Source organism: Bactrocera oleae, chromosome X (genome assembly GCF_042242935.1).
Source record: "Bactrocera oleae isolate idBacOlea1 chromosome X, idBacOlea1, whole genome shotgun sequence".
Lineage (NCBI taxonomy): Eukaryota > Metazoa > Arthropoda > Insecta > Diptera > Tephritidae > Bactrocera > Bactrocera oleae.
Genome location: NC_091541.1, coordinates 33764561 through 33877453, shown reverse-complemented (window position 1 = coordinate 33877453; position 112893 = coordinate 33764561). Strand labels below are relative to the sequence as shown.

The 112893-nt window shown below is 36.0% G+C and overlaps 3 protein-coding genes across 8 annotated transcripts; 2 read left to right on the top strand and 1 right to left on the bottom strand.

Annotated features, from left to right (window-relative positions):
- Positions 1-13271: 13271 nt before the first annotated feature.
- Positions 13272-66979, top strand: LOC106621830 (tetratricopeptide repeat protein 39B). 4 transcript variants are annotated; one of them, XM_036376716.2, is made up of 10 exons: positions 13277-13691; positions 49782-49872; positions 52095-52129; positions 53225-53513; positions 53902-54059; positions 54116-54281; positions 54340-54668; positions 65949-66431; positions 66488-66628; positions 66818-66979. In XM_036376716.2, exons 2-10 carry the CDS (start codon positions 49789-49791, stop codon positions 66930-66932), a joined length of 1800 nt encoding a protein of 599 aa, XP_036232609.1. In that variant the 5' UTR covers positions 13277-13691; positions 49782-49788; the 3' UTR covers positions 66933-66979. The 4 variants fall into 4 exon arrangements, with proteins under 4 accessions (XP_036232612.1, XP_036232609.1, XP_069968732.1 ...); XM_036376719.2 differs by lacking the exon at positions 66818-66979 and having other exon boundaries at positions 13272-13691; positions 66490-66628; XM_070112631.1 differs by lacking the exon at positions 52095-52129.
- A 946-nt stretch (positions 66980-67925) lies between these two features.
- On the top strand, positions 67926-70400 carry LOC138858141 (tetratricopeptide repeat protein 39B-like). The gene is made up of 3 exons (XM_070112633.1): positions 67926-69852; positions 69909-70049; positions 70239-70400. Exons 1-3 carry the CDS (start codon positions 69326-69328, stop codon positions 70351-70353), a joined length of 783 nt encoding a protein of 260 aa, XP_069968734.1. The 5' UTR covers positions 67926-69325; the 3' UTR covers positions 70354-70400.
- A 9084-nt stretch (positions 70401-79484) lies between these two features.
- Positions 79485-88454, bottom strand: Crk (Crk proto-oncogene, adaptor protein). 3 transcript variants are annotated; one of them, XM_036376754.2, is made up of 8 exons: positions 87725-88452; positions 87535-87654; positions 81767-81837; positions 80730-80852; positions 80428-80632; positions 80226-80354; positions 79931-80128; positions 79485-79860 (listed from the first exon to the last, which is right to left on the bottom strand). In XM_036376754.2, the coding sequence occupies exons 3-8, from the start codon at positions 81796-81798 to the stop codon at positions 79591-79593; spliced, it is 957 nt and encodes a 318-aa protein (XP_036232647.1). In that variant the 5' UTR covers positions 81799-81837; positions 87535-87654; positions 87725-88452; the 3' UTR covers positions 79485-79590. The 3 variants fall into 3 exon arrangements, with proteins under 3 accessions (XP_036232647.1, XP_014096304.1, XP_069968457.1); XM_014240829.3 differs by lacking the exon at positions 87535-87654 and having other exon boundaries at positions 87702-88454; XM_070112356.1 differs by lacking the exons at positions 87535-87654; positions 87725-88452 and adding an exon at positions 82965-83639.
- Between the last annotated feature and the right edge of the window lie 24439 nt (positions 88455-112893).

The following is a 112893-nucleotide window of genomic DNA, read 5'->3' as shown; positions in this document are numbered from 1 at the left end:
ATGGCGATCGGGTTGAAATTCAATTCGATGGTCATGCCTCCTCGGACCCGAAGAAGTGCGCGAGCTATTTCAGCCGACGATTTACACTGCACCCTTCGACTGACAAGGCCAAACGACGGGTTACCCGACGGCTGCGCAAAATGCCAAAAGACTGCGCACCCCTTACTTTCACCGATAGGGAGGTTCAGAGTGTCATCAAAAAGGCGAAATCGTCTAAATCCATTGGCCCTGACGGAATAAGCATGCTGATGCTAAAACACCTAGGCCAACGGGAGTAAATTATCTCACCAAGGTCCTCAACCTGTCGATATCCACTCTTCAAATACCCGATGTGTGGAAAGTCGGAAGAGTGGTGCCTCTACTGAAACCTGGAAAACCCACCAACAAAGGGGAGTCTTATCGCCCGATAACTCTCCTTTTCCCAGTAGTGAAGACACTTGAGGCCTTGCTGCTCCCCACATTTACTCACCACCTGAGTCTAGCAGACCATCGGCATGGCTTCCGAAAAGTACGCAGCACCACCGCAGCACTTAGCGTCATAAACGCCCGGATAGTTCATGGCCTAAACCAGAAGCCACCCTGCGAGAGGACGATTCTCGTAGCGTTGGACTTGTCAAAAGCTTTTGACACAGTCAATCACACAACGCTACTTGAGGACCTAGAACAATCAACGCTCCCTCCAGGGCTGAAGCGGTGGACTATGAACTACCTGAGCGGTCGGCATTCATCCGTACTGTTTCGAGGTCAAAACTCCAAACTTAGGAAAATTAAACAGGGGGTTCCGCAGGGCGGTGTCCTCTCCCCACTTCTGTTTAATTTCTATATTTCGAAACTCCCCCAGCCACCAGCGGGAATTTCAGTGACCTCGTACGCTGATGACTGTACGATATTGACGTCGGGCAATGGAATCGATGGCATGTGTTCAAAAGTAAACAGCTACTTCTCCGATCTTTCTCGCTTCTTCTCTGCAAGGAGCCTAACACTCTCTCCCACTAAATCCACAGCGACCATCTTTACAAATTGGACGAAGGAATACAGGACCTGAATATTTCAGTCGATGGCACAAAAATTCCGACAGTAAATAACCCTATAATTTTAGGCGTAACATTGGACAGTCTGTGCTCCTTCATTCCTCACACGACCGCGATAAAAGTACAGAGCCGCAACAAAATCCTCAAGTCGCTTGCCGGCAGCTCTTGGGGGGAAAAAAAAGAAACGTTGTTGGCAACATACAAGGCAATTGGCCGGCCGGTCCTAAATTACGCAGCCCCAATATGGTCGCCAGGATGTAGTGCAACGCAGATGAAGAAGCTTCAGACCTGTCAGAACGCTGCACTCCAGACTATCACCAATGAACACCTGCATAGTGACGCCCGTATGATTCTGGTTAAGGAACATAACGAGCTCCTCTCCAAGCAGTCGTCTTCTTGAAACGGAATCGCCTCCTAGGAACATCAAGAGGTCATTCCTTGATTACGTCGACGACATTAGACAGTACACCGACCGGACTTCGGACGCAATGAACTACAGACAATCACTGACCGCCATTCACAGTGGAGCCATTAACACCTTCATCGACTCCCTCTCAGTGAATGGCGTAATAGGAGTCAAACCACCACCCATAGCAGACGTAGAGCTCGAGTTGCCTCGCGAAACGAGAGTGACCCTCGCGCAACTTCGTTCTGGATACTGTAGCAGGTTAAACTCCTACTTATCCAGAATAGACCCCGACATATTAAACACATGTCCTGCGTGCAATGAGGCTCCGCATGATGTTAACCACCTCTTTGCATGCCCAATAAACCTAACTCATCTAACACCCTTTTCCCTATGGTCCGACCCCGTCGAAACAGCCTGTTTCTTGGGCCTCCCGTTAGATGACCCCGACGACAACCAAATTATCACGTATCATCCAAGCGGGGACTAGATAACCTTTACAAAACCAACAACAAGGGACGGAATCCAGTGCTTTTTGGTTGTATGGCTTCTGAGCGGCTACCTGTTTCTTCATAATCGCTCACAGGGTTTCGATGGGGTTGTTCCCAGGCCGCGCTAATTGATTTACTCCTTTACACTCAGAAAACCGCGAACCTGCAAAAATAAAACAGATAGAAGGTCAAAATTAGTTATGAATGATATTGATAACAAGTAGTAGAACTGAAAAAGAACTTACAATGTTGGCTCTGTAACATCGCCTAGAGTCGTGTTGAAAGGGGACGTCATTTTGATGATGCTACAAAAAAGTCAATAATTATTTGATTTGCTTGAAACTTTAAACGTTTCTTTATTTCTTTAAACGTAAAGTAAACTCAAATTTAGAAAAGGCAACATAAATCAATAATTTAACGGGAAGACCAAACGAAATTGATTCGTCCAGTTATGCACGCCAACCTTAGTACATTTTAATATATGTTTTAACGTTATTTTTCGGAAGCAAAAAACGAGTTTTTAGTTTAGTTTGGCATTTTTAATTATCGTACATTGTTAATTTAACTGTGGTATTTTTATAAGAATTAAAGTTTGGAAATGTGAAGAAAATTTCAAAGAATTTAGAAAACCGTATCGTTTTGTTAACTCAAACTAAAAAAAAGGGCGGGGAACTAGCAAAAATAAACGATTTTAGTAAAACAATAGTGTAACGTATTTCTCGATAAATCGTCTACCTGTAACTCACTCTTGAGTTCGATCACTGGATTGTTAAATAAAAGTCCCAATTTAATGGCTACACACTTATCTTTATTTCTAATTCCAACAACTTAACACTTATTGCTCGTTATTCGAGCTTACAAGTTCTTGCTTATGTCTCAATTGTTCTTATCACGACAACACTCCAACTAGAACTGTGTTTGCTGCACAATCCGGCAGCTCTTATATAGTAAATCTGTAACAAAATGTAACGGATTTCTCGATAAATCGTCTACCTGTAACTCACTCTTGAGTTCGATCACTGGATTGTTAAATAAAAGTCCCAATTTAATGGCTACACACTTATCTTTATTTCTAATTCCAACAACTTAACACTTATTGCTCGTTATTCGAGCTTACAACTTCTTGCTTATAGCTTAATTGCTCTTATCACGACAACACTCCAACTAGAACTGTGTTTGCTGCACAATCCGGCAGTAGTAAATCTCTAACAAAACATTGCATCTAGAACATTCTGGCAATTACGAATTCGCTAACTAGCTGCTTCTGGCAGTTTATCGTTGATTCGATTTTGTTCTATCATCCGTGTTCGTCACACTGCCCTCCACCTAAGTCTGATCGTCCCGATTAGACATATTTGCAATACCAAACAAAAAGCTTTTATGTCCTCCATCTCGTCTTCTAGGCTGGTGCTGACATCGTTAGCAGTCCTTCTCTTCTTGGAGTTGATTCCATCCGTTTTCCGGATACTCAGTTTCTAGTACATCCCTTGATTTAAAACTGACTTGAGATTCCATTCTTGATCAGAACGTAACTCCATTGGAACACCGAATCTCGTTACCCACTTGTTGATGAATGCCTCCGCCATTGGTTCAGTCTCTCGGTTAGGAATTGTGTATACTTGTGACCATTCATTGAAATGGTCCTTGACTACCAAAACATGACTATTTCCTAATTTATTGGTGGGGAATGGACCAACTTCATACACGCCTATTTTCTCAACTGCCGCACGCGAATTGTGCTGTTTCATCTGCCCATGACTCCTGGACCTTGATCCTTTAGCTACAATGTTCTCAGCATATTTCGCAATCCTTTCTATAGCTGATTGACAACCAGTCCAATAAAACCTTTGCTTCAAATGCTCCAAGGATTCCATGTCTCTCAAGTGCCCTCCTCTTGGACATTTGTACTGCACGTTAAGAACATCAGGAATTCCAACCCTTGGAACAACCATAAGTACTCGGAAGGGTTGCTTATTTTCGCTTTTCCATACTCGATGCAAGCAGCTATACACTAACTTTAAACTGCTCCGTTCTGCCCAATATGATTTTGTGGCTGGCCTTCCTGTAGTTATTTCTTCAATCGTTGTACATTGGTTCAACTCCACCTTATGTAATGCACCTTCCAATTTTGGATCTTCTTAAACAGAGTCATCCGTTTCAGGTTCAGTTTTATGCTGATCTTCCACCTGTGATGGTATACCCGCTTCCTGCTCTTCCAACTGTAAGGACACTTGTGCTGGTATCCAAGCTTTTTGCTCTTCTAACTGTGAGGAACTTTTTATTGGTTCACACGCTTCCTCCTCTTCCAACTGTGGGAACACCTGCCCTGACATACGCAGTTCCAGCTCTTTCGACTGTGAGGACCCTTGTACTGGTACACACGCTTCCTCCTCTTCCGACTGTGAGAACACTTTTGCTGGTATACAAGGTTCTTGCTCTTCATACTGTGAAGATCCTGGTTCACATGCTTCCTCCTCTTCCAACTGTGAGGATACCTGCGCTGACATATGCACGTCGAGCTCTTTCGGTGCTGAAAAACGTGCATGTTGCGCTGCGAACAGCTCTTTCAAATGCGTTGACCATCGCGTTTCTTGCTCTTTAAATTGTGTCGACATTTGCGTTAATATTTGAGACATACGTGTATCCTGCTCTTTAATTTGTGTCGATATTTGCGTTGACATTTGCGATATTGCGGCAAAAACCATGTTTATGTCCACAATCTTTGACGAGCATTGAGCCTCTTCCTTTTCTTCTATCTTAGTTGTCTCTTCTTCTAATTCCATGTGAAAGACATATTCCTCAACATTAATGTTTTCCGCCTCCATTGCCTCTCTCAACCGTAATTGTATTTCAGTTTTTAATCCATTTGTCGCCAAACCACGTTGCTCCAGCTCCTTTTTCAGTTGTGGAATCTTCAGATCGTTAAACTTGGCCATTTTTAAATAATTATCTCCTTGGGAATTTATTTGACAATCCCACTTCTGACACCAATTGTAACGGATTTCTCGATAAATCGTCTACCTGTAACTCACTCTTGAGTTCGATCACTGGATTGTTAAATAAAAGTCCCAATTTAATGGCTACACACTTATCTTTATTTCTAATTCCAACAACTTAACACTTATTGCTCGTTATTCGAGCTTACAACTTCTTGCTTATAGCTTAATTGCTCTTATCACGACAACACTCCAACTAGAACTGTGTTTGCTGCACCATCCGGCAGCCCTTATATAGTAAATCTCTAACAAAACATTGCTTCTAGAACATTCTGGCAACTACGAATTCGCTAACTAGCTGCTTCTGGCAGGTTATCGTTGATTCGATTTTGTTCTATCATCCGTGTTCGTCACAAAAACATTGCTTCTAGAACATTCTGGCAACTACGAATTCGCTAACTAGTTGCTTCTGGCCTTTTACCGTTGATTCGATTTTGTTCTATCATTAGTGTTCGTCACAATAGTAATATCAGTTCGGTAAATTAATAATTTGGCAGCTTCGGGCAACTCTGGTGGTCTACCAAGGATATTGAATGACAATGATGCTCGTCATATGGAACGGTTGATTTGTAAAAAATGTAAATTAACCCCTTAGTCTTCTAAGTCATTAACAAGCCAGTATACAAATATATACACATATGTATATAAATATAATATAAGGCAAACGAACCATAAAAAAACCCATTTTTTAACAAATATGAGGGAAAAAAACAGTTGGTAACGATGTTTGGTTCCAACATGACAATCGATCCAAAGCATGTGGTTATTTGTTTCCTGCATTTGGGGTATATTCCTGTAGTATCTGCAAATATTTTAATATGGTAACACTTATTATTTGTTAGCATGCAACCCTTTTGAGTAAGTTTGGATTTTTTTTGCCTTCTGTCATGTAAAAATTTAAAAACGGGGCAACATTTTCATCGAGAACCGAAAATTTGAATACTTAAAATTGTTTAATAAGTTTATGAACCTTAAATACAGTTATTTTATAAATTATAAGCTTGGGACGGCTATATATATAGATATATTTTCAGTCTAGAGAATCTCTTCTATTAGCTCGTTCCATTTGAAGCCTGAATAAGGGCTTTCTACTCTAAAGTTTACCCGAACTAAAAACCAATCAGCGAATCATAAAGGAAACATTCATAATATCCTTGGGAAAACTTTAGAATACTGTCCCAGGCTTTCAGGAATAAAATCGGTATGGTGGGATAGCTAAGATCCTCCAGATCAAGAATAAATAAAGCCGCGGGAATCTTATAGTTTTCGAGATATTTATCTTAAAAGTTGAAAATTTCAACTATTTAAAGTACGAATATTTTCGATTTAAAATGAATTGTACACTTATATTTTTCACTTTTATAATCACTTATTCGTTTGTGCACATTTCTTTTACATTATACAGTGCAAAAGTGTTTTAATTCAATATTTAAATCATTGTTCAATTCTATAAATGCTGATAATAACAAAAGGGTTGCAAAATGTCAGATAACCAGTGTTACCTTATCCTTTGTAAATGAACAGAAAGAAATGGAAACAGATTATACACCAAATACAGAACCCAATGACCTAGAAAAATAAAATATTAGAGAACATTGATGTTAAGGATTATTTTATACCCGCAGTGACAATGTTAATTTTTCGCGTAGAGCTGATTTTCGCTTTGGCGGCCTTCGGCCGCGCTTCAAAAAAAAAATACCCTGGTCGATCCAACACCTGGGTGTACCAAATTTTTTTTGCGTAAAACTTCTTTTTGCGTTGGCGTACTTCGACTGCGTTTTAAAAAAATAACCCTGAACGGTCCAACACCGGGGTTTATCAAGTTAAGTAAAAACGAAAAGGTTTATTAATGTCTCTCAACGATTATGGTTCCTGTATTTGGGGTATAATCTCTCTTTTTATTTTATTTTTCTTTGGTTGCAAAATATATTAGTATGGTAACAATGGTTATTTGACATTGACAACCCTTTTGTTATTGTTAAAATTAGTAGAATAGAGAATTGATTTTAAAAATGAAATAAAGCTATTTTTGCATTATACAATGTAAAATAAATATGTACAAACGGATTAGTGAAGTGTTAGTGGATATAAAAGTGGAAAATATAAGTGTATAATTCATTTTAAATTGAAAAAATACGTACCAGAAATAACTGAAATTTTCAACTTTAATCGTAAATATCTTGAAAACTATAAGTTTTCCTCTATATCTATATATATTCTTGATCTGGAGAACCTCCTCTATCCGCCCATACCCAATGTATCCCCGAAATCTTGGGACAATATTCTAAAGCCGACCCGTATCCTACCCACGCTCTCTTGGGCCTAAAACCTATTTATTTATTTACACTCCAAAAAAGTAACGGGACGAATTGTCTATTTTTATCATTAGCGTAAACGTTGCGTACAGACCATTGTATAAATCTACAAGTAACCAGAGAACGTATATCATAGAGAAGGTTCATGGTGTGCCGATTGTCAAAATGTTCCTCTTGACGGAGGGTTACTCGCCAACTTAAGAGGATCTCACCTCAAACAAATTATAAGCGGATTTCACCAAAATTTTACCCCTGCGGAGCGCAAAATAGCAGAATTGAGCATTTTGAATGTTAAATGAGAAAAGTAATGCTAAATTCAATGTTAAGAAATGTACGCTTACAGATTCGTATATTTACAATGCGCAAACGACTTTGCATATAATTTGAAGATATTCTGCATATACAGGGCGGCTCACGAATCGTGCTACAAAAATTAACCGTAATAAGATTCTTTTTAGTCAATGCATTACATACATTTTTTTTTATTGTATAGAAAATTTTATTTTATTTAAACAATTAATTATTCCTCCATGCTCAACCACGCATATGCGACACCTAATTCGGGATTGCATCATCTATCTATTTAATGGACTGCTTCAGTTCAGTCCGATTTCTGGGTTTGATTTTGTACACCTCTTGCTTGACATAACTCGATAAGAAAAGACGAAGCGGTCCCAAATATTCTTATTCAAATATATATGTATAATTTTGTTTGCATGTAAACAAATATGAAAGTACCCATTATAATTGTTAATTTGTCTATATGCAACGTATATATGTAAATATGTACACTCTTTGTTTAATGCGAAATCTCCGTTGCCACGGACAACCAATGGCCGAAGCTCACGTTTTTTGTTTTCTTGTCAAAGAGTCACTGTGTCGAAGGACTGACGCGACGACAAAGCGTCACAACATTGTGTTGTTGGTAGAAAATCCGAGCTGTGCCGAAAAAATATTAACGAACGGCCGCCGATTGTCACCGCTTCCCTTGCCGCTCTAACAGCTTTGCCCACAAATCATCGTAAATATGTATGTTTATATATGAGCATGCATACATATTGACGCAGATTTTTGTGAGACACGGAAAAATATTTTAAAATTGTAAAATATTTTAAATCGACGAAAGCTTTGTTGCCAGTTTTGTCAATTTTTTCTGTGTTTTGTGGGCTTGCGTGGTTGCAACTTTTCAATTCCAGAGGGAATATCAGAAATTTGTTCAATTTATGATTTTTAGCTTTTGCCATCGTCGCGAAAAGAAGCTTGTTGGCAAACGCATGTTCGGGGGGATGTAAGGGTATCTGTTTTTATGAATGAAGCGAGGTTGCTTGTTAAAAGTACGCCTGCGTTCATGAATGAAAATGTTGTTGTTGTGTAATTTCCTATAAATTTGGGCTTCGCCTATTTGGCTGACATATTGACTTGTGACGGTTGTTGATTTTGTAGAACAATGTTTGTAGTTTTTGCGGGTGACATATTTACATGTGTACGCACACACATATGTAGGTTGGTTTGTGTATGCATTATTTGTTCGGCAATTTTATGTAGATACATATATGCGTGTACATATAAATCAATGCGCGCACGTATAGTGTATTGATAAGTGATAAAATCATGATTTGACTTTCTGAATGCGTACATTCAAATACATACGTACATACATATGACTATATAAGATTAATATGATAAAAGATGTACATACATACATATATTGTAATAAATTTAATCTCTATTATTATAATATTAAATATTTATTAGGAATGTATATTAGGTAAAAACTAAATAAAATTATTAAATGCCCAAATTGAATATAAATATTATTTCGAAATTTTATAATTTAAAAGATCTTATCAGTTTTGCATGCATTCATAAAAATTCGTAAAATGATATTCATATCAATAAATATGATTGCATATAAACGTATAAAAATATAAGCCAAAAGGCTAACATGCAGCTGTAATATCAAAGCAAGTCTCTGAGCATAATTTTCATACAATGCTCAGCTCTGTTCACTCTCCACTGTTAAAATTTCTCCTTCCGAGCCAAAAGTGGTGAAATCCACTATTAAAATCTTGTTAGGTTTTGACAATTCACACGCTGGTCCGCAATTGAACCTTCTCTATGATATACGTTCTCTGAAGTAACCAATCCTAAGATTTTCACTAATAAACACGCAAAAATATACCACTTGGTACGGGTTGCCTCGAACATTCTACTACTAAAATCACACTTGGTACGGGTTGCCAACGGAAATCATATATATATTGGGGATAGAGAAATATATTAATTTTGACATTGCGCAGCTATACTCGAGAACATATTTTGAAGCACTTTTGTATATAAAAAAAATATTAATACTCACTGACCGAAATATTCGGCATAAAACTGGTTAAAATAACGAAAAGCATTATAAGTAGTATATGGAATTTGAGGGTAGTATTAACCCGATTTTATTAATTTTTTCCAATACCACATACTACTAACATGCCACAGACTAATAAAATGCTCCCACTGTTTCATTAAGGTACCTCACATACCATCACCAATCAATTGGAGTAAAGTCAGACGAATGTTCGAAAATCCTGATATTTGTTACATGGGGGCTAAGGAAAATTTTCACCCGATTTGATCTTGTTATGAGTAAAACACGCTCTCTCATTTTCATTGAGATAACTCACATATGCGGTATAAAGTCACGCGGAAGTTAAAAAATATTTATATTAGATATATGAGGGCTACAAGAACTATTGATCCGATTCAACCCATTTTTGAAACAAAGACATACTATTATCGATAGTTTCATTTATTTATTCTATTATATGAATTTCAATTATATATCTTACACAATGGCCGATATTTACGGTAAAAAGTCAACTATAGGTACTGGGGTCCACATATTCAGTACCTAGGGGCTTGAACAGTTTTGGTTCGATTTAAAGAATTTTTGGTCACAAGGTGGCATACTTTAAACGTGTTATTCACGCAAAGTTTTACGCCGATATAATCATTTGTTGCTTGATTTGCATAGTGGAAAGTGAAAGAATCAAGTGGAATTTAAAATGGTGTCATATGGAAAATAGGCGTGGTTGTAATCCGATTTCGCCCATTTTCGCACCATAACATAGAAATATGAAAAGAATGTTATGTACCAAATTTGGTTGAAATCGGGTAAAAAGATCCCAAGATATGGGTTTTCACCCAAAAGTGGGCGGTGTCACGCCCACTGTCTAATTTTAAACGCGGTTTCTATAAAGTCATCTCATACCATCCCTGAATTAAAATTTAATGTATCTGGCGTGTTTAGTGCTTGATATATCGCGCTTTTAGTAGTTTTTAACAGTACCGTTACATGGGGAGTGGGCGGAGTTGCCACCCGATTTCAACTATTTTCACACCGTCAATAGAAGTGCTAAAAACATTTGCTTCTAGTGAATTTTGTTGTTATAGGATATATATTTAGGAGATATGCACATTAAACCTATTAGAGGCGGGACCACGCCCACTTTTTAAAAAAAAGTTCTAACTGCAGATGCCCCTCCCTAATGTGATCCTGTATACCAAATAACAGTCTTGTATCTTATTGCGGAGCTTAGTTATGGCAAGTTATTTGTTTTTGATTAATGGCGTTTTGTGGGCGTGGCAGTGGTCCGATTACGCCCATCTGCAATACCAACCGTCTCACGGTACCAAGTTTCATAAAGATATCTCAATTTTTACTCAAGTTAGAGCTTGCACGGACGGACGGACAGACGGACGGACGGACAGACAGTCACCCGGATTTCAACTCGTCTCTTCATCCTGATCATTTATATATACATAACCCTATATCTAACTCGATTAGTTTTAGGTGATACAAACAACCGTTAGGTGAACAAAACTATTATACTCTGTAGCAACAGGTTGCGAGAGTATAAAAATTATTAAATGCCCAAATTGACTAAATATTATTTCGAAATTTCATAATTTAAAAGATCTTATCAGTTTTGCATGCATTCATAAAAATTCGCAAAATGATATTCATATCAATAAATATGATTGCATATAAACGTATAAAAATATAAGCCAAAAGGCTAACATGCAGCTGTAATATCAAAGCAAGTCTCTGAGAATAATTTTCATTGAATTCTCAGCTCTGTTCACTCTCCACTGTTAAAATTTCTCCTTCTGAGCCAAAAGTGGTGAAATCCACTATTAAAATCTTGTTAGGTTTTGACAATTCACACGCTGGTCCGCAATTGAACCTTCTCTATCATATACGTTCTCTGCTGAAACGTCCAAATGACACAAATCTGCTATAGTGTGTTGCCGTGTCATGTTTTAAAATTTATAACTTTAAGAATGTTTTTATTACATATTCAAATATATTTTCAGTTGTTTTAATTCCTAAAGATTAAATTTACATAGTAATATTTAAATTATTATTTATTGTATTGAAATATTATTAAATGATTCCAATTTTATCAAATATGTTATTGTGTAACGTTGATTAAGAATATTTTGGAAATATTATTTATTGCTTAGTAGATTGTTTTGATTATTGTTATTGTTCCTGAATTGTACCTAATTTTTTATATTTATTTTCGTTTTTGTTCAAATCAAGTTGAATATTTCAATTTATATTGTTAATGTAATTAATATTCATGAACCTGATTCATGTAACTGATTTTATGTATATATCTTTTCAAGTTATAATTGTTATGAAAAGTAGATTGTTTAAGAACTGTATAAATTTTATGGGTGAATATAGGTCTCCTGGGGAACCGAACACCTCAGAGGAGGGGAGGAAAAGCAATAAATATATAATAATCTTTTGTTTCGAAAATATTCACGAAAGTTTTCATTAATATTCTCCATTACAAATACATGTTCACAAACAAGTTGTTAAACTACAATACATTCCTTGTATTTACATCTCTGTGTCAAAAAAATGCAGATTCGATCAGGTGATCACGGCTGTTTCACACACATAGGAAAACAGCTGATTCTTTGGTTACTTGAGGGATTATAAAATGATTTAACATTTGTTTTGTCCCTGTTTGATTGTTATAGTGAATGATTTTTAAATACCTTACCTTCACAGCTTTGTATCGGATATACGGGATGGTGTAATGGTGTAAATATGTATGGCTAAGTTATACCTTACGGCTCATCCAGGAATTATGCTTCAGTTAGTGACCGAAGTGCCGCCCTTCCGTACTCGCCGTCCGTATCAAACGAAATTTGTCAAAAGTTATGCGCGTAGTGACAACGTAGAAATCAGTTGTTTTCATTTGAGCAGAGTTGCCACTGTAATTTGTATACATGGCATTGCACACTTCTAGCTTTTCAGTTATACTTTCTAATAATCATGTGTATACAAACCTTTGTATAAGCTTACGAGTAGCCAAAGAATCAGCTGTTTTCCTATGTGTGTGAAACAGCCGTGATCACCTGATCGAATATGCCTTTTTTTGAGACAGAGTTTTAAATAAAAGGATGTAGTTTAACAATTTGTTTATGAACATGTATTTGTAATGGAAATAATAATGAAAACTTTCAAGAATATTTTCGTAACATAAGATTATTATATATTTATTGCTTTTCCTCACCACCTCTGAGGTTGCAATATAGACGCGTTACCGATCTTTTCTGGGTGTTCGGTTCCTCAGGACTAAACCGGTAACTAAGAATTTAAATATTCAACAGACAGAGAATTTTCACTCACCAAAACATGAACATGTGAGTTAAAAAAGATAAAATTGGAAACATTTAATAATATTTCAATACAATAAATACTAATTTAAATAATAATACTATGCAAATTTAATCTTTAGGAATGAAAACAACCGAAAAATGTTGAATATGGAATGAAAACATTCTTAAAGTTATAAATTTTAAAACATGACACGGCAACACACTATAGCAGATTTCTGTCATTTGGACGTATTAGTATTAGAATATGGTTGGCAACCCGTACAAAGTGTGACTTTAGTAGCAGAATATTGGTTGGCAACCCGTACCAAGTGTGATTTTAGTAGTTGAATTTTCGAGGCAACCCGTACCAAGTGGTATATTTTTGCATGTGTATTAGTGAAAATCTTAGGATTTGTTACTTGTAGATTTATACATTGACCAACCCGTGTATCCGATACAAAGTTGAGAACGTGAGGCATTTTAAAAACATTTGCGATAACAATCAAACAGTGTCAAAACAAATTTGAAATACATCGATTAAAAACTGCGGCAATAATTACTTCAAAGTTGTTAAATGTATTCAAGTTCAAGAGTCACTTAATATTAGTATAAAAAACCTGACTAGGGATTAATATGACTATGTGTATAATTCATATCAAATAAGTGCCATATTAAAAATGATTCAGAGCAGCAATAACAAAATAAATAAAATGGCAGCCAACTAAAATATAGTACACAGTGTAAAAGAGAATTTCAAGTTTCACATACATAAATATTACAATGTGAGTGTTTTTAAGTATGGTATATATGTACATAGTTACCCACCAGCACGGCTAATCGGTGATATACTTGTAGTGAATTCTTTGTATAACCCTACAAGTAATAAAAGAATCAGCTGTTTTCCTATGTGTGTAACACAGCTGGGGTCGGCTTTAGTATACCGTCCCAGGCTTTCGGGGATAAAATTGGTATAAGCGGATAGAGGAGATCCTCCAGATCAAGAATATATTGAAAATTTCAACTATTTAAAGTACATATTTTTGCGTTTTAAAATGAATTATACAATTATATTTTTCACTTTTATATCCACTAACACTTGACTATTTCGTTTTTAGAAATTTTTTTTATATTAGATGCTACAAAAATAGCTTTATTTCAAATTAAATCATTCTTCAATTTTATTAATTTTGACAATAACAAAATGGTTCTAAATGTCAAAACACCAGTGTTGTCATACTAATATATATGAAGAAAAATAAAATAAATAGAGAGATTACACCCTAGATACAGGAAACAACGCAAAAAGGAGTTCTGCGCGAAAAATATATAATATAATATATATAAAGTTATAAAAGTGGAAAATATAAGTGTATAATTCTTTTGAAATCGAAAAAATGCGTATTTTATTTAAATAGTTGAAATTTTCAACTTTAAACGTAAATATCTCGAAAACTATAAGTTTCCCGCGGCTATATATATTCTTGATCTGGAGGATCTCCTCTATCCGCCCATACCCATTTTATCCCCGAAAGCCTGGGACGGTATACTAAAGTTTTCCCCACAGCTGAGATCACCTGATTGAAATATGCCTTTTTTGACACAGAGATGTATATAAAAGGAATGTAGTTTAAGAATATTTTTGGGAACAGGTATTTGTAGTGGAAAACGTTAATGAAAACTATCAAAAATATTTTCGAAACAAAATTTTATTGCATATTTATTGTTTTTCCTCACCTTCTCTAAGCATGCAATATTGTCGTGTTACCGATCTTTTTTGAGTATTTGGATCCCCAGATCACCCGTATAATATTAACAGTTCTAAATCAATCTACTTTTCATAACATATATAACTAGTACAAGTAAGAAGAAGAAGAAGTTTTAAGTTCGGGAAATTACTTCAGGTGTTGGCAAAATTTTATATTAAAGGAAGTATTGATCCTTGTATTGATTATAGATTTATTTTAGTATATGTATTTCAATTATATACCTATATATTACACACTCACCGATATTTTCGGTAAAAAGTCAACGGTAGGCACTGGGGTCCACATATTCAGTACCTAGGGGGTACTCAAAGTGGCATACTTTATACCGATATTTTCGGTAAAAAGTCAACGGTAGGCACTGGGGTCCACATATTCAGTACCTAGGGGGTACTCAAAGTGGCATACTTTAAACGCATTATTCACGCAAAGTTTTGCCCCGATACAATCATTGTTGCTTGTTTTGCATAGTGGAAAGTGAAAGAAATAGATGGAATATAAAATGGGGTTATATAGGAAATAGGTAAGGTTGTAATCCGATTTCGCACTATAACATAGAAATATGATAAGAATGTTATGTATCAAATTAGGTTGAAATCGGTTAAAAAGATCCCAAGATATGGGCTTTCACCTAAAAGTGGGCGGTGCCACGCCCACTGTATAATTTTGAACACAATTCCTATCAAGTCACCTCTTACCATCCCGGAGGTAAAATTTAATGTCTCTGCCGTGTTTAGTGCTTGATTTATCGCGCTTTTAGTAGTTATACCGCTATATGGGGCGGGGTTGTCACCCGATTTTACCCATTTTCATACCGTCGATAGAGATGCTAAAAACATTTGTTCCCAGTGAATTTTGTTATTGTATTATAGCTGCAGTGGTATAGGAGATATACACATTAAACCTGTTAGGGGCGGGACCACACCCACTTTAAAAAAAATTGAAACTACGGATGCCCCTCCCTAATGTGATCCTGTATACCAATAAGAGTATTGTATCTTGTTGTGGAGCTTAGTTATAGCAATTTATTTGTTTTTGATCAATGGCGTTTTGTGGGCGTGGCAGTTGTCCGATTACGCCCATCTGCAATAAAAACAGTGTTACCGTACCAGAAAACATGATAAAGATATCTCAATTTTTACTCAAGTTACAGCTTGTACAGACGGACGGACGGACAGTCACCTGGATTTCAACTCGTCTCTTCATCCTGATCATTTATATATATATATATATAACCCTATATCTAACTCGATTAGTTACCCAACAACCGTTAGGTGAACAAAACTACTATACTCTGTAGCAACAGGTTGCGAGAGTATAAAAAAATATATATATAATATATAAAATCAGGTACACTTCATGAATAGTAATTACATTGATTATATAAGTCGAAATACTAACCTTGAACGAAAACCAAAATGAATATATAAAACCAGGTACAATTCAATTGTACTCATTAACAAATACGTGACAAAACAATCTTCTTGTATTAATTTCAATAAAATCGAAAATATATACAAACAAGTAAGGAATGGCTAAGTTCGGATGTAACCGAACATTTTATACTCTCGCAAAGTTAAATGGTATATTCGTTTGAGACTTCTTTATATATTTTAATAATTAGAAGTAGGAACTGTTGCCTTAGTTATTTACTTTTCACTCACAGTGAAAATAATTAGAGCAATTTGTAAACTAAATTTACTCAAATTATGAGAAATCGTTCTTGTGCTTTTTGTATACGCTTATAATTGATTTTATATAGAATGCATTACAACTGTATTGAGAAGTATGAAAACAAATCGTTTTTGGACAATGAATAACATTTTTTATTTATTATATCGATATTATTATACATGTTTAGCTTAAAAATAATAAATATTAACAACTTTAAAAATGATATAATATTATTATATTAATTTGTATATAATATTTACAATATTAAACATAAATTTTTGTAGATATTCTTATACATATATCCAAATTATATTTCTTTTTTCCTTATACTATTTAATTTCTATCATATATTTATACAATAATGTCATATATAACAACAAATTATGTATATATGATTTAAATTTTCTTAATTAGATTATTTACATATTTTTCTTAAAATTGTCTTAAAACCGACTGTCAAAATTCCTATACCATTCCAATTCGATTATATTTGGAAACAAAAATGAAGAACTACTGCACTAAGTCTGAAAACTTTAGTTCGAAATAGAGACACAAATACTGTCATGATAGCTGTGTACTGTCTCAAAAGTAATTGCATTTACACGGGAAGGATCCATGTTTGAAAATGCCCAATCAATTTGTGTACCGGCAGGTGTAGTTGAATATTCTGCACCAAGCAGGGAACTAAAGTTTTTTTCTTGGAGCAGATTTCTTATTGCAGCCCTGTAGACATTAAACAAATGTTAAAATCTCCAACAATTAGCACATTTTGATTGCCTAACTCAGAAGTAAGGACTTCCTGAAGTTCTACAATTAATTGTCTGACAGAGAAAGCTGAATTTCTATATAGAACGAGAATATTAATATTGAAACATTTAAACAAAACCGCTTCTAAAACTTTGCGGCCTGAATAAATTCTCCTTACAGCCTTTGATTCTATAGAGCAAGCAATACTATGCTTTGCATATATTATAATGCCCCGTTTATTTCTGTTGCTTGTTTCCGTGCTATCTATCCTCAGCTCGTTAATTGGAGTAAATCCTGGTATATCAAAACTTTCGCAAGGATAACTCCAAGTTTCTACAAAACATAAAATATCTGAAGATAGCATCAAACAGTCGCTTTTTATATCATTAATGTGAGCGTGAAGACTCTGAACATTATGGAATAAAATTTGATGTCCTGATGTTCGGGAAATCATAAAATTTAAACTTGTGGTCAAAGCTTTATTTGTGTTCAATTCCCTCAGTTCCCTAAATACGGGATCCGATTCAGAAAATTTGTTAGGAGGAATAAAATTTCCTATGATGAATAGACCTTCTGCAGAAGTAGCTCGACTACAAGCGACATATATTGAAGCTCTAGGCATTCTGGGTCGAGTATGAACTACAACTTTATTATATGTGCACCCTGACTTTTATGAATAGTTATTCCCTCAGCCGGAACAACTGGAAACTGATTTCTTTCAATTGAAATTTGTTCATTTCTTTTATATTGAAAAGATTTTAGAACTTTTTCAATTGGTGTCCAAGAACGTTCTAGAGGATGAGGCGTTTTTGATCGTGCTATCAAACCAACAGAAGGTTCCAAAAATTTAATCCACAGAATTGTTGGAAAAGAACAATGGAAATCAATTTGCATATGTTGTCCAGCTGCCCCATTAACCAAGCCATCACACGTTTTTATGTTCACTGTAATCATATATTTGGCGGAGGTTTTTAGTGTCAATTCATAGGGCAGTCCCTGCGTTTCAGAAGTTTAAAAAAAAAAGTTTAACTCTTTTCAAAATATTATCATTTTCATTTATACTAATTCCTTTAACTGAGTCTTTTGCAGTTGAAAGGTAAGCTTCTGTTGGGATTCGACTGAGCTTAAGGGCATTGAAATTATTTGTCTCTTCATTGGACCAAAATAAATGTATGGGATCATCGGGAACTTCTTCGAAATTAACTACTCGAGTTTCAATGAGTGATATGTCCTCATTTGTCATAGTACCAGATGCCATATGATTTAATGCAATTGCAAAGGCCTGATCCTCCCGTTGTCTCATTATCTCTGTTAATTCAAAGTATTTAAATAACTCCCACAAAGGGGAACCAACTACAGTGCTGTATGCATCATTGGGATTAGGAGAGAATATCCACCTATCTCCAACAGGTGAGAGTTGCTTCAAATCACCAAACACTATGATCGGTATACCACCGAAGGGGCTGTCTGTTTTGAAAATTTGTTTTAATTTCGCATCAACAGAGCTAAACATACGAGCACCTACCATCGATATTTCATCAATTATGATTAATTTTAAATCGATAAGTCTGGAATACAATGAATTCACTGTGTCATTGCTAAGTGGCCTCAACTCTCTATTTAACTGATTAACAGGTAAAGAGAATATTGAATGAAGGGTCATTCCACCTATTCCGAATGTTGCTTTACCCGTAGGTGCGCAAAGAAGAACTTTTAAGGAACTTGGATTGGATCCAGGTGTAGAATTGTAACGATGGTTAAGAGCTTGATATATTGCAGATATCAAACGACTCTTTCCTACACCTGCACCGCCGCCAATGAACTCATAAAATGGGAGATTTGTTTTTAGGTGGTGCATCAAATGTGTCAAATAGGTTCTTTGCTTAGTATTTAGACTTTGAACTAAAGAAAATAATTTCTCATTTGGAATTAAAGGGGGTAGTTTAATAAGTCTAATATTGCAATCAGATTCAGTGCCATTATCTGTTGAATCTTCGCCATGCAAGTCCACCAAATTTATATTTGGGTTTATTTCTGGAAGTGCCAACACTCTGAACTCATTTTCCACGATAGGTAGTTCATTTTGAGCACCTTCGTCCAAGTCTATTTCATTATAAAGACATTTTCAAGTTCTCTTTGCTCAAAAACATCATGTTTTCTTTGATTTTCCTCAATTATAATACGATGTGTTATCAAGCATTAACATTTCGCGGAAATACTCAACTCTGGCCAAATCTGGGTTAAACCTTCTATACCGAATAATACAAGGTTTGGTACGTTTTTTCACAAAACCTCTACCGTCTTTAAGAGGCATGACAACCCCGCTTTCTGGTAAATTATCGTCTTCCCTCTCTTCTTCTTCATGATCACTATCTTGTGCTCTTCTACTAGATTTAAAATATTTATACCTAGATGCAAAATCAGCTAAACAAAGAGTTACTAACTGATCGGATCTTTGAACATAACGGTCTAAAATACCGGCTACGAATATTTCAGTCGAACCTGAAGGAAGGTTCTGAAGTTCCGCTCTAGGTTTTACCATTCGAACACGTTCCTCAGGTCGAGAGGTATTTAAAAATATTTCTGCATTACTTGCTTCCGAAAGATGGAGCCCAATGCAGCAATATACTGCTTCTTGTGCAGATATTTCTGTGCCTGATATAAATTTGTGACCTATATGTTTAAGTTTTTGCTTAATAGTATAATTTCCAGCATTTACCTCTGATATAGCTTCATTTAAGAGCCTAGAAATTCCCCTGTTAGACTTGCTAATATAATTAATTATATATGAAGAGCAAGCATATGCATCCAGTATATATTGGATATCCATATTTGCTCTATGGAGTTCCAAAATCAGAGGATCATAAGCGTTTATAAAACGATCCTGTAATTTTCTTTTTAGAAAAATTTTGGGTTTTGTTAAACTTGACCTAAGGGCTAACAAATAGTCATCAAAAGACATATTTATTCTACCTTCAGGCAGGAAGTGTTCAAAATCGTTTAAATTAGAAATGTCTTCCGTAGTCATATTTGAATTTAAAACGTTTTGAATTTTGAAAAAGTTTTCCTTGTGTCTTTCTGAATTTTGACTCTGTAAGAGGTAACAGTATTTGCGTTGAAGGCCTTGGTGGATGTGGTATACCAAAACGACAAAACTGTTGTCCTCTTATTTCCCAGTACAAGACCGACTGTGGTTATGCTTTTGATAACCCAAATAATTTTCTAAGTGGCTGATCGAACCATCGGTAGAAATATAATTGTCAATAAAACTAATGACATCAGGGAATGTCTCAGGATCTTGAAGGTTGATCCTGGGAGCATTATTAAGTCAATACATGCCATGTACATGCGGGGAACCTCTCTATTGAAACTCCACTCTCCAGTAGAAATTTGTAACAAAATGCTCTCCAAAAATGCCGGCGTTATCTTTAAAAAGCTTAGGAATTTGTCGATAGCGGTAGTCAAAATATCTAGCACAAGTAACCACGTCTGACCGAATTAAGCGATATCTATCTTGGGTTGTTAAACTGTTGGCTTCCTCTTTCGAAATATCTTTAAAATCAACAGTTTTAGAGAGGATGACCAAAAGCTCAACCCACTGAGATTCTGCAGCCGATAAAGTGATAAAGAAGGTTGGAAGCCCAAATTGGCGAATCATAGCGATTGCCTTTTTCTTCTCAGCTTCCCAGGGCGCAGGTGTCCAACGTATATTGTTCCAAATGGCAACTCTTCTGAATTATTATCTTGAATTATGTCAAGTGGTCTTTGTCCTTCACCTGGCGCTATAACTAAATGGTTATAGTCTAAGTTTTCTACAGGAATATTGTCCAAAAGAGTTTCTTGGCCGCCTGGATTTAGCTCTGAAGGTAAAAGACCCGTGGGAATATTATTACCTGAGGGATTGTCATGAGAAGTTTGTGCCGCATGAAAAGATTGAACCAATCGGGAATCCTCTGCAGATGCAACAAACGGAACTTCTTCTTGGTTATTAAATTCTGAAATCCAGTTTTCATTATTATGTATATTGTGCTCACGATACCGAGGGGTATTCGCTAAGAACTGCAAAGCTTCCGTAATCTTTGCGGGGCGTATGGTATCGATCATGTAATCATGATTGTATTCAAAACGCCTTCTTAAGTGAATTTTTATAACATGAGCCTCATCAAAGGACCTTGGTAGAGATGTCACAATATTGTTAACAGAAATGGGTATATTAACAACAGCACCTTTGAGCAAACTCTGACCTTGATATCCTAACGGACGGATTGTCAGTAAAGGCAATCTAGGCATTATGAGACGTTCTTCAATTGGGGTTAAACCTTTCAAACAATCCGGTATTTCAGGAAATCTAGACCGTTAGCTAAACTTATTTTTGGAACGTTCTTTTTAACAATCGCATTTTTGCAAGTAGCACAAAAATTGTCCATCTTCTGAAGGAGATTTTTGCATTAAAAAGAAAAGTAGGGTCCTTATTTATATTTTGGAAATAAATGTTATTGAAATCTGTTAAATTGCCACTGTTATCAGTTTCTATAACATTATTTTCTCTCGTTAATCGGATTCGTTGCGACTGCCTTTGGTTTTCAATTTGTCTATTGAGTGGGTTATCTCTACGAAGGCGAACTTGACCTTGTCTAAGACGTCTCTGATTTAAAATTTCTTCCCTCATACCCCTCCTACTAAGCTGTCGACGTTGTGTTTCTCTATCACTGCGCTCTAAATTCCTATACTCCGGATTTCTTGCTCGAAGTTCTCTATGATCCCTAGTGTTCCTACTTTGTTCATCATAACGTACCTCAGGATTTTCTCGACGAGATCTATGACCTCGAGTATTTCTTATTTGCTCTTCAGAGCGAATTTGGGGATCTTGCCGGCTTGTTCTATGTTGAACAGTATTTGCAACTTGCTCAACAGATCGAACCTCGGGGTCTTCACGCCGAGACCTATGACCTCGAGTATCTCTTATTTGCTCTTCAGAGCGAATTTGCGGATCTTGCCGCCTTGTTCTATGTTGAACAGTATTTGCAATTTGCTCAACAGATCGAACCTCGGGGTCTTCACGCCGAGACTTATGACCTCGAGTATTTCTTATTTGCTCTTTAGAGCGAATTTGGGGATCTTGCCGCCTTGTTCTATGTTGAACAGTATTTGCAACTTGCTCAACAGATCGAACCAGTCGAGTATCTCTTATTTGCTCTTCAGAGCGAATTTGCGGATTTTTCCGCCTGGTTCTATGTTGATTTGTATTGATAATTGGTTCGGACAGACGTACATCGGAATCTAATCTACGATTAGCGTGACTTACAGTATTTTGTGACTGCTCACTATCTCTATATAAAGAGTTTGCACGAAGAACTCTCATACGTCTTCTATTCTGAAGACGACTTAGTAATATAGATTTTCTACTTAATCTAGGCATAATTAATTAATAATAAATGGATTAATATATAAAATACTTATAGATAATACTTATATAATTCAGTCCGTCCGGGTGTTAAAAGTTGGATCCTAGGTGCTCTCTTTCACTGTAATTCCTTGTAAGTCCTTGCTATGCTATTGCTCGTCACTATACACTGTACTGTGTAATACACTAAACTTAGTTTGAATAAAGCACTTTGCTTGTAAAGACATCTAGTGAAACTGAAACTACAAACACAGTGTACTGATATTTATTATACTCTTGCAACATGTTGGTACAGCTTACGTACTTTTGTATACCTATATATTACTTAGCTATTCACTAACATAATAATACATAATATTTAGTTATATTTATATTTTAGAAATAAGTAGTTTATTTCATTGTATTGAAATTAAGTTCTCGCAAAACCCCTCCGTAAATTACTTTTGTTAAACGCTTTCTAAAACAGGGGGATCTATGGTACCTATTTTGAAGGGTCTACCCATGAAGGCTAAATTAACAATAACTTACATATAATTAAGTATGGTATACACATATGTAGAGCAGGTATGTCGATTTTCTAAACCTTTCATAAGCTGCCAACGGCGCTAGGTAAAAATGTAATTTTCTTGAGTTTACAGTTCACCTCATGACCTTCATATTAAAATGTGTCGCAAAACTGAAATAATAGACAGTAGCATGTAAACCGATGGAGTCGCAGTTTATCTATAACCACATAAAAAGGGTCTTTAGCCCTTTTGATACTACATTACTAATATTTATTTCAGGCAACTTTTTCTAGAAAGATTTTTTTGCTCTATACAAAGTCCAGCACTCTAAGAAACTTTTTTAGCATTGTTGTCTGGTATATTTTATAATAAGTTCAACATGATGGCTGAGAAAATATACCTAACCACTGATTATCACCAAATATTAGAAGAAATATATGTATATAGAAATCTATATCTATCACTTTAGGTGATGCAAACAACTCTTTGGTGAACAAAACTATACTCTGTTGCAACATGTTGCGAAAGTATAAAAATGTTGCGAAAGAATTAAACATTCATTACTCGATTATTATTTGGTATCTTATTAACTTATGTTATTGATCATAGATTTATTTTGTGTCAATACTATTTTTTCTCCGAAATGTTAACTTTTATAAAAAGCAGCTATTTAACTCAAACATGGTATATGTGATATAAACTAAATCAAAGGGGTTAGATTTAATATGTGGGGTATATGAGGTTGCTGTTGTACCAGAGGAGCGGAAATCAGTATATTAGGGTTATAAAGTTTATACAAAGTCTAGACCAATTTCATTCATATGCAGCGATATACATTATTTTTAAGAAGAACTGTCCATTTAATTTCATTAAATTATCAAATTGACGAAAAAAATTATACCATAAGTAGTACATGTGAGCTGGGAAAATCAAAGACCAGAAAATTCCTCCAAACCGTATATTAAAAAATGTTGAATTAAACATCCATTATTAAATGATATGTATCGTGATTAAATTACAATCAAATTTGGTATCTTCTTGACTTATATTAAAGGCCATAAACTTAGTCTCAGTTTTATTGCTTGAAGTGAGATATACATAAGTATGAATGTGATATTAACTCCACCAAAGTGGCTAAATTTTATATTATAAGCTTAGGTGGCAAACGTCAACCAGAGAATCGGAATTCATTATATGAAGGTGTGAGGTTTAGACTTAGTATATACTAATTTAATTCTAATTCAGCATCAAACCACATAATTTTTAAGAAATCTTTTCCACTTAATTTCGTTAAAATATTATATCACGTTGATCAACCGGAACGGTGTAAAGTCAGGTGGAAAGACGGAAATCATATATATATTGGGGATAGAGAAATATATTAATTTTGACATTGCTCAGCTATACTCGAGAACATATTTTGAAGCACTTTTGTATATAAAAAAAATATTAATACTCACTGACCGAAATATTCGGCATAAAACTGGTTAAAATAACGAAAAGCATTATAAGTAGTATATGGAATTTGAGGGTAGTATTAACCCGATTTTATTAATTTTTTCCAATACCACATACTACTAACATGCCACAGACTAATAAAATGCTCCCACTGTTTCATTAAGGTACCTCACATACCATCACCAATCAATTGGAGTAAAGTCAGACGAATGTTCGAAAATCCTGATATTTGTTACATGGGGGCTAAGGAAAATTTTCACCCGATTTGATCTTGTTATGAGTAAAACACGCTCTCTCATTTTCATTGAGATAACTCACATATGCGGTATAAAGTCACGCGGAAGTTAAAAAATATTTATATTAGATATATGAGGGCTACAAGAACTATTGATCCGATTCAACCCATTTTTGAAACAAAGACATACTATTATCGATAGTTTCATTTATTTATTCTATTATATGAATTTCAATTATATATCTTACACAATGGCCGATATTTACGGTAAAAAGTCAACTATAGGTACTGGGGTCCACATATTCAGTACCTAGGGGCTTGAACAGTTTTGGTTCGATTTAAAGAATTTTTGGTCACAAGGTGGCATACTTTAAACGTGTTATTCACGCAAAGTTTTACGCCGATATAATCATTTGTTGCTTGAACGAATAACAGTCTTGTATCTTATTGCGGAGCTTAGTTATGATAATTTATTTGTTTTTGATTAATGGTGTTTTGTGGGCGTGGCAGTGGTCCGATTACGCCCATCTGCAATACCAACCGTCTTACTGTACCAAGAAACATGTGTACCAAGTTTCATATAGATATCTCAATATTTACTCAAGTTACAGCTTGCACGGACGGCCAGACAGTCACCCGGATTTCAACTCGTCTCTTCATCCTGATCATTTTTATATACATAACCCTATATCTAACTCGATTAGTTTTAGGTGATACAAACAACTGTTAGGTGAACAAAACTGTTATACTCTGTAGCAACATGTTGCGAGAGTAGAAAAATTGGGTACAATTTATAAACAACATAATAATAAACCAAACAACGTACTAAATAGTAAATAATGTTTACTCAACCAAATTCGGTGCATAACGTTCTTTTCATGTTTCTATGTCATAGTGCGAAAATGGGCGAAATCGGACTACAACCACGCTTACTTCCCACGTAACACCATTTTCAATTCCATCTGATTCTTTCACTTTCCACTATGCAAATCAGGTAACAATGATTATATCGGGGTAAAACTTTGCGTAAATAATGCAATTAAAGTATGCCACCTTGCGGCCAAAAATTGTCTAAATCGAACCAAAACTGTTCAAACCCCTAAGTACTAAATATGTGGACCCCAGTGCCTATAGTTGACCTTCTACCGAAAATATCAGTCAATCCACAAAGAAATCTCAAACGAGTATACCATTTGACTTTGCGAGAGTATAAAATGTTCGGTTACATCCGAACTTAGCCCTTCCTTACTTGTTTTATTTAGTTTTTACCTAATATACATTCATACTAAATAGTTTATATTATAATAATAGAGATTGAATTTATTACAATATATGTACATATGTATGTACATCTTTTATCATATTAATCTAATAGTCATATGTATGTACGTATGTATTTGAATGTACGCATTCAGAAAGTCAAATCATGATTTTATCACTTATCAATACACTATACGTGCGCGCATTGATTTATATGTACACGCATATATGTATCTACATAAAATTGCCGAACAAATAATGCATACACAAACCAACCTACATATGTGTGTGCGTACACATGTAAATATGTCACCCGCAAAAACTACAAACATTGTTCTACAAAAACAACAATCTTCACAAGTCAATATGTCAGCCAAATAGGCGAAGCCCAAATTTATAGTAAATTACTAAACAACAACATTTTCATTCATGAACGCAGGCGTACTTTTAACAAGCAACCTCGCTTCATTCATAAAAACAGATACCCTCACATCCCCCCGAGTATGCTTTTGCCTACAAGCTTCTTTTCGCGACGATGGCAAAAGCTAAAAATCATAAACTGAACAAATTTCTGATATTCCCTCTGGAAGGGAAAAGTTGCAACCACGCAAGCCCACAAAACACAGAAAAAATTGACAAAACTGGCAACAAAGCTTTTGTCGATTTAAAATATTTTACAATTTTAAAATATTTTTCCGTGTCTCACAAAAATCTACGTCGATATGTATGCATGCTCATATATAAACATACATATTTACGATGATTTGTGGGCAAAGCTGTTAGAGCGGCAAGGGAAGCGGTGACAATCGGCGGCCGTTCGTTAATATTTTTTCGGCACAGCTCGGATTTTCTACCAACAACACAATGTTGTGACGCTTTGTCGTCGCGTCAGTCCTTCGACACAGTGACTCTTTGACAAGAAAACAAAAAACGTGAGCTTCGGCCATTGGTTGTCCAGGGCAACGGAGATTTCCCATGAAACAATGAGTGTACATATTTACATACATACGTTGCATATAGACAAATTAACAATTATAATGGGTACTTTCATATTTGTTTACATCCAACATAATTATACATATATATTTGAATAAGAATATTTGGGACCGCTTCGTCTTTTCTTATCGGGTTATGTCAAGCAAGAGGTGTACAAAATCAAGCCCAGAAATCTGACTGAACTGAAGCAGTCCATTAAATAGATAGATGATGCAATCCCGAATTAGGTGTCGCATATGCGTGGTTGAGCATGGAGGAATAATTAATTGCTTAAATAAAATAAAATTTTCTATACAATAAAAAAAATGTATGTAATGCATTGACTAAAAAGAATCTTATTACGGTTAATTTTTGTAGCACGATTCGTGAGCCGCCCTGTATATGCAGAATATCTTAAAATTATATGCAAAGTCGGTTGCGCATTGTAAATATACGAATCTGTAAGCGTACATTTCTTAGCATAGAATTTAGCATTATTTTTCTCATTTAACATTCAAAATGCTCAATTCTGCTTTGCGCTCCGCAGGGGTAAAATTTTGGTGAAATCCGCTTATAATTTGTTTGAGGTGAGATCCTCTTAAGTTGGCGAGTAACCCTCCGTCAAGAGGAAAATTTTGACAATCGGCACACCATGAACCTTCTCTATCATATACGTTCTCTGGTTTTAGTAGCAGAATATTAGTAGGCAACCTGTACCAAGTGTGACTTTAGTAGTAGTATATTAATAGGCAACCCGTACCAAGTGTGACTTTAGTTGTAGAATTTTTGAGCATTGTATAAGCCTACAAGTAGCCAAAAAATCAGCTGTTTTCCTATGTGTGTGAAACAGCCGTGATCACCTGATCGAATATGCCTTTTTTTGAGACAGAGTTTTAAATAAAAGGATGTAGTTTAACAATTTGTTTATGAACATGTATTTGTAATGGAAATAATAATGAAAACTTTCAAGAATATTTTCGAAACAAAAGATTATTATATATTTATTAATAAATAATAAAAAAATAAATAAATAAATAAAAACATTCTTAAAGTTATAAATTTTAAAACATGACACGGCAACACACCAAAGCAGATTTCTGTCATTTGGACGTTTTAGTAGTAGAATATTATTTGGCAACCCGTACAAAGTGTGACTTTAGTAGCAGAATATTGGTTGGCAACCCGTACCAAGTGTGATTTTAGTAGTAGAATTTTCGAGGCAACCCGTACCAAGTGGGATATTTTTGCATGTGTATTAGTGAAAATCTTAGGATTTGTTACTTGTAGATTTATACAATGTTTTTGAGGCAACCCGTAACAAGTAGAACATATGTGCTTGTGTATTAGTGAAAATCTTAGGATTGGTTACTTGTAGATGTATACAATGGTTTATAAATTTGCAACACAATATTCGTAAAATAGTGAATATTTAATGCTAATTGCTCTTGATAAAACTGCTCACACAAGAATTTTTATCAATAACCAGGTGTGTATTAGTGCATATAAAGGGGAAAACTTTAGTATAACGTCCCACGCTTTCGGGGATAAAATGGATATGGGCGGATAGAGGAGATCCTCCAGATCAAGAATATATATAGATATAGCCGCGGGAAACTTATAGTTTTCGAGATATTTACGTTTAAAATTGAAAATTTCAACTATTTAAAGTGCGTATTTTTGCGATTTAAAATGAATTACACACTTATATTTTCCACTTTTATATCCACTAACACTTCACTAATTCGTTTGTACACATTTATTTTACATTATATAGTGCAAAAAAAGTTTAATTCAATAATTAAATTATTGTTAAATTCTATTAATTCTGACAATAACAAAAGGGTTGCAAAATTTCAAATAACCAGTGTTACCTTATCGACATCTTTTGTAATTGAACTGAAAGAAATTAAAACAGATAATACCCTAAATACAGGAATCCAAAACCTAGAGAAATAAACTATTACAAAGCATTGATGTTAAGTATTATGTTATACCCTCTATGACAATATTACTTTTTTCTTGTAGAACTTCTTTTTGCGTTGGCGGCCTTCGGCCGCGCTTTATAAAAATAACCCTGGTCGGTCCAACACCGGGGTGTATCAAGGTTTTTTTGCGCAGAACTCCTTTTTGCGTTGGCGGCCTTCGGCCGCGCTTCAAAAAAATAACCCTGGTCGGTCCAACACCGGGGTGTATCAAAATATTTTTCGCGCAGAACTTCTTTTAGCGTTGGAGGCCTTCGGCCGCGCTTTAAAAAAATAACCCTGGTCGATCCAACACCGGGGTGTACCAAAGTTTTTACGCGCAGAAATTTTTTTTTGCGTTGTTTCCTGTATCTAGGATACAATGTCTCTGTTTATTTTATTTTTCTTCGTTTACAAAATATATTAGTATGGCAACACTGATGTTTTGACATTCACAACCATTTTGTTATTGTCAAAATTAATAAAATTGAAGAATGATTTAATTATTGAAATAAAGCTATTTTTGCAGCATCTAATATAAAAAAAATTTCTAAAAACGAATTAGTCAAGTGTTAGTGGATATAAAAGTGAAAAATATAAGTGTATAATTCATTTTAAATCGCAAAAATACGTACTTTAAATAGTTGAAATTTTCAACTTTAAACGTAAATATCTCGAAAACTATAAGTTTCCCGCGGCTATATCTATATATTCTTGATCTGGAGGATCTCCTCTATCCGCCCATACCCATTTTATACCCGAAAGCGTGGGACGTTATTCTAAAGCCGACCCATATAAAGAATAATGAATAATAACTAAAATAATTTTTTCCAGAGGAAACCTGTAGAAAATAATAAAGCTATTTTAACCCGCCCACAATGTGCATGATATTTATATCGTTTTGGAAGGATATAATTTCGTTAATAGACGCCCTGATTCTTTAGATTGCGTACTTAAATTCGATAGAGTGATTTCAATTTAGAAACTGATTTATGTATGACAACGATTTGGAAAGTGAAACAAACATTACGTTTTAAATGATACAAAATTGTTTATATGTAAATTACCATACTCCTACGATCAAATTGCTTTTATCAGAGTAAACGTTTTAGTGTGCATCTAGTTGTTTCCAAAGCTAATATGTGGCCAGTATTATAGTGCTCAACACCAACAAAAGTTAGAATCATGGACAATTCCTTCATTTGCATTCATTGAAACAATTTAAAAATCTAACCTGATAATATAAATACTTTGTTTAAATAAAAACATGATTTTTTTGGTGCCAAATAATATGTTTTATTTCGTTGGATTTTAGTACATTTCCTTATATCTATATTGCATTTTCCACACCACCATGAAGTATGCAAATGGCCGTTCCCACGACAGTCGGGTCTACGTAACCGGAACGGACCCAGATTTATTCCGGCCAAGGACTGTCAACTCGGCAGAATTCTGCCGCTACAACAACAACAACAACATGCAAATGGCGCGTTACCGATTTTTTTGGGTGTTCGGTTCCCCAGGAGGTCTATTTTCACCCATATACCTTAAAACTAAATAACAAAATTATTAACAATAAACAACAAAAACACTCAAAAAATTAATTTTACAATAATTATATTAATACATTTTATGTGCATGCATTGTCAACAGTGGAGATCTAACAAAAACCCTGAAAAAATTCAAAATGATGTATGGTGGGGTGGGGTAGGATCTATCAATAAAAAGTGCGAAATGTGCCTAATAACAAGAACATACAGTGGGTCACAGCTTATTTGATACAGCAGTCGATATAAATTTCGAATCCTAATATTTTCTAAACTGAAAGGAATATTGGAAAAATTTAAACGCTATATTATAGAGTAAAGAATTTCATATATATAATCTACTTCATTTATTTCAAAAATATTTCATTTTCAAATATATGTATATAAAATTAAAATTACTGCTTAATTTCAGGTCACAGCTTATTTGATACAGTTCAATTCATTCTAAAATAACATAAACAAATCACTTTCCATCTTAAATTTTAATATTTTGTGTGAAAGCCTTTCGCCTTAACAAGAGCCTGGATCCTGGTTGGCATTGATTGGACCAACTTTTGTGTGGTTTCTGGGGTAATTTTCTGCCATTCCTCTAGTAACAACAATTGAGCAGCGTGAACTGGTCATAAACCATTTTAAAAATTGTAAATCGGTTCGAAAAATTGGTGAAATTGTGAACCTTAGTGCCTCCACTGTACATCACATCATTGAGCGATATTTACATGAAAATCGATTGGAAAATAAAGGCAGAAGCGCGCCAAACAAAATTTTTAGTGCTACCGACGAGCGCTATATTGTTCGAAAAATCAAGGTAAACCCCAAACTATCGGCTCCAAAATTGGTTGTAGATGTTCAGCAAGAATTAGGAAAAACATGCATGCTGAAACTATCCGCCGCGTACTCCGCGAACATGATTTTAATGGCCGAGTAATTAGTAAAAAAAAAAAGAAAAGAATTATGTCGACTAAAGTTCGCTCGGGAACATGTTTGTAAGACCCATGATTTTTGGAACACGGTTATATTTTCAGACGGGTCAAAATTCAATATTTTTGGGTCCGACAGCATGTCTTACGCTTGGCGAAAAAAGAATAGAGAGCTAAATAAGGAGAACTTGAGAGCTACGGTGAAACATGGCGGTGGAACTGTGATGGTCTGGGGTTGTATGTCCGCAGCCGGTGTAGGAAATGTGGAGTTTATTGAAGGGACAATGGACAAAAATATGTATCTTAATATCCTAAGAAGGAATTTGCTGCAAAGTGCCGAGAATCTTGATATAAAAGAAAAATTCCGCTTTTATCAAGATAACGACCCAAAACACAAAGCAGCAGTCGCTCAATCCTGGCTCATATGGAACTGTCCCCATTTGATGACACCCCCGGCACAGTCACCTGATATGAATGTTATTGAAAATTTGTGGGCATTATTAGACAAAAACCTTCGAAGCCACAAAATTTCGAACAAAGAGGAATTGAAAAAGGCGCTACTAGAGGAATGGCAGAAAATTACCCCAGAAACCACACAAAAGTTAGTCCAATCAATGCCAACCAGGATCCAGGCTCTTGTTAAGGCGAAAGGCTTTCACACAAAATATTAAAATTTAAGATGGAAAGTGATTTGTTTATGTTATTTTAGAATGAATTGAACTGTATCAAATAAGCTGTGACCTGAAATTAAGCAGTAATTCTAATTTTATATACATATATTTGAAAATAAAATATTTTTGAAATAAATGAAGTAGATTATATATATGAAATTCTTTACTCTATAATATAGCGTTTAAATTTTTTCAATATTCCTTTCAATTTAGAAAATATTAGGATTCGAAATTTATATCGACTGCTGTATCAAATAAGCTGTGATCCACTGTATGTGCATTCCTATCTTAATAATTAATTGAGCACTTCGAAATGTGAAAATTTCTATCACGTTGTAGTCAGGACAACAAATGAAGATTTTTTTTTCAGGTAGACACCCGGACACATGTGTGCAACACATAAAAATTTCACATGCTTGAAAGCAGGTGTGCTTGTCTGTTTATTAAAAATTTTAATAGAAAAGTACGTTCTTATCCTAATAAAAAGGGATATAAGAACGTCTGGCTGAGAATTCTCACAGCAATAAAACGGTTCGATGTGTTGCATTTTTTCAAATATAAATTTGGAAAACCCTCGTAAATGACAGCAAGAATCAAAATTGCTGCAATATATTTCCTCTAACTTAAAAAAATTCTCGGCTTCTAGGAAAAAGGTAATTTGTTCCGTACTACCGAAAAAAGGTAGGGCTCCAAGCCTACTACTATTAAATATATTAAAAATTTTATCAAAAAAAAGAACAAATTCGGCGGCATTAAGGAAAGTTGGAGACTTAGAAATATTCAAATTCCCGGAGCTATATAATGCGAACATTGCACTAGCAACCGTGTTGCTGAAAACCTGTGTAGCTAAATGCACACGCATTTTCTCAAAAGTTGTATGCCTTAGATGAGCCGAAGTAATCTTAGGCGCACACCTAATACTTTGTTGAGCGTCTTGCTCATGGAAGTGAATTATAACACTCCATTTTGCAAGACGATCATTAAAACTTACTAAATTTTTGGTATTTTGCAAACAATTTTGCGCACTTTTTATAAGATGAGGAGAATCGTAAAAAAATACGATTTCCTCTCCATTGACTATGAAAAATGGCCTATCCTCTGTCACTCCTACAATCCGGGCAAAATGCACAAAATTTGACCTTTGGTCACATACAAAACGACAGGGGTGAAGACCTATCCCCTGAAGTTGGGACACAACTTCAAAAACATATTGTTTTAAAACATCTCCTTTGCAAGATTTATGCACAAAAAAATATGCTAACGGTTGAGACCAAGGCTCCCCACCTATGTCTTGAACCACTAGTGTTAAAACACTTGAAGCAATTCTGGAGGTACGATTTTCATCGCCATAATCCTCCAGGCCTACAATTAAATCCCTATATCTATCATACTGCAAATGGGTCTTCAGAGACATTTCATCGCAGCATATTGACACGTATTTCTGGTCACTCGTAAAGCCACGGCTACGGAGTTCCAGAGTTTTTATGCTGCTATACGTGCAACCAGGACTTCGTGGCCAACTTTGAATAAACTGTGTCAAAGTTCTTGGTGATGGCCAATTAAAATAGGGCTTTAAATATCTATACGCTAGAGGTGATAAGAAGTGAGCGCCCAGAGCTATGGCTTTTAATTCCCTATCATATCTATTACCGAGAAGATTACGGTTATTATTTGTCAAACTATTCCTCACACATGCAGCAATATGTGGAGGCAATTTGCTACATAGCTCAACAATTTGCCTATTCTCATTGTTTTCAATAGGCAAACTTGTTTTTTTTATAGGGCCTTAATCTCTTTTTCTTTTTTTCCTAATTGTTTTTTTAATTCTTGCACCTCTCTTTCTAAAGTACTATTCCTTGTTTTAAGGCCAACAATATCATCCAGAAATATTTTTTTTCTAGGTGTCCCTTCACTTAGGTACGCATCTATTTGTGTGTTGCTATTTTACGCCCCATTGTTCAAATTTCCTAAAGGTGAGGACATTTGTAATGAAGGGACAGCTCCTCATGTACTTCATATTAGCTCGAAGTATAGTCTCCTATCTCGTCACCGAAAGTGTGCAATTTTGAAATTTTATCATACCAAAAATTTCATATAATATATATACATATACCTATGTATGTTATATTTGTATGTAATATTTGAACTTAAAATGCAAATAGAAATTAATGACAAAAACTTTGAAAAATGTATTAAATGAAGAAATATGGTCAAAATTTATAAAAAATATGGTAATAAATTATCGCAAAATCTTAGACATGAGCAATAACTTTATAATTCAAATCGAAAATTTCCTATTTCCACTTAAACACTTTTACATTATTTTTTATAAACCCGGAATACGGGGATCGAAATATACATATCCATATCCATAGTTCCATACTAATATTATAATATTATAAATGTGAATGTAAGTATGTTTGTTACGCTTTCACACCGAGACCACGTAACCGGTAAAAATTAGTATATATTAAATAAACATATAAAATGAAATACTTTACTCACCTTGGCATTTCCAGCACTCCCGGAAATTTGTAAAGACGTAACGAGCCTTTGCAGCTTCGGATGCACTTGCGTGGCATATGCTTCTGAAAAAAAGTTCCCATTAGTATTTTCTTTTAATTTAAATTATAGAAAATAATACTAACCTGTTGATCCCAAATAACTTGTTTGTTTCTATGAAAAAAAAAACCATAAAATAATTATATCAAAAACATTTAAAAAAAAACAATTTACGTTTCAAAAAAACTTGTTCGTCCGTTTGACTAAAAGTTGTTAATAAATTCAAATGCCAGTATTGCTATTGAGCAATGCGTAACAGTGTTCCGCAAGCTAATTTTAAATTACTTTTTAAAAAAGAAATATATATACCGTATTTTATACCCTTATACCATGTTTTATACTATAAAGATATTGCAACTTCAACAAATAATTTATTTTAGGAGTCTATATTTAAAAACTAAACTTAGAACTATATAACAATATGGTAATTTATTTATGTAAAGAGTTATATGTAAAATATTGTACATAATATAATCGCTACATGCTGAAATACAGAGACAGCAAAGAGACAGCCTACCGTATTTTATACTATAAAGATATTGCAACTGCAAAAAATAATTTATTTTAGAAGTCTATATATTTAAAAACTAAACTAGGAACTATTGTATATAATAATATGGTAATTTTGTATGTCAAAAGTTGTAATAAACTATTGTACATATATCCACCGTTAAATGCTGATATATAATATTAAACGCAAATAAAATTTGTGATTAAATAAATCTATACTGAAACTAGAGAAAACATCGACACAGTAACTATTTCTTGATATAAGTACAATGATATATTTTGCTTTATTGTTTAAATGAATTATTATCACTTGTATGAGAATGATAAGTTTTGCTTTTTTGATTATATAAATTATTTTTTATAATATCAAATTCTGTTACAATAGTTATTTCTTTCCGTCCACTTACAGTTAAATTGAATTTTCAGTTTGTCCATTAATAAGTTATTTAAAATGCTTAAAAATATGCCGCATATTTACCTGTATCAACATGGTATAATATCATATAGTGTTAGCATTAAACATCAATGAATAACCAAAATTTAAAATATTTATAAATAACTATTTAGGCGTTTTTTGTCATGCGCAACCCGTTTTAACCCTTCGCCACCCTAACGCACTTCCCAAGTGCAAAATGTGCGAATTATTGCTAATATTAATGAAATCAAAAAGTTTTTCCTGTACCACCAGGTGCATCTAAGAAGTAAATTCCTCCAGTTTCATCATTTGTTACCTTCATAAGAGTATATAATATATTGGGTTGGCAACTAAGTAATTGCGGATTTCACTCATAGATGGCTTCAGTTGAATTTTTAGGTTTGCTGGCGTAGTTGAAATATAAAACACATTTTGTTATTTGATAGTTGGCAATTCAGCTGTCAATCAGTAATAAAGTTTTTTTTTTTATCGGTTGCGTAGTTTTCGTTTGGCGTTCGTTGAAAAATGAAAGATCAAAAGGCACATTTTCGTCATATTTTGCTTTTTTATTTTCGCAAAGGGAAAAACGCATCGCAAGCTCACAAAAAGTTATGTGCTGTTTATGGCAACGAAGCCATAAAAGAACGGTAGTGTCAAAATTGGTTTACCAAATTTCGTTCTGGTGATTTTTCACTCAAAGATGAAAAACGCTCTGGTCGTCCAGTGTAAGTTGATGATTCCAATTCTGGCAATTTTACTTTGCCTCCAGCACAACATAATCCAGTAGATTCACCATTGTATCTTAACGCCTTACAATATTTACAAATTATGTACGCCGGATCATAACGGAACGCATCTCGTTCAAGAATCACAGGAGCACTGCGTCTGCTTCCCTAGATCTCCACAAACATTTCAAAACCAAGATAAGATAAATCCGTTCAGCTGTTCTCGAGTTTTAGCGAGACTAACGAACAGCAATTCATTTATATATATATATAGATTAAAAAATAAGTTAAATATTGAATTAGAGCTATTTTTGCACTATATATTGTGAAATAAATGTGTATAAAAGAATTAGTGAAGTGTTAGTGGATATAAAAGTGAAAAATATAAGTGTATAATTCGTTTCAAATCGAGAAAATACTTACTTGAAATAGTTGCAATTTTCAACTTTAAACACAAATATTTCGAAAACTATAAGTAGGCTATATCTATATATATTGTTGATCTGGAGAACATCCTCCATCCTCTCATACCCATTTCGTCTCCGAAATCATGGGATGGTGTTCTAAAGCAGACCGGCAACGTAAAAAAACTGAGTAACCGGTGTTGGACCGACCGAAAGTTGGATGGATGGAATTAACTCCAATAAGAAAAGGACGGCTAAGAAAGTTACCACCATCCTAGAAGACGAGATGAAAGACATAAATGACGTTGTGACGAACACGGATGATAGAACAAAATCGAACCGAGGATAAATTGCCAGAAGAAACTCGACAGCGAATTTTTTGTTGCCAGAATGTTCTAGAGATGAAAATTTGTTAAAGATCTACTATATAAAGGCTGCCAGACTGGTGCAGCACGAACAGTACTAGTAAGAGTGTAGTCGTGTTAAGAGCGATTGACACATACGCAAAAAGTTGTTAGCTCGAATAAGGAGCAATAAGTGTTAAGTTGTTGGCATTAGAAATAAAGATAAGTGTATCGCCATTCAATTGGGACTTTTATTTAACAATCCAGTGATCGAACTCAAAAGTGAGTTACAAGGTAGACGATTTATTGAGAAATCCGTTATATATACTAGAGTGTCCGTTATTTCCCAAGTCGATTGGTTTTGATTTTATTATAGTTTTTTTCTTAAAAAAGGATCCAACGTAAAAGAGCTTTTTATTATCAATTGAAAACGTGTCTGAATTATTTTTCTTTTCCCATATATTTTATATAAGATTATTTAATCTATTGCAATAAAGTTTTTATCTCCAACGCCAATAGATGTATAACTTTGAAAAAGTGATGATTTAACATACAATTTTTTGCTCTATAAAAAGGTCTGCATGATTCTTTTCATAAAAACATTCCCTCAAAAGTTGTACGCAGTTAAAGTTATACATCAAAGGACCTGAGCATTCATAGTTATATAAGTGATTTATACATTCTTCTTATACGAAATTGTGTACATGTACCTATGCATATTAGACTGATTTCGAAAACGTCAATTGCAGTGTATAACAACAAAGTATAATATTCTGTAATGCATCCGAAATATTTTTAACATCATTGCATCAAGTTTCGAAAGGCATTAAACTGACAGTCGATGCCTTTTGACATTTTCATATACAACGCATTTTTTTGCAATGTGGTTTGACGTTGCATACCGACGATGTATAAATACTATGCAGTAGTACGTTTTCGAAGTCAGCCTTAATAATAATTCTGATATACTTCTATCAATTTATAGTGAAATGATTGTGAAAGTATGTCAGAGATGTATTTGTAACATATGTAAATAAATATTTTTAACTTAATGTCCTTAGCGGTTCGCCAATCAGGAAGTGCTTAGGCATAAGGACTTCGAAGTCGTTTACATTTGTAGGACTACAGCAAATAATAGGACTACAGCATAAAGTGCTTAGGCATAAGGACTTCGAAGTCGTTTACATTTCTAGGACTACAGCAAATAGGGCGCGAGTTCACACAGGCTTCAACTTCAGTTAGTACTGTTGCAAATTCTTCGTAAGTTAGAAGCGAAGTGTCTAAGGCTCGTTTAAGATGATATTTGATTCGTTATATACCAGAAGCCACCCATGTGAGGGGCGCTTGAACGGTTGAATTGCCAAATTGTTTGGGCATCTGCGAAATATGATAACACTCTTTCAGGACCAGCGTAATCGACTGCGCTATGTAAAAAACAGCGGGTTGAAGTGACGCGCCTGGGAGGCAGCTCAGCCATGAGCTGCTGTAATGGTTGACAACTCAGTCGTCTGCAACAAATGCATTTTCGATATATACTACGGACGAGGTTACGAATGTCTGGTACCCAATATCGTCGTTGAAGCGAAGCTTGCATTATCTGAGGTCCACCAAGTAATGTTAAAAGATGTATTTCTACGGCGATTAATTTAGCGAGCGGTGATTTCTTCGGCACTTTTATAGGATGTTTAACATAGTCCGATAGCGTTGCGTTTTGGATGCGGCCTCCTACACGTAAGATACCCTTTGAGTCTAGAAATGGTTGCAGTCGTGCTAGGCTGCTTCGTATATTAATGGGCTTGTTTACTCTGTAATTAGAAATTTCCTTTTTAAATACGATAGACTAAGTATACTTTACCAGTGCTGTTTTAGCGTTTTGATTTTCAGCGCAGGATAAACTTCCAGATTTTTGTATCTCGGCACTAGACCGTGCATTGTATGAATGATACTTCATCAATAAATCCCAATCGTCAGCGATTTGCAACAGCAGTGTTATAGTCCTGCTAGATTTTAGTTCGAGATCTGTTGCATGCCACCAAAGTTGATGTGCGAGAAGTTGCGACGGTAATATGCCCCTTGAAGCGAAATCAGCGAGATAGTGCTCTAAGGCGACGTGTCTCCAGTGTGTTGCTGGTAGAACATCTTGTACTTCATTGGCCACGAATACTTACCAGCGGCAGAAGGTATAGTTCAAATTTGATTGGACTTGCTTCACTAACTTTGCTCCCAAATGAGCTGCACATAGCTCGAGTCGTGGTAACGAGGTAGTTTTTAGAGGCGCTACTCTTGTTTTCGCTGCTACTAGTACGACCCTAATCGTACCGTCTAAGACTGCATGCGACAGTAAAGGGCGGCTGCATATGCGACTTCTGTTGCCTCGGTAAAAATGTAAAACTGAGAATCAGAAGTTTTGCTAGTATGCAACCAGCGGTTTAGTTTTAGCGTTGATAGTTGCGGTAATTCACGACGATGTGCCAACTAGTCCTTCGCAATTTCTGAAGGAACTGGTTTATCCCAATCCACGATTGAGGGCTAAAGGTTTTCTAACCAAATTTTAGAACGAATCGTGAAAGGCGCAATCAAACCCAGTGTATCGAATACTTTGCAGGAATCGGAAAGAAAAGTTCGCATTGTAAGATTGTTAGGCAGGTCATCAGAATTCACTGCTATAAAAAGCCAATCATGGATCATGGATGTATCAGATCTCTAAGCCTTTGTGAATTGGTTCCCCATTCGCGTAGTTCGAACCCGCTTTTAGAGAGTGCGTGGGAAACTTTTTTTTGTTTTTAAGTAAAGCGAGTATGTAAATTATAATATATATATAAAAGTCTGACTTTATAACTTCTATGACCTCTTTGCTTGCGTTTAACGTGTTAAGTGCCTCTCGATGCAGTGACTAAAAGGCGATAATCACGTACTGGATCTGCTGGAATCGAACGACAGACTATGCGTTGATAATCGGGGTCCTCTTTAGCGACATAAACCAAGCGGTATGGTCGGCTATGATTTCAAAACGATGAGTGCGAAAACGATCCAAAATAGAAAATAGATCTTGCTGTAGGCCTACCATGAAAGCGTCATTTAACGAATTCCCAGATGATGACTTCATAGATGCGTTAAAAATTACTCGCAGTTTCGTGGTTAGACTAGTTGTCTTTACCCCGCATGATGTGGCATGTAGTAAACTTTATCTCTTGTCATCTCAGCTGGTTCCTGTGTCTCATAGAGATAAGTTCCTCCATAAATATGGTATACTCTTTGGGAAGTCGTCCGTTAGCTGCAAAACCTTTTTCCATGTGGAATAATGCTCGAATAGCTGCTCTTGATTCACCTATAAATACGTTTTTCTTCAATGGTAAACGCACGATGTAGCGCCCATGCGATGCACGTTCGGTTGTATCGTCGGATAGTTTCTCACACATAGATTCTTAAGGTGAGAGAAATTTGAGGGCAGGTAGCTCTTCGAGTTCCCAAAACTTGTAGATGAGTTCAGTTAAATGAATGTCGGAATGTAATGTTGAAATGTTCACCGGTGGGCTGTGTAAATTCGCAGCGTTGCAAACAGTACCCATGCGAATACAGTGTTTTGTGCCATTGGTGTACCCTGTCCCTTTCGGAGTCCTTGTAGTAGAAATTTGTCCATTTCATCCATTCAAATTAAAACCTCTATTGGCCCGGATTTGGAATAATGACAACCGGCTAGTGGTAAATCCGCACAATGCGGCCATGAAGACGTCGGTAAAGCGGAAGTTGGAAGATCGTTAGTAATTTTCGCGTTCGGGGTGATATGAGAAGTGTTACTTCCCTCTTTGCACGACCTCCTTGCAGTGACCCAATCCCAGTGACATGAACTAGAGAAGGTGTTCTGAGTAGGCGAAGTCGTTGGATACAAGTCTCGGTAACGAATGAGGCATGTGAACCGTTGTCAAGGAGTGCGCGAGCGGGTTGTTAACGAACGGTATAATTTTGCACCATAATTTCAGCAGTTGCGAGTAGAATGACGCGATCAGTGTCGGCGTAGTATGTGGTTTCATTAAAACGTTGTACATTTGAAGGAGCATCGGACTTTGCGGGTTGATCGGTAAAGCTTGCGTGAAGTAAAGTATGGTGACGTCGTTAGCATATGCGACACGAAGACGTGCTATGGCAAGTAGTGAGGATATGCCCTTTGCTTAGGCAATTTATACACATGCCTAACTTCTTAGTAGCGGTTAGTTTGCTCTTGGAGTCGAGTTGACTGAACTTTGAGCCAATGTAGATTTTATGCTCGCCGTTGCAATAAGCACAATTCGGTCAGTTAGTAGCGGTACCATCTCCAATGAGCGTGCGCGGTTTTCAAGAAATTCTCGAAGAGCAGAGAAAGATGGTAGATCGTCCATGATAACTCCCATTGCTTACGGGTTTCGTGTGCTAACTTTGAAACAGTTAGGTGAATAAGCCAGTCATCCCAAAACTCGACTGGTCGTTCGAGCGCACGTAGAGCACCAACTTGTTGAAGTATGGAATTCAGAACTTGCTTAATTCCCTTGGCAGTGTCCTTAACTGCGCTCCCAATTGACATGATGTGGCTGTCCACCATGATCCACATGACCTTGTACCTCGCGGTCAATAAGTCCCAAGCTTCAGCGTAGCTGCTATCACATACCGCTAAGCTACTCACCAAATCCAATGCTTCTTCATTCAAAAAGTTTCGTAAGTAATGCAATTTTTATCCGTCCGACAAATTGACATTCGTATGAATAAGAGAACAAACGGCGTCAGGAAAAGGAAGCCATTGTGTGGGATCACCACTAAATGAAGGCAAGTTCAGTTTTGGAAGTGGTACAGGAACAGGTGAATCTTGAGCAGTAGTTTGCAATGTCTGCTGCCTTTGAGTTACGCACAGACGTTTCAGGTTAGCTTTACCGGTGCTGTAGCACTCCTCACCTTGTATGAGTAACCGCTACTCCATGGAAACGTTCTCGTCCCCATATGTCAGCTTCACCTCTTGTTGCGCTACGCAAAAGCGAATCCATTGCTTCTCCAACAATTGGAGGTAAGTCGTTATAACCTCAATGTCTACCGACAGAGCATACACTTTGCTAGATTGCAAATAGCGTTTGATTGCATTTAGCGCGGAGTGCCGAATTTTAACAGAAAACATGTTTAATGTTGAAAATGCGAAAAAATATTGAAAATAAAAGCGGTTTTACGGAAAATCAGTTAACTGCGATGATATCCGGCACAAATGACCAAAATATGTTGATGTTTTATAAGGCACGCGGTTAAATGCGGAAGATTAAAGTGATATTGGACAGCGAGCACATAAGTGCTGCCCAGCAAGCTTTAAACAGATGTCTATAAAGGTGATGCCAGATAGGCGCGAACAAAAAGTATTGACCCCGAGGGTTTTTATGCCGATATATTAATTAGGGCTTGATTTGTATACTGTAAAGTGAAAAGATCACATGGAATTTAATGTTGTGTTATATGGGAAATAAGCGTGATTGTAGTCCGATTTCGACCACTTTCGCACTATGGTGGAGTAGGTTCGGAGATATGTGATTTCACCCAAATGTGGGCGGTGCCACGCTTATCGTCCACTTTTGACACCTGCTCCTATAAAGCCTTTTTTTTGTAATCTCGGATGTGTCCGAGGTGCGTGCCCCTCATTATTGCGATTCTTTGTACGAAATTACGGTTTTATATTTTGATTTGCGGCTTAGTTATGGCAATTGATGGGTTTTCGATTAATGACGTTTTTTGGGCGTGGCAGTGGTCCGATCACGCCCAACTATGAACTCGTCCTCACTTTTTACCAACGAACATGTATACCAAGTTTCATTAAAATATCTCAATTTCTATTCAAGTTATCGCTTGCACGGATGGACAGACAGTCGCTCGGATTTTCGTTTCATCATCCTGATCATTTATATGTATATAACTCTATATCTAACTCGCAACATGTTGCAAGAGTATAGAAATTATATGCAGAGTCATTTGCGCATTGTAAATAAATAACTGTAAGCGTGGATTTCTTAACATTCGAAATAGCGTTATTTTTCTCATTTAACACTGAAAATGGTCAATTCTGCTATTTTCGAGGTCGCTGATGTTAAACTGTGGTAAAATACGCCATCGTGACAAGTACTCCTGTGGGGACCATTTTGACCAGAGATAAAGAGATGCCCAAGTCATCTGTCACTGGAAATGAGTGAGCAATTAGATTAGCAGTTGGAAAAGAAATCCTGGCGTAGGAATTTACGGGGTTAAAATTTGAATATTGCTTAAAAATTTTAAAATGATTCATAAAAATTTTCTTAGATATGTTATTAAGCTTAAATAAACGTAATATATAAGATGTTGCATTTTTATTTTATTATTTTATATTCATGTTCGTAATAAATGAGTAATTTGAGATAATTAAAGAGGGTAGATAATTTTAAATTTTTATACTCTTCCAAGATACTGCTACAAAATATAATATAATAGCCTTGTTCACCTTACTGCTGTTTGTATCACTTAAAAATAATCGATTTAGATGTAGGGTTATAGGTTGAAATCCGGGGGAGTGTCTGTCCGTCCGTCTGTCCATGCAAGCTGTAACCTAAGTACAAATTTAGATATCGTAATGACACTTTGTACACGTGTTCTTTGGCAAAAAAGAACGGACGAGTTCGTAGATGTGTGTAATCGGAGCCCTGTCACGAACACAAAACACCATTAATCGAAAACCTAAATAAAGCCATAACTAAGCACTAAATTTAGATTTAAAACTTTAATTTGGTACAGGGGATTGCACTAGCTTAGGGCACCAAACATTTTTTAATCTCTCTAATAGGTTATAAGCTACATTAACCAAATGCGCTTAGGAAAAATCTTTTGAAAACCCTTTCCAACAGTGTGAAAATGGATGAAATCCCCCCGCCATCTCCCCATATAACGATTTTGTTAAAAACTACTAAAAGCACGATAAATCAATAACTAAATGCTTCAGAGACATAAAATTTCACACCCGATTTCAACCAAATGTTACGTTGTGAAAATGTAATCGGACTCAACCACGCCTACTACCCACATAACACAATTTTAAATTCCATAACATTCTTTCACTTTCCAGTAAGCAAATAACCCATAAATATATTCGGATAAAACTTTGCACAAATAGTGCTTTTGAGGTATGAATCTTGAAACTAAAAATAACTGTTCATGCATGTGAGATAAATTATTGAAATTAGAATTTTCGAACTTCCAGTTGACTTTATACCACATATATCGGCAAATCTGCTAGAAATTTTAATGAAATTAAGAGAGCCTGTTTTTCTAATAACAGTATATCTTTGTGTCTAAAATAGATAAAATCGTGCGAAAACTTTCCTTAGCCCCCATACAACTGATATTTAGGATTACTTTCCTCCATATATATGTTTATATTTATAAAATTGCTTGCAAATAAGTTCTCAAGTATACCTGAACATAGGCAAAAATTAATGCAATCAGCCCTTCTGTTTCCTTCCATTTTTCTGCCCCCATTATATCCCATATATTAATATCCGACCTTCCACCCTTTAAACCGTTTAGGTTGTTTTAGTTTATATCAGATATATACATATCTAAGTTAAGGATGATTTTAATATAATTTTCGCTGACCGGGAGTAAAATATAGCGTATTAATTAAACTAACTGGGTCTATGACCATCAAACTAAGTTAATATGATACAAATTTCATTGTAATTCATTCACGAATTCATCGAACGATGAAGTTAAGCCCTTTCACTACATTTTTTAATATTGCCAACACCTGAAGGTTTTTAGCCGGATTTGAACCTTGCAAGTTGCAAGAGTATAAAATGTTCGGTTACACTCGAACGTTAGCAACAACTGGTATATCTGGAAATTATTTTCGTCAACATTTACATTTTTGACCGCTAATGTAGCCCGATTACTGAGCCAGTTATAATCCAAACAATTAACTTTTACTTTCAGGAATATACTCTCAATAAATTTTTTTCGTAAACAGGAGTGCAGAAATCGTCTGGCAGTATAATGCATTGCGTATTTGGTTGTAGTAATGCTCTATTCCTAATATCCAGCAATTGTATTATTTCTGAAGGTGGATCAATTTGCAATTGTTCGCACATATATATTTATGGTCCATTGAAGTGTTTCGACACTATACCATAAGTACGATTGCTTAAACATTAATTAATCTTATTGGCTTAAGAAAACTTACCACTTCAATATTTTCGAAGAATACAGAATACGACGCAGTGTTTTATGCTCTCATCATATCTGTATTAAATTTGCTATATATGTACAGCTACTTTTCTATTGCCAATATCTAACAATTGTTTTGCGAAAGTTTCGGCAGATGGATCTATAAACGCTCAGGGTCACAGTCAGTTGTACTTTTTCAACATTACTCCAAAGTCGCGATGATTGAAAGCAAGCGTTCATTTCATCAGCGTTTATTTAACGTGGAATAACGGGAAGGGTCTGTCTGAAATCACCTGAAAGGAGTAACAGAGAGCCGCCAAATAGTTTATCGTTGTTTTTTTATTACTTTCAATATCCTATCCAATGCCTCAAGCAAATATTTTTGTGCTAAAGTATTTCAGCAAGAAGTAGCGAAATTAGGAATGTTTTGCCAGTACCACCTGGCGCATCCAAAATAAAAATAATCCTTCTTCCACTGCCGAAACTGGCAACAAAGTGAGGTCGTAAATGTTTTTCATTCATTATTTAGTTTTGGAACATTGTAAGAAACAGTCACTGCCAATTCGAGAGTATCATAATTCATTCCACGATTTATATCTGTGTTGATTTTATCAGATGCACTTCAATTTGGGGAACTCATATCGAAATGACTGCTAACTGCATTCGCAATGACAATGCTATGACTCAATAGCAATCAATGCTTCATTGTACATTGCGCCATGAAATGATACGTTAACGTTGCATCTTGTACGATGTCGACACAATATATCATCAGTCATCGAATCTTTGTGATTAACCCACAACATTTGTGATCGGAAACACGTCGTCGGTACTATAGCAAATTGTAGACGAACTTGTGTTTATGTGTAGTATAATGCTGCTTCAGCAAGCATACTGTCCCAATGACTGTCTTCTTTTAGCAAGCTTAGTGCAAGGCACGCATCTTTATATTTTAGATACTGTTGTCCATTTACTTTACGTAAAACCTAAAATGACAATGGTCCGATGACATTAACTAACAACAATCGATATAGATACGACCTAAATTATTTGATTTAAATAAACCGGGGCATTCATCAACTGGTGTGCCTTGCTTGCGGGACAGCTGTTTTTTCGATTGAGCCCATGTAAAACAGCGTGATGCTTTTGAATAGAGGAGTGTTTATACAAAGACCACACCAAAACAGGCGTGGTTGAATGTTTAAGGGTTAGAAATGATTTATGTTATCTCGATTTCCGGCAAAACTAGTCCAATAGAAAAACGTTATATGGCAATGTTGTAGGTGATCAAAAGATCTATAACTTTTGTATATAGAATTTTTTCACTTAACCTCAAAATTTATGTGAAAAGTAGAAATAACGAAGTTATTGTGTTTTTTTTTTATGTTTTTATCTTGTACAACAATTTTTTTCTTTCATGAGATTTGCTGTAAACTGCAATTGCATTATTTCAGAAAGTGGATCAGTTTGTAATGGTTCTCATCTCATCTCAAAATATAACTGCACTTTTTATCAACACTGCAGTTATATCGCTATTTCTTATGTTAGATGTTGCGTTGGGTTTGTTATTAATGCCTGTTGTTCGGCCATAATCTCGCAAAGTAGCCGCAATGTCTTGGCGATGGAACTGTCAGATAATCTCTGTTGTGATGTTAAAAATGTCTCACCGGTTCCACATGGTGCGTCTTAAAACGAACCGCCTTGTTCAGTAGCAACAACCAGTATAGTTCATATATGTATGGTATACGAAAATTATTGCACTGTTGCAGTAAAAAATAAATATAATAATGAAATATTCAAATTATTCTTATATGAATTTTGAACACATGCTCATGATTTTATTATACTCTCGCAACCTGTTGCTACAGAGTATAATAGTTTTGTTCACCTAACGGTTGTTTGTATCACATAAAACTAATCGAGTTAGATATAGGGTTATATATATATAAATGATCAGGATGAAGAGACGAGTTGAAATCCGGGTGACTGTCTGTCCGTCCGTCCGTCTGTCCGTCTGTCCGTCCGTCCGTGCAAGCTCTAACTTGAGTAAAAATTGAGATATCTTTATGAAACTTGGTAGACATGTTTCTTGGTACCGTGAGACGGTTGGTATTGCAGATGGGCGTAATCGGACCACTGCCACGCCCACAAAACGCCATTAATCAAAAACAAATAACTTGCCATAACTAAGCTCCGCAATAAGATACAAGACTGTTATTTGGTACACAGGATCACATTAGGGAGGGGCATCTGCAGTTAAAACTTTTTTTTAAAAAGTGGGCGTGGTCCCGCCTCTAATAGGTTTAATGTGCATATCTCCTAAACCGCTAATGCTATAATAACAAAATTCACTGGAAGCAAATGTTTTTAGCACTTCTATTGACGGTGTGAAAATAGTTGAAATCGGGTGGTAACTCCGCCCACTCCCCATATAACGGTACTGTTAAAAACTACTAAAAGCGCGATAAATCAAGCACTAAACACGCCAGAGACATTAAATTTTATCTCTGAGATGGTATAAGATGACTTTATAGGAACCGCGTTCAAAATTAGACAGTGGGCGTGGCACCGCCCACTTTTAGGTGAAAACCCATATCTTGAGATCTGCTTAACCGATTTCAACCAAATTCGGTGCATAGCGTTCTTTTCATGTTTCTATGTCATACTGCGAAAATGGGCGAAATCAGACTAGAACCACACCTACTTCCCATATAACACCATTTTAAATTCCATCTGATTCATTCACTTTCCACTATGCAAATCAGGCAACAATGACTGTATCGGGATAAAACTTTGCGTGAATAATGCGATTAAAGTATGCCACCTTGTGGCCAAAAATTGTCTAAATCGAGCCAAAACTGTTTAAGCCCCTAAGTACTAAATATGTGGACCCCAGTACCTATAGTTGACCTTCTACCGAAAATATCAGTTAATCCACAAAGAAATATCAAACGAGTATACTATTTGACTTTGCGAGAGCATAAAATGTTCGGTTACACCCGAACTTAGCCCTTCCTTACTTGTTAAATATAATTTTTGCATTTATGAATTATATTAACTTTTAACATAAAGAGATAAAAAGTACCATATGTCCGTCTCCTGGTCCTAAGCTACCTCCCCACCAATTTTCAGCCAAATCGGCTCAGCCGTTTTTGAGTTAAAAATAGTGTAACTAACGCGACTTTCTTTTATATATATAGATATAAATAGCATTTTACTGCATTGATAAGTTTACAATAATTTATTATACTCTCGCAACCTGTTGCTACAGAGTATATTAGTTTTGTTCACCTAACGGTTGTTTGTATCACCTAAAATTAATCGAGTTAGATATAGGGTTATATATATATAAATGATGGATCCGTCCGTCTGTCCGTCCGTCCGTCTGTCCGTCCGTCCGTCTGTCCGTCCGTCCGTCTGTCCGTCCGTCCGTCTGTCCGTCCGTCCGTCTGTCCGTCCGTCCGTCTGTCCGTCCGTCCGTCTGTCCGTCCGTCCGTCTGTCCGTCCGTCCGTCTGTCCGTCCGTCCGTCTGTCCGTCCGTCCGTCTGTCCGTCCGTCCGTCTGTCCGTCCGTCCGTCTGTCCGTCCGTCCGTCTGTCCGTCCGTCCGTCTGTCCGTCCGTCCGTCCGTCCGTCTGTCCGTCCGTCCGTCTGTCCGTCCGTCCGTCTGTCCGTCCGTCCGTGCAAGCTCTAACTTGAGTAAAAATTCAGATATCTTTATGAAACTTGGTAGACATGTTTCATGGTACCGTGAGACGGTTGGTATTGCAGATGGGCGTAATCGGACCACTGCCACGCCCACAAAACGCCATTAATCAAAAACAAATAACTTGCCATAACTAAGCTCCGCAATAAGATACAAGACTGTTATTTGGTACACAGGATCACATTAGGGAGGGGCATCTGCAGTTAAAAATTTTTTTAAAAAGTGGGCGTGGTCCCGCCTCTAATAGGTTTAATGTGCATATCTCCTAAACCGCTAATGCTATAATAACAAAATTCACTGGAAGCAAATGTTTTTAGCACTTCTATTGACGGTGTGAAAATAGTTGAAATCGGGTGGCAACTCCGCCCACTCCCCATATAACGGTACTGTTAAAAACTACTAAAAGCGCGATAAATCAAGCACTAAACACGCCAGAGACATTAAATTTTATCTCTGAGATGGTATAAGATGACTTTATAGGAACCGCGTTCAAAATTAGACAGTGGGCGTGGCACAGCCCACTTTTAGGTGAAAACCCATATCTTGAGATCTGCTCAACCGATTTCAACCAAATTCGGTGCATAACGTTCTTTTTATGTTTCTATGTCATAGTGCGAAAATGGGCGAAATAGGATTACAACCACGCCTATTTTCCATATGACACCATTTTAAATACCACAGTGCCTATAGTTGACCTTCTACCGAAAATATCAGTCAATCCACAAAGAAATCTCAAACGAGTATACCATTTGACTTTGCGAGAGTATAAAATGTTCGGTAACATCCGAACTTAGCCCTTCCTTACTTGTTTTATATATACCTTAGCCACAGCAAAGCGGTATTCTAGTGTATGTAAGTATATACTTATAGATCTATATTTTTACCTTCTTTTAGATCAGAAATGTTGCCCACTCGTTGCGAAAGTGCAAATTCAAGCAGAGTGGACGCGTTGAACGAAAATATTGAAGATGAAGACGAAAATGAGGTACGTATTTGTGTTGACTAAAAAAAAATTCAGAAGGCTTCAGACGAGTTTTGCATGTGTTGCTACCTTTCCCTCAAATACATTAATTACAAACATTAATTCATCCATCAGTAAAATTAATTTGTTCAAGCTCTTAGACTACATTACGATTATTGTACGGTGTCTCTGGAGCAACATTTCGGATGTCAGCTACGAGTTCTTTCCTATGTGAATTTTTTGCTGAACCTAAAATAAGCTTTAAAATTTACCATTTTTGATACAGAAATTGTTTTTCAAATATTTTTTTTGTGTTTTGATATATTTACGTTCAAACATGTTTTGGATTAATAGTTGGGAATGTAGTGTTACGAATAAGTTGTTCCATGGGCAATTTCCTTAAAAAGTAATTATTATATGTATGTATATTTCCAATTGGGTTCGATTATATGATATGTAAAAACAAATAGAGAGAAATAGATATTACTTTTACGAAGGGTTAGGTGTAGTCTGAGATATAAAAAAATTACAATTTCAGTTTTTTTGCCAGTAAATTGTTTTATTTTATAAAAGTAAAAGCATCATTAAATAAGGCTTCGACTTGACTAGAAAGAGCTTTATAAAAAATTAAAAGTAATGGCTTTTTGCGTTGATTCAGTTCCGACCGAAGCTCCTTGCGGTGACCATACACATCTTGAAAGTAACATGTCATTACTAAGATCTTCATAAATTGGCTTGATAGCTTCTAAAACATCAGAAGGTTGGGGAGAATAATCGGAAGTATAAGTAGCAAGCTCTCCACTTGCTTCACCGCTCTGATTAGAGCACCAAGAATGAGTCGCTTGCATTTGCTGCTACCTACCTGTTCTCGAATGGTTCGGAGCAACCGAGAACCCTTTGCGTACTAGAAAAGTATTTGTCGGATTTACTTCAAATTTTCGGAAAATATTTCTAAAATATTATATATTAAGAAATTTAAAAATAGATTTTTTCAAAATTCTGACTACCCCCCATCCTTTCAAGTTGCGTATGTTTATTACATTATACAGGGATTGAGAAGCAAAGCTAGGAATGTAAAACAAATTTCTCAATTATTTTTTCAAAAAAGTTAGTCGTTAAGAGTTCTTCAGATTATCAAATCACATTGAATCTTATAACAAAAGAAGGCGTAGTCGCTGATCAGGATTTTTTTACTATATTATTTTTAAGATATACATTTATACAGATATATATACTTGTATGTAATGGCTGCGGTTGTTGAACGGTTTCCTAATATTTCTAACATTCAATACTTTCAAATCTCTGATTTTATATTTAATATAATTGAAATATAACAAAATGCGCATTTAATTGACTAAATAGATTTAGTTTCATGTTTTACATTTCCATTTGGTAATATTTTCAAAATGTAAAATGATGCGATTGCCAGATCCTTTGTCATCAAAATAAATATTTTTGATAACAAAATATGTATTTAGGTAACAATATCAAAGACAAAAATGTATGTAGATTCCACCAAAACTAATCAAATAGTCCATACGTCCTCTGCTGGCCTAGGGAATCATTTATTCATTAAGATACCTACAAACCATATTTCACAAATTTTTAGTAGCGAAAAGGGGCATTCCCAAAAAAAATAAAATTAGACCTGTATATAGGTACAAAGGTAAATAAAAAATTAAAAATGTTTGCATTATGTGGGCAATGCCTGGACAATTATAATTTTCTTAATATATTTTACATCAAGTCCTCCATATCATTCTAATAATCCGATTCGCCCCTTTTTTTCTCATTTTTGAATAAAATAATTAATTGAAAAGCAACTCTACCGCAGTAATGTTGATGTATGCATTCGAATTAGGTTTTTCCTGACGTTTTGGAATGTCTATGATGTAGCCTGTGGCCTTTTCACAATAGTTTATCCACTACGTCATGGTCGAACATGTCTTTATAAAGTTTAAACAGCGCGATTAAAATCATAAAAAATGGGAAAATAGAAACGTTTTTAAATATCGTAATGTTAAAAAAAGCTCCAATACAACCAATTTTGAACTAATGAAATTTTCGCCAGGATTGGGGCTATACACTCTCATTTATAGTATGTAGATTTTCACAAAGCATTCATCCTTTTAATTCTTTTACATATCGTTACGTGTGAGTGCAAACTTTATCACATATCCTTTACTGATACTCCAGTCTTTTGAAACTTAATACTTCTATTTTAATATATGCCATCTTATCCACAGTTCTTCGATGCCAGCAGTGAACCAGAAGACTTTAAGTACGATTTCAATTTCCCAGGTTCTATTAATATTTATTAGATTATATATATTTATTGTATCTAAACGAAGCATGTTTGTACGTATTTCTATTTTATAAAAGTATATGAGAATACTAGATTTTTTGAGAAGAATTCTGTCTTTGAGGGTTTCTTTTATGAAGTCACAGTTAGGGGAAAGTGAAAGCAAATAAAAGAAGTACATATGAAACTTAGTGAGTTTTTGACCTATAAAATAAGCTAATAAGGTACCAAATATATTTTTAATCCATTGACGGTTTCGTCGAATAATGAATGTTGAATTTTAACATAACAGTTTTGTTTTGCCAACCTGAAGGTACTTCCCGGCTTTAACCCTTTCAAGCCGCGAGAGTATAAAATATTCGGCTACAACTGAACTTAACCCTTCATTATTTGCTTAATGTAAAGTTTGACCAACAACTGAGTTTATTTCCCCTTCTTGGATACTTGCAAATCGCGAAAGTATAAAATGTTCGGTTACACCAGAACTTACGATACAGTTACACGATCAAAAAATTGCTTTCAAGCGGATCACACAAACTACTTGTCAAAATTGATTTAAATGGACAGAGAGGCTGCAAGCAACTTGATAATCAATAATAGTTTCAAGATGCCGTCGTCATGGAAACCGATTGCAATCCTTGAAGGAAATAATAATGTAGAAAGCTGGAATGGGAAAAACGGGATGAGTTGAGAAAGGCAATCTCGTCATATCCAAATTTTTGAAATTGAAAAATTGATATCAAGACGATCTTACGTTCAAAAAGTGAGAGTGTGGTAGTAGACAAGTGTGAGTGTATTGCAACTTAAAAGCAATTTCTTCAGCGTGTAACGTGGTACAGTGGTTTTGCTATAATATACCAATTTTGGAAACTAACCTTTTGTATGTCTGTTTGAAGAAGTATCTGCAAAAGCTGGATTTGATTCCATATCCCGACTAACATCAAACTAGTTTTTTTATTTGACCAACGAGTGCATTATATGACGTTTGGAAAGGGTTAAAACTAAACATAGAATGTAAACACTGCAGAAGGCATTTTTCGAAGTTTATTGCAAATTTTAATACATGTTATATAGGGACTTTGAAATGGATTTAGATAACGCTCTGGAGGAAGCCAAGTTGGCCATTTGTTATTTTTTCAACAACAAATTCGATGAAGCTCGCACTTTGTTGCAACCATACGCGCATGTCAGCATGTACCATTCAATGGGTAATGCTGTTTTTATATTCCTGGAAGCAATATTAACATTTGAACAGCGATACATTGCCAGAGCCGGAGATGAATTGAAGAAGTGCTTAAGTGTTTGTCAACGTTATAAGCGCAAAAACACTATTACACAGTCCATCGGGAAGAAATTTAAGAGGGTATGTAAGCCAAACATGTTTTTGGTATATAACGGCGACCCCAGAAGTACCTGAGAGTAGTTAAAAAAATAATACTTTTGAAATAAACAAAACTAAAGTTGTGAAGGTGACATTTATACACCACAAAATGAACTTTTTAGAAGCAATTCATCAATTTTTTAAATATTAAATAAGTTCGAACTGATTTCTTATTTTCCAGATCAGGTTAACGCAGTTTATGATAATTAACTGGTGTTTTAATGATGTTGAGGACATCAGTTAATTCTATGTTGTGTTAAAATGAAAAAAATCAAATTGTTTGCCTTATCACTCCGGTTGCTTCTGTTGCTGCCCAATATGCAATATTAATATCAAGTACATTATTATATACATTTGACATTCTACCCAGACTAATTACACCCAACTCACTGATTTGGAGGCGCATGCTGAACTATGTTATGCAGAGGCGTTGCTCCTGCGAGCTCTACTCACATTCATTGAGGACGAGACTTTAACAAGTTTGATACGCGGAGGTATGAAGATACGACATTGTTACAGTAGCTACAAGTATGTTCTAGTATTACTTAAGTACGAATATATTAAGTTTACTAATCTTTTTTAAGGGAGTGCGCTCAAATACTTGTGCAAAGACAATGGGAATCAGATGTGTCAAAAGTGCATTTCGAGAGCGGTGTGCGAATGGGTGTTGGCGCCTTTAATTTAATGATTTCTTTACTGCCTTCAGGTGTTATAAAAGTCTTGCAGTTCATAGGATTCTCTGGAAATAAGGTAGCACGTAGAATATCAATCGAACCAGCTATCTTATAAGAAGTTTATTTTATTTTAGACTGCTGGTCTAACTGATCTGAACACCGGGTATCATTTGTCCGGTCTACGTCAGGTGCTTTGCGCCATGACTTTGCTTGGTTATCATCTGATAGTTTGTTATGTGACAAGTCATCAGGGAGGTGATTTAGAACTGTGCCATAACATTCTAGAGGAACAATTACTATTGTATCCTCAGGGTGTGTGGTTTCTTTTCTTTAAGGGCCGACTAGAATTCATGAAGGGTAATCTGGATGAAGCGCAGTATTGGTATAAAAAATCATGGAAATCACAAAACGTCTGGACGCAATTCCATCATCTGAGTTTTTGGGAGTTATTGTGGGTAAACTGGTTAGTAAAATTTATTTTATGTGCATTTCGACAAAAAATATACATACATAAGTTCATCTAATAGAAATATAAAATTCTCGTGTCACGGTGTTTGTTGCCGAAATCCTCCTAAACGGCTGGACCAATTTGCTGAAAATTGGTGTGCTTATCGGGTCGTTCTGAGAATTAAAGAACATCTAATTTTCATACCCCTATATGTTAAGGGCGGTCCACCCCAAATATTATTTCTTTTTGATTGATGTGCAGGAACGATGCGCACGCGGTGGCTGCCAGCAGGAGAAGACGCCGTTAACCGTGTTGTATAGTCTTTTATAATAACAGCAGGCGTCCTCGAGCCTAACTGTTGACTATGTATTCGCTGTTCCGTTTTGTGTCGTATTCGTTTCAGCGTTGCTTGTAAGCCAGGATCAGCTGACTTGCTGACATGATGTTGCCATGTTATATTGTCGTATATAATATTATATTGTGGCTCATCCCAAAAGTACTCCCCTTCTCGGAGTACATTATCGAAATCATTGATAATTTAAGAAGGTGATCAGTAGTTCAGCGGAATCTGACACGTCTCTTGGGTAACGGTGTAGGTGAGCTGAAGTCGGATTCTGATGGGCGGTATGATGACGATGAAAATCGAGATGCCCCAGATTCGGATGACTCCGGTGAAGTTAATGTAATAGCGTTGTGTTGTTGTCATCGTCGTTGTTCTGCTCAGTGTCGTTGAGCTTATCGTCGGGAAGGAGGTAGACAGGCTTTAGTCGATCGATCGAAACTGTAGTGTTGTCGCCTCTTACGTTTACGATGAAATGTTTCTCCTACCTTGAAATGACTCGGTGAGGTTCTTCATACGGTGAAGTGAATGCGTGGTGTGGAGCGTCGCGACGAACAAAAACGTGTGAACATGTCGATAGTTCTTTAAAAATGAATGTTTTCCTCTGACCATGTCGGACGGTAGGTTGAGGTGCGAGGTCTGCGAAGTAGTTTCTCAAGCGTTCTGCCATATTGGATGGTGGCAAACCAGATCGTGGCGAAGGAGCGAGGAATTCACCTGGTAGACGAACTGGCTCTCCATAAACAAGATCGGCAGGAGTTGCGCCAAGATCTTCCTTCCAGGCAGCGCGAATTCCAAGAAGGACGATTGGTAGCATGTCGACCCATGAGTTATTTTCGTGACAACGAATCGCATCCTTCAAATGACGGTGAAGACGTTCCACCATTCCATTCGACTGTGGATGGAAAGTGGTGGTGTGTATGTGTTTACTGCCGAGGAGACGAGCGAGAGCGTTAAAAAGTTGACTCTCAAACTGTGTACCCTGGTCGGTCGTGATTCGTAACGGTACTCCGTAGCATATATCCATCCGGCGAAGAGTGTGCGAGCGACACATTCGGCCTCGATATTATCAATAGGAAATGCCTCTGTAAACCTGGTGAAACGGTCAATGATTGTCAAACAGTTGCGATATCCTCTTGATGGTACGTATGGTCCAATGATGTCCACGTGAATATGTTGGAAACGTCTTGTGCGGCATGGAAAGTTTTGGATTGGTGATAAAACGTGGCGTGATACCTTATTTCGTTGGCAAGCTAGGCACGTTCGGGCCCACAAACGGCAATCGCGGTTAATGCTGGGCCAAACGTATCGTTGCGTTAACAATTTGGCGGAGGCTCGTGCTCCGGGATGGCTAATGCTATGGAGAGCTTCGAATATTCTCTTCCTAAGCGCTGCAGGACCGTAGGGACGAATAAGGTCGCTAGAAACGTCGCAATAAATTGGTTTATTGCAGCCTGGAATGTTGACTGGTCGTAAGTTCAGTGAATCGTGCTGTTCCCTTCGTATACGTTGCTGAAGTTCCTCGTCTTCAGCTTGTGCTTGAGAAAGTTCGTTTGAGGATACTGCCGTTGATATTTCTTCGATGCGGGAAAGAGCATCTGCGACGATGTTGTCTTTGCCGGCTATATACTGGATATCGGTTGTAAACTGGCTGATGAAATCCAAGCGGTGGAATTGCCAAGGTGTCGCTCGATCAGGGTCCTGAGCAAAAGTATGTAGCAAAGGTTTGTGATCCGTGAATATCGTGACATGTCGTGCTTCGAAAATATAGCGAAATTTTCGTAAAGCTGCGTAGATAGCGTGAAGCTCACGGTCGTATGGACAGTGTTTCCTCAGAGCGGATCAATGGTTGAAAATATTGTTTTGCCGGTTAGATTGGCAGTAAAGTCTTCGAGAACACGAACAGGATATCGGTCTGGCAATGTACGGGCGTTAAGTCGTCGATAATCTCCACAAGGTCGCCATTCACCAGACTTCTTTGGAACCAGGTGGAGCGGAGATGACCAGGAGCTCTTCGAACGTTGAGCGATTCCTAATTGTAACATTTTTTCGAACTCTGTCTTAGCAATTTTGAGTTTGTCGGGAACAAGTCTTCGGGCCTTACAGGAAACAGAAGGTCCCGGCGTAGTAGATATGTGGTGCTGCGTCGTATGTTTCGTTGGCTGACAGATTCCTTTCGGCTTTGTCAGATTAGGGAACTCCACTAGAGTATCTGCCCATATAGGGTCGACGGGCAGTACTTTAATTTCCGAAATGATGTTGGATGCTGATAATTTACATGCGACTTTTAGTCCAGTGATCGAGTCGATAAGGCAGTTGTTCTTTAGGTCGGGTAAGATGCCGAAATGTGCTAAAAAATCTGCGCCAATAATAGGTTTCGTTATGTCCGCCACTACGAAGCGCCATGTAAAATTTCGTCTGAGGCCAAGGTTTAGTGATAGAGTTATGAAACCGTACGTGTTTATCGTAGATCCATTTACTGCTATGAGCGACCAAGGTGCGAGAGACTTGGGAAACGTGCAGAGATCAGCGCCAGTATCCACCAGAAATTGGATTTTGGTGGCATGATCTGTTACGAAGAGGTGGTTTGATTCGAGTGACGAGCCGTTAACCGCCACTAACGATCCGGCGATAGGTTTCCCTGAAATGTGCAAGGCGTGTCGTTGTTCGGTGCTGGAGAAGATGTGCGCGAACGAAAGCGATGACGAGAACGGGAACGAGATATGACTTGTCTCTTAAAACTGGAAGCTAGCTCATTACTTGAAGCTTCGAGACGAGAAATGCGTGATTCGACTGCTGATGTTGCTGCTGGTTCTTAGACCGAATTGATTTGTGCTGCTGGTAATGCGATATCGTGTATTTTGTCTGCAAAGGAAAGAGTTTATCGACATTCATGTCTGCTTGGGACGCAAGTATAGATTGGATTGTCATCGGAATTCTGCTGAGCCACTTAGTTCATAGAATATTGTCAGGAACAGTGTTGTCAAGGCTTCTGAGATGTCGGAGAAATTGCGATGGTTTTCTATCACCCAAGGTCTCTCGATCGAGAAGCTGCTGTAGTCGTGCTTCTCGAGAGAGCGTAAGGCGTTCGACCAGTGTCCCTTTTAAGCGAGTGTAAGGCGTTTCTGTGGGAACATTCAAAAGAAGATCTTCCACTTCTGCGGCCGCCCTGGCGTCAAGATGTGAAGAAGCATAGTGGTATTGCGTAATTTCATCGGAAATTCCGGCGAGATGAAATTGATCCTCAAGTTAGGCGAACCACAAGGCTGGTCGTTCGGAATTGAATAACGGGAACCGTATAGAAACACGTTGGAGCGGCGTTATACTGTCGGCCACTTGCACGTCCACGCTATCTGGCATAGCAATTTTTGAAAATGAAATGATTGGAACGTTTTATGCGCTGCACTCAACCTGTGAAGATTAGGAATGCGCGAAAACTCCAGCTGTCCTCCAATCGGTCGTATGCGTGGGCAGCCACGTGCGCGATGTTATACGTCGTATATAATATTATATTGTGGCTCATCCCACATTTTTTTGGTGAAATTTTTTTTTTTTTTCACGATTCAGCATTGAAAAATAAACTCTAAATTTTCTCACTCATATGATCAACCCCTGATTTTTAATTGCGGTTTTAATATTATTTTGTTGCATCCACAGATCCACAAGATGCCAATCGAATATAATAACAATTCAATTTACAATTGAATACTCAGTCCAGGTTGAATTTCACAAAATATTTAAAACCACACATCGAAATACGCAAATACACTTTTTTTATTTAAATATGCCCATGTCTTTCTTGTATGTAAGAAATAGTTTCAAAATTTATATCGCAGACAAAAACAACCTACTATTACTAGATTTAATATCGTTGTTAATTATTTGCGCGCAACAGAATATATATGATTATGTTGACTCTCTGTCCGTCCGACTGTCTGGGCAAGCTGCAACTTGTGTAAAAATTAAGATATTGTGATGAAATTTTACACACGTGTTCTTTGGAAAAATTGGGAGAAAGGTATTGTAGATGGGCGTATTTAAACCATTTCCGCACTCACAAAGTACCATTAAACGAAAACCTATAAAGTGCCATAACTAAGCACCAAGTTAAGATATAAAACTGTAATTTGGTGCAGGGGATCGCAATAGTGAGGAGAAAAAGTTGGCAGGCCCCGCCTGCTAAAAGATTTAGTATACTTATCTCACAAACCACTTATTTGCTCAAGACAAAATTTTTGGCCCTTCCTCCAACAGTGTGAAAAATCTGGAAATAATGTGCCGGGGTGCCAAAAATGGATAACATCGGTTGTATACTTCTCCTATCTCCCATATACTTAAAATAAAATTTTTTATGATAGTAATGTTTTCCTGTGCCAAATTGGTTCGATACTACCCTTATCCCCCATACCCCTAATAAAGGAGCAAGCTTCCCGTTAACCTTCCGTATATACCATATTTATTTCGTTTTCTGCGTGTTTTTATGGTATTGCAACACATTTTACGATAGTACTACAGTGCAACATATACGTATAAACGCACTCTTAGTTTTAATTTTGCTAACTTCTCTCTTTCTTTGCATTGCACTATTTGTTGTAATTCTGTCTCATATTGTTTGTTAAACTAACGGAAATTCGTATTGAGTGCAAACGTATTGTTATATTTAAATCGTTCCATTTTAAATCAAATAGCAAAAACAGGCACATATTCGTTTAAACGCATCTGATTAGAGAAGCCGACAACGTGTTTGTGATTAGAAATAAAAAAAAGTTTTTTCAATTAAATTGACGATTGGTAAGTTTTCGTTTATTAAAGTTCAAAAAAGTTGTTATAATATTTTTTTTTAAGGTTTTATTAAAATGCCAAGAGGCAGTTACTTAAACGACAGTGAAAAGGTCCAAATCAACCTGTACCACAAAGAAGGTTACTCAAATCGAGAGATTGGGCGAAGAATCGGAAGATCAGAGGCAGTTGTGCGCTCCTTTTAAAAAAAAGGTGAGAATTATGGCGTAAAAAAGCCCACGAAAGGCAATAAAAAAACTAAATTCACGCCAAATAAACCAAATTAAAACGGAAGCCACAAAACATTTTTTGAACTCCACTCAAATAAAGGAGAAGTTGGATTTACTGGCAACAAGGCACATTGCACACATTTTACGCATGTCACCTAACGCAAAATGGAAAAAAACCGGTGTGCAAGCCTGTATTGAAGCCGCACCACAAACAAGCTCGGTTAAACTTCGCCAAAGAGCACATGCAGTGGTCAATAGAGTGGGACAATGTTGTGTTTTCCGATGAAAAAAAGTTCAACCTGGATGGTCCAGACTCGTACAGTTGTTACTGGCATGACTTGCGTAACAATGACGTCCGTATGTCAAAGAGAAACTTTGGTGGTGGCAGCGTTATGGTGTGGGCTGTTTTCTCATCGAGAGGAAAAGCAAAAATTTGCTTTGTGCCGCCCAAAATAAACTCAAAAATATACACAGAATTGTTGGACGACGCTCTCATTTCATTTTTGGAAGATAAAATGGATGAAGATAGCATTTTTCAACAAGATAACGCTGCCATCCACGTCTCTAAAGAGTCTCTGAAATGGTTTGAAGAGCATCTCTCTTATGAAATGGCCTGCATGCAGTCCTGATTTGAATCCAGTGGAGAACCTTTGGGGGCACATGTCGCGAAAAATCTACGCGCAAAAAGCTCAAGGACACCTCTTTAAAACAACACTTGAGCTCAAATTGGCTATTAAGGAGGCTTGGGAAGATTTGGACCGGACGCTGCTGCAAAATTTAGTGGACTCGATGCCAAACCGTATTTTTGAGGTTGTAAATAAGAATGGAGGACCAATAAATTATTAAAATCTAAATAAATGTAGCCTTATTAAAAATTAAGTTGATGCGTTTAAACGAATATGTGCCTGTTTTTGCTATCTGATTTAAAATGCAACGATTTAAATATAACAACAACAACAAAAGTGGGGGTTTGCACTCAATACGAATTTCCGTTAGTTTAACTAACAATATGAGAGAGAATTTTTTGTAATTAGTGCAGTGCAAAGAAAAAGAGAAGTTAGCAAAATTAAAACTAAGAGTGCGTTTATACGTATATGTGGCACTGTATATGTAATATTTTCTTATCACATGAAAATAAACCAGATTCCGCATTCTTATATACTGGCAACACTTCAAGCTTTTAAGCTGTAATTTTTTTTTGGCTGTAAATTTTTGTGCGATTTTTCAATTTTAATTAGTTTTTTTATTCAGTAATTTGATTGCGCAATTTCAAGATAAGTATAAGTGATCTTAACATTATATTGTGCATTAACTTAAAGTTCAAATATTCAAATTTCTGTGCCGAGTCATCTTTTGTTTCGTTTTGTTTTATTTTATTTTCGCTTTTTATTCATCTCATTTTCTTTCGCTATTCGCAGCTGTTTTTCGCGTAATTTTTTTTTTATGTCCCAGTGCTTTTAAAACTGTTGGCTACATTGTTTTTTCAATATATTTGGTTCTGTACTTGGATTGATAATTGATAATTTTATTGAGTACAGTTTTTATTGTAATTATTATTACTACTATTATATTGTAACGGATTTCTCGATAAATCGCCTACCTTTTAACTCACTCTTGAGTTCGATCACTGGATTGTTAAATAAAAGTCCCAATTTAACGGCTATACACTTATCTTTATTTCTAATTCCAATAACTTAACGCTTTACTACTCATTATCCGAGCTTAAAACTTCTTACTTATATTCTCAACACTCTAACTAGAACTGTGTTTGCTGCACAATCGGGCAGCCTTTATATAGTGGATTGTTAACAAAACTTTGTAACTTGAACATTCTGACAACTTCGAATTTCGCTTTCTAGTTGGTTCTATTCGTGTTCGCCATACTGCCCTCCACCTAAGTCTGATCGTCTCGATATGACACATTTGCGGTACCAAACGCTGCAAGCCGTTCCAGATGACCTACAGTCATTTTATTCCTTGGTCTCCCAATGGTCTGTATGTGATAAACTACATGGTTCAGTCGCTTAATAACCGGCTATGGTCCTTCCTAATTACACTGTAATTTGAGAGACAGCCCTTTCTTTCGTTGTGGGTTATATACCCAATCGCCTTGAATAAAACCCTCACAGTTCATTATCTTTTCGTATTTTGCTTTCATTTTATCGGTCATAATTTTGCTGCACTACATATCTCACCATAACATGTATATCCTTCCTCTCATCTTCTAGGATGCTGTATGACTTCCTTAGCATTCCTTCCTCCATTGGCGTTAACTCCAATTTCAAATCAGTTCGATTGAATCATTCTACTATGCCATCGGACTGCGGATGTAGTGCAGTTGTACGGGTTTCCTGGATACCCAGTTTCTGCATTAGAGCTGATTCAAAATTTCTCTCTTGGTCAGGATGTAATTCTATTGAAAACCAAATCTCGATACCCAATTGTAGATGAATACATCCGCTACAGTTCCTGCCTCTTGGTTAGAAAATTTCGTATACCTCTGGCCATTCGCTGTAATAGTTCATGACTACCTAAACATATTTGTTTCCTAATTTACTGATAGGAAATGGACCAGCTACATCCATGGCAATTCACTGGACACAATTGACACTGATTGACAACAACCAATCCGTTGCGCTGCTCGTTGAGAATTTCGGGAATTCTTACTTTCAGAACAATCATCAGAGCTCGAGCCCATCTTCGCTTTCCCATACGCGATGCAAGCAGCCCAATTGTGCCCAATAAGTCTTTGCGACTGGGCTTTTTGTGATAGAATGCCTCCTACTGCATACTCACTGCCATCTGTATTAAAAATATATGGTGATCCTAGGATCGGGTATGCTAACATTGGTGTAGTACATAACCGTTTTTTTAGAGTTTGAAAAACCACTTCCTTTTCTCTATTCCACTCAAATTCTGTATTATTTTTCGAGAGTTCATGGATGCTACTAGCTACGCTGGCAAAAGTTGGAACGAATCGTCGATAATAAGTACGCAGTCCAAGAAAACTCCACAATTCATGTATATTTTTATGAGTGGGCCAATCTTTCACTTCTTCTATCTTTTTATTAGCTGAATATTCAGAATTTCGAATTTCGCTATCTAGTTGGTTCGGCAGTTTATCGTCGATTCTGTTTTGTTCAGGCATTCGTGTTTGCCACAAGTCAGATCGCTATGTTTTATGCTGGCTTAGGCCTTGCCCATCTTAAATGTGCGGTACTGACAAATAGAATCTTTGATTCTATTCATTGTTCTTCAAACATTGTTAAAACCTCACATTTTTGATAATGAGATTTTAAACAGCGAGTTTCAAATATTTAGATGTGATCGACTAAACAAAATCGGAGGATGTGTTCAATTTGCCATACATTCCTCTATCCCATCTGAAGATGTCCTCGTTCCTGGTACTGACTCATTTGAATTTAAATGTATTTGAATTTGTGTTAATAGTTGCTTTATTTATTTAACTTAACCTTATATACTTGTACCTCCCCAATCGGACTTATCTGCAGCAAGCTTCTTTAATAAATAGTGCTATCTCGATAGCACATAATTTAGATTCCATAATCGTTTGGGGGATTTCAATTTACCGTGTGACTCAGATAGCTTTCGATGATTATATCGTACCGATTTGCAATTGGTCATACTTTAATGAGTTTTTGGGAAAAGTGTCCGAGTTAGGTCTGAACCAAATTAATTTAATTTTGAATAAATTTGGTAAATGCTTAGATTTAGTATAGTAGTTGATACCCCACCAAAGTGTTCTGTTATTCAGAGTAATCCTTTTGTTCTACCAGAGGACTCGTATCATCCTGGTTTGGAAATAACTGTCGAATTCATAGGCGATGTACTGGATAGCAATCATCAAACTTCTAGCTTCTGTACACGGTTCTTTGCAAAAGCTAACTTTAAAATGTTTAATAGGACAATGTACTGGGTAGTAACCATCAAACTTCTAACTTCTATACACGGTTTAACTATGCAAAAGCATAACTTTTAAAAGTTGAGTAGGAAACTTTCTACTTAAACTTGGCCTGATTATAATGAAGATATTGAGTGTTTCGCATTTTATTTACGCCAAGAAAGCAATTATTTGAAAAGTATGTTCCAATTGTAATTTTTAATAAAAGTACAAAAACTCGAGCTTTTAAACATTAAAAAAAAAACTGGTTTAATTGTCGACTATTCTAAATATTCTGCATTGCGTCGACAGTATTTAGACCTAAATGAAAAATGTTATACTATTTGCTTAAATAAGGTTAAAGAAAATATTGTACGTTATCCAAAATTGTTTTATGATTTCATTAACTCCAAACGCAGGATTTCCAAATTTTCGTCCGCGATGAAATACAAATCTATCATGTCACATAACAATCACTAGCATTTTTCGAATTAAATGTACTAATGCCCCTAAAATTTTTTCCATCAGCACTTTATTTTATCAATTAACTGTCCAATTATTTCTGATGAAGACATCTTACTTAATTTAAATAAGTTAAAACCATAGTTTAATTACGACCCAGAAATGCTTCGTAAAAAATATTGTCAAATATATCTACTTGCCTTTGACAAGGATATTTAATTCCTTGCAAAACTATCATTTATACCTAAACTTTTTGAAGCTATCGTCGCAGGTCATTACTTTTTTGATATCTCCATTAATTTCTTCTTCACAGGTTGGATTTCGTAAAGGGAAATCTACTCTAACAAATTTATATGAATTTTTTAAAAATGGATCATTGGATTTTAGGGAACATAAGTATACGGATGTTATATCAACTGACTTTAGCAAAGCTTTTGATAAAGTAAATCTCTCGACGCTCGTACAAAAAGCTAATCTTCTATGCTTTCAGCCAAGTACACATCGAGTGATATTTGATGATATTCTTTCAGATACAATTAATGTATCTTCAGGTGTTCCGCAAGGTGGAAATTTTGGCCCGATTCTGTTCTTGTTATTTAATAACGATATCTCCTCTGCAATAGAATACTCAACAATTTTCTTACATAGATCCCGGCGACGTAAAGCTTATTAAATCATATACTTCAACTGATGAGAGGTGTCTGTTGCAAAATGACTCAAATAATTTGGTTGTTTTTTGTAATCGAAATGATTTGCCATTGAATCTCAAAAAATGTAAGACGCTGTGCTTTTCCCGTGGATCTGTGCACCCCTCTCCTTATTTATTAAATACTATAGACTAGAACTATGGACCCTATGTTTAATTTGAGTCTTCATATTGATACTATGGTCTTTAAAGCAAAAGGTGTTCTCAGTTTTGTTAAAGGTTGGTCTGAAGAATTAAGAGATCTGTATGTTACTTTTATAACTTTTGTTAGGACCAAATCCGTTAGAGTCTGTTCAAAATCAATTTTTATTTTTCGCCTTAGGGAATTTCCGATGGGATTCTAGGTTAAGTCTATCTCCATACACTAGTCGTTTAAAACTTATAAATGTCATAATTTTAATTCCTGCACATTTGATTTATCTAACTAACTTGTCAAAATTAGAGGGACTATATTGTTTTCTCTTAATAAATATAATCGTAACAATTTGTTATAACGTATATTTAAATCTTAGCTGTTAAAATTTTTATTTCTGTAGCTGAGCAGTTTTAGATCTCGACGCTTAAAAAAACTCTCTTGCCTTTCATGATTCGGCTACTTCCGCACGTATGCGGATTACGCCCCTCGCGTCGATTGGGCAGGAGGAGGGTAATAATTGGGTTATTATTATTACATATAATATAATATATTTAAAAAAATAATAATTTTCCTCCCGTTATAACCAGCTACTAACAAATTAAATTCGTCCAAACAATTGCGTTTCTTTTTCAGTACGTTTATATAACTATTAAATTTATCTGTTCTCATTTATTTATACCCCAAGGTACGAATTATAATGTTCCTATTTTACCGATGCTTATTACTCGCACATATTTTCAGCTTGAAGTTAGATTGGCGCGAGGCGAGATTGTACGCCAGCTACTTAGTAGAACAAAGCAAATGGTCTCGTACAATTTATTCATATCAGCAGGCAGTTATAATGCTAATGAACGATGACCTTAACGATATTGAGCGGCAAACCGTTGAGCGTCTAATGCGAGATGCACCCAAGCATAAGCAACGAATTGCTGGAAAATCACTTCCAATGGAAAAATTTATTTGTAAGAAAGTTGCACGGTATTTTGCGCAAAATGATTACCTGTGCCTTCCAGCTGTTGAGCTAATGTTTGTCTGGAACACATTCAAGGTACTTGGTAAAAATTATCAGCTTGCTGACAGTATTTGCCGCTTAATCGAACGCCAAATGGAACAGTTAGCGCACAGAAATGTTACTGATATTTATGAACTCGATAATCAAGCGTTATGTTTATTATTACGTGGCGCTTGTTATCGACAAATGAAGCAACCATTCCTCGCATTGCAGTAAGTTCAAAATTACACATTCTTAAATTAGTGTAAAATAAATCGTTTTTTTTAAGAGATCTTGAGGCATGTATGAACTTGGAAAGTCAAGTAAGAGAGGATACATATTTGATGGCCTACGCCTGTGTGGAATCAGGACTGGTGCATGCAGACGAACAAAACTACGATTTGGCTTTTGCCACAATTGAGGAAGCAAAGTAAGTATATTTAATAATTATTCCACTAACAGCATTAAACTACAATATTGATCATTTTACCAAAGTATTGAAAATAATATGCTTTCAAATTCAAAATTATCATTATTAAGCAAAATATTCCAATGAGTATGTCATAAAAGAAACTCTTAAAATTAATTGTATGCCGTTAATCTTCTCGTATTATTGCAGAAAGAAATACACTGGATTTTCGCTTGAGTCACGCCTGCGTTTCCGCATCCATGCTGCACTCATGGAACTAAAGGAAAACTTAACGATACAACATGAAGAAAAACAATTTAAATAAACATATTACATAAGCATGAAATAAACGTAACTGACTTCGAAAACGTAGTACTGCAAAGTATCGATACAGTATGACTTCAGTATTTATACATCATCAGCTTTCGATGATTATATCGTACCGATTTGCAATTGGTCATACTTTAATGAGTTTTTGGGAAAAGTGTCCGAGTTAGGTCTGAACCAAATTAATTTAATTTTGAATAAATTTGGTAAATGCTTAGATTTAGTATAGTAGTTGATACCCCACCAAAGTGTTCTGTTATTCAGAGTAATCCTTTTGTTCTACCAGAGGACTCGTATCATCCTGCTTTGGAAATAACTGTCGAATTCATAGGCGATGTACTGGATAGCAATCATCAAACTTCTAGCTTCTGTACACGGTTCTTTGCAAAAGCTAACTTTAAAATGTTTAATAGGACAATGTACTGGGTAGTAACCATCAAACTTCTAACTTCTATACACGGTTTAACTATGCAAAAGCATAACTTTTAAAAGTTGAGTAGGAAACTTTCTACTTAAACTTGGCCTGATTATAATGAAGATATTGAGTGTTTCGCATTTTATTTACGCCAAGAAAGCAATTATTTGAAAAGTATGTTCCAATTGTAATTTTTAATAAAAGTACAAAAACTCGAGCTTTTAAACATTAAAAAAAAAACTGGTTTAATTGTCGACTATTCTAAATATTCTGCATTGCGTCGACAGTATTTAGACCTAAATGAAAAATGTTATACTATTTGCTTAAATAAGGTTAAAGAAAATATTGTACGTTATCCAAAATTGTTTTATGATTTCATTAACTCCAAACGCAGGATTTCCAAATTTTCGTCCGCGATGAAATACAAATCTATCATGTCACATAACAATCACTAGCATTTTTCGAATTAAATGTACTAATGCCCCTAAAATTTTTTCCATCAGCACTTTATTTTATCAATTAACTGTCCAATTATTTCTGATGAAGACATCTTACTTAATTTAAATATGTTAAAACCATAGTTTAATTACGACCCAGAAATGCTTCGTAAAAAATATTGTCAAATATATCTACTTGCCTTTGACAAGGATATTTAATTCCTTGCAAAACTATCATTTATACCTAAACTTTTTGAAGCTATCGTCGCAGGTCATTACTTTTTTGATATCTCCATTAATTTCTTCTTCACAGGTTGGATTTCGTAAAGGGAAATCTACTCTAACAAATTTATATGAATTTTTTAAAAATGGATCATTGGATTTTAGGGAACATAAGTATACGGATGTTATATCAACTGACTTTAGCAAAGCTTTTGATAAAGTAAATCTCTCGACGCTCGTACAAAAAGCTAATCTTCTATGCTTTCAGCCAAGTACACATCGAGTGATATTTGATGATATTCTTTCAGATACAATTAATGTATCTTCAGGTGTTCCGCAAGGTGGAAATTTTGGCCCGATTCTGTTCTTGTTATTTAATAACGATATCTCCTCTGCAATAGAATACTCAACAATTTTCTTACATAGATCCCGGCGACGTAAAGCTTATTAAATCATATACTTCAACTGATGAGAGGTGTCTGTTGCAAAATGACTCAAATAATTTGGTTGTTTTTTGTAATCGAAATGATTTGCCATTGAATCTCAAAAAATGTAAGACGCTGTGCTTTTCCCGTGGATCTGTGCACCCCTCTCCTTATTTATTAAATACTATAGACTAGAACTATGGACCCTATGTTTAATTTGAGTCTTCATATTGATACTATGGTCTTTAAAGCAAAAGGTGTTCTCAGTTTTGTTAAAGGTTGGTCTGAAGAATTAAGAGATCTGTATGTTACTTTTATAACTTTTGTTAGGACCAAATCCGTTAGAGTCTGTTCAAAATCAATTTTTATTTTTCGCCTTAGGGAATTTCCGATGGGATTCTAGGTTAAGTCTATCTCCATACACTAGTCGTTTAAAACTTATAAATGTCATAATTTTAATTCCTGCACATTTGATTTATCTAACTAACTTGTCAAAATTAGAGGGACTATATTGTTTTCTCTTAATAAATATAATCGTAACAATTTGTTATAACGTATATTTAAATCTTAGCTGTTAAAATTTTTATTTCTGTAGCTGAGCAGTTTTAGATCTCGACGCTTAAAAAAACTCTCTTGCCTTTCATGATTCGGCTACTTCCGCACGTATGCGGATTACGCCCCTCGCGTCGATTGGGCAGGAGGAGGGTAATAATTGGGTTATTATTATTACATATAATATAATATATTTAAAAAAATAATAATTTTCCTCCCGTTATAACCAGCTACTAACAAATTAAATTCGTCCAAACAATTGCGTTTCTTTTTCAGTACGTTTATATAACTATTAAATTTATCTGTTCTCATTTATTTATACCCCAAGGTACGAATTATAATGTTCCTATTTTACCGATGCTTATTACTCGCACATATTTTCAGCTTGAAGTTAGATTGGCGCGAGGCGAGATTGTACGCCAGCTACTTAGTAGAACAAAGCAAATGGTCTCGTACAATTTATTCATATCAGCAGGCAGTTATAATGCTAATGAACGATGACCTTAACGATATTGAGCGGCAAACCGTTGAGCGTCTAATGCGAGATGCACCCAAGCATAAGCAACGAATTGCTGGAAAATCACTTCCAATGGAAAAATTTATTTGTAAGAAAGTTGCACGGTATTTTGCGCAAAATGATTACCTGTGCCTTCCAGCTGTTGAGCTAATGTTTGTCTGGAACACATTCAAGGTACTTGGTAAAAATTATCAGCTTGCTGACAGTATTTGCCGCTTAATCGAACGCCAAATGGAACAGTTAGCGCACAGAAATGTTACTGATATTTATGAACTCGATAATCAAGCGTTATGTTTATTATTACGTGGCGCTTGTTATCGACAAATGAAGCAACCATTCCTCGCATTGCAGTAAGTTCAAAATTACACATTCTTAAATTAGTGTAAAATAAATCGTTTTTTTTAAGAGATCTTGAGGCATGTATGAACTTGGAAAGTCAAGTAAGAGAGGATACATATTTGATGGCCTACGCCTGTGTGGAATCAGGACTGGTGCATGCAGACGAACAAAACTACGATTTGGCTTTTGCCACAATTGAGGAAGCAAAGTAAGTATATTTAATAATTATTCCACTAACAGCATTAAACTACAATATTGATCATTTTACCAAAGTATTGAAAATAATATGCTTTCAAATTCAAAATTATCATTATTAAGCAAAATATTCCAATGAGTATGTCATAAAAGAAACTCTTAAAATTAATTGTATGCCGTTTATCTTCTCGTATTATTGCAGAAAGAAATACACTGGATTTTCGCTTGAGTCACGCCTGCGTTTCCGCATCCATGCTGCACTCATGGAACTAAAGGAAAACTTAACGATACAACATGAAGAAAAACAATTTAAATAAACATATTACATAAGCATGAAATAAACGTAACTGACTTCGAAAACGTAGTACTGCAAAGTATCGATACAGTATGACTTCAGTATTTATACATCATCAGTATGCAACGTCAAACAACATTGCAAAACGATACGTTGTATAATATAATAATAATCAAAACAAGTAAGGAAGGGCTAAGTTCGGATGTAACCGAACATTTTACACTCTCGCAAAGTCAAATGGTATACTCGTTTGAGATTTCTTTGTTGATTGACTGATATTTTCGGTAGAAGGTCAACTATAGGCAATGGGGTCCATATATTTAGTACTTAGGGGTTTGAACAGTTTTGGTTCGATTTAGACAATTTTTGGCCGCAAGGTGGCATACTTTAATTGCATTATTCACGCAAAGTTTTACCCCGATATAATCATTGTTACCTGATTTGCATAGTGGAAAATGAAAGAATCAGATGGAATTGAAAATGGTGTTACATGGGAAGTAATCGTGGTTGTAGTCCGATTTCGCCCATTTTCGCACTATGACATAGAAACATGAAAAGAACGTTATGCACCGAATTTGGTTGAAATCGGTTGAGCAGATCTCAAGATATGGGTTTTCACCTAAAAGTGGGCTGTGCCACGCCCACTGACAAATTTTGAACGCGGTTCCTATAAAGCCAATTTATACCATCTCAGAGATAAAATTTAATGTCTCTGGCGTGTTTAGTGCTTGATTTATCGCGCTTTTAGTAGTTTTTAACAGTACCGTTATATGGGGAGTGGGCGGAGTTGCCACCCGATTTCAACTATTTTCACACCGTCAATAGAAGTGCTAAAAACATTTGCTTCTAGTTAATTTTGTTATTATAGCATTAGCGGTTTAGGAGATATGCACTTTAACCTAATAGAGGCGGGACCACGCCCACTTTAAAAAAAATTTTTTAACTGCAGATGCCCCCACCTAATGTGATCCTGTGTACCAAATCACAGTATTGTATCTTATTGGGGAGCTTAGTTATACCAATTTATTTGTTTTTGATTAATGGCGATTTGTGGGCGTGGCAGTGGTCCGATTACGCCCATCTGCAATACCAACCGTCTCACGGTACCAAGAAACATGCTACCAAGTTTCATAAAGATATCTCAATTTTTACTCAAGTTAGAGCTTGCACGGACGGACGGACGGACAGACAGTCACCCGGATTTCAACTCGTCTCTTCATCCTGATCATTTATATATATATAACCCTATATCTAACTCGATTAGTTTTAGGTGATACAAACAACCGTTAGGTGAACAAAACTATTATACTCTGTAGCAACAGGTTGCGAGAGTATAAAAATGTTGCTGCAAAGTTTACTTTCGCAATAAGCTGTTTTATTTTTGCGATCGTAAAAAGATAAAAAATGATAAATATTAAACCAAATAGTTTAATTATACATAATTATTTCCGTTTCATCGAAAAAAGAAGCTCAAACATCATACAAATACGAATATATAGGAAAATATATTATATTCCTGCGATCATAAGTACATTTTTTGACACCTTATCTGAATTGAATCCAAATTTAGTATAACTTAATAAAACGACTTATAAAAAGCTTATCAATCTAACTCCTCCACCATTGCATATGATAATAATCAAAATCATCAACTTTATTTGTGATGTGCGATTTCCTTTGTCACTGCGCATCGACTGCCGTTTAATGCATTTCAAAACAGGATGCAATGTCGAAAATATCTCGGTTGCATTACAGAACATTATATAGTTCTTATACATTGCAATTGACGTTTTCGAAGTCAGCACGTATTTAAAAAAAATAGTAAATCGTACTCGCACACATTACACTGTACAACACTCGGCTGAGTATTGGACCATGCCAATTTATTCCGAGAGGTAGAGTCCTAAGTAAGAAAATTTTCCGTTTTTGAAGTTATCCTCCAAAATCTAAATATTTGGCTTCGAATTTAGAATTGAAACACATCATTACTAATTTCATTTTTAGACTTCTTAAAAAAGTAAAAATATGGGCTCCATCCACGTTTTCCTCTCATTTCAATTGCGTATAATATTTTGGGGTCTAGCTTACCAAATATGTCAGTCATCAAAGTTAGATCTTCAAAAAAAAGAATTATTTGAAAAATACTAGTCGGAATTCGAAACCTTTCAACATCTGTCTGTGGATCTGTCATACAAGCTTAACCCAAAAATATTTTACTCCTTTGAAATGAGAGGAATAAGTGGATGGTGTTCATATCTTTAATGTTTAGGAACTTACATACTGTACTTATTAATGATGTTTTCAATAAGCTCAATCTCAAAACAAGGCAAATATTACTTTTAACTTTGAACTCAATCTCTCAAAAAAAATTGGTTTGGTCCAATATCCAGCCGATTTTGACGTTGAGTGATATGAATAAAAAAGTTATGTATAATAATAAAATAAGACTATTACCAGTGTGACCAAATACTTAAATATTTTTCAGACTAGATTTGGCTTTTTTAGGCTCAGAGTTTTATTGCTACGCTTGTGATACTCTTTTGACTGTTTTACTTAGAATATTAATATACATAATTTCTGATCTCCAATAAACGCATTAACATGTACTGCATGAACATGTAAAAGTGTTTTAATCTTCACTCTTATAGAGCACCCTTGTTACATAGTTTACGTTTCCTCATAATATGGACCCTGGAGTTATTGTTGTTGTTATCAAGAGCCTGTTTGGGTGACGATGCACAAGTTGTTTGTGCTGTCGGGTCAATTCCGGATGGTTAGAACTTTAACTAGCTACACTAAGGACACCATTTACTGGGAGAGAGTCAGTGAAGGTGATAATAGCTGTGAATGGTCTTTGGTGTTTGTCTGAAATCATTTGCGTCCGTAGTTAGGCTAGGTGTTCAGTGTCGTCTAAGAATATTCTCCAGATTCTCATAGGAGGTACCTCCGCTCCAAACAGATGACCACAATGGTGATTTCTGTGAAAGCGTTTCAGAAGAAACTGCCATATTAACTTTCAGTTTTTACCTTGAAATAATACGGACGATTGACTGCCACTCAGCCCTGATGGGGGCGTAGACTGTTCGATACCTTCTAGTAGTGTTGTATGATTGGATTTGAAAAGCTTTTGACGGGTCAAACGCTACTACGATTATGCAGGCTTGAAAAGTTATGGTATGATTTCGAAAATGTTTAGACATAAGATGGAAAATCTTGAGTGCGCTAGTTGTGAAAAGTTTTATTCTGATAGCTTTTCTGCTTGATTTATATACTATAAAGTGAAAGAATCAGAGAAAATTTAAAATTAGGATGTATGGGTAGTAGACGTGTAGTCCGATTTTGCCTATTTTCACAAAATAACATAAAATATCAGAATCATAGTATGCAGCAAATTTCGTTGAAATTTGACAAGTAATTCCTGAGATATAGGATTTCACCTAAAGGTGGGTGGGGCCACGATCAATTTTTACATAGTTTCATATTAAGACTTTAAGCGTTGCTGGGAGATGTAGTTCCTAGCGAGTTTGGTTGATATAGCTTTAGTGGTTTCTGAAATATATACAATAAACCACATGCGAGGCTTGTAACACCCAGAAGGAAACGTCGGAGACCCTATAAAATATGGCAATTCCCACAACAGCCGGTTCTGCGATACCGGAATTGACCCGGATTTTATCCGGCCAAGGGCTGTTATTTCGACGATCTAACCCTGTTTGGATCGGTAAGTTTTAGATTAAGTTTGTCGTCACTGGAGCAACGCCTAGCAGCAGGGTTGCTCCGTATCCTCCTGACCCGTGCGGGCATCGAGTCCAACCCGGGCCCCGAGGTATTCTACTGCTGCGTATGCGCAAAAAGGCTCCATCCAAATTCCACCTCGGTTAGGTGCAATACATGCAATTGATGGAGCCATTTTAAGACCTGCTCGGGCCTTAAGACACACAGGGAGTGGACCACGAGTTACGTGGCCCCATGCTGTCAACGCAATAATGCGACATCTGCCTCAACGGCCGTGCAACCTGCACCATGTTCGCGCACTGCGCTGCCACTCCAGTCGAGTGGCCAAGATAGGACCTCCACGGTCCTAAGGAGCTCACATAGACAGCATAACTCCCAATCTGACCAACCTCCCCCCCAACCTTCATCCAGCTCCAATCCCCGTGCGAGAACCACACAGCAACTCCTGGTTCCTCGCACAGTCTGCTCCGTGTGTCAGACCATAATACGCCGGAATGTCACATCAGTCAAGTGCAATTCTTGTACTGGCTGGTGTCACTTTCTGTCGTGTTCTGGCCTGCGTACCACACGAGAGTGGAGTGCGTCGTATGTTGCCCCATGCTGTGGGAGTCTGCCCCCGCAATCACAAACAGTGGCGTCGCCAACCAACACCATAGTGCGACAACCGCCCATGCGGATAGCACAGCTGCAACAACCACCACCTACACGCACCCCACTCACCCCCAGGATCACGACTGGACACCCGCGACAAACGCGACTCTTACAATTTAACTGCAACGGACTCCAGAGCAAGATCGAGGAGATAGTTGCATTTATGAGCCGGGAGCGCGTAACGATAGCTGCGGTCCAAGAAACCAAGTTAAACAGCCGCTCAGATCTTTTGAGATGTGCAGGTTTCAACGTTTTACGTAAGGATCGCGAGCGGGATAATGGTGGAGGCCTAGCCTTCATATTGGACAACACCGTGCAATATCGTCTAATCGATGTTGACATCGACCGCAGGGACACCACCCTAGAATGTCAGGGTATAGCTGTCCGGTCAGGCGATGTCGAGCTCGAAATATTTAATATATACATCCCCCCAGTTACATGTTGCCCAACAGGATATCACCCGAATATAGATGCGCTACTTCGTGGTGAAAACCGTCTGGTGCTAGGCGACTTTAACGCGCATCACGATCTTTGGCATTCCTGCCTGTCAAACGATCGTAGGGGGATGGAGCTGGCGGAACAGATAGACGATTCGACATTCTGCACAATGAATGACGAAGCCCCCACCAGAATTATGGGCACCTGTAATAGCTCGCCAGATATGCGGTGGTCTGATAAATAGTATAACCTGGCGACCTATGCTAACTCTTGCATCAGACCATCTGCCCATAATTATCTCGATCGAGAAACCTCCTGACTTTATTTCTGTGGATAACCGCACCTATGTTAATTTTAACAAAGCTAACTGGGTCGGCTTCACAGAATTTACTGAGAGCACCTTCAACGCACTATCCATTCCTACGGACGTCATCGTTGGCGAGCGTCAATTCCGCAAGGTGATCGCTGCTGCTACAGCTCGCTTCATACCGGCTGGAAGAATAGCGGAACTCCGCCCTAATTTCCCAGCCGAAGCAGCTGTATTACCAAATGAGCGCGACACCTTACGCCATGCCGATCCCTGTGATCACCGAATAAGGGATCTCAATTTGGAGATTCGGCAAATGGTAAACCATCATAAGCGGACAAAATGGATAGAGCACCTGAAGTCCTGCAACCTCTCCACCGGTGTGAGTAAGCTTTGGACTACTGTCAAGGCCCTGTCAAATCCGAGGAAACATGACGATCGGGTTGAAATCCAATTCGATGGCCATGCCTCCTCGGACCCGAAGAAGTGCGCGAGCTACTTTAGCCGACAGTTTATACTGCACCCTTCGACCGACAAGGCCAAACGATGTGTTACCCGACGGCTGCGCAAAATGCCAAAAGACTGCGCACCACTTACTTTCACCGATAGGGAGGGTCAGAGTGTCATCAAAAAGGCGAAATCGTCTAAATCCATCGGCCCTGACGGAATAAACATGCTAATGTTAAAACATCTAGGCCCAACGGGAGTAAACTACCTCACCAAGGTCCTCAACCTGTCGATATCCACTCTTCAAATACCCGATGTGTGGAAAGTCGGAAGAGTGGTCCCACTGCTGAAACCTGGGAAACCCGCCAACAAAGGGGAGTCTTATCGCCCGATAACTCTCCTTTCCCCAGTAGTGAAGACACTTGAGGCCTTGTTACTCCCGTCATTCACCCACCACCTGAGCCTAGCAGACCATCAGCATGGTTTCCGTAAAGTGCACAGTACCACCACAGCACTTAGCGTCATAAACGCCCAGATAGTTCATGGCCTGAACCAGAAGCCACCCTGCGAGAGGACGATCCTCGTAGCGTTGGACTTGTCAAAAGCTTTTGACACAGTCAATCACGCAACGCTACTGGAGGACCTGGAACAATCAACGCTCCCTCCAGGGCTGAAGCGGTGGACCATGAACTACCTGAGCGGTCGACACTCATCCGTACTATTTCGAGGTCAAAACTCCAAACTCAGGAAAATTAAACAGGGGGTTCCGCAGGGCGGTGTCCTCTCCCCGCTACTGTTTAATTTCTACATTTCGAAACTCCCCCAGACACCAGCGGGAATTTCAATGACCTCGTACGCAGATGACTGTACGATATTGACGTCGGGCAATGGAATCGATGGCATGTGTTCAAAAGTAAACGGCTACCTCTCCGATCTTTCTCGCTTCTTTTCTGCAAGGAACTTAACACTCTCCCCCACTAAATCCACAGCGACCATCTTCACCAATTGGACAAAGGAGTACAGACTGGACCTGAACATTTCAGTCGATGGCACAAAAATTCCGACAGTAAATAACCCTAAAATTTTAGGCGTCACTTTGGACAGTCTGTGCTCTTTCACTCCTCACACGACCGCGATAACTGCCAAAGTACAGAGCCGCAACAAAATCCTCAATTCGCTTGCCGGCAGCTCATGGGGAAAGGACAAAGAAACGTTGTTGGCAACATACAAGGCAATCGGCCGGCCGGTCCTCAATTATGCAGCCGCAATATGGTCGCCTGGATGCAGTGACACGCAGAATAAGAAGCTTCAGACTTGTCAGAACACTGCACTCCGGACTATCACGGGGTGCCTCTTGATGTCCCCAATCGAACACCTACATAGCGAGGCCCGTATGCTTCCGGTTAAGGAACATAACGAGCTCCTCTCCAAGCAGTTTCTGCTGGGATGTTTTCGCAGAAACCACCCCTGCAGACGCCTGCTTGCAGCGGAGCAGCCTCCTAGGAACATCAAGAGGTCCTTCCTTGACTACGTCGACGACATCAGACAGCACGCCGACCAGACTTCGGACGCAACTAACTTCAGACAAGCACTGACCGCCATTCACAGTGGAGCCATTAACACCTTCACCGACTCCCTTTCAGTGAATGGCGTAATACGAGTCAAACCACCACCCATTGCAGACACAGAGCTCGAGTTGCCTCGCGAATCTAGAGTGACCCTCGCGCAACTTCGTTCTGGATACTGTAGCAGGTTAAACTCCTACCTATCCAGAATAGACCCTGACATACCAAACACATGTCCTGCATGCAATGAGTCTCCGCATGACACTAACCACCTCTTTGCATGCCCAACAAACCCCACTCATCTAACACCCCTTTCCCTATGGTCCGACCCCGTCGAAACAGCTCGTTTCCTGGGCCTTCCGTTAGATGACCTCGACGACAACGAATCTAGAATTTATCACCCAAACGGGGATTAGATAATCGTTATAACAACAACAACAACCCTATAAAATATATACATAAATGATCAGCATTATGTGCTGAGTTGATTTAGCCATGTCCGTCTGTATATATGCAAACTAGTCCCTCAGTTTTAAAGCTATCGATCTGAAAGTTTGCACCTGTCCATTTCTGACTAAGAAGCTGCTCATTTGTCGGAACAGCCGATATCGGACCACCATAGCATATAGCTGACATACAAACTGAACAATCGGAATCAAGTACTTGTATAGTAAACTTTTTAATTTGACATAATATCTTCACGAAATTTGGCACGAATTATTTTCTAAGACAACAATGTAATATCCGAAGAAATTGTTAGATCGGACCACTATAGTATATAGCTGCCATACAAACTGACCGATCGGAATCAAATGGAAAACTTTTTTATTTTGCGAGGTATCTTCACGAAATTAGGCATGAATCTTCAGTCTTTCATTTGACGAGGTATCTTCACGAAATTGGCATGGATTATTATTTAAGAATAATGCAATCTCCGAAAAAATTGTATAGATCGGATGACTATTGCATATAGCTGCCAAACTAACTGAGCGATCAGAATAAAGTGCTTGCATGGAAGACTTTATTTTGCGAGGTATCTTCACGAAATTAGGCATGAATTATGGTTTCAGACAACAATGTATTCTCCGCAGAAATTGTTCAGATCAAATCCCTTTGTATTTATGAAGGGTATTATAGCTAAAGTTGTTTTTTGTTTTTAATTGTTTTTGACATGGAAGGTAGATATTAATGTTATTTATAATGTTGTAATAGTTTCTCAATTCCGATCAATAGAGCCAAAAAATATTGTCAAAAACGTAATTTCATTATGACGTGAATACTTCGATGAAGGTTTTGAAATGTTTGCTATTTTTGCGCACGGAAAACGTTAAATACCCTGCGATAAGGATAAGACTGTAGCCTGATCTACCAACCACATAACTTTTTGGTCAAGATCAGTCACATATGTACAACACATTCATAAGATGGCACTTTTTTCTCTCAATATTTCTTTGTTTTTAGAACAACGAAATCAATAGAGAAATGTATGATTTAAAAAAAAAAACAAATTGCTTTTAAGAATATTCGCAAGTAGATACATGTATGTCGTAATAAGGAGAGGGTGATACCTTCTAATTAAAATTAAACAAATTTTCATTTGTCGTTTATTTTTTCACACATTTTAATAATAGCAACGACATCTAATATTCTTAATGTATATTAATTATTGTAAGGATAATAGAGATGATTCTATGGCATAAAATATGTGACCAGATAAACAAACATATGTTTTACAAAATATGCTTACTAATATAAAAAAATTTATGAAGGTATGCATATATAAAAAATATGAACTCGAGTGTCACTATTCTTAATCGGTTACAATTTTTCTTGGGCACTACTTTCACTTACATCTCTTCATAATACACAGTGCAGTAACATGTTGATGTACATAAATTAGTAATTATTAACTTACACATATTTAATATTTATATTTAATGAATCCTTTTTTACGAATTTCACAGTATCAGTCAAAATTCTATTTTAATGTCAAATTAAAAAACTATCATATGTCTGAAATTTTAAATTATTTTAGACCCGTTTATTTATTTTAATTAATTTATATCCAATCATAAGTAGGAATACAAAAAAATCACGCACGGATTTCATAATTAGCTTACTCAACCCAGTCATTATTTGTGCATGACACAGAAAACGCCTTCAACGTTGCATCGTCAGCGTTATGTAGCGGATCGCAGTCATCAATGAATTCAACATGGGTGAATGGAAAATGACCCTTTTTTCCGTTGAGCTCCCCCTCCCACTGGCCATTTATATTAGTTTTGGTTACTTTGATTATATCACCAATCTCAAGTTTTAGTGCAGTTTTGTCGTAGGCGTTGGGTACACGTGCCTGTTTCACGCGGGCAAATGCTGGTAGCTTTCGCTATTAGATTTTTAAGAAAGTATTTATAAAATCATATAAATAAATTTACTAGTTCACCACAAATACGTACATTTAAATCGGATCGTTTCAACGAATTGTTGAACTGATGGCAATTTGTAGATGTTGAATGAACCATGGCATCATTTTTGCAAGCTACACTTGATAGAAGCGGGGAACGAAAACTGTTACTAGGTGCTAAAGTAGTGCCACAATTGCCACCACTCGATAATGGCCGATCAATACAACTATCATCTGTATTTTCTTCACACTAAAAATAAAGTACAGTTAAAACAGTATAATATTATTTTTTTTCCGCCATATATGCAGATTAATGTAAGATGAAATAGAATGGTGAATAGACTAACTCTTTGAACATAAGGTACAGGAATTTGACCGATTTGTCCCTGCTGATTTCTAACCGTCCACCACTGATCTTCGTCCTTACGGATTACAGTCAGGATTTCGCCACGTCTAAAAGGAAGATCGTCTTGATCCTAAACGCATAGAAAACATTAAGGTATATAAAATAATCAAAATATGTAATTTTAATAAAATATTACTACTTACACTACCATCAAAGTCGTATCTACCAATAACTTTTTCAGGCTTTTTTGGTGCAGGGCGTCGTAGCGGAGTGGTGTCAAGATAGTGCAATGTGTAAAAAGTTAACAATTTTTGTAAATTTTCAAATATTTGATCCCCTATTCGATACAAAACTTGATCCTGTTGTTGTATCTTATTTATAATATAGTTACTAACTTTGGTGTCCTCTCTATAAGTAATAAATATCACATGTGAATACAAAAAATTTGGTTGAATTAAAACAAGTTGGATGAGATAGATATATAATAAATATTTAACACACGCACCTTACACACAAAACATAATCACCTGCGATGGAATTACTATCACGTACTAGAAATACACCTCGGTCGCGCTCATTCATTAGCACTTCAGTTGCATCTTGACGAGACATCGGTCCGAAATACCAACTGAAAAAAAATTTCGGTATAAATTTTTTTTTATAAAAGAAAATTATATACATCAACAAACTGTAATACTAAATGTGTGCTAAAAACTCTCCGTTGAGAGTAGTTGATTCCTTGTCTAACATTTTAATAAAAATAATTATTAAAAAAAAAAGAAAATACGTTAACTTCGATTGCACCAAGGCTATACCCTTCACAAATAAAAAAGTTTCTATACAACAAGTTGATTTGAAGTTTTCCTTACAAGAACTTTATTCTGATCGTTCATTTTTTATGGCAACTATATGCTATAGTGGTCCGATCTGAACAATTTCTTTGAAGATTGAGCCAACATTACAGTAGACGGAGCTAAAGTATGGGCTGTGAACAACAAGGGAATTTTCGGGAGAGTCTTAAGCTCCTAACAGTGAAGAAACTAGAAACATAATGGATATAGATATTTTCTTTTACTTCTTTGCCCGAGATTTGTGAAATTATCGCCATATGAGGTAGTAGCAGAAATTCCTTCTGTGTAATGGTCGAGAGTAGTAAAGCATCGAGTATCGTCACTATTAGGGAACGCATAATGGTAAATCAAAAGCTCGGGCTGCCTGCGCCTCTCGTTAACCCTGTGCAATTACAATCTGAATACTGGAGCAGTAAACCAATCGTACAATCATGGCCGGTCCCCATTCGATCCTCTTATATCTAACACCCCTATTCAAATGCTCCGTCTTGTCTAATATGCTTTTTTCATAGATCTCCAGTTAGATGACAACATTCTCTTAGCAAACAACTCAAAAACTGAACTGTAATGTGTAAATGCCAACATTGCTCAGGTGTTAAAGACAACACCATCTCACATTCACACTGATTATAAGGACGATGTCATGACATCAAAACGCAAATTTTCCGCAAAGCTTTTTGTAATAACTTACCTGTTTCGGTCCGACACATCGAAGGTATCCATTCTTTATATTTATATATGTTATTCGTCGATTGTATATTACTGAAATAATATTAAAATTGCATTATATAATTTTCTTAATTATATCAATTTTAGACTAGATATAATAAAGTATACAGTTCTGCTCACCAAATGGTTGTTTTTTTGAAATAAAAAATAAATAGGCATATACACTCATTATGATGACCATTAATCGGACATGACGATGAGGACTCCTGTACTTATCTTACTTATGAAGAGTAGACCCCAACTTAGTAAGCATATGTCCTGCGTGCAAAAAATCCCCGCATGACTCTAACCACCTCTTTGCATGCCCAATGAACCCCATTCATCGAACTCCCCACTTCTTATGGTCCGATCCCGTCGAAACACCACGTTTCCCGGGTCTACCGATAGATGACAACAAACTTGCACTTAACCACTCAAGCGGAGATTAGATAACTTCTACAACAACAACAACAGGTGATACAAGTACTTCGTCTAGGCAAGTTTGGTTGATTGAGCATAACCGATTTTTCCTTCTCTACTGCGATCCCCTGCACCAAATTAGTTTTATATCTAAATTTAATGCTTAGTTATGGCACTATGGCATTTTGTTTTCGTGGCAGTAATCCGATTACGCCCATCTGCAATACCGACCCATTTTGCCAGGGAACGCGTGAACAAAGTTTCATTACAATATCTCAATTTTTATTCACCTTTTACAGTCTGCACTGATAGACAAACAGACGGAAAGACAGTCAGAACTAATTTAAACTCGTCTCGTCATCCTCATAGTTAATATTATGTAACTCTATATCTACTCTATCGATTAGTTTTAGGTGTTACAAACAACCGTTAGGTAAACAAAACTATTATACTTTTTAGGAACGTGTTGCAAGATTATAAAAATATACAGGGGTTGTGACTTATTTTTTTCTAATTAATTTTGATGAAATTTTTTAAATCAGAAGAAAACAAGTAAAGAAGTCCTAAGTTCGGGTGTAACCGAACATTTTATACTCTTGCATCTTGCAAGGTTCAAAGGTGGCTAAATAACTTCAGGTGTTGCCAAAACTTTATATCAAAAAATATTGCAAAAGAATTTAATATTCATAATTCGACGAAATCCTGAATGGATTACAATTAAATTTGGTATTTTATTAAGTTATATTAAATGACATACTCACTTAGCTTTATTGTTATATTTTACTTCCGATCAGCTAAAATTATATTAAAAACATCTTCAAGTGTGATGTATGTGTTGATAAACTCAACCGGAGAGGTATTGTATTAACCTTTGATATGGTTAAGTTATACGAGAGAACATATTTTTTATAAATAACTCACACACTGACCGAAGTATTCGGCATAAAGCTTTTTTATGTACATATGGAGATAGGGATAGTATTGACCCGATTTTATCTATTTTTGGCATTACTACAAATTGCTAACGGAAAAAATTATCTCCGAGTTTCATTCAGGTACCTCAGTATAAAGTTAACCGGATGACCGGATCTTGATTTTAGTTATATGGAGGCTAGCGCAAGTTATCACCCGATTTTTTCCATTTTAGACACACAGATGCACCGTTATTAGAAAAACACACTCGCTCAAAGTTTTATTTCAATAATTCATTAGTGCTTGATTTGTGTACTGGAAAGTCAAACATTCAGATGGAATTTAAATGTGTGTTATATGGGAGGCAGGCGTGGTTTAATCCGATTTCATCCTTTTTCGGATTGTCAGGTAATTTATTGTCATTTTTATATACCGATTTGGTTGAAATCGGTCAAGTAGGTTGCGATATATGGGTTTTCACCTAAAGGTGAGCAGTGCCACGACCATAGTCCAATTTTCGTATTGGCTTCTATAAAGCTTAATCGTACCATCCTATGTGTTAAATTCAAAGTCTCTGACTTGTTTATTTAATGAGTTATCGTACTTTTAGTAGTTTTAATCGAAACCGTTATATGGGGAGTAGGCGAGGTTATTATTTCGTTATTATACATTAGTGATTTAGACAGATTTTTTCCTAATGCGATTCGTTTTACCAAATAACAGTCTTGTATAATATATAATTGTGGAGCTTAGTATGAAATTTATAGGTATAGACGCGGGAAACTTATAGTTTTCGAGATATTTACGTTTAAAGTTATAAATTTCAACTAACTTAAGTACGTATTTTTTCGATTTCAAATGAATTATACACTTATATTTTTTACTTTTATATCCACTTACACTTCACTAACTCGTTTGTACACATTAATTGTATATTATAAATCATTGTTCAATTCTATTAATTCTGACAATAACAAAAGGATTGAAAAATGTCAAATAACCAGTGTTACCTCTTTTGTAAATAAGCTGAAAGAAATGAAAACCGATTATATCCAAAATACAGGAATCCAAGACCTAGAAAAATAAAATATTAGAGAACATTGATGTTAAGTTTTATGTTAAACTCTCTATGACAATGTAACTTTTTCGCGTAGAACTCCTTCAAACAAATAACCCTGGCTGATCCAACACCAAGGTAGTCGTCATTCCTTTCGCGTCCTATTTCTTTCCGAATCCGGGATCGAACAATTCCCACAACAGCCGGTTCTTCGTTACCGGAATTGACCCGGCCAAGGGCTAACCCTGCTTGGATCGGTAAGTGTTAATTTAAGTTTGTCGTCATTAGAGCAACACCTAGCAGCAGGGTCTCCGTATCCTCTCGACCCGTGATGGCATTGAGTCTAACCCGGGCCCCGAGGAATTTTTTTGCTGCATATGCGCTAATAGGCTCCATCCAAACTCCACCTTGGTTAGATGCAATACATGCAATGGATGGAGCCAACTTAAGACATGCTCAGTCCTTAAGACCAATAGGGAGTGGACCACGAGTTACGTAACTCCATGCTGCCAACGCAATACTGCGACACCAACCTTAACGGCTGTGCAATCTGCACCATGTTCGCGCACTGCGCCGCCACTCCAGTCGAGTGGCCAAGTAAGGACCTCTACGGGCCTAAGGAGCTCTAGGCAGCATGACTCCCAGTCTGACCAACCCCCTCCCTTTACCGTCATCAAGAATTCTGCCGCTACAACAACAACAACCTTCATCCCGCTCCAATCCCCGTGCGAGAACCACTCAGCAACTCCTGGTTCCTCGAACAGTCTGTTCCGTGTGTCAGTCGGAAATACGCCAGAACGTCACATCAGTCAAGTGCAATTCTTGCACTGGCTGGTGTTACTTGCTGTCGTGTTCCGGCCTGCGCACTACACGTGAGTGGAGTGCGTCGTATGGTGCCCCATGCTGTAGGAGTCAGCCCCCCAATCCCTTCAACTGGCGTCGCCAAATAATACTACAATGCGACAACCGCCCATGCGGATATTACAGCTGCAACAACCACCACCTAACCTGTACCTCCCTCACCACAACGATCATACCCGGACACCCGCAACAAACGCGAATTCTACAATTTAACTCCAACAGACTACAGAGTAAGATGAGCCGCGATAGCTGCGGTTCAAGAAACCAAAATAAACAGCCGCTCAGATCTTCTGAGTTGTGCAGGTTTCAACGTTTTGCGTAAGGATCGCGAGCGAGATAATGGTGGAATTATGGGCACCTGTAATAACTCGCCCGATATTACCATCGCTTGCGGAGGTCTGATAAATAAATAACATAACTTGGCGACTTATGCTAAATTTCGCATAAGACCATTTGCCCATAATTATCTCGATCGAGAAACCTCCCGACTTTATTTCTGTGGACAACCGCACCTTCCTTAACGTTAACAAAGCTAACTGGGCTTCACAGAATTCACTGAGAACATCTTCAACGCACTACCCATTCCTATGGACGTCATGTTGTTGTTGTTGTTGTTGTAACGGTTACCTAATCCCCGTTTTGGTGATAAATTCTAGATTCGTTGTCGTCGAGGTCATCTAACGGAAGGCCCAGGAAACGAGCTGTTTCGACGGGGTCGGACCATAGGGAGAGGGGTGTTAGATGAGTGGGGTTTGTTGGGCATGCAAAGAGGTGGTTAGTGTCATGCGAAGACTCATTGCATGCAGGACTTGTGTTTGGTATGTCAGGGTCTATTCTGGATAGGTAGGAGTTTAATCTGCTACAACGTCATCGTTGGCGAGCGTCAATTTCGCAAATCGTCAAAATCCATTGGCCCTGACGGAATAAGCAAGCTGATGCTAAAACATCTAGGCTCGACGGGAGTAAGCTACCTCACCAAGGTCCTCAACTTGTCGATGTCCACTCTTCAAATACCCGATGTGTGGAAAGTCGGAAGAGTAGTCCCACTACTGAAACCTGGGAAACCCGCCAACAAAGGGAAGTCTTATCGCCCGATAACTCTCCTTTCCCCAGTAGTGAAGACACTTGAGGCCTTGCTACTCCCGACATTCACTCACCACCTGAGTCTAGCAGACCACCAGCATGGCTTCTGATAAGTGCACGGCACCACCACAGCACTTAGCGTCATAAACGCCCAGATAATTCATGGCCTAAACCAGAAGCCACCCTGCGAAAGGCCGACCCTCGTAGCCTTGGACTTGTCAAAAGCTTTTGACACAGTCAATCGCACAATGCTACGTGAGGACATAGAACAATCAACGCTCCCTCCAGGGCTGAAGCGGTGGACTATGAACTACCTGAGCGGTCGGCATTCATCCGTACTGTTTCGGGGTCAAAACTCCAAACTTTGAAGAATTAAACAGGGGGTTTCGCAGGGCGGTGTCCTCTCCCCACTACTGTTTAATTTCTACATTTCGAAACTCCCCCAATCACCAGCGGGAATTTCCATGACCTCGCTGATGACTTCACGATATTGACGTAAGGCAATGGAATCGATGGCATGTGCTCATAAGTAAACAGCTACCTCTCCGGCCTCTCTCGATTCTTCTCTGCAAAGAGTCTGACACTCTCCCCCACTAAATCCACAGCGACCATCTCCACAAATTGGACGAAGGAGTACAGACTGAACCTGAACATTTCAGTCGATGGCACAAAAATTCCGACGGTTAATAACCCTAAAATCTTATGCGTTACATTGAACAGTCTGTGCTCCTTCACTTCTCACACGACCGCGATAACTGCCAAAGTACAGAGCCACAACAAAATCCTCAAATCGCTTGCCGGCTGCTCTTGGGGAAAAGACAAAGAAACGTTGTTGACAACATACAAGGCAATCGGCCGGCCGGAACCCATTTGTTATTGTGCATATTACGAAAATTGTGTAAAAATAAAATGCTTATTTAAAGCAAATATTAAAACAATTAATATAAAATAAATATGTAGAAACATTCTAATGAAGTGTAAGTGTAAATTAAGTGCCTAATATAAGAGAAAAATTAGCTATAAATCTAGAAATTTTGAGATAAAATTTGTGAAATTTTCAACTTAAAATGCAAATATCTGGAGAGTCTCCTCTATCCAACCATACCCTTTTAACCCTGAAATCGTTGGATGGTATAATAAAGCCGACCCTTTAATTTTCGAGTCAAAATAAGACGATTTAAAAAAAGAAAGTTATAATTTTCGCAACCTCCTTCGTTGGGGGACATACACTATACAAGTACATTTACCAAAAATTTCACTTTTACCGTGATTTCATAAAACTTCACAATCCTTTTGTTTAGTTAATAGAACAGTAAATAATTATTTATAACAGTATTTATCGCTTGTAATGTTAAAAAAATCTGATGTAAACATTAAATCACATAAGAAATTGCTTATCTTATTAAGTTTTTATATACCTGAATGTCAGCACGCTGAACCTGGTGGATCAAAACATCTGACAGTTTTCACAGCAATACACACAATCAAATAAAAATTCATTACGTGAACTCGACTATCAGTAATAATTACTTTTTAACCTGTTCAATTTTATTTAACACTTAGTAGTTAGCAAATTAAGATTTACCTCAATTAAATGTGTTTATTTACCACTTGTCGAATGTACTAAATAATCATATCGTAACTATTTATTTTACTAATACCATATAGATATATTTAGTATTACAGCATATATAACAACATTAAACATAGATTGACGTATTTCTAGTCTAGTTAACAAATGTACAACCAGATACCGTACATTTCGGACAAAATCTGAGAACAATTGTTTTTGTGTAGGAAAGCTAAACTGTTGCGTACTCGATAGTTGCCATTATAGCATGTTTTCAAACCACCGAGATGTTCAACCAAAACTCGCAATTAAAGCTTTAAACACATAGACGACTGCACCATAACGAAATTGTTTTTAGCTGTGAATGTCGTCTCATAGCTAACTTCTTGAACAATTTGAAAAAGGCAGCGAAATATCAAATAGCTTATGTTCACAACTCGTTGCTGCCGTACTAAAACTTTTCAATTGAATGAAATCTATATAACCTGGGTCCCATCCTGACTTGCTAGAGCTTTGAATTATATGTTTGTATTTTAATATTGGACGGTTGCTGCCTGTCGTCTGCCGCATTCATTGTGTTTCATGCATCACTCGTTAATAATCCTCTGATACACATAACTCAACACATAATGCTGCGGCCACATTTTCTAGTAATTCGTTTCCGGTAACAGTAGCCATACACGACAAACTTGTCTTTCGACACTGTGGCACTGTATAAGCTTGTCCTCAAGCGACCAAATCAACGGGGGCAACCACCTCCTCTTTGATTTTGAGACTCTCTCTTCAGTGCTACAAAACAACAAATATCAAAAAAAAAGACAAACATAATTTTTTTGTACACTCTGAGATACTTTTAATAATATATTGCAAAATGATGAATGATTAACTTTTAAATTTTCCAAATAAAATATTTCCAAAAAATGCAAGTTACCAGACTATTACCATACAAATCGATGTGATATAGGTAAATAAAGGAAATATAAAATAAGTGTACTATAATACTGTGACGAACATAGAACAAAATCGAATGAACGATAAACTGCCAGAAGCAACTAGTTAGCAAATTCGTAGTTGCCAGAATGTTCTAGAAGCAATGTTTTGCTACAGATTTACTATATAAGGGCTGCCGGATTGTGCAGCAAACACAGTTCTACTTAGAGTGTTGTCCTGATAAGAGCAATTAAGCTATAAGCAAGAAGTTGTAAGCTCGAATAACGAGCAATAAGTGTTAAGTTGTTGGAATTAGAAATAAAGATAAGTGTGTAGCCATTAAATTGGGACTTTTATTTAACAATCCAGTGATCGAACTCAAGAGTGAGTTACAGGTAGACGATTTATCGAGAAATCCGTTACAATTGGTGTCAGAAGTGAGATTGTCAAATAAATTCCCAAGGAGATAATTATTTAAAAATGGCCAAGTTTAACGATCTGAAGATTCCACAACTGAAAAAGGAGCTGGAGCAACGTGGTTTGGCGACAAATGGATTAAAAACTGAATTACAATCACGGTTGAGAGAGGCCATGGAGGCGGAAAACATTAATGTTGAGGAATATGTCTTTCACATGGAATTAGAAGAAGAGACAACAAAGATAGAAGAAAAGGAAGAGGCTCAATGCTCGTCAAAGATTGTGGACATAAACATGGTTTTTGCCGCAATATCGCAAATGTCAACGCAAATATCGACACAAATTAAAGAGCTGGATACACGTATGTCTCAAATTTCAACGCAAATGTCGACACAATTTAAAGAGCAAGAAACGCGATGGTCAACGCATTTGAAAGAGCAGTTCGCATCGCAACATGCACGTTTTTTAGCACAGTTGTCAGCACCGAAAGAGCTCGACGTGCATATGTCAGCGCAGGTATCCTCACAGTTGGAAGAGGAGGAAGCATGTGAACCAGGATCTTCACAGTATGAAGAGCAAGAACCTTGTATACCAGCAAAAGTGTCCTCACAGTCGGAAGAGGAGGAAGCTTGTGTACCAGTACAAGGGTCCTCACAGTCGAAAGAGCTGGAACTGCGTATGTCAGGGCAGGTGTTCCCACAGTTGGAAGAGGAGGAAGCGTGTGAACCAATAAAAAGTTCCTCACAGTTAGAAGAGCAAAAAGCTTGGATACCAGCACAAGTGTCCTTACAGTTGGAAGAGCAGGAAGCGGGTATACCATCACAGGTGGAAGATCAGCATAAAACTGAACCTGAAACGGATGACTCTGTTTAAGAAGATCCAAAATTGGAAGGTGCATTACATAAGGTGGAGTTGAACCAATGTACAACGATTGAAGAAATAACTACAGGAAGGCCAGCCACAAAATCATATTGGGCAGAACGGAGCAGTTTAAAGTTAGTGTATAGCTGCTTGCATCGAGTATGGAAAAGCGAAAATAAGCAACCCTTCCGAGTACTTATGGTTGTTCCAAGGGTTGGAATTCCTGATGTTCTTAACGTGCAGTACAAATGTCCAAGAGGAGGACACTTGAGAGACATGGAATCCTTGGAGCATTTGAAGCAAAGGTTTTATTGGACTGGTTGTCAATCAGCTATAGAAAGGATTGCGAAATATGCTGAGAACATTGTAGCTAAAGGATCAAGGTCCAGGAGTCATGGGCAGATGAAACAGCACAATTCGCGTGCGGCAGTTGAGAAGTTGGTCCATTCCCCACCAATAAATTAGGAAATAGTCATGTTTTGGTAGTCAAGGACCATTTCAATGAATGGGCACAAGTATACACAATTCCTAACCAAGAGACTGAACCAGTGGCGGAGGCATTCATCAACAAGTGGGTAACGAGATTCGGTGTTCCAATGGAGTTACGTTCTGATCAAGAATGGAATCTCGAGTCAGCTTTAAGTCAAGGGATGTACCACGAACTGAGTGTCCGGAAAACGGATGGAATTAACTCCAAGCAGAGAAGGACGGCTAACGATGTCAGCACCAGCCTAGAAGACGAGATGGGGGACATAAAAGCTTTGTGGTTGGTATCGCAAATATGTCTAATCGGGACGATCAGACTTAGGTGGAGGTCAGTGTGACGAACCTAGATGATAGAACAAAATCGAATGAACGATAAACTGCCAGAAGCAACTAGTTAGCGAATTCGTAGTTGCCAGAATGTTCTAGAAGCAATGTTTTGTTACAGATTTACTATATAAGGGCTACCGGATTGTGCACAAACACAGTTCTAGTTAGAGTGTTGTCGTGATAAGAGCAATTAAGCTATAAGCAAGAAGTTGTAAGCTCGAATAACGAGCAATAAGTGTTAAGTTGTTGGAATAAGAAATAAAGATAAGTGTGTAGCCATTAAATTGGGACTTTTATTTAACAATCCAGTGATCGAACTCAAGAGTGAGTTACAGGTAGACGATTTATCGAGAAATCCGTTACAATACGTAGTTACTGTTTGTTAATATTAAAACGAATTCGAAATGAAAAAAGTTTCGCGTGGCAGCCCTCAGATTAACACCATTAATTCACCTCAAGTAGAATATTTGCCGTTTATGCTTATAGACTTTGTGACATTTTTTGTTGAAAAACAGGTTCTTTTTCCGCTAAAATAGCAATCCAAACAAAATGTGTGCTTTTATTGCTCTGCCGTTATGTTTTTATCACTCAGCTATTCTCCTATTTGGTTCTCCTTTTAATATTCCCTTTGAGTTTGGCATTGTCAACTACCGAAAATATAAGCAAGGTTTTAAGGGCAGCGTTTGAACATACTTATTGTCAGGAGTTTTCAACAACTTTCTCATTGAGGTGTGGCCTCTGATAACAGTAGTGAATGCACTCCATTTAGAAGGAACTCTTAAATTATGATAACGCCTCCTAATGGGAAAATGAGATATCCACCGCTGCTGGATCAACAAAAACATGTGCAAATGCTAGCCATGCAATTAGAGGTGGTAAATTCTCTGAAGAACCACAAAATAGTGAAACCACCTAAATTTTTAACCAGTTGGGTTGTACAATTAAAGAGCTTGAAAATATGATGGCTGGTCAGAGGCATATAAATCAAGCAATTGGCGACTTAGTTAGCATTATAGTGTCACTACATACCAAGGCTGAGAAATGTAAAAACCTACCCAAAAGGATTATGAAATGAAAAGTATTCCAGCTATTTATTACGGGTAAAAATGATTGCGTGCGGCATTAGCTTTTTTCTCACCCACAAAGAAGCAAAATAATATAAATATAATGGTGCAGCAAAAATAAGTAATGCCCTGAATTACAGTTAACCTCGGCGTATTCTAAACATGGGTGGACGTTGTTAAGAAGAGAAGAACGATCGAGGCCAGACGCCATCATACTATCAAAAAAGGATATATATAATTAGATATTATATTAAATATATATAATTTTTTAAAATCATATAAGATAATAATATCTATACTAATATTATAAATGCGAAAGTCCGTTTGTTTGATAAGCTTTCACGCAAAAACTACTAAACAGATCATCATGAAATTTTGTACATATACTCTTAGAGGTGTCAGAATGAACATAGGATACTTTTTATTACAAAATTTATAAATTTTTTACGGATTATTAAAAAAATTATTTTGGAAGATTATATATGTTTGGAAAATAAATTTGAAAATTTTGAAATTGAAAAAAAAAAGTTTGGCAGAAATGATTGGCGCTGTCAAGAAATTCTACGCCGGTGCGTAAGGCTAAAGTTACACGAAATAAAGAATGTGAAGTTCAAGCAGAGCTGAGAAGGCAACAGCAAGCAGATTGACAACGTGTTTTGAGAGCAGCTGAAACTTCTCATCAGGCACGAGTACGTTCGAAAAGACAAGCTTAGCAGCAGGAAGCTAGAAGAACAACGGAAACGCAAGAACAATTGCAGGCAAGAAGAATTAATGATGCAGAAGTAAGAACCACGCGTCGTCGTAATTTCATAACTAAGAATTGGAATATATATAAAATATATTCTTTATATGGATCCATATCTACTATAATGATATCAGTTATTTATTTGATGGATTCGATGCGAGCGAAGCCGCGGGTAAAAGCTAGTAATATATAAATAAAAAAAACTTTTGTTTTTTTAAAATTTCGCTTCGCACTGCTTTTGTCAGTTACTTTTATTATTATGTTTATGTCTGGCGTGACGACTTTTTTGATATCAGCTGTTTAAATTCCCTTATCTTTATAATCAGGGGAAAAGAGTGAGAAAAAAATTGGGGAAAATGAGAGAACCTCGCATCATGTCATTGCTAGTAATGCAGAGAAATTATAATAATTTAGTAAAATTATATTAATTCATTAAATTAATAAAATTTAACACACAGCTGGGATTTGTGGGATTAGTGCGTGGGAAATATATTGCTACTACATCTGAGTTAATGCAAGTATATTATAAAAAAAACTACTACACCTCTACATCAGTGTAAGTTTTATTAAAAAAAAAAAATTCCAAATAGAAAGTATAGTCTAAGATTTTAGTATTTTTAATGTGAACTTTTAATTACTTAGCGAAAAATGGTACATTCAAAAGATCTGAGCCCACAGGATATTTGAAGGGTATTGGAAGCAGACGATGAATTATGCGACGACGAAATGTATGATGATATAAGCGTATTTGATGATGGAGTCGTTGATCCTAATTTTGTCACTGAAACTTGCAGTGACAGTAACTCTGAAATATCAGAATTATTTAGATAATGAAGAGGGAATAAAAGCAAAATTTGTTTTAAAAGTGGTAATATTGGTATTTCTGAAAGTACTTACTACTACGGAAGAAATCGCTTTAAGTGGTCGGCAGAACCACCACAATGTTTTAAAAGAGCCCTCTTACATAATATTATAAGATTACCAACTTTACAGGATTCTACACACAGCCAAGATATATATAATATGTCGATACTGGTCGCGGTTTTTTAATGACGATAATGAAAATATAACCGAAAGTTATTATTGAATTTAAGTTATATAGAGCAAACAAAATAAATAATTTTATGAAATAAATGTGTAAAAACGAATTAGTTAAGTTTCAGCGGATATATAAGTTCAAAATATAAGTGTAAAACCCATTGTAAACCGAAGAAAGACGCACTTTAATTAGTTCAATTTTTGAACTTAAATGCTAATATCTCAAAAACCATAAAACTTCTATCAGTACATACCTATTTTAACTTCGTAATCACTTCGCATCGTAAAGGGGGAGTAGAGAAACTATTAGCTGATCGATGTAAGCAAAGACACAGCTGAGAGGTGTCCATGGAGAAACGTCAAGTCCACCTAAGGGTTGAGTTTCTATTGCCAGCCAATATGGCCGACTTTTGACCGGAAAATGGTTGCATATTGCTATTTTCTTTTTATTTATGAAAAAGTTGTCCCAAAAATATTGATTATATGTAAAACTTTTGTATTTTTTCAAAATAAAATCAATTTTAATATATATTCTTAAAAGAATTGGAAAATTCCATAATAATTAAGATATATATTTATGCCTATTTTTAGCTGTTTTAAATTAATAAATATTCGAAACGGAAAAATGAAAGACGCAATTAAGCAACCATGTCAAATAACGGGATCCACAAAATTTTTATTCAACGAACCTTTAGACAAGTTTTATAAATTTATACAAAAATAATAATTATATTAAAAACAATACTCAAAAACAACACACCTTTGTATAAATAAGTCCGTTCACGTCAAAAATGTTCAAACTTGTTGCCAGTATTGGTATTCAACATTGCGTAACAGTGTTGCGTAAACTAGTTTTAGACTACTTTTTGGAAAGGAATATATCTACCGTATTTTATACTTTAAAGATATTAGAACTTCAACAAATAATTTATTTTAGAAGTCAATATATTCAAAAACTAAACTTAGAATTATATAATAATATTTAAATTGTTTATGTAAAGAGTTATAAAAAAATATTGTACATATTTTCATCGCTACATGTTTGGTTATTGCTATGGTTACCTATAAGTTACAGAAAACTGGTTCAAAGGTTATTTGTTTGGTTAGCCATTGTTTACAGAAAACTTTTTGATCGGTTACCTCGTCAGCTTCTATGGCATATTTGTTTGGTTCATCATTGGTTACTACTACTTAACATATCGGCTTCCTTTTTCCATATAACTAAAACAATTGAAATTCTCATACAATTTTTATTTATTTAAATTTTTTATAATTTACCTGTTTATATATTATGGTTCCATTTTTCCATTCCACTTTTACATGTACATACATATGTATAATGGAGGAGCCCGACCACGCGTTGCTGTGCCTAAGGTATACATTAATTATAATATTCAATATTGAAATCACTTTAATTAATGGACAAACTGAAACTTTTATTTACCATGAGTGGAATGGAAAAAATAACTATTGTTTGATATTATATATATATATATATTATATTTGATATTCTAAGTCATTATAATTCATATAATCAATAAAGCAAAACTTATCATTGTCATACAAGTCATAATAATTCATTTAAACAATGTTGGATCATTCATCATTGTAGATATATCAAGTAATAGTTACCATATTTTATTACAACTCTTTACATAAAATATTACCATATTTTTATATAGTTCTTAGTTTTGTTTTTAAATATATAGACTTCTAAAATGAATTATTTGTTGCAAAATCTTATAGTATAAAATACGGTAGGCATACCAGGTAGCTGGCTCTGTATTTCAGCACGTAGCGATGAAAATATGTACAATATTTTCTTATAACTCTTTACATAAACAACTAAAATCTTTATATATATATTTCTTGTGTGCGTGTGTATGTCACTGAACTACTCCTAGACGGCTGGACCGATTTGGATGAAATTTTTTTATGTGAGTTCAAAGGGATTCGAGGATGGTTTAGATTCACAATTTGGTCCACTGCAAAATGTTTATTCAATAATTTTTCATTTATCAGCAGTTGTTAATTTTGGAATATTTTACATTGGATCCAGTAGACTGCGCTACCTTCGCAGATGTTAGAACGTTTTACATATAATTCCGGCAAACTGTCGTGACAGATATTCAAAAGTATATTTGAGCCTGAAAGATGGCGCTAAGATCAGATTCTAAGATAGCATAAGTATAGTTTAAACCATGGTATAACCCTTTACGATGGTTTAAACTATTAAGACTATAGACATGTGTATGGTGTATAGTGTCTAAACATTCATACTGCTATGCTACTCTATACGGAAATAGTGAATATACAAAATTAAGAAATATGTAAATATATAAATAATAAATTTGTTTATATTTCTTGCTCTTTCGGGAAGACGTGGGATTTTTTGTAGAAATAAAACACTGTGAAAAATACACGAGGACCAATGAGGATGAGACATAAAAAAAACATGGGCAACATTTTTGATGCCCCTATTTTGGGTGGAAAATTTCAAGGTGAAGTTGTACGGACTCCAATGATTCCTTCAGATTCGCCGTTACCATTTAAACATTTACAATTACCCATCTGCTTGGCACTTGCGCTGACTATTAATAAGGCACAAGGTCAAACAATGACGATTTGTGGATTAATTTAGAAAATCCATGCTTTTCTCACGGCCAATTATACGTTGCGATATACTCGAGAGTAGGAAAACCATCGAATTTATTTGTTTATACCTCTCAAGGATTAACCAAAAATATTGTACATCCTATGGCATTACAATAACTACAGTTTTGGTAGATAATTAATTCTAAGAATAAATACCCGTTATAGAATAGATTCAACCTTTTCACAATCAATTAAAACGACTTCAAGTTTTCATTCAATACAGCTTCTACAATTAATATCTCTGAAAGCATTCTAATATACATCTTGACACGCTATCGATTGGTCGGATTGTGATAAATATATATGAATGACGTTAGCTATTGTAATAAGTTTCTGATAAAAATTTTCATCAAAACGGTCTAATTGTTACAGCTAATTTCAAAAAGTTTACATTTAAGCCGTGGGACAGGACAACGTCTGTCGGGCTTCTAGTATTATTATATAGTTCTTAGTTTAGTTTTTGAATATATTAACTTCTTAAATAAACTATTTGTTGAATTTTTAATATCTTTTAAGTATAAAATACGGTAAATATATTCCTAATAAGTAGTCTAAAACTAGCTTACGCAACGCTGTTACGCAATGCTCAATACCAATACTGGCAACAAGTTTGAAAATTTTTGACATGGACGGACTTATTTTTACAAAGGTGAGTTGTTTTTGAGTATTGTTTTTAATATAATTATTATTTTTATATAAATTTATAAAACTTGTCTAAAGGTTCGTTGAGTAAGAATTTTGTGGATCCCGATATTTGACATGGTTGCTTAATTGCATCTTTCATTTTTTTGTGGTGAATATTCATTAGTTACGGTTAAAAATAGGCCTAAGTATATATCTTAATTATTCTGGAATTTTCCAATTCTTTTAAGAATATATATATATAAATAAACTGATTTTATTTCGAAAAAATACAAACATTTTACAAATAATCAATATTTTTGGGAGAACTTTTTCATAAATTAAAAAAAAAATAACAATATGCAACCATTTTCCGGTCAAAAGTCGGCCATATTGGCTGTCAATAGAAACTCAACCCCTAGGCGGATTTGACGTTTCTCCATGGACACCTCTCAGCTGTGGCTTTGTTTACATCGATCAGCTGATAGTTTCTCTACTCCCCCTTTACGAAGCAAAATATAGTCTCAAATTTGTCATCTGATACTAAGCAGCCCTATAGGCAATAGGGTGGGTATAAATTCACTACCACATTTATAAAAATTCACTTCTTACACCACTAAGTACTAACTCAAAACTACCAAAACTTTTTGTTTTTAAAAGGAAAACTCTTCAACATGCAAATTTTTTAATGTGAAAGAATGAGACGCACATACAGATTTACCATTTTCCATCAACAAAGACTGGCATTATTTGGAGGATCAAGAATACATAAATGTCAACTATGAGGTGAGGAGAAGAATTCGTAAATGTGTACTATGAGATGCCCGATTTTAATCCAACACGCATTTCGCTATGGTTGCTGCGTATTGAAATATTCCAAGTGTTGGGCAAAGAGGCTGTGCGTAAATCGGATGAGAAGAAAATGAATGCCGTGCTTTTGGGAGGTAATGACAGCTTACTAAATACAAGTAAGTAAATTATATATTAAAGATGTTATATATAATTGAGGCCATATATCGGCATTATAATAATATATAAGTATGAACAATTTACAAGGTGCGTTCCAAAGTAAACAGAAAAAAAGTAACAAACTCAACTCTAGCGGCGGCATCTATATGCTAGTGCGTTAGAATCTGCTATCCCTTATCGACTTCCAGTAAAAAATTCATGACATTTCATCTATTGGAAGTTATTGCGTTTTAAGTGTCAGTATGTTCTTGTCATCGGTGCGAAAATGAGCTTCGAACAAAGAACCAACATTAAATTTTGTTTTAAAATTGGTAAAACTTTTACCGAAACGTTTCAATTGATGCAACAAGTTTATGGCGATGATTGCCTATCCCGTAGCAGAGTGCACGACTGGTTTCAACGTTTTCAAAGTGGTCGTGAGGACATAATTGACGATGAGCCGAAACCCAAAAAATCGCGCCTGGAGTAGACAAAAGTGGAGACAATGCTGATTTGTTTTTATGATGCCAAGGGTATTGTCCACAAAGAATTTGTTCCACCCAGCCAAAACAATAGTTTTGAAGCGTTTGGTGCGCCGTATTCGACGTGTTCGGCCCGAATATCGCGAAGATGGAAGAAGTTGAAAGTTGCGTTTGTTGCGCGTAATGCGCCGTCTCATCGATCAACGCTTGTGGCCGATTATTTGACCAAAAATCACATTTTAACAATCAACCACTCCCCGTATTCACCTGATATGGAACCGTACGACTTCTACCTTTTCGGAATAATGCATTTGCCGATAAGAGGAAAGCGTTAGCAGACGTGGAGGCCATTCAAAAGCCTTGCACCGACATACTGGCGGCCATACCGGGCAACGAGCTAAAACACTCGTTCGACATGCTTTTGAACCGTGCAAAAAGCTGTATTAAAGCAGATGGAAACTATTTTGAATAAAATTAATGGATTTTGCCGATAAAACCATTTGTTCTGTCTCTTTTTAAAAGTCCTGTTTACTTTGGAACGCACCTTGTTATAATAACTGACAAATATTGTATATTTCTATGTTGAATATGTATATATATTTTATTAATCGGAATTTTTATTAAAAAATGTTTCTTCTGGTTTATTTTAGCACAAAATTTAAAATGGGAGATTTCTTCATATTAACTAAAAACCTTTTGTTTGCATAAAATTGAAAATGGAAGATTTCTTCATATTAACCTAAAACCTTTTGTTTGGTTATCAAATGTCATCAGCTGAGAATTTAACATTTTGTTTGGTTACCTTAACATTTGTTACGGCTAGTAACCAATGTTAAAATTTCAGTACAATTTTTGCCGTTTCTTAACGTATAGCCAAGGTAACCACCGAAGATATCATATCTATGTTAGGTACCATGTTAAATATTGTAGCCCTCAGCTTTTTATATGAGTTGTGTTCAAATTTCAATGCATTTATTTTAAAAATATAATGCAGATATTTTAACAAAATAAAATAATTTGGAATTCTTCTCGATGGAAAAATATCAAGCTGGACTTCAATATCACAATTTTAGTATCTAAATTATAAAATTTATATAACCTTTTAGCAGAGAATGTTAATAAATAGAGAAGGCGCAAATGTTAGCTGAAAAAAAAGAAAAGATACAAAACAAATATGTAGAAACGAATTATTGAAGTGTTAGTGCATATAAAAGTTAAAAATCGAAGATAAAATTCATTATAAATCAAAGAAGTTGGCACTTTAAATAGTTAAATTTTAAATGCAAATATCTCGAAAAAAATGGTTATGATAAAATTTTTATAATATAATATCTTTTATAATATATACTAATATGTTATGAATATCTTTAGGTGTTTTGGATTGCAGTTGAATTCAACTAATTTAAATCGTGCCAACAGGTAACATAATAAATACACAAGTAATAACTCGATAAGTAAAAAATCTGCGCAAAGTGTGTTTAATCAGTGAATTAGCATGTACACAAGTACTCGTTGATAAAACGCCACACGAACTAAGGACAGGCACAAAGCTAAGTGTATCGCATCTAAAAATATTGGGCTCAAAAGCTATAGCTTTCGAGAAAAGGCATAAGAACAAATTTCATCCAAAGGGAAAAGAATACACCATGACATCCGAAGCATATCGGATATTCGACTCTGAGAGTCGAAAAGTTATTGCCAGTCGAGACGTTATTTTATCGAAAATGTTGACGTTAGAAATTGTTAGTTAGTTAATTGAAACTCAAAACAGTGTAGTAGAGGTTATTGTATAAGCCTACAAATAGCCAAAGAATCAGCTGTTTTCCTATGTGTGTGAAACAGCCGTGATCACCTGATCGAATGTGCCGTTTTTTGACACAGAGTTTTAAATAAAAGGTTGCAGTTTAACAATTTGCATTTAAATTGGAAATATCTCGAAAACTATAAGTTTCCGGCGGAAATAATTGTATATATTCGTGATCTGGAGAATCTCCTCTATCCAACCATACCCCTCTTAACCCTGAAATCGTGGGATGCTAAACGAAAGTTTTCCCATTGCTTGTCCTCACCACCTCTGAGGTTGCAATATAGGCGCGTTACCGATCTTTTTTGGGTGTTCGTTTCCCCAGGACTGAACCGGTAAACTAAGAATTTAAATATTCAACAGACAAAGAATTTTCACTCTCAAAAAAAAAAAACATGTAAGTTAAAAAAGATAAAATCGGAAACATTTAATAATATTTCAATACAATAAAAAATAATTTAAATAATACTATGTAAATTTAATCTTTAGGAATTAAAACAACCGAAAAATATTTGAATATGGAATAAAAACATTCTTAAAGTTATTAATTTTAAAACGTAACACGGCAACACACTATAGCAGATTTCTGTCATTTGAACGTTTTAGTAGTAGAATATTGGTTGGCAACCCGTACAAAGTGTGACTTTAGTAGCAGAATATTGGTTGGCAACCCGTACCAAGTGTGATTTTAGTAGTAGAATTTTCGAGGCAACCCGTACCAAGTGGGATATTTTTGCGTGTGTATTAGTGAAAATCTTAGGATTGGCTACTTGTAGATTTATACAATGGTTGAGGTATTTGACAGCTCCTATTCCAATGAGTGGAAAGCATCAATGAAGAAGGAGTTTGATGCTCTCGTTAGAAATTATTCGTGGAACCTGGCTTATTTGCCACACGATAATAAGACCAGAGATAAAGAGATGCCCAACTCGTCTCTCACTGGAAATGAGAGCGCAATTGCTAAACGTCAAAACCTCCTGAACTCAAGCAACTGTCAAAGTTCAGGAGGTCTGACGTTTAGCAATTGGAAAAAGAAGGACGGCCAGATTGAAATCACACAAAATTATAATGTGAATGGAGACATTTTTAATTTTTACTCTCAATTTGTAACGGCCGTTATTACGAAGAATAACGAAAGAAAAACAGCACGCAGCTTGTGAACTGGTAAGTATATTTTAATTTTTATTAGATAAATTTGCATTTATTTAATCAGTGTTAAAATGGAGAAAGTGTGTTGCAGGCTGCAGCGAGGAGGGACGAACTTACCATTTTCCATGTGAGGGAACGGATCTCGAACGGTGAGTACATCACAAAATAAATTAATTAAATAGTGCAAAAAGTGTGTTTAATATGTGATATATGATAAATAATTGTAAAAAGTGTTAAAAATGTCTTTCGATAGTTTTCGATATATTAAAATTTAGAAAATTATTTTTTGAAGTAACGACTGTGCGTATATCATTAATTATTTTGAATGTGCTATTAATAATACAATTTAAATTTTAGTTCTGCATATATTTAAGTGCAAAAGTGATCAAAAAAGTTTTAAATAATTTTAACAAGTGTTAAAATATGAGTTTCGATAGTTTACGATTTATCTAAATTTCATTCTTAAATTATTTTGAAGTAACGACTTATCGTTGAATATTTATGATAATTATAAAATAACTAACTAAATTAAATATCGATACGGCTTCATTAAAATAAAAGTTTACGTGTTTTGCCATTTTTTGCACTATTATAATTATATATATTTTATATTATATTATTTTATAACTTACGTATATAATTTTTTTTCTTTTAACAGGCGTAAATGTTGGCTCAGACGTTTAGGTGTTTCTGAAAGATTTAATGAAGAAACACCTAAACACATTTTTGCTTGTGAGCGACATTTTTCCGAAAAAATGCGCCACGCAAAAAAATTGCGTCCGAGGGCCGTTCCCGACGTTAATTTAATTGTTGAGCCTACATTTAACGCCTCAAATTCTTTTTTTGAAAACCCCATAGAACTGGGTTTTGAAGATTTCGCTCCCCAAATGGAAGAATCTGCCTCAAAGGCAAACGGTGCAGCGAGGCAGCTTCTTCCGCTTTTAGAAAGGGAAGATTGCAAAATGATTTTAGAGCCTCTTCCACTTCTTGAGGAGGAACTATTAAATAGTACCGATAAAGCCGCGGAAACAGGTAGGGGTCTGACAGGAGGGACAGATAGGAAGAAGAAATTGAGAGAAGAGAATAGGATTTTAAAAGTAAAATTAGATGAAAAAGAACAGGAGAATAGAAGTTTAAAGGCTCAATTGGTCCAAATGGCCACTGAATTAGAAAGATGTAGGGAAATGTTAAGAAGTGGTTCATTTAGGGAAGAGTCAGATCCTCTTGAGATAGTTTGCAGCAAAGTTCCTCCTCAGTTAGGTGCTTGTATTAGAAGTAGTTTTATAAATAGTAATCGCCGTAACCACGGTCGGCGTTATGACAATTTTTTTAAAACGATAGCTTTGGGTGTATTTTTTTGTCGCCAGTTGCTTATCGTCACTTAAAGCACCAGTTAGATTTTCCCTCCGAAAGTACTTTGGAAAATTTTGTTACCGACTGGCCTCGTTTCCCGGGTTGCACCCAAAGCAGCATAAAATCGTTAGAGATTAGGAGTAGGGGATTCTCTTTTGAACAAAAGTTCGTGTCGATTTCATGCGATGAAATGTCACTGAAATGTCATTTGCAGTATGATAGGAAATTCGATAGGATAATAGGTATTGAAGATTATGGCGATGAAAATCGCACTTCGAGATTAGTCACAACTGCAATGACCATAATGGTGCAAGGTATAGGTGGGGAGCCTTGGTCCCACCCATTAGCTTATTTTTTTGTTAAAGGAGCCTGCAAAGGGGATGTCCTCAAGAAATATATTCTTGAAGTCATTACCCAACTCCAAAATATAGGACTAATTCCTTGCCATTTTGTATGCGACCAGGGCACCAATTTTCAAAATTTCGCTAATTTGTTAGGTGTTTCAGCGTCACGGCCTTTTTTAATGTTAATGGCAAGGAAATATATTTTTTTTACGATAGCCCCCATTTAATAAAAAGTAGTCGTAACTGTTTACAAAATTTTAAAAATACGGTTTTCTTTAAAAATTGTCGCGTAAGTTGGTCGGATATTATTCATTTTTATGAAATCGACTCAAAGTCGAGTTATCGGTGTGAGCATAAATTAACCGATGCTCATATTTATCCCAATACCTTCCAAAAAATGAAGGTTAAATTTGCATCTCAGGTATTGAGTAATACGGTCGCTTCTGGTATGTTGTCCCTTTATAGCTCGGGAGCTTTAAGCTCGAACAGTGGGAGCTTTATTAATACCGCGGAATTCGTTTCTTTTTTTTAATAAATTATTTGATATTTTTAATAGCAGTTTCGTTGAGGCTATTGTACCCACTAAAAAAGTGTTTGTAGGTTCCCCAGAACAGTTAGAGTTTTTAGATGAGGCCGAAACAATTTTAAAAACTATTCGGGTCGTAGATGAGTTAGAAAACAACACAACCAATAATTTTAGTTTTTTAAAGGGGTGGGTATTAAATATAAACAGTTTAAGACGCTTGTGGCGATTTTTGTCACACTCAGGATTTCCATACTTGAAGACTAGACGACTATGTCAGGACAGTTTGGAACATTTTTTTGGGCAGATTAGAAGCAGAGGAGGTACTAGAGTAACGCCTTACATGTTCTCTAGTTTATTTAGGAAATCGTGGGGCTTACGTTATGTAAATATCGTAACAAAAGGAAACTGTGAGCTGCCTTTAGAACCTGATGCTACAGTAATTTCAGAACATAGTAATAATGTTCTACTTAATGTGTGCAATGATTCACTTTTGAACGACCTTTCTTGGCAGGATTTTCAAGGCTTACCACGGCCTGAACACTTCCTCGTTAGATCAATTTCTTTAGATAGCACTTTAGAAATTAACTTTTTAAAAGAAAATGCTTTTAGTTATTTTTGCGGCTATCTGTACTTAAAAATTTTAAAAATGCACTCATGCTCCCTTCCATTACCTTATTTAGGAGATGAAATTCCTTCGGACGAATTCATCTTCATTTATCAAAATCAAATAGACAAATGCAATTTAGTGAAGCCGCCTCAGGAGTTTGTTGCATTTGTAAAAGTCTTGGAAACAAAATTTTTAGTAGAATTCGATAGTAATTGTCATAAGATAGGAATAGGAGACATTCTTTTTAATAAAATGAAAGATGTTAGGCCCTTTTTGTGTTGTAAAAATTGTGACCCGAAAATAGTTATAGCCCTTTTCATTCGAATAAGAATTTATTTTGTGATAAAATTTTTAAATAAAGAACTTTCTGTCCCTAATTTTAAAAATAAAATTTTGTGTGTTTCACACCTATAGGTTTTTATATTTATTTTTTAGTGGTTACAATAAGTGAACTTAATATACAATATTATACCAAACAAATTTTTTAAACAGATGGGCTAGAACAAAAGGCTCTAAAATTATAATGCAATTTTTTTTAAGTAAAATTAGAATTTGGGGTTTAAATGTAGGCATTTGTATATATGTATATTTTTATATTACTAAATTTTTGTATATTGTATATTTTTATATTACTAAATATTTTATTTTATCTGTGATATGAAGTGATATTGTTTTTGTTAATTTTATTTTATATGTATTTATCTGTGAATTTTTATCTTTTGTTTTTTGGTTTTGTTTTTTTATACAAATAAATGTATAATGGGTGATATAGGCTTACTGGGGAACCGAGCACCCAAAAATAACTTCGGTAACGCTCCATTTTGCATACCTCCTGGGTGGTGTGGAAACTGCAAATTGGGTATTTTAATTTAAATGCCCAAAAATTATTATTTTGTCCGATCTGGCTACAATGGAAAATGTTATAAAAAACGCTAATTTTGAGGCGCTCTCACACTGGAAAGAGTTGGGCATCCCATTATCCCTGATAAGACAATTGGCTCCAAGTGGGTATTCACTATAAAGCGTAACAAAGACAGCTGAGTACAACGTTTTAAGTCATGTTTAGTAGCTAAGCTGGGTGCAGCCAACGTTTTGGTGTCAATTACTACGAAACGTTCTCGCCTGTAGTTAGGTAAGCTACTATTCGGATGGTGATCGCATTGGAGCATCGTCTCCACATACATCAAATGGACGTATCAACGGCATATCTCAACAGTGAATTACGTTATGTCGACAAGACAGAGTATCAATGCAGCGTGAATGTACCTGGCAATATCAACACGTCCTGATATATAATATTACATTCTGTATGTAAATAATCACAGCGCAATACAGATCAACATGCAGAATAATGAAACAGTAGTTAAGCATGTACTCCGTTACTAGAAGAAGACGTCAGACTATAAGTTGCATTTTAATCGCACTGGTAAGCTAGTTGAGCGTTTCGTCGATGCTGATTGTGTTTTTTCGTGGGAATCGAAGAAGCAGAGTGTGGTAGCACTTAGCAGCACAGAGGCAGAGTATAGAGCGCTTTCTACCGCAGCTAAAGAAGCAGCCTACATCAACAAATTTTTAGAAGAAATGGGTTTCAAACAGTCCGGACCACTGATACTGAACAACGATAACTTTATTTTGAATGTATATCAAAACGTAAAGAGTTGAGAAGGAGTGTCAGAAATATGAATTACTAATTGTGTGGCAACACTTCTCTCATTCATTCTGATTTCAAATTTCAATAAAGACGGTTTAAAACTAATAGAAATCTAATCTAAATTAATTACTAAAATTTTTGAAAACTTACAACAGAACAACGAAAGAAGATTTTGTGTGTAATGTACATATATACATATCTACATATATTACATAAAAACTACGTGTCACGCTTTGTCCGGGGTTATCTCCTAAACTACTGAACCGATTTCAGTAAAATTTAGCAAATTGTGTCCAAGTTGATCCAACATAAACCATAGGATAGTTTAAATCTCCAATATTAAAAATTAAAAAAAAATAATAAAGAACATTTTCAGTAAAATGCTAAATGGAAAATTCATAATTTTTTCAATAGACAAATATTTGTATAAACCATTTTCTATATCAAACTTCAAGTACTTGAATTCTAATACCAGCAATTACGTTTTCACCTTTATTCGTAAACAATATTTTCACGCTAATAAATAGTTTATAGTATATGTAAAATAGTTTAATGTACGAGTATATCACGACCGAACACTTTTCTATACTCCCATACAAACGATTCGTAATCATATGAAAATTGATGAGGAGATAGCTTAGACCCAGGGGAAAGACTTAGCATACTTTTTACCTCTTTATGTTAAAAGTCAATACAATTCGTAATTACAAAAACTATATTTCAAATTATAAGCATGGGTTCAAAATTTATATAAAAATCATTTAAATATTTTATTACTTAAAAAAACAAATATAATAATAACAACACATAGCTACTGCAAGAGTGCAGTAATTTTTGTATACATATGTATTTGGATTATACTGATTGTTGCTACTGAACATGACGGCTTTTTAGGACGCACCATGTGGAACTGGTAAGACAATTTTAATATAACAACAGAATCTTTCATGGATATTGCATCGTCAAGGCAAAGCGGCTACTTTGCTAGATTATGGGCGGACCATGCATAGGCATTGCTCACAAATATTCTCGAGGCATTTCACAGAACAATGCACAATTTAAACGGCAACGATAAAGTTTTCGGTGGTGCTGTTTTACCACTGTCTGGGATTGCCGACATCCCAGCCATTCTTCATTTATCTTAACGCAATTATATTAACGAATGTTCACGAAAAAAAATTGAGGATATATTCCTGAAAGTAAAAATGAATTGTTTGGATCATATCATAGATGTATTTTAAATCTATCGCCACTGTTGTTGATGAAAATGAAAACGTAAATTATTTAGATAGCATATATTCGGAATGATATCACATAAAGCAACTATTAACGTAGACTCTAATACATTTAACACTAGAACTACGAACCGGTCAAAATGACCGGTTGCATCATTTGTTCATTCAATTTCCTCTTCATTCCTGTTTAATATTTTACGATAATGTCATGATTTTTATTAAATTTTTTGTAAAAATAATATTATAGATTAGTTTGTTCTTACGCTTCTAATTTTAAGAGATAGAGAGACCTATTTGAAAAAAGTATATAGTACATCCTCGTAGTTCTAGTGCTAAATTCAAATGAGTCGGTTCCTGGAACGAGAATATCTTCAGATGGGACAGAGGAATGTAGGGCAAATAAAACACCTCCTCCGATTCTGTTCAGTCGATCACATCTAAATATTTGAAATATGTTTTAAAATTTATAACTTTAAGAATGTTTTTATTACATATTTAAATATTCTTCGATTATTAAAATTCCTAAAGATTTACATTTAAATTGTACCTGGTCTTATATATTCATTTTGGTTTTTGTTTAAGGTGATTGTTTAAATGAGTTAAGCCTCAGTACCACCACTCTCCGTTAACAACTGGCGCACCCTATTGCAACACACCATACCTGAGAACATTCACAGGTTCTCACCACCGATGAAACCACACAACACAGGACAACACAACATACCATAGCACGGAACACTAAAATAAGTTGGGCATCCCTTTTTCTGTATAATGCTGCTTCAGCAAGCATACTGTGGCAATGATTGTCATCTTCGTGAGTTTAGTGCAAGGCATGGATCTTCATATTTTGGATACTGATGTCCATTTCCTTTACGTAAATCTTGAAATGACAATGGCCCATTGACCAACAACAATCGCAAATAAAAGTATTCCGTTTGTATGGATTCACTGTATAGATACGACCAAATTGGTAGCAGCAGAACCGCCGTCGAAGCCTACACGAGCGCCGGCAGAAACATCCGGGCGTCGTCGTCGTAGCACCACGAGCGTCAACGCACGCAGCAAGACATCGTCATCTAAGCCTACCCAAGCGCCGGCAGAAACAGCCGAGCGTAGTCGTCATAGCACACACGAGCGTCAACTCACGCAGCGGTAGAATCGCCGTCGAAGCCGTCATCACCACAGGAACGTAAGTCTTCCTAAGTCGCTTAGCACACCCAGAGCGTGGCAGAGTAGAATATGCTTTCGTATAAGAGCTATTCAACGGAAGCGCGGAAAGGTGAACGACGTTACTCCGGTAAGGAGTGAATGTCTTGCAGTGAGTCGATCCTCTGGCAGGCATTTCACTCCTTAGCGTGCGAAGGCTGGAAGTCACGCGTGAAGTGGGTAGTGAGTCGATCCTCTGACCTGTTTCACGCTTGGCATCGCGGCCGCTGCGACTTCCTTCCGTAATTCCGCGTGATAGTGACGCGCTAACGAGCCACGTAAACCGCTACTCTGCCATAGCGCTATCCTCGGGTGACGCCACTACAACGCTGAAGTCACCATTTTGTACAGTCAAGTCAAAGAGAAATTGTGGATTTATGGTAATTTTTTAATAAAATACGATTTGTAAAAAGAGCCTCACAGTTTACAAATTTATTGTAACGAACCCTGGACACGGCGAGTATACCTCAGCAAATCACAAGAAGCGGGGGCAGCAAAAAGCTTCGTTACAAGGTATGCATCTTTATACGTTGGATGCTGCTGCCCATTTACTTAACGCACATCTTGAAAATAATTGAGCGTATTATAACTGAACTATACCAGGGATAATATCTCTGACTATACTTCATGAAAATTATAGTATTCTACATTTATTATATTCGATTGCCTCTGGATGGAATAGAATAATAGAAAAATCGCGATTAAAAATCAGGTGCTGATCGTATAGATGTGAAAATTTGGAATTGAATGTATTTCTCAATACTGAATCGTAAAAAAATATAAAAAAAAAATTTTTTCTAAAAAAAAATATAGATGATGTTCTTCGACCTACCCGATGAGCACACCAAATTGCATCAAAATCGGTTCAGCAGTTTCGGAGGAGTTTGGCAACAAACACCGTAAAACGAGAAACTTATATATTAGATATACATACAAGTATATTAGGGTGGGTCGAATGTTATTTTTTCCTTTGTGTTCTGAAAAATTGGTTAATAGACACCTTTAAGAAGGCTCTCCATGTATGAGTTGTTAATTGTTACGAGAAGCCCCTCCGCCTAACGATTTTTATTTTTTTCTTATTATCAAATAGAAAAATTCATATCTCACTTCCAAATACTTGAAAAAGTATTTCGATTTGTGGATTTTGTAGGAAATTGAATGCTCTGCAAAATGGTCTTTCGTAAACCTAACTGTATATTAACGGTTGAAGTTTGACTATTTTAAGGCAAATCTGTTCTTTTGAATTTTATAACTTAAGGAAAACAAAAATTTAATGCGAAGCTCACAAACGAAAAGTATTGCACGCTTCTTTTGGATTTGGTGTAAAAAATATAAATTTTTATGATAGAGAGGAGTTTTCAAATATGATATACATACATGCGTAAGTTAAATAAGTTTCAAATAAAACTATATATTTAGTTAACTTGCGTTTGCATTTTTAAATTCAAAAATATCCACTGATTGAGGACGTACGCAAAGCTATTGAGAGGAGGAGATGGCAACAAGTGAAATTTTTTTTTCATATATTATTATTTGTTTAAATGAGCTAAGCCTCAGTCAATAACCACACCACTCTACTCGGCAAAAACTAGCGTACCCTAATAATGCCACACCACACCAGATGACACCACACAGGACAATACAACACACCACACGCCGAGCGTGTACATCACCAGCTAACAAAAGGGATGGTCCTCGCAGCTTTTTCTCCTCATTCTAAATAATAGCGATCCTGCGCGCAACTCAACATTCGTTAGTACACTGCGCCGCGTTAACAACACATTCGATTATATACGTCGTCAACACGATTCCTGCTAGCTGCCTTTATTCGTTTTTGCGACAACTAAAACTTTATAATTAATTTAAACCTAAGCGGTAATAAATAAAAATTTATTAAGCTTATGTATACTAATAACACGGGCGTTTTTGTTTACACTAATTTATGAGAGTATATAATTTATTCATTGTCCTGCGAGCCGGATCAAAAGGCACTATAATTTACGTCCAAGACACAAAAGATGTAAACAGTGGTGACAAAAAACAAAAATAAAAAAGACGAGATAAACCACAAAAGTTTAAACACAAACCTACCAAAGGTACAGTGAAGTGAAGTGCAGTGGCAAACAAAATAATATACATTAACATATACAAAACTACTTAGGAAGAGTTCAGTGACACAAAAATTTATATACATGTAGATATACAAAAAAGGTGCGTGTCAACTAAATCCTATTCTTTTATTTTATAATGCACTAGAGGACCCCGTCCACGCGTTGCTGTGGCTAAGGTATACATTAATTACATACTATTCAATACAGTAAAATTGTTTGATTTGCTCTTATATATCTTTGACTTGCGGTATTTCGAGTTCTGCGGTCTAAGTTTGTACGTGTGCTTGGTGGCATTTATAAAAACGAAAATCCAACTGAAAATAAAAAAATTACTCCCTTATATTTTCTGTTTAACCATTTATACGAAATTTCAATAATGTGTAGTCATCAAAAGTTACTAAAAATCGATATTAAGCTGTGAACTTACGTGATTAACAACCACTTATTAGCAGACAACAAACTTTTGGTCTTTAAAACAAAACAAACTTTATCAAAAACTTAATAAAATTATTGTTAGCGCTATGTTAGGTTATGTGTGTCAGATTACCACAGATTACTAAATAGATTATGCGAAGTTTGTATACTGCGTTCTGAAATCTAACTCATAGTATACATATTTTATTATTATTAAATACTTACATTAAAATGAAATCATCACTGGTATTATTAATACTACCGTCAAAGTCGGTACATTTAATTGTGGCGAGTCATTTTCAAAAATTAGTAAATTAGTGCGATAGAATTTAATTATGTTACCACATTCCCGAACAAACGATACTCTTTCAATATAGTCCATGGCTGTGAATGACGATGACATTCGTTACGCGCGTTTTTTAATATATGCAAAATTAAATGTATTTTTTCAATCTTTCTGAGACATTTTCTTAATATTTTTTTCTGTAAGAACCTTAAATTACAGTTTTATATATATAGAACCTGTAATAACAAATACGTTCACCAAACTACAAAAGTTCGGTAAAATAACATATAGATGTATTATTAACAACCTAATAACTCAATGCTAACTTCGCGTTTTCAAATACACCATCAAGAAACAAAAAACAAAAACAAATTAAAGTATATACTTGCAAATTTCTCCAGCAATACCCCTTATGCTTAATATAACAATAAGCAGGATTGCATTCAATAAGTAAGCAAAGGCAAAATATCAAACATAAAACAAACAGAGAAAGAAATAAAAATACAACAGACAAACATACATATATGCATAACGAATTAACGCTTACATATTATATCTATATATGTCGTTATATATATTTTTTTACTAAACAAATATATATAGACAAAAATATATTAACAAAGTGCATAATACTATGTTCGCACCGAATTGAAATCCTCTTGAAAACACAATTTGTGGATTGTGGAACCAAAGTCGTTCTGACCGACATTGTGTGTTTTCGATGAGTTTTCATTGACAGTTCACACATCTATTTCTATACATTTGTTATGCACCCTGCAAGAGCAGTGACGGTCATCTGATGGGTAATATGGCAGTCATAGCTGAAAAAAATTTGTCAGCGCGCAGAACAAAGTTTCTATCATTTTCTTAAGAGCCTTGTGCAAAAACTGATGTAAGCAAACGTATGTGCGTGAGTTTGCATCTCTCTTTAACACATGGGTATTCGGAATTGATTCACTATATATCTATACTGCCCACTCTAATGTCTTTTTCTGAGTCATTGCTGACCATAAGTCCGTCATAGCTGAAAATTGTCAGTTATGACTGAAACGCTATCAGAAGTGAAAAATTCTCTGCGCAGTAGATAATATAATTTTTATTTCTTTAATAAATTTCAAACTTTTATTCAGAATTAGTTATAATAATATACTTAAATATAAAAAGGAATGCAACAAAAAATATAATAATATATGAAAATATAAAAATATAAAAATAAATTTTCACTTGATGCCATCTCCTCCTCTCAATAGCTCTGCGTACGTCTTTCTCCAATCAGTGGATAGTTCTGAATTTAAAAATGCCAATGTAAATTAACAGTACTGACATATCAAATGTGAGTGGATTGGTGAACCCATCAGGTGCACTTTTATATTGGGACTCAAAAGAGTCTCATTTTTTTCAAATTTTCTTTTGGTGTCGTTCTGTGCATTCACACGGTCAAAAAGAGTCCAGCAACTCGAGTTCGACTGCGCAACACTGCGTGCTGCGTATTTCATTTGTATGTTGAGATGATGGTCACACATTTTGCTTGCAATGAATTACCATGAATATGGTAGAACAATATGCATAATACAAGTACCTACCCGCTAAATAGTTTCAAAGAAATACTAAAGACGGGAATTCCCTAATCCACAAGAATGTATTGAATATCCGCTACTAATATTTTCAAGGCCAAATTTATAACAGAAATTTCCTAATCTTTAAGTATTAAAAATTCATAATTTCTTTACTCTATAATCTATATCTTATTTTTCTCCTTATTTACAATTTGTCATAATATTTCTATTATTCTATGCATACATATTTGCATATTACATACAAAAATAGATAACAGAACTCAAATTTGCGATCGAATTCATTTGAAACCGAGCGCTCTTGCAACCATTCAAAGAATTTGAAAGTGAAAAGGAATGCTGAAAGAGGTAGCAGCGAGCTGTTACGAACAAG

Bases quoted from the DNA above. Each gene is read 5' to 3' on its own strand.
- LOC106621830 (XM_036376716.2), top strand. From the start codon at position 49,789: ATGTTGCCCACTCGTTGCGAAAGTGCAAATTCAAGCAGAGTGGACGCG. The intron at 53,514-53,901 runs GTATGTAAGCCA...CATTCTACCCAG, and splicing joins TCGGGAAGAAATTTAAGAGG to ACTAATTACACCCAACTCAC. The intron at 54,060-54,115 runs GTATGTTCTAGT...ATCTTTTTTAAG, and splicing joins CATTGTTACAGTAGCTACAA to GGAGTGCGCTCAAATACTTG.
- LOC138858141 (XM_070112633.1), top strand. From the start codon at position 69,326: ATGTTCCTATTTTACCGATGCTTATTACTCGCACATATTTTCAGCTTG. The intron at 69,853-69,908 runs GTAAGTTCAAAA...GTTTTTTTTAAG, and splicing joins CAACCATTCCTCGCATTGCA to AGATCTTGAGGCATGTATGA. The intron at 70,050-70,238 runs GTAAGTATATTT...GTATTATTGCAG, and splicing joins GCCACAATTGAGGAAGCAAA to AAAGAAATACACTGGATTTT.
- Crk (XM_014240829.3), bottom strand. From the start codon at position 81,798: ATGGATACCTTCGATGTGTCGGACCGAAACAG. The intron at 80,853-81,766 runs GTAAGTTATTAC...ATTTTTTTTCAG, and splicing joins GATGTGTCGGACCGAAACAG to TTGGTATTTCGGACCGATGT. The intron at 80,355-80,427 runs GTAAGTAGTAAT...CTATGCGTTTAG, and splicing joins GATACGACTTTGATGGTAGT to GATCAAGACGATCTTCCTTT.